A 121,696-nucleotide genomic window follows, 5' to 3' on the forward strand; every position below is an offset into this window, starting at 1 on the left:
TTTTCACATTCTACCAATGTCAGTGAACCTAATACAGTCGTAAAAAAATGAGAAAGACGGAGGCAAATCAACAAAAAAATGATCAGGTAAGAATCTGAACTTGATTTCTCAAGCAGCTTGTAAAATTACAGCTTCACCAGTATAAAGGCAGCCAGGGTGATTTATGCTGGCTCTTCACAGCTTACATGTTTCAGATCCCTTTCAGTTGAGATTGTAAGCATTACTTTTCTTAACAGTAGAAATGCTTGGCTGCTTTTTTTATTCAAAGTGTAGCTATTCCTGTAGACAGGCACCTTGCTTACAGTAAACAAGTGCCAACATCAGTGTACCAGAACACACAAACTGTAATTTGCACGTCTAGACTTTATTATTACGGCATTTTAGTTGCTATTTATCTCAGACATACAAGTCAATGTAATTTTACACTTCATTATGTCTGCTGCTGCTTTCCCAAGCAAAATCAACGTTAAAAAAAACAAAACTGCAGAACTTCAGCATTACTAAAAAACTCTGGAAATGACAGTAGGTGCCAATCTGTAAAACAAAAACCATTTATGCACAATCCCTCTTCCCACTAGTCATTAGCTATTCATAACAGGGCTTATGCTATTTTCAAATTCATGAAATATGAAAGATACTACTTTTTATTAATAAATTACTCAAGACAAAGGTTTTGAGCCTGCAGAGGTAGCCAGTTACGCATAAAGGAAAACAGGAAAGCAATCACACACAACCTAATCTGAGTCTGGAGAGACCACAGGCCTTTCCAACTGCTCTAAATTTCCTATTATAATGTACATATTTAAGTAAGATGTTTTAATCATCTTACTATATTTTTCCCTTCCCAGTATGTGACAGGAGATTAAAGCAGGTCATAATTATCCCTTATATTGCTTGACAAGCTCACAGTCAATGTGACTGGTGATCTGGAAGGTTGTCTTCAGTGTGCTCCAGCCACAGCTTTGATACTGCTGATAATTCAGATACTGCAAGCTCAACACAGAGGAACTTGCTGAAGTTACATCAATGGCTTCTATTTATCTGTACTTCGCAGCTCTGTAACCTTCAAAGGACATACCATCATTCACGTATAATTTGGCCTTACTGCTCTATTGTTCTGCAGGCCTTGGTGGATTACCCAGGGAGACTTATGGACAGCTAGCTTCAATAGGATGTACAGGCTGTTCTAAAAAACCCCAACAAGCCTAATCCCAAAACCCTCCACCTTGGCAAAACTGCCCTGTTTTTTGAACAGTGTTCCCTCCCACAAATAAGTGGAATTTCTGAAACATCGAACCTGCATCATGAAGGATAAAGCAATCACAAGGCCAGCTCAGGGTGGTTGAATAATAAATATAAATCAGGTACTACAGCAGGCCATAAGAATAAGGAAATTAAAACATTATTTAATATGGTATTTACCTGTTCACGAGGAAAAGTAAAAAAACCTCAACATTCCAACATTTCAGACTGCCCTGGGCATTATGCTGCAAATGTCCCTTGTACTTGGAAACTGTTGCAAGGTCTGAATGCTTACAAAGATGTATAAGCTGCAGTCAGGAGAAAACACCATTCCAGTCATTTTCAAAAGGGTCTTTCCATAAATTACTTTATTTCTCATTAAATGAGCACAGAGTCATTACCATATTAATAACAGATATGTTTATTATTACATATCCATCAGTGCGGCTTTCAATACCACTTGAAACATGCAAATCGTCCTAAGGACGAATCAGTTTTCCAGTGCTTCTTATTCAATACACAACTGCAAAGCCATTATAAATTACTGAGGAGGTATTTGGTTAAGAAATAAAATAAAATAAAACCATACTGCCCATACCATGAATGTATTCCTGCTACAAAGCAAGAGTCTGACAGCATTTACTGAAATTCCTGAATTACCCAGAGCTTTTGCATTTTTTTTTTTTTTTTTGCATTGCCTATACATCTCTTGACTTATGAACAAGGATCAGTCTTTCTTTGTAAGAGGAATTCTCACTCAAAGATTGTACTTAATTTAGAAATGCATCTAGCATCTACAATACTTCAACCAATTAAAATTCAGTAAAAACTACTGATATGCAATAGTTTTTTAGAGGTTTCTTTTGTTTAGTTTTAGGTTTCTACATTTATCGACATGGCAATAATACAATTATCTCAAATTAAGGCACTAAAAGAACAATGTAAAACCAAGTAAAAGTGTTCTAAGAATAATTTACAGTTCAAACAGTGCATATATTTCTTAAATGTTTGTTAACTTAATGTACGTTATCACTTAAAATTGTAAGGCAATACATTATACAGTAATAGAAATGATGTACCCCAAAATATGCTTCCAAACTCGGTGGTTCTTTTTACTGTTAGTTTCTAATGCCTCTAACAATAAAATAATTCGGTATGGCTTGGCAAAAATGCATAGATTAAAGGCAATTACTTGTTTTCCCCCCTTTACAAACCTGCTGCATCAGTATTTTGTAAAGCATAATGCAAAATATTTAACACTTTGATCCATTCCATAGTGGGTGGTTAGCATTAAGGCTGTAAAGAACTCTGCAGTGAAGGCACTGAAGTTCAAGTGATAAGGCTTCATTTTAAGCTAGTTCTGCAGTCTTCAAGAGCACAACTTAAGAGTCTTGAAAGCAATTGCAGTCCTTCTCACTGAGAAACCTTCCTCTTCTGGTCTGTTTCATATGCTCATCTTGACATAAATATCCCCTTCACAGGGTTAACAGTCCTTTTCTTTCACTGGTACGAAGAAAGTCGGCTTTTTTAAAAAATCCAAAAAGGCAGCACCTTTTTTATATACCTAGCTAAGCTTTATTTGCTTTAACTTGCATTACATAGTAATAATTAATCTAATCTACCTTGAGGCAAACCCGCAATTAAACACCCTCAGCGTGCTTTTGTGCCAAAGCAAGGAGGAGACAGTAATAGCAATCTTAACCCTGAAGCCTGTGATAGTTATGTTGAAAGGAACAACAGCCCGTCTGCACTGTTCTGTGTGGTTAAAAAAAGCCCTGTTTCTCTGACTGCATCCCATGAGGTTCCATTAAGCACTGTACATGTGGTTAGCTGTGGAACAAAGAAGAAAACAGACAATTAACAACAAATATAAAAATTAGCTTCGTAACACTACTGTGTGTTTGCCAAGAGCCTCAGTGAAGAAAATACTTTATTTTAACAGAATTCTTTTTCAAATGACAAGGTACAATACTAACATCATACCTACATCATCTTCCACAAGCTGTTCTCAGTTTCAAACAACATTAAGCAAACACAGACATCAGACAGATGATAATATTACTGCAGCTTTACAAGTAAGCAATTAAGAATCAACAGTCATGGGTGTATTCATGACAATGCAAGGTGACCTTTCACTTGCAGGACAAGAAAAGGTTCTCTAGGCTAAGAGAACGCACATGCAGTTGCAGAGCTCATCAGGTGCACAGGAATTTTGGCTGGTTGGTTGTTTTTCTCTTCAAACATGCATTAACTTGACCAAGTGCCAACTATAGTAAAACAAAAGACCTCAGCTGTGCTAATAGAAGGTGGATAAATCAGCAGACTGTAAGCTATGAAGTGTAGGTTCCAATCTTGAAGCATCTTGAAGCAAATGCCAGCAAGTTCATCATGAAGTTCTGATTCACTGTCATTAGTGATAAGTTATTAAAATGAGGAATAGAACTTAGGATGAACTTTTATATGTGAAGCTCCTTTCAACGGGTCTGAGACACCTCTCCATGAAGTCAAGGTAGCACTGCCTACAGACTGCAAAGAAAGGTGGGTCAGACCCTGAATGAAATGTCCTGAAATGTCTTCAAGCATGTGTTCAAGTCTGTATCCATTGAACAAAATACTTAATGCCTGCTTACATGGTAGGACTCCATCACCGAGGGCAAGTTCTGCTATACTGTCTGATAAGAAAACAATTTTCAGACACTTAGTAAAAGCTAGACATGTATATCACATAAAAATCATTGCTGCGTCTCTTATTCCCACACCTAGGCAAGTGGTGAGGGAGGAGGACTGCAGGATGCAGCACCTTGAGTTCATAGAGGTTGATCCAATAACTGACTGCCTTCTGAGAGGAAAAGAGCCTGCTCCTCTGCTTTATCACCTTCCTGACCCCAGGAGAGCATCCTCCTACTTACCTGTCCTCAGCTTTGGCAATCACTGCACTTCGCAGTGCACTGATCCACTCAATAGCTTGGCACAGTTAGTCTACATTTTTTTGAGAGTCAGAAACTGAATTGTGCACCTTCATGGATGGGTTGAAAATGGATCATTGCAAGCACTTACCTAGGATCCAAGGACAGAAAAGAAGGAAAAGAAAACAGAGAGGGAAAATCCTCCCCTCTAAGTAGCAACAGGCTGTCAAATGAGCTCAGCTACTGTGCTGAGCTACCAGTTAAGTGTTCAGTACATAAGCTACACTCTAAATTTATTTAATAAGCTAAATTTTAACACTGGTACATTAGAAGTGAATTCTCCTAAAATAAACTCATCGCCTCTTTTTAAACACACAGGACAGAATATGTAACGGTATCAGGGCACAGGCTGGGCATAGCCCATCACAGCAGTACTTGTCTAGTTCACAGATACAACTCACAAAAAATTTAGCTGAGAAAGCCACAAAAATGTCCACAGTATAACTGCCAGAATGAAGAATTCCAACCTGGCCTTTCTCTAATGCTTCTCTGCTCAGTGAAACTCTGAATCTTTTCACTGTTTGCTCACATTGCTCTACAGGTGCCATGTAGGCCCCACTACACTCCATCCAACCCAGTGTCAGCTGTCTAATGGGAACAGTGTGTCACAGACACCCAAGGAGCTCCTCCAGCACCAGGAAGGTGCAAGGGCCCCCACCTGCCTCTTGCAGACATTTCCAGGCAGCAGAACAGACAGCAGCACACACATTCCCAGCATTCCTGCTGCTCAAGTGCTGTGCCTCTCTAAATGGCTTATGCTCAATAGGACTTTCTCCACAATCAGTGACTACAATATGCAGCATTAAAACAGAATTTCTTGTAATAAATTACGTGTTCTCTGTCAGTATTTGACATCATCATGAAGAAAGATATCAGTTATGTCATCGAGTTCACTGATGGATTTGGGGTCAGTCTAGAAGAGTAAAGTAAATGTTAACTGTTTGATCTATGTCACAGCTTGTCAGATAAATTCAAGAAACTAAAGAGATAAGATACTTTGCAGGTATTAACTTCTGAATTGACAGAAAACATAAGAGCTTAATTTCTTCCCAAGAACTTGGAAGATGTCCTTGGGTGATGGAGAAAGGTGTGAGCAGAGGTTGTACAGATGGAGAAAACGCAAGGCTGCAGTACTTGGAACAGCTGATCTGACCTCCTTACATTCACTCATGCAAGACTGTCACCATCACCATCACCCTTCCTCCTTTCATTCTTGAGGCTCTCCCCCAAACCACTGCAGCTTCTGAGCCCAACAGAAAATCACAAGCTTTTCTTCTGTGGAGTTAGGGCTGGATTGTTTTTGTTGTCATGCTTTGGTTTTTTTGGCTTTCCTTCAGGCAAAACATTCCTGGATTAATTTTCTGCTGAAAAATAGATCAGTTCTATTCACTCTGGTAATCTGTGAAGCATGAACTGACACAAGATAAAGCTCAGGAATGTGCAGCTGTCCTCCTTCTGGTGCTGGTGAGCTATTAGACTCATTGTATCTTAAAGGATCTTAAGGATCTTAAAAACCGAGCTTTAATAATGGTGTTTCTCATTTTTTAAAAAAGTTCCATTCCCTACTTGTGTATTTCTGTGCTTCTGCTGTAACACTCTCAACAGGACAATGCCAATAGGATTAATAACAGCAACAGTCTGGGAAACTGATGTTCCCAAACATGCCCATTCCTTTAAAAGTTACTCTAAACTTTCAAATATCCAAATCTGTTCCCTCTATAATAGATTAGCTGCACACTTGTCCTTGCTAAAGGCAACTCCAAACCAGCACTTCTATTAAGACAGAGTGAAAAAGAATCAATTAATTGATTTAAGCAAATGGATTTCTCTCCCGTAAGAGTATGCATGAAAGCTGGTTTTTACAGCTACCAGAGGCCCCCACAAGGATAACTGGAAAGCATGCTAAGAATGCAATTCAAAGGGTCTTTTGGAAGAGAAAGTCTGCAACTCTAAACATCTAAATGTGACATAAAGAAGTATGCACTATCCTTACAAAGCAAGGATCATCAAGGGGGAAGAAAGTATCTGTACACAATCAAGAACACAGAATGATTTTTTAAATCAGTATCAGTGCTATCAGCATCTTTCAAGTACTGTTTTAGATTATCCAATTACCACGTCTTAAACATGCAAGTAAAAGATACATTAAAATTATTATTTCCAAACCCATTGGCTAGTTGGTTGGTTGGTTTAGGAGGAATTAGTTGCTCTGTTTGTTTATGGGTTTTTTTTCCTGTCCAAGAGCATTCCTGCTTTAAAAGATCCTTAATTTAATGCTTCTTTTGGTGAGTACATTGACTAACATTATGCAGTGTCACATTTTTAAAATTCTTTTAAAATTGTATTAATTAATTAATTACATCATCAGTTCTGGAGGTTTTTCTACCTACTCCTTTTAAGTAGCAGCATGACAGGCTTTTTCTTTCAGTCTTATGTGGTCCAAGATTCACTGAAAAATCTCACTAGTCAGTCTCAGATTTCTTTAACCAGTTCTGATATCCTTGTCTGCCTTTAGTAACTAGTTTTTAAAATCCTAATTATCAGTGAAATAACTGTATCATACAAAACATACAGCACTTCATATTTTTTCATCTACGAAACAGGAGTAGTTCTTCAACAGACCTACTGTAAATAAAGACGATGTTAAACAATACATCTTAATTATGTATATTTTAAATTTCGCAGGTGTCATTTACTTCTAGAAGTCTTACAGAATCTGGGTAAGCCTACGAGGGGGTCTAACATTTTTCAGTCAATCTTGGAAAATTTCCTTGGACTGAAGGAAAAATTAAGTTTGGAAACACCATGAAGCTTTATAAAACCTTCTGAAAGTTGGGAGAAACTGACATTTTTTTAGACAAGACAAATAATTTGATAAGATTTTGTTGTACAAGTGCATACCATGTAAGTACATAACAAACATAGCTGAAGCCTCCCTGAAAATAACAATTACCAATTTTTCTTTATTTGGTACAATGCTGAAGATGCGACTAGTAAGCAATCCCTGATTTTACAGTCTTTTTAACACAGGTTTACCACTCCATGCTTTTGCACTGCACTCACCCTCATTTTTTTGAAGACTGTAAGGAAAAACTGCCCTCTTCCCAGGAAATCTCCCCACAAATCAGAAGTATTTCTGTATTTCAGAAGTTCAACTCGATTAAGTATTGGTGTTGAAAAATGCAAAATTACACAATTCTGTCAAATTCCTACCATTTGAACTGTAACTGGTAAATTGAGACTTTGTTCAGTGTTTGTGACTCTGGCTCAGTTGCATGATCTTAAAGACAAAACTGTGACCAGCAGTTATGTCCTTCTGTAAATCAAACTGCCCACAACACCACTTATTTTGATATTGACAGCTTTGTGTTTGAGGCCGAAAGTAATTTTCCTGTATAGGATTATCTTGAAGGCCTTCACTGAATATATTACTATCTCAAAACTATAATCCCTGGGAGTGTTCAAGGCCAGGCTGGATGGGGTTCTGAGCAACCTGATCCACCCTGGCAGAGTGGGCTGGAAGTGGATGATCTTTAATGGCCCTTCCAAACCAAACTATTCTATGATCACTTATGTTTTGGGATGGGAATCTTGGGGACAAGAAAATCAATGCCCTTTTTCTCTTTCATATTTTTTCTCTTCTGTTCCCTCCAAGGAGAATGTTTCATGATATATCCCATATCTTCTTATATCTGAAAGTCTGCTTTTATTGCATTTCATGCCAGGAATGTTTGATAAGCCTGCCAATCTGGGAAGACTCTTTCCTTACTGAGACACTAGTTTCCACTCCACACTGTCAGTTAAATCAGTTATTTGGGGAGAAAACAACACACATACTGTATCAGGAAGCTAATAAAGGTTAAAATCAGATTATATTAACCTAAGCATTAAAAAAGTGTATTTTACATCATGTCTTGGTTAGTGCGTAGGGTCACAAACAGTTCACAAAAACAACTGCTGGGATAGAAGACTACTGGGAATGGGTAAGCAGGGAGGAAGAATGGGATTAACACTTAACTGGCCTCAGAACAAAAGAACTGGCCCAACAACAGTTATGAATGAAGAATCTGTAAGTTTTTTATATCAGCCCCTTTTGCAGAAGACTTCTAGCATACACAAGCTCAGAGTCAATCCATGGATGGGATGACTGTGGATCACCATTGCTGCTAAATGTCATTACTGACATATCCACTGAGCCTTGCCTTTAAACAGGAAAAAAATTGTAACCAGCTCCCTCCCAGGTATTGGCAGGCCAGGTACAACCTCCATGGGACCTTTCCAAATGTAAGAACCAATAAATTTACCATAGTAACAGGAGAATTCTGCTCCTTCCTTTGGAATTTGAGCAAAGATTTAGATCAGCAGTTCAACAGCCATAACTATGGAATTATTTCACAATTTCACATGAAACAGGACTTATAAATGGAGGGCTTTTTAGCCAAGATGACCTGTAGTTTTTGTAACTTATTTCTCACCTCGTTTTTCCAGAAGTATTTTTAACAACTTTTCGGAATGACTGGTTTGCTGAGGATCTTGTAGACAAAGTTCTAGGAGAAGCACGAACAAAAGTAGATGGAGGTGTCTTAGGGATCTTCTTTACTAAATGCGTCACCCACTTCTTCTGTTCATCTTGACAGGATGCCAACAAGAGCATATCTCTTGCTGAAGTTACATCATAACTCACTACAAGGAAAAAGTAGGAAGATGATTCAGTGAAAAACAGAGCTCCTTATCCAAGTAAGAGTTACGACACAGCAACTGTGCCACTGGAAGGAACAACAGCACCTATATACATTGTTCTATTGAATTGGGTTATATATTTTTGGAAGACAACAAACAGCAGGGAAGATTATGAATATAATGTTTTACACAATTTGTCATTCTGCATTAAGATTCTTCAGTCTAACATGAATATTTGAGAAATGAGAAACTTACACTAATTAAAATTTTAATAAGCTGGAAAGTTGTGTGGGTGCCTTTTGGCCAAGTTCCAGAGTACATACCCTGAATGTTCCACTTCACAGCAGCACAGAGAAGAAACTTTTACTCCAGTCTCTGAAGTGGCTGAAGAACCACTCTGCAAGGTCTCAGCAGAGCTTGGTGATTCAGCACTGCAATTGTCCCTAGCACGGGTCAGGTGTAAGTGCAGAGGGAATGGTGTGGGCACCAAGGAGCTGCCCAGTACTTGGGCACAAACCTTCCAGGGTTCCTCAGCAGAACTCCACCTCTCCAGTTACACCACCATAGGCCTCCCTACAGAAGTTTGCCACAGCTGCCTGTTCATAAGCAGTGTAACAGTCTATTGCTCTAATAGCAACTTTCACATCTAAAATCATGGAACTTTAGTTTTAGGTTTAATTTAAAACTGAAGTGCTTTTATTCACCTCCAGTAGTTTAGCAGGTTTGGCTTAACCATGCAGAGAACACAGAACAGAAAAAAACATGGGTATACCTTTGCACGGTGCAATTAATTCCTCCTTTTTATCTAAGTGGTCTCTGTGGCACTTCACATGGCATCTTCGACATTCTAGGGCAGCAGGGGGTTTAAAGACATGCCAGAGAGGTTTGGCACAGGCCTCACAGTTGGCTGGAAAGTGGTATAACGTGGGAATAAATTCATGGCCTTTGTGATTTAGAAAATTTGTCTTCTCTGCTGGCTGTACTGGTTCTACCTCCAAATCCTTCCTGCATTCCCCCTCATTAGCATAGAGAATCTGAAAAAGAACACTGCTGTGTTATTGTTGAAACACTAAGTACTTTTATATCCTTTTCAAAGAAGCCACCACTTTTTCAAGAGAGTTAAACAGACAGGAGAATATTACTTCTTTTTACCTGGAATATTTTAGGAATTTCTTCAGTTTCAGCTCTATATACATCTCCTTGAGTCACAGGCCGGACATGAAACAGCTTACTAGATTAGAAGAAACATGAATCAGAAAATGCTAGAAGATTATGTACAGCTCAGAACAATTACCAAACTGCTTTGAAGTTGTTAGAATTATGCAAGCAACACGACCTACTTCAACACTGCAATATAATTTTAGGAACTAATTCATAAACCATATAGATTTTGCCTACCCATGTAAGAGCAAAATATTTCACAGCATGGAAAGAGGGTTATCTTACAATGGATTCAAGATCCATCATGGTAAATTTACTTAAGATAAAGGCTTTCAAATACTTCCTCAAAACACTAGGAAGTCTAACATTATTGCTGGAAAAGCTTAGTGAAAATCTAGATGGAAGTAACCATATTAAGTAAAATACTATCCAGTAGGTTTTTTTTACTTAATCACATTATGGCTTGATGAACAATCTATGACAAAATATCATGAAAGGAAATCTGGGGCACCAGCTGTTGAAAATACTGGAAATTTAAACTGGAACAAATATCATCTTATACTGGGTCAAGACTGTAGGTAAGACCATCTCTCCCAACATCCTGTTTTCAACAGGAGCTGTAGCAGATGTTTATGAAAAGAGTACGAAACAGTTCAAAGAGAAAATAACTCTTTTCCTGGTTATGAGCAATTGGCAGCATAAACACTTCCTGAGTTTGAGATTCCTTCCAGACCACTGTATTTGTTGCTCCCTGGTACCTCTATTCATGAATTCTAAAACCTTTTTTCAATTACTATTCTGTAATATCCCATAATGTCAATCAGCTGTTCAAATATCACAGTCATGTATCAGAGAGGGGCTTCAGTGACATTTGACACAATTTTCCTCATGTATAACCAATGTAAAGGAATCAAGATTAATATATTTTATCATTTCAAACAGAAAACAGCTGGACTAGTTAGAAATGTTTTAGACTGGAACAACAATGATCCTTCCTCTTTTTCTCTAACTTTTAGCAATCATAGGACAAAGAAAAAGTACTGTCGAAGTTCTATTACTGAAATACAGATAGACATTTTCCAACTAGTATGGGAAATTAAAATTTTTTTACGAAATTTTTATTTCAAGCTTCTGGATTTACTATCTGCTATTTCACACACAACACTCTTTTGTCAATTTGTATCCAAAACTAACAATAACTTTACTTACTCTATATCTAGTACCATGGATGGATTAGACTGGTCCTTGTCTTTTTCATCATTGTAGAACAGTATCTTTTTACTGCTCACAACAACATACTGTGGAAAGAAAGGGTAAAACAGTTGAAATTGTATTTTAAAAAGCAATTATTTATCCTAATATACTCCCACATCCACATAAAAAGCTAGAGTAAATGAAAGGTTTCAAATTAACACCAGGAGATATTTAAATCATCCTGAAGGCAGCTACACTATGGACAGCTCTACAATGCTACAGTTGCAGTGACAGTATTGTCACCGGATCACTCTAAAATGCTTGTAATGACTCTGCAAATCCATCTGTACACAAACTCACAAATTTCAGTTACTATTGGCAGGTTACTATGAAATTTACTGTATCACTGAGAGTGACAGAATGCAAAAGTTATCCCTCATTGACAATGTTGTAAAAAAACTTCTCTACTTCTACAAGCCTGCAGGACTTATTGGTACTTCACACCAAACTGCTGGTAGGCTAAAACAGAGTCCCATAGCTCCTGCTATTTCCTACACTTCCAATTTAATGGACTGGTAAAGTAAAGAGCCAAAATTAATCAGCAGAAACAGAAGTCTGGTACCTATGAATACACTGAGATAGTTAAGATCAAACACCCCTAACCTAAGTACTTCCCAGTAAGTTCAAGACTGGAATTCATTGTCTGCTGCTCTTCACTGTAAGTTGCTAGTCCAGTATCTTTGCTGGAACTGTTCACAAGCATAAGGTCAGGGTCAGCTGTGCCTGCTCCCTCCCCTGCAGTTTCAAATGTTTTAGACAGAACTGAAAGACATGAGACACTAGAGAGAATTAAGAAGAGGTAAACTGGCAGCTCTGCCTATGCTGATCTCCAGATTGACATTTAATATAACCCAGAAGGAGGGGAAAAGACAGAAAAGCACAAGAGTGAATGCACCAATAGTTAATCTTGAATTCCAAGTAGTGGCAGGTAACTGGATGGGTTTCTGCACAATGTAGATCTTGATAATTTGAATAAATGTCTACACCTCCTACAAGGGGAGGTTTCAACCTCATTTTACATAGGACTTGAAGCTGACCTCAAAACCTGAGTATGAAAGTCATCTCAAGTTTATACAACAGCATTTTTTAAATGTGCTGTGCAAGGTGTGAGCTACAGCTGTAAATCTCAATTACTGAAATGCATTAGATACAAAAAAAAGCCATGAAAGGGTGTTTTGTCACAATTCCTTAAGAGAAAGCCTGATCAGCTTGAGTAAAATACTAAGCTGTAATAGTGTGAGCCTCCCATCATTTTTTCCACTGAAGAAAAAGACTTGTACTTCAATTCCTTTATCCACTCCAATAGAAAATGAATGCCTTTTTCATCTTTGAAGTGTGGACCTTTGCCTTTCAGAGATAAGAGCAAGCCCTTAAGATGACAACGATCATGAATGCAAATTCTGACTGTAACGGAATTCAATTTTCACACATATATAAGCCTTGGTGAAAGAACAACTTAACCTCACCAAAAAAAGTTGTGTACAACAGCATCAATATCCTGTTGCGAATATATAAAATCTTCTTACAGTAGTTCTGTTCTACAGTGGTTTTTGAAGAATATTTTACCATCTTCACTTGGGCTGAAATGAAGCCCCAGATAAAAATAAGGGTAACCCATTTCAGTGTTAGCTTTAAGTATAACTGAAGTGTTTATTCTTAAGTAAGTTTTCCATACTCGTCCTTTTCTAACTTAAGCTAAATAACTCAGAGGTCATGGGGCAAAAACATCAGTGCTACTGACATTTGAGTCAGAAATGCAGCAGCTCAAGTTGTAACACCTCAGACACCAATCCAATTACAGTCCTAATTCTGCTTTTCCTTTAAATTAACCTGGGCATTCCTATATTTGAGGTTGCATATCCCTTCACAAAACTGAAACTGCACGTGAATTTGGAAGAGAAGCACCTGAGGAAGCTGACTACCTGCCAGCTTGTTCCAGCTACAGTACATTTCAGCCAACAGAATGCACATGTGAGTGAACATAGTCCCTTACTACTGTGTTTCACTGATATGAATCTCAGCTAGTTAAGGGACCTTTTCAGCACAATTTATTTTGTGACAGAGATGTCCATCTGCAGCTCAAATTCCTCCAACGTGTGAGCACATTCAAACTAGGGAAGTGTGAACGTATTAACTGCCTAAAATATCTTGAGGTAAGTAAATATACCTATAACTGGGCATGCCTGAAGAAATTCTGATAGTCTTTCACTGGAGAAGCTGCATTTATCAGGAGTTTAAAATTTCAGTTGTCAGAGAATGCAAAAATAATCTCCTTTTTAAAAAAAACAACCATAAAAGGGTGCTAGAAGCATTCTGACAGAAAAATGACATAGTATTTTATATAATCCAGAACAGAACAAAGCTACCTGATTAGTGCCAGGCACAGCCAATTCTATAACAGGATTCAAGAAGCCTTAGCAATCAAACACATCTACAGGAAGCATCCACCATTTGGTTTTGTTCCTGGTGGTAAACACATTTTTTGTGGATAAAGCACCTTCTCTTTCTGAATACTTTTGCTATTAATATGGCTGATTTTATTGTGCTTGTCTTAGTCTTGCTTTGTGCTTTCAGTTAATGGTTACCTGAACCCATAAATTCTGCTTTTGTTCCTCCATTACCCAAAGGGACAGGGGAAGGTGACTGGCCATTAGTTGAAATAGGGCAGAACTTATCACTCACTCCCAGCAAACCAGAAGAGGTGGTGGTTTTAACTTACAGACAAACCATCAAGGTCTGATATTGATGTAAAAAATAGCAGGTCTGGAACTTAAACACTTGGAGTGTATAAAGAAGGCCATGGAAGCCCACTGAAAATAGCAGTATTTCAAAGGAGTACAGCAGCTAAAGGCCAATACAAACACTCAAGTGCTTCTTTGACAGGAATGAATCCCTTCTCCTTTAAATTTTATAGGAATCACTTCCAGCTGTTGTAGAATATGAATGTAGATAGGAGCATTTGAGAAATACCTTTCAACAGGAATCAGAAAGTTACTTCAAAAGTGTTATGAATAACTCAGTCATTCCCAGTAGCAGTCTTTGAATATAAGGAAGATGAAGGAAAGTAAACTATTTCATACAATTAGTTTTTAAAATTTAAAAAATTCTAGAGACCATGTTCACTTCTGTATTTAGTTGTACTATAAGATGTTCAAAGGGGAGAACTGAAAAGCTTGTAAAGATAATCAGAAACTGGTTCTAAGTATCTCAATTTGAACATCAGATGTTTCAAAGAACCAGATCATAACCTTTGCAGAAGCAAAACAAGTCTGCTTTGTTCAGAGTGGGAATTCCAGCACAGATATCCAGCTTCTGAGAGTAAATCAGTTCTTTTCAAGAGAAACCAATCATTTTAAAGGTAAGGGAGATAGAAACATCCTTGGAAATCATGTGTGGCAAGTTACAGTGTGATGTACTCTTCCATGACCTTCAGAACATTTAAGTGTGGTATTCCCTAATCTGTGCTGCCAAGTTGCACAAAGAGGTTCTTTTTCAGTAACAGAATTATAAAGATGCTTACTCAAAGAAGGAATGTGATTTTTAATGGTTCCAAGATAGTCACTGTAAAGCATTTCCCTTCTCTGTTGTAAATTTGCACAATGTCATTACTAAAGATTTCATACTGAACTTGAATTTTCTTGTGTTTTTTTTTCTTCAGTAAAGTACATACACTAAATTACTCTTAATTATTTTGTTTGTTTCTTAAATATGAGATACAAAATCGTTTCACCACACGCCTAAAAACCTTTCCAAGGAAACTGAGGAAGAAAAAAAGGCATTTGTACCTGTTTCTTCCAGCCATGCCGCCTTATATTTCCTTTGTTTGGTACTGAAAGCCAACCTTCAAGTCTTGATTCTGGTTTAAAAGAATGCATATTTAGTAATTTTGTGTATTTATGATAGTAAGGCAGAAAAGCACAAAAGCAAACTACTACTAGAAAGGAAGATTTACTACATGCAGTAATGGGCAATTACCTATTCAGCAAAGCAGAATAAAAAGCACAGCTAAATAAAATGAAGATATAAGCATTTAATACATGCTTCATCACAAGCCAACATCTGATTACACAGTTACTGCACAATAAAAGTAAAGCTGTTTTCCCTGATGCCAACATCTAACACTGTATGTAAATAGTTTGCAAAGAGCCAGGCAGGAAAGTCTTTGCTTTGAAAATGTATTACAGTTTAAATTAAGAGATTTTCAATGTAAACATAATTTAACATTCAGAAGGGCTGTATGAAAATACTCAGCAGGAAGATGCAGGAAGTAAGACAAATCAGATCCACATTTTCCACAGGAAACAAAAAAAGGAGAGAGAGCACAAGAGCAAGCAAAGCTACATGGGTGTCCCATTACTCACAGAAGATAAGCATAGAAGATAATTAAATAAGGAATGCAGGAAGAATCAACTGGATATAAAGAATAAGAGACAAGTGTTTTATTCAAATTTTCAGTGAAAAATTCTACAAAGAGAAATGTAGTATGATATATTTTCCCACCATTAAACTAAAGAAATAATTCGGCATGATACAAAAAAGGGCCACAAGAAAATTAGCATTCTGCCTAATGTGGACTGTTGATTTAAAAAGCCCTTCCAGCTGAGAGTGGTTTCTAAAATTTAAAATTATGAAGCCAGGTAATACTAGCACTGAAAACTTCAAAAGCATTAAGTCAAAATTTTCTGAAATGTTCTGCACAACTATTTATGTCCTGAGGAGCTACTGGCTCCTTTTGTCCTTCAGGAATAATTCTATGTGAGGTGTATCCCAGCAAGCTCTGAAATGCATTCAAATGTATATAAGTTATTGTCCACATGCTCTGCTATGTAGAATTTCAATGGGACTGACAGCCTAGATAGGCATTATAGTTAGGCATGTAAAAGCCCTTCCCACATTAGCATTACAGCAGACAATATTTAGAAATGGAGTACACTTAAGAATATGGAATCACTACCTATCATTTCTCCACATAGAATAGCTTCAAAACACTGGAGGACCACTAAACTACTGCTATCAACTGGAAGAAAAGCATGTTAGCAGAACTCATTCCAGTAAGAAAACTTCCCAGAAAAATGAAGGAAATTTGTACCTCCCTGCCTTCTCACATGTGCCTAAGAACTCTGGGGACTGTGGGGTAAGGGTCCCCACTCTCCCATCCCTACTCCCTCTGCTATCCCAGACTCTCTCCAATTATTGACACTCGGTAGCTTTGGAAAAGAAAACCTATTTTCTCCATGTCTACAGGCCTTGCAGATAATGCTTACTTTGTTTTGAATACTTTGATTAATTTTTACATTAAGAGAAAATTCTGTGATTTTTAGAAATTATAGAAACATCCTAAAACCCATTGCAAAACAAAGTGATCAACTGCTAATAAAGAACAAACTATGGGAAACTGCCATTCCAAAGGAATATAGGAAGGATGACTTGTTTAAAAAAAAAAAAAAAAGCATCTCTTGAAATTGTGGCATATGAAAATCTGGAAAGATCCAATGATGATGAATTTTAAAAGATGCTCATAGAGACAGCAGTTTTTCTCGGTTCCCTTCTATTTCAGCATGTTCTGAAAACAATTTCAGAAGAAGTAGAAAGTAAATTAGGTATTTCATAAGAATTCATTGACATTCTTTTCTGTCTACTATACATCTATTTTAGGGGGCAAATTCTGTTTGAATGAGAGATGATTTCTGAGCTGTGAATAACATCTTGCAGTCAAAAGTAACAGTTTCCGAACATACTCCTTTTCAACAAAGCTAAAATTTGTCCTGGAACCAAATGTACTCTTGAAAGGGTAGATGAGCTCTTTCATTCCAACCTCACCACAAAGGTTCCTCTCAAGTAATATTTATAGTACATTTTTATATCTCTTGACGGACTTAGACAGCACAACTGCAAATGTTCATCTGGCCATTTCACAACTATTTGATCCAGAAGACTAATATTTATAAGTGTTCTGATTAAGTAACTAAGAAAATATGGGCTATCTAGACTATGAAAAAGAATCTTCCATTCCTGTCTTTAAAAATAGGCTCAAAACTATTGCCTGACAGCTTCCCTTTTTGTATTTTGGAAAGAATACCAGAACTGATACCTCATATTTGCAATCCAGAAAGTCCAAAATACGCCTCAAAAATATCTGATGGCTAACTGGATCTGAATCATAGGATATGAAGAAACAATTCTATAAAGGCTACAGATCTTATAGTTATCTCTGAATATTTTTCAGATGTAGATTTGCATTCTAAACATCTTCATGGCTAAGTATCCAGACTACCAGGACTCATAGGGATTCAGGATGATAAGAGTTGTAACAGTAAAGACTTCAATAAAATCACACAAGACAACCATGAATGTATTGCTTTATGAGACTTTTTGTTGTTCTGGAGCTAAGTAATGTGGGTGCTCTCATGAATAGCTGAGCATCTGTTTCCAATGTCCAAGAATCCCTAAGGGTCTTCCAGAGCAACCAAACACCTGGAAATCTTGCTAGTTCTTTCCATTCTTCCAATTTGGATTTTTCCTTCTGCAGACTGTCTTACTATAATTTCACATGGATTTCACCAAGGACTTCTGACTGGATCTTGCTTTGGGGTTCATTCAGGTTTATTCAGGCTACTTGCAGGTACTTCACAAGTCCTATCTGAGCCAAATAAAACTGCTGACTTAAATGCTCTGCATTTATTATTCCATCCTATCTTTGCACAAAAGATGATTTACAGCATTTGCTGTAAAATATTATATGCTGCAGTTAAACCTGCAGGAAGAACAAAACATGCCCAGAATTGAATACAAGGAAAATGCTTCATCCACATAATGATCTCCCATGTAAGCAAAAGCCTGAGAATAGCCTGGATTGTCTAAAGGTGCCAATCCCCACCTTCGGAGAGTGCAAGCTGTCCTAGGAACTACCAGAATTTGAGGGAGTATTTATGTAGGCCAACGGCAGACAGAAAATACCTCCAAGTGAAACACAGCTGTAAAGTGATTTTTGATGATACCATGTCATTTCTCTATGTCTGTTTATAAATAGAGAATTTTTTTCCTTAAAATTTTGTGAATATGAATTTTTTTCTCAATTAAACCAGAAACTGCCCATTGCCAGAATCGCAACCATGGAATAATTATTTTATACATGCTCATATTATTTTGTATCTTTATTTTTTCCCTGGTGATGTTTTTATTGTGACAGGAAGATGAATAAATCATACTGTAATTACTTTTTATAAAATTCAACCATTTATTTGCTTATATTTTTTTTTTAAGGAGTGTCTTTGCCTTACAAACTAGTGCACTGGCTAGAGAGTTCTATTGACTATTCACCACATTTAGCTAGTAAACAAGATGATATTCAAGGTCCTCTGAAGAAATGGCCATGTTTGGGCTATGGAAGCAATAGGAACTTGGCACACGGTTAAAGACAATCAACATCATATAACAAAACTGCAGCCAATGAGCTGCTGTAATATGTCACCTTCTGTTTTGTAGACTAATTACTTGGTTTGCAAGAAAATAACTACGTGCTGGATAATTTCCCCTTTCTGTGGCATGGGGTATTTCTACTCTGAAGTCTGGCTTTTTTTTTTTTTTTTTTTTTTCATCTTTATAATGCTACTGCACTCCTTTTTTGTCCTCAGCTTGGCTCTTCAACTACACTAATGTCACTTAATGTCTTTTAATTACCAAATTGGTTCTTATTCAGATCCTGATCAACCCAAAAAAAAAAAAAAAAAGGCAGCATGTAGAGACATGATCTAAGTCTAGAAGAGTCCTAATACTTTGTATTAAAGGTCCTACCTGTATGACACAGTAAAACCAGCAGGACAACTGCAGTAAAAAATCAGAGGTATGTATAGAAAAAAGGGCAAAAATAGAAGAGAAATGAAAGGCTATCAAAAAAGAAATAGTTGAGGGCTAATGAGTAGACACCTCACCCTAGAACGCCAGAACTTCCAGTAATTGTGATGTTCTAATTAACAACAGAAATTAACAGCTGACTTGAAAAGATCTTGCAGACTGAAATTTCTGCCTCAAAATGGAAGTGACAGGTTATGCAGCTGAAAGCCTGACTACATACATCTCCAGAGGTAAAACTGAAAATAACCTTCCTTAATGACGCAGTCAAAGAAGGAGCTTTTTCCTACAGTCCATTCAAGATCTGAGACACAATAGGGTCATAGTGACACTATTGCCCTTAAGAAAAAAATAAGGAAGGTATCCATGGCTGGATAGAAGCATTCATATTTTCCATGTAATACACAACAGCCATCAAATGAAAATGTCTGAGAAAGGAAGTGAGGAAATTCAAAACCACACTTTTGAGTAGAATAAATATGGTCTGTTTTGTTGTAGGAAAAAACTCTAAAGCTCTCAATTTAAAAGAGTTCAGAAATTTTCTGAAATTTCTAAAATGATGAACTACAGTCTTCTTCAATTACGAGACACTTAAAAACAATAAGGCTTGATTCCAATTTGTAATCTGAGGGGAGAAAAAAACCCACTTTAATAAGCAAAACTCTTCTGATTTCTTTTTTATGCCTGGCAAATGGAAAACACTGAAAATGACTATCTAAGAGAAAAACTCCTGAGAAGTACTGATACTTCAGAAATACCAGAAGGAATCCTAGCAGGTGACAGCTAAGAAGAAAAATGTTCCTTAATCAATCTAATAATTCGAAGAATTTCCAATGAGAGTTTGCCTTGAAGATGCTGTCAAAAGACAAAATCTCTACAAGATGGCAATTTACAGATCAAACTCCAGAGTGCAAAAGACTTCTTGAACAACATGGAAGTTGTGAAGGAAAAGACTATACCCATTATCTGAACAAAGATCTATCCTAAAATGAAATTCATTACAGTATTAACCAAAAATAAAGATCTAAAAATACACTAGGGGAAGATAGGAAACAAAAACAGACACAGAAAGGAGTAACTACATCAAAACACGTACTAAGACTGATAACCTACCTGAAATTTCAATCACTCTAAGACTCCTGGAAAAACTCTAGAATGTGGCAATTTGAGCAGCGTGAAGTGCATTAACAGGAAAAGACACATCTAAAATTATTCTACTTACTTTTACCTGACTATTCATCCACTAAAGTCATAAAATACCCAAAACAGTATTCTGGCTATGGATGCCTAAAAATATTTTTCTACAATGAAATTCAGACTTGTCAAAAATATATTAAAAATTTCACAATGAATTCTAAAAATTACTTAACCATACAAAGAAAGATATATGTAGCTGTGATGTATGGCAATTGTCAAGCACACCTGATTACACTAAACATTTTTTTTCTGTATTGAGAGATACAGAAGTGGATCATGTGCAAGTACTAACTGATTACACTTTTCAAGCTCTGGGGAAGGGGAGAGGTAAATAACTAGTGTAACAGTGGGTCTCAAAGTACAGTGCCTGGTACTGATACATGGAAATGTCTGGCTACACTGTATTATATGTTCTTATTTTAATCTGCTAAATCAGAGTACCATACAACCATAAATTTATTATGGAAATTCCTCCAATTATTTTTCACATTAGCAATTATTGCGACTTGTCACAGAGGAGCTTACATGACTAAGAAGATATAAGATCAGGACAATTTTGCATTCAAGATATAAAACACAATCATAATGCTGTAGAAATGTTGGCCCTGTCTTCTCTTCACCAAACACTGCACATTGTAATCACTGTACTTGAAAAACAAGAGATGTAAAGATATTCTTTCCTCAAAAGCCCATATAAACAATGCTAATGCCAAGACATACAATGGGAAGTGTGACATGAGAAAAAACTGAAACTTAAATATAAGCAACCAGGGTATGAAATAAAAACAAACAAAAAAAACCCAACAAAAAAACAAAAACAAAACAAAAAACCCAACAAAAAAACCCCAACAAAACAAGAAAGAAAGGAAGTGGAGATGTGATACAGAATTAGACAGCCAGAAGACTTTAAGAAGCAGTAACTTGTTTGAAACACTACCTTCCAAACTACGTGTATGCAACACGACCAAGTAGTTCAAATCTGCTTTTCTCATACCTGAAAGATTTCCATCTGTTTCATCTGTTGGAAGACTGGCAACACTGGTAGAATCCATTCCTTGCTGGAGGTCCATGATTTTCCTTCGTAGCTGTTCTATGTCACTCTCTTTACTATCCAGCTGCATCTGGAGCTCATTTCTGTATGTAGATTCTTCTGCTAGTTGCTGTATTTATACACACATGCATAGTTACTGTGTTACCAACAACATGGCAGCCAAGTATTTTGAAAACAAAACTCATATATACACACATATATATATACACAACACACATATATACACATATATATATTCCACAATGTGATAAAAAAATGAAATTATTTTACCGCTTGCATTTCATTAAGTTCCTTTTGGTATTTCACTACTATCTGATTGAATTTCTCTTTTTCTTGATTAAGTTCTAATTGGAGCTTTCGGTTTTCCTTCTCCTTCTTCCTCAAATCTTGCATGTTAGCTTTCTTTCTGTCTATTTTAAAATCTTTCCGATTCATTATCTCAGCCAGTTTGTTGACAGCCTGTTTAGAAAAAGGAGGACCAGTAAGAAAATGGTATATGCAGCATGTTTCATAAAATACTTGTCAGTTCCTCCAGTTACAGATCTGATTAAAAAAAATCCCTTCACCAACATAAATGACCCTCACTCACAATCAAAGTAATACTGAAAAGTACACAGCATCAAAACTTATTTCTTCAAATGTAAATTTAACAATGCATGTTGTACATCATGGTTAATATAAACTTAATTTCAAAGGAACTATGAGTTAGATCACAAAAGCAAAAAACCTGAAATACTTCTGTTAATGCAAAGTAATTATTGCTATTAAATTGCATAAAACGTTGTACCTGTGTCTTCAGAGTTCTTTCAGTGTTTATGCTCTTCTCATAATGCATTCTAATATTATTGATTTCCTCTTCTTTTTTCATTTTGTAATCTGTTAAAATAATATTCAACTTTGAGGTATTTTAGTACATGGTATTTATTTTTAAACTTAATTATACTTCAATAAGTGCATCTTTTTTTCCATCTGTTTTCCTGTTGCTTTCCTTTTTGAGCAAAATACAATTTGCAAAGACAAAAATTACCAGTTTAACACTACTGCAATGAAAGAAAATTACCAGAAGGATATATCAGAAAGGCACAAAGATGAAATACTAAAGCAAACATCAAGCCCAAAATAATATAGAAGATAAATAGCAATGTCTTCTTGCACTTCCCATTTCTCCATATATGCTTCAAACTTAATAGTGCTTCAGAACAGATCAATTAAACATGACATAAACAACTCCAAACATGACATACCTTCCTCTTGTTTCTTAAATTTTTCACTGATCTCTGTGTTTTCCTTTGTTATTAAATCAACATCTTTGGTTAAAGTGTTATTAGTTTCTTCCAGCTACATGAAAAGAAACACATCTTAGAATAAAGAACTTGACATCAATTCTAAAATATCTATAATACCATTATTTTAAATACCCTTAATGCTATAACAACCATTTACTTAAAACATCTTCTGCCCATGTGAACTTTTAAAAAATGCTACTATTCTTCTGTGCTGTTTTGATTTACCAGAAGGCTCAAAATACACCTGTCCCAGGGAAGAAAAATAAAAAAATAAAAATCATCACAGAACTGACAACACTGTAGTATGGAATCAAAAATTAACTTTGCTTAAGTTAGATTGTCAGTTGAGGAATGTGGCAATTTTCAGTTAATTGATACCTTGAATCCAGACAGAAAAGTAGCTGACAGATGCTAGAACTCCATCACTAAAGTCTAGAGTAGCTACAAGGCATTTACTGCTAGATAACGGTGATAAATCATGAAAATCAGGATAAAAACAAAACTAAATTTGGTCTAAGACAAAGGAGACATAGCTAAATATGTACAGAACTTGCAAAAAAAAGAAAAACAGTTGGAAAGGAAAACCACGACAACTTTGAATATGTGAGTATTCATATGTGAGTATGTTGTATGTTCACTGCCACAGCCAGGATCACTTAACAAATATATATGAAAAACCAGACATAATTGTATTCCTAAATAAAGGTTTTGTTGTAGCCTATATAAATTATTGTGTATCAAGCTGTCTGACAAAATTATCAGAATACTTGAAACCAAAAATATATTGGCAAGAAGGTATTTCTTTAATGCCACAGCGTCTATCTTCTAAATGCTGCTTAAGAAATAGTAGTATTGTAGATACCTCAAGTTTAAAAAAGCAAATTCATGAAATAAACACTGTTTGCACTATCTTTGCACAGAAATGGAATATTAATGGTAGCATTAACAGAAGGCTTTGAGCAACTGAGCCAAGTGCAGTTACACCTGGAGTTTTACATTCCCAGGATTTTTAAGAAAATATGCATAGCTGACACTAAAAGGGAAAAAAACAATGATAAAATAATTATGCTATATATGGTTTGCTGTTTGAGGCTTCTCAGTTAAAGACATTTATCAAGCTCATACTAACATCCACAAGCTGTGCTATGAAATAGCTCTGAAAATTACATTTTGGTGTTTGGACTGTGAAACTCAAGACTCTCAAGTGCTGGTTTTTTTTAAAGACTAAGTAACTTTGCAAAAAGAGTCTCTAATACACAACTCCACAAATTTACAATATTTAAATAATACACTTGGCAGTGACAAGAAGAAATACAAAAGGCTTAATAACTGAACTATAGACATTCACTTGATTTCATTCTGACTACACCTCAGATTTAGGAATTCTGTTTTTAGAGAGGTTACATGATGAAATTTAAATGTTTAAGGTTCCACGTAAGCCAAAAACTTAAGATACTTAATTAGTTATCACTTATGATCGTAACAAGATTTCATTAATTAAAACCATGAATTTTGGTTTCCAGTTGGAAGAGACTTATACAGGTATTGATAACAGTCAATTTACCCTTCTTATGATGATGTCCTTATCAGTCAATTCTTGTCTGTGCCTTGATGCAGCTTTTTTGCTTTCCTGATTCAATTCATAATACTGTTCTTCAGCAAGTGCCCGTGCCAACCGTTCCGACTCAGCTTTGGTTTCAGCTAAATCCAACTGGGTAGCGAGTGTTTCTCTGTAAAAAGCACATCAAGACTTCCTTTTCCTATGCAAAACATTCCAAATTTTCAGAAAGGCTATCAAACCCAAATTATAACACTAAGCTAATGGTCATTATCTTTGTTTCTTAAGAAAAGCAAGAGTTACAAAACTGCATTCTGTACACTTGTATCTTTTGATGGTCTACACAAGCCACAGCAGCAAGCTTACTATGATTTCATTAACATTTCAATCATCCATGGAACACCAAGATGTATTCTCCTGCCTTTGAGGAACAGAAAATAAAATTAAATTATATGTACTAAGTTGTCCATCAAAAGATATTTAACTCACATTTGCCCACTATCACAATTCCCATAGTTACGCCCAAGTGAGAAATGTTTAGGATGAACATAAGATTGAAGAGAATAGTGAGGGAATAGAATACAAAGAATCTATGAAAAGAAGTACGAAAAGAAATAAATAACCTCAAGAAAAAGAAGGGAAGTCTTGCCTAATTTCTCCTTCCTCCCCATTTCTTTATGTTGGTTACCACTTGTGAAAAACTTTGCAGAGACACCTGTATTTTCCTTCTACATGATATTTATTAGCACAGTATCTTTTCCTTCTCCCTTTCTTAGCCCACCAAAATGCTGTACAAAATGAACACTCTACATAACCTCTGCCCCTCACACTCTTCCAATGCTGATGCTCAAGCAGAACAAGAGACAGACTTTAGAAGAAACTGTACTTCATGCATAAGGCTACAGTCTCCTTCTTTAGAACATGAAATAAATTAAGAAATTGGAAAAACAAGCTTAAAATTTTTTTCTTATTTGATAGCTTAGAAAATAGTACATCATAATTAATGGTTGTTATTAATAACTTGTTTTGCTGTAATCAAAAGTATACTAAATTTCATAGACTTCTGATTACTTTTTTTCTCAAATTATTTTACTGACTATAGAAATAAATCAAGCAATTATCAGGATAATGTAATCAAATTTTAAAAGTTGGTGAGATGATTACCACAAATTGGAATGTTTTTTAAAATTTTTGAGTCTTACTAAATTCTCAGAGAAGTCATTATTCTTCTTACAGATGTGGTAATGTCCAAAGCAAATATGAATTTGGCTTTGCGAGTCAGTATAGCTGACATCCTATTTTTTTTTCCACTCACAAGGTGTTACAGAACACCTTTTGCTGCCTTTTCCTAAAGGAATTAAAACGTCTTAGATCCGATTCAAAGTATTCATGATGGAGACAGTATGACATGGAAAAACTCACATGGAAAAACTCAAGTGTATGTGAGAAATATAATGGGCTTACTTTTCATTTTGCAACTCCTGCATTTTCCTTTGCGTTTCTTTATTCCTTTCATCAATTTCCTCTTTCAGTTCCTTAACCTGAGTTTTGTAAAGTGTCTGTAAGAGAAAGCATAAAAAAAAAGTCATTCTTCAAATTCCATACTAAAATTCTTCCTTGTTTTCGGACTATTTAGTTTGAATTTGTAAAACCCCAACACATGCCAATACTGTCATTAATGAAATTTCCTCCTTCCTTCCTCTCCCAGATGCTTCTTCCCAGTTACTGTTGGGTACAGAACCGATATGACCAAATAAGTTTTCAATTTTCTAGTGTGTTTTCCTACATAGCTGAACAAATAAAAGTGCTGCAAAAGAGAAGGAAGGCACTGTGACACAGCAGAACAGGTCTCCTGGACACAACAGGACAAAACTACATCTTCTTGAAGCATGCCTTATCTCAAAATTTGTCCAACAAGCCTAACGCCATTCTGTGCTTTCACCTGTTGCATTTTCTTTGTGTCCATGTACCTTTTCTCTTAGAATCTTAGTGGTTTTTTGTACAAACTCTGCAAGTGATTCAGCTGAATCTGAGCTGAGTCTGAATTATGTATCTTATTTAAACTACAAGTTAATGAAGAAAGTGAGAAACACAATGCTCTGTATCTTCTTATTAGCAGTAAGTAATCGAGAAATGCACAAAAAGCCCCTGTAACAGATAATGAAATGAGAATCACATGCAGTTTAGTAAAGACAAAAATTTTTATTGCTTCTCCCAGGGAAAAAAAAAACAACAAAACAATTTTAAAGTATTTCCCAAAGTGAAATGAGTCTGTCCATATTCACAAATCTATTTGAAGTTCAGCTGTTGCAGAGAATCTTATGCTATTGCTTGTTTTCACAGAGACAAAACAGATCCAACTACATCTATGAAATACACATTTTGGCTACCTGGAGCACCCAGTAAGGTTCTTCAGAGATTCAGGTGCAGAGAAGGTAGCTTTTTAGAATAAGCAATACATGCAGAATGCTACTGAATCTATGGTTCTTAAATGTATGTATGGTAGGTCAATAGCATGGAGTATCTTCCAGTAAGTTTGGAGATTCTGAACTCTCTACAAAGTTTGCAATTATATCAGGAAAATATCTCCTTTCCAATTGCAGGATAGGAACAACTCTGATGAATAATTCAGGTAAGAGTTCCTCAATGTAATGACAGTTTTGAAAAAAAACAAAGCAACTCCCCATCTAATGTTCTCTAATATTTTGTTCCTTGTTTCTATTTCAAGCAGAATTTTCTGAATAGATGATTTATACCAGGCTGTTACATTAAAACAATTTTAGTTTCAACTATTCACTGTTAAATGATTTTATGTCAAAATGTAGCACACACAATGCCTTGCAAGTCTTACCGAAAAATACTGCTCAGCTTCAAGCTGATCCTGAAGCTCACGCATCTGACCTTCATTTCCTCTGTACTGTCTTGGAAGGAAAATAAAAAGGGAAACATTTAAAAAGTCAGCTACTAGCAAAAGACAAAGACAATTTCTAACCAGAACAAAATCCTACAATGATCTTCCATTTGCATACATATTACTTCACAAGGAGCAACAGTTTGCTGTATCCTAGAATTCTGATTTAATACTAAATACAATAGTATTTAGTATAATATTTAGAATAATACATTATTCTAAAACAATGATTGTTACAGTATGTCATTTAGAAGCCAAGAAGTACTCTAAATGGAGAAACATTAAGCCAGCTGAAAGAATATATGATAGAAGTCTAATTAATGAAAAATGTCTTCATTTTAAGTTAGTTTAAAAAACATTAGGAAAATTAATCAGGCAATTAAAGGGAACTATTGACTCCCATGTACTAAAAGTCCCATATGATTCAGTAGCATTAGAGTCAATCCATAAAGAAGCCATTCAAATAAAAGAGGAATATATATATATATATGTGCGTGTGTGTGCGCCTTAACATAGAATGGTGAGCCAAGAACTGTTCTGAGTGATAACTCGAAACAAAAATATTCCAACACTGAAGGCTACACAAAAATCATAACACGCAGCTACATAGGAATCATAACATACAGCTAAAAATACTCTTTCAGTTTAGGAAAAAATGCCTATGCACAAGAGAACGTTATTCACTAGCAGAAACAGGCAAAACAGTACATGTATAATTAAGCATTTTTTTTCCATTTTACTTCAGGTTTTTACTTACTTTGCAAGTTGAGCCAGCTCAAATTCCAGTAATCTCTTTGCTTCCAACAAGGTATTGATTTCCTGTTTCAGCTGCTTCTCAGACCCCTTCAAGTTATCAGCTTCAAAAGCCTGTGCCTTTAATTCATTCTGTGCCATTATTCGCTTATTCGTCTCTTGTTCTAGCTTAAGTGTCAGATTCCTTACCTAAATTTGAGGTGAGAAATATTTAAATTTAAGAGCCTTTTCTAAATAACCAATTTCATGTGGCTGAAGAGGTTTCACATATAGATTATTTTATATTAAACACCACTGATTAGATGCTGCACCGCATACCGTAAGTCAAAATACTCCTGAATCTCCAAACACTTCAGTGCAATAATCTGACACAAAGCTGCTGCCCTTATAACCTATGGCTATGATGCTGCAGGATGATAGTTTTCCCATTTTTAGTTTATTTCAAAGTCCCAGATTTAACTTATCTGAAAGACAACAACTGAAGAAACACCAATTGTCTGCAAACCTCTCCATGTGTTTCAGATCTTAAAAACCTCTCACTCTAGAAAAAAACGCAGCTTATCAACTACATAAAAACTAATTTACATGAGTTGTGACCCCTCAGAAAGGTGCTATAAACTTCATTCCCATTGTCCTGTAAAGAAAATGTAAGGATGAAGCTATTATTCTTAGTCATAATTTTCACACTCATATTCTATTGCATTTCCTTGAACAAAAGGAAAGAATGCAAACTGGACAATACAAACTCAGACCTGTAAATTATCCACATCAATCAGACTGCACAGTCAAATCTACCAGCAAATTTTTTCTTTAGAAAAAGAGAAAACACAAAAGAATTGCATCATATTGAATTGAGGTTCAAATATGCAAGACATCCTAGAGTTAAGAATCAAGCAGGAATTACCTAAACCTACTTAGGCCAACAACTATCCTCAATTGCACTGGGAGTTGCATATATAAGGAATGCAGTATAAGTGAATTTCATTTCCTATTTCTCAGTTAAATTCTAATATCTTATTTACATAGAAAATTATTAGTGTCGAACTTCTTTCTTACTTCATCTTCCAGTCTTTCCTTTTGCTGAAGAAGATGTTCCAGTTTCTGCTGAGATTGCTTCAGGTCAAAGTCCAGCATGGAACACTGTTTTTCAGCTTGAACTATTCTATTTTCTGCCTTCTCTCTTGCTGCCCGTTCTTCCCTTATCTTTTTTTCCATTTCTAGAAAAGATTAAGGAAAGAAAAGCAACAAAAATGAGTAAACATAGCATCTGCAAGCATGCTTTTGCAAAAACAGTCATAAATACCCTAATAATTCTCAGATCCTTTCGTTCAGCTATCTAAGCTTTTCTGCTGTTTGACAGACTGATTACTAAGCTAAAAGATCCTGGCACTACTAAAATGAGCACTAAAAAAAGAAATATAATTCCAATCTGCTTTCAAAGCACTGGAATATTATCATGACAACTGAAAGATAAATAGTGAAAGAAATAAAAATTGCAGTTTCTTGAAGTAACCATTTTGAAGCAAGGCAAAGTTTCATTTCCATGAATGGATAGTAGCAAAAGGAAAAAATGCTACCATTATTGTTAACACTACAAAGCACATTTAGGTACTGATGACCTTCACAGAGAAAACCTGACATATTTAATTACAAAATCAAGACATATCTTTGATTCATGGATATGCATCTATAAAAGAAACTTTTCCATTTCACTTTAGACAAGCCTAATATAACGCTGGTATTTTTAATGCAGTAACACAGGAATGAATGCTCTAAGACATCTCCCTTGATAATGCATTCTTTCAAATTTGTTTAGCATTAGACAGAATTTCAAGATTCAATAGCATTTTAGAAACCAAAGAAGGCTTTGAAGTAAGGTATGCAAAACATTAAGAAATACAATTTTTATGAAATAGCATGTTACTGAAAATAATTTAAAATGTGTAGTTTTCACATTTTAAGATTTTAATATGCATTTTCTTTATAAAAGGGACCAAACACTCATGCAAGAGTATTAAAATATCATAATCAGAACACATTTTATTACATATTTACCTGAAACTTGCAGGAAACACTTACCACACATCGCAACTGATCTTGCCTCCTCTATTGACTGGTGCTTGTCAGTTAACCGTGCTTTAGTCACTTTGTGCTCATTGACTTCCTGTTCTAACCGGTCTTGTAAGGATTTCAGCTTGTAGTTCAAATCTATCTCTAAATTATTCTTTTCCTAAAGATAAAGAAAAAGTTATCAGATTTCAATAATACCTGAAGGCATCACATTTTTATTCCCATTTTTAGTATTAAATTTCTGTTATCAAGAGATTATCAATGTTATTCTCCACACTTAGTAAAGAACAGTAACAGACCAAAACTGTACTCAGTGCCCTGGGAAAAAATTCATCAACTTTTTTCAGTAGCCTATAAATTTCTAAGAAAATGGAAACTTCTCCATTTGTATAATCAGTAGTCACCTAAATTGGAAATACACAACTAATGGACTGACATCCCAGAGCACAAAGGAATCTGAATAATTGTTTCCTGCATGCAATTGGGTTATTTCATTCCTAGAATTTCCAGGCATTAACAGTAATTCATCAAACAAGCATTGGAGATGTGCTTACAGAGATGAGGACTTGCCTTTGAATGGCTGCTTCACATAACAGCAACTTAGACTTGCTTGCCCCTTCCCTCAAAGGCTGTCATGACTCTGGTTTATTTGCATAGACTACACAGCACAGCAAGTCTTTGCCTGACCTCACTAGATAGAGTTAACTCTGCAGGCTGTCTGGAGAAAGGGTGCAGGATTTCCTTTTAGTCTTGTTTTTCCATCATATGGAAGGGATCAGAAATGCTAGGGGAACATTCTGCTACTATTCAGAAGGAAGAACGTAAGGACAGAAAAAAAATTCCACACCAGAGTTGATCAAAAGGCCTGCCTGGCACTGATCCAGTGAAACTAAAATCCAGTAAAGACAAAAAAAAAACCAAAAACAATAAAACAACTTAAAAAAAAATCTGATTTTTTAAAAGTTCATAGATTTTCAGAGGCAAGTCTTTGTAGTCATAGCTAGGCAGGCACAAAAAATTCCTTGCTACTGGCAGTAGGACTGGATCTTCGAATCAGTGATAATGAATGACAAACAATTTTCTTGCCCAATGCTACACGTAAGAACTACCTGAGGACTTGGGAGACCCTCCTGATGAGATTGTAAATTAGCAGTACTCAGTTAATAAACACAAGACTGATTTAGAGCAATAACCCTGGATTGGAAACATCAATAATATTTGAAAATTTAGTCAACAGCTGACAAAAAGCATCGGCCTCAACATCATTTCACCGTACCTTTTCTGAATGGTTAAGCATATCCTGTGCTTGTTTTCTTTCCGCTTCCACTCGATCAAGATTGTTTTTAATGTTTTTTACTTCTTCTTGTAAAGTTGTAATCCGAACTGCCAAAAAAAATTACATACCACTCAATATTAGTTACTCTACTTGGATCAATTGGCTTTTCAACTTTTACTGATTATTGGGCCCATAAAATATTTCAAATACTTCAAATTTTTTAAGCATGTAAAGACCATACATTGCATAGGAAACTGACCTTTTCTGACACTCTTTGATGCATGTCATCCGTAACAATTCACAAAAACTAATAATGCAGAAATGGTTCCTGCCTTCCACCACTTACATTATCTAATATTCAAAATTTCTTTCATTAACCCAAGTTCTGCAATGCTATGGAACAAGCACCTCTAAGTGATGCTAACTTCACTAACGTGTAGATGAGGCACGTTACACAGAACATCAGTCTCAAACAGATTTTTGGGTACTAACACAATGTATTCACTTAAGTGAGACTCAAATCATGGGGAAGTCAAGCACTGAAACAGACTCCCCATGGAAAGTGTGGAATCACCACCTTGGAGTGTTCAAAGACATGTAAATGTGGCACTTAGGGATGTGATTTAGTGGTGGATTTGGCAGTTCTTGGGGTTAATAGGTGGCTTCAATGATCTTAGAGATCTTTTCAAATCAAAACCATCCTATGATTTTAAGTGCTATGACATGGAAAAACAAACTATTCCTCAAATCCTACAGCATCTACCCTTGTGTGGTATAAGAGTTTATAGGAAATACTAAGTAGAAGTTAGAGGTTAGAACTTAGTAGAAGTTTCAGAGGTTTGGAAGGGACCTCTGAAAACCATTTATTCCAACCACTCTGTCACATGCAGGGACACCTCTCACTAGACCACGTTGCTCAAAGCCCCATCCAACCTAACACTTCCAGGGACAAGGCAACAAGGAAACTTCCTGGGCAACCTGTCCCAGGGACTCACTATCCTTATTGTAAAAAAATTTCTTCCTGTATCTAATGTAAATCTACTCTCTTTCAATTTAAAACCGTTGTCCCTTGTCCTGTCACTACCAGTCTTGGTAAAAAGTCTCTGTCTTATAAGCTCCCTTTTAGTAGGGAAAGAAGAGTCCTCATCAAAAGCCTGTGCCTCATGGAAACTCAATACTGTGGACAGATGGTTCAAACTGGCAAGTTAAGAGTCAGGGTCTGTGGCCGATGTCAGCGGCAGGAGTGGGGAACCAGGCTAGCACTGCGAGGCTCAACCTGGAACCTCCAGAGCTCCTCTGCGCTCTGGCGTTGAGGCTTACAGGGCGACACGGGTTGTGACGAAGGGAGAAAGAGTGCTCAAACTCCTCCGATTTCCCAGGAACAAGTTTATTCCAACAGGTGCGGGGCTGGGATCACAGGGGAGAGGTCTGAGCCGAGACCCTGGGCACCCCCATGCGCCAGGTTTTAAGGACCGTGGGCGGCTCGTATGGTGACCAATGGGACAACAGCCACGGAGGGGTTAAGGGTGGGGATTACAATATGCAGGACCAATGGTAAGGACCCGGGGGGGGGGAAAGCAACTGTACAATCAATGGGGCGTCGAGGAAGGGATGATAGGCAGGGAAAGAACTGGAACAAAAGGTGGGGGTTCACATAGATTGACAGGGCTTAGGGGCAGGATTAGGGTGATGGATGGGGAACAATCTGGAAAAATGGGAAGGGTTTACCATGATGGGCACCTGGGGACAAACCATTCTTTATGACCGGGGAGCAACTGGGGTAAACTACCTCTGAACTTAATAAAACCAAGCAATATGGGCGGCAACAAGGGTCCATTAGCACAGGCACAGTCATGAACTAATGCATCTGAATAGCTTCTAGTATGAAGAATCAATACAAACACTAGAAAGTTTCAACCATCCTGAAAAAAGGGATTCCGTATCTGCATCCTCTATTGTGCTCTTAACTTTGTAATGTAGAATCATCATAGAAGAAAATAAATGCAGTTTAACCAAAAAAAAAAAAAATAGCTTTCTCCACAAAAGAAGGAAGAGCAAGTGCATGATATACCAACTTGGCCACTGCACAAGGCAGTAAGACAGTGTTGCATCTTCTCTAGCACTGTGTCAGCTCTTCATATGTTTGCACCACTGGACTCAGACTTAGTCAATGCAGCCCCAGACTCACAGTGTTTGACACTCTTTGATTCTGATATTTTTTCTCCCTCCCAAGAGCTGCTCAACATGAGCAGGAAGCCAGATCCAATCTTCAGAAATTGTTCAGTCACACTTTGTTTGCAGGTTGGTTTTCCTCCCATTATCAAACTCCATTTAAGTAGGGTTATCACAGCTTTTTTTAGTAAGGTATAAATTCAGAATAATTACCCTGTAATTCTCCAATCATTTCAGATCCATGACTTCTGTCCCTTCGTTCTGACTCCAAAGCTGCTTGTAGTTGGTAATAATCTTTCTCCACCTGCAGTTTCGTGCTTTCCAGAACTCTGCACCTTTCTTGCAGCTCTCTGTTCAGTGATTCTACCTGACTTAATGACTTGCTCATTTCTGTGTTACCCTTTCTCAGTCTTGCAGCTGTGTCAGATTCTGTCCTCAGCAAATCATTTGCTTCTTCTAGCTGTTAAAATAAACCAGACAAGATTTTCAAATATAAAGATTATGGAAACAGTTTTGCTACATTTGAATGTTCAAACCAAAGAAAGAATGAAGAAAAGGAACACAACATACTTGTTTTTGTAACTGTGTTATCTTCTCATTTGAAATTTGTGAATGCTGGCTAATTTTTTTCAAGTCTTCCATCTGATCTTTTAGTGTGGACACTAAAGAGAAATTGCACCATTAATACAACATGCTAAAAAAAAACTTAGGGTTTTATTCTTGTTTTTTTACACAAATATGCTCCAAAATATTGTTTTGCATTGATAGGTCTTTTGTTGACTTTTTGCTTCTTATATATATATTTTTGTCACATTTTGTGCTTGCAGACTAACAACACAGCACAGCGTTGCAGAGAACAGAATTTGAAAATAATGAAAATCTGTGTTCAAATAAAAATGAACTCAAAATCTGTGTTATTTGAAAAGATCCCTTTTCAAACTTTCAAGTTGCACAGCATTTAAGATACTATGATACTAAACTATTCCTGAAAACACATCATATACCTCCTCAGTGTCAATGCTTGGACAATATTGCATACCTTCATTTTCCACATTACGTCTTTTTTCATTCTCTTGTTCAAATTTTCTTTGGTACTCGTTTATTTTATGTTGTAACACCATCTTGTCCTTCTCAATCTGAGACACTGTTGTTTCTAAGTTCTTCCTCTGACTGCCCTAAAATTCAAAGAATTGTTATTTTATACTTACATTTTAAGGAATGATCACTAAACTAGGATCTCTGCAATTAATTAAATAAGGAAACTGATGCATTGTTTCAATTGAATGAATTCCTGGCTTCCTTGGAAAGGTTTAAAGAAAAGACAGCTTTTTTTAACTTCTACACGACTAATTTATACAATTACTAGAAAAATTGTTGTTAGTACGATTATATCTAAAGCAACTACTAAAATTACTATCAAGACATAAGAGAAGGACTCAACAGAGGATCATCTGTATTTTTATAGTAATTGACTTTGATAAACTCCAGAAAACTTGCAATGAGCAAGACTAAGTAAAATACTTAGCAGAGTAAAGACAAATCAGCATGACTTACAGAAAGAAAAGTTTTTGAAAATGTGTATAAATGAAAATGCTATGTATTGAAACATGATTATTAGGTCTCAACCAATTTTTTTAGTCACAGAAAAAATATCTTAGAATCATGAAAGTACTATTCTCAACTCCACTCTTTAGCCAATTAAGGCATCTTCAGCGAGGAAAAAAAATTACCTCTTCATCCAGTTCTTTCATTATCTTGTCTAGCTTTATGTTTGAAGATCTAAAAATAAAACAAGATCATTTAATAGATACATTATACATATTTTTGTAGTGAAATGATTTGTGACCAATAGTAAAGCAAACATTTATATTTTGACTGTTATTTTGTAATGAACATTTAAAGCTGAAGACAGTCAATCATTGCAAATATTTTGTACAATATATCACTAAATATTTATCAGCTTTGTCGCAGATTAAATATGCAAAACTTTAGATGCCACATTTTATCCCTTAATCTGCAAAAAACAGCGTATGTACACAACAGGTTATTCTTAAGATTAAAACACCCTGCTAAGCTACTAAAGCCTCCTCTAGTTGAGACCTCCAAATACTTAAAATAGTTCATTAATTCCACAGCAGACAGCTTCCTATTACAGATAAAGATATATAAATAAATATAAAAATTTATTTGAAAGCCTTTCTGTTGGAGCAATGTATTAGAAGACTGGACTACAGAGAGAGTGCAGTGAAGTAAAACCTCGTTTAACTGGCAAGAACTCTGACACATCCATTGCATTTCTATAGGCAGCTACCCCTCTTCAGAGGCAACAAAGAGGACTCAGACAAGGCTGCCTGGCAGGTACAAAAAGAGGCAGTTACAATAGTTAGCAATATCTCCTATCTACTAACTCTGCAGTGAACAGCAGTTCAGACACAGCTGTGCTCTGACAACTTCAGTAGCACTGCAGGAAGACAGCTACTGAATATCCTTCAAGAATGTATGTCCTGCTTGTGGAGAGCAATCAGAACATGCCAACAGTGAGCTTGTGTTTAAGTAAGCAGTGTCACACAGCCTAAATTCCCACCAGACCATTTCAGTCACCAGTTTACACCTAAGGAGCTTGTACAGCTACACACCATGGTTCCAATTCACAAGTCTAAATTCTTCCTGTATCATATACCTAGCATTGTCTCCTGAGATTATTTAATCCTTCAGGAAGAGACTTCAAAAGGAGAAGCTAACTGAAGGGGCATTTAGGTTGCATGACTGAATAAAAATGTCTGATTATCAGAAAAGAATAATCTCAACTGCTTGTTCCTAAGTGTGACTGCGAGAAAAATGCCAATTCTCACATATGTGAGTATGCTACTTCAGCATGATAGAAACAGAACTTTAGAAAGCAAACAGTTGTTCTTATATGTCAGTCATAGGAAAAAAGTGGTTTTCCAACAAGTACCTGTATTTAGAAATCAGCTAATTAATTTTAATACTCCAATATATGCCATATAGTCAGAATCTCAACATTTTCAAAAAAAATAGCATGATGAGTGTGTACCTCAGTCCAATAAAACATCTGAATACAGAGATATCAGGTAAACTCAAACACTTAAGTGGTCAGAAAGAACATGTGTTACATGGTTGTCAATGAAAAAAAAATTTCTTTATACCATACTCAAGAAAATTTTAGAATTACTTAAACCTGTGCCTGGAACTCCCTTGGAGAGCTACAACACCATTCTTACTGTTACCCCAGTAATCCCTGAAGCAGTAACACAGAACTGAAATGTTAGATATATTGAAATGATATAAACAATTGAAGTTCAAAGTCTCACCTGCACTTCTGCTCCATTTCATCTTTCAACTGCATTTCATTATGTAGCTGTTCTTCTAACTCATAGATCATCTTCTGCATATTTTCCAGCTTTAAGTATGTATTTATAAATGAAAGAACATGCATTAAATTTAGAAACTTTAAAAAAAGTATTTAATAATATTCAGTTCTGCTTACATTGTATCACAGCCTACTTTCTTCTACCACAAAAACCACATTTTACCTTATTAAAATGTGATGCGTGTCCCTTCCTCCCTGCCCCCCCCCCCCCCAATTTAATTACAAGACAGTTTTTTTTCATTTGCATGCACATGAAATTTCAGGGTATCTTCAAAATTCACAGAGCTAAGCTAAATCACATCCTCCTAGTCTGACATATCTTCAGTATCTGACTAAAGATATTAGAAAGCACTTCAGTTAGTATCAAAATTTCTTCTAGCATTAACCACCACATGTATTTTGCAATGTATCTTCAAGCTCACAACAAGTTCAGGAAGCAGAACCAGGCCAGTCAGTTATTGGCAGCGGGGAGAAAGTGCTCTCACCACCTCTTTAGTCAGATTATTTCTACAGCTAGAACTGTACTAAGGTTTGAAAGATAGTAACAAACTTCAGATGTTAATCCAGCACATTATTGCATGGCACGTACTGTTTGCCAGCAGGATAAACTCAGAAATTCATTCTTTTCATGTAGTCTCAAAATATCTACTACATTCTACCAAATACCTAGGCACAATAATCCCATTCCAACATCAAAATCCTCCGTTAACATGACAGTGTCAGCTTTGACAGAGCTCATCAAGTCAACCTCATGTTGATTCATAACCTTTCCACTTATAATGTAAGGATTTCAGCCTATTTAATTTTTACACATTTCCCTCAATGCTCTTGGAACTGCATAGAGAAGCACTAGATTCCTAATCTAGACTCAACATATTCAAGTGGTTTTGATGCTTTGCGTTCTTGTTTCCTGTTTTAACCCCAAGATCTCAAAAAACTTCCAAAAATTAGACATTTCAGCACTTAACAGAGCAGCTCTGGAAAACAATTACTGATGTGACAGAGAATATAACACTATCTAGATCAGACAATGCTTGTAGCTAAAAAAAAGGGATGGCTTCTAAATCTAAACTCTGAGGGAAAAGAAGGACCAGTATACAACACATTTATGTCCTTGGTATGAACCAATAAGAAATAAAGCAAGACTCAAGACTATTTAAAGGCTCTCACTTTAGTAAGAAAAGATCACAGCAAGTGCTCCAAAATGGAGGATAACAAAGGTTCAATGTGATTACTCTTCCATTTCTTTTTACTCATGTTATAGCCCTTCCAGACAGGGTGCACAGAGAAACTAAATGGGATAGATGAGAAACAAGTCTAAAAAGACATCTGGCAACTGATGCATTTCTGTACTGACTCCTACTAGCTTGGACTGCTATCGCATCCTCTTGCGTCTCTCTGTCTCTGCATGTTCTCACATCAGGCTGTACCCCAGGGGACCCATCTGAGCTTGCTGAGCAGTCTAATTATATCAGTAGAGACAACAGGCTTCCGGACAAAGTTCTGCACAATCTGCTATCAATAGACTAAAGAATACCTCAAGAAAATCCTGAGTTACAATTAACTATAAAATCACTCCCTGTAAGTTTCAGTTTGCTCTCCGTTTCCATTTTGAGTAAGAAGCATGGAAAGAAAGGACTACAGAAAAGCCTGTCTGCAACAGAGAAGTAAAGAAAAAAATCCCTCTGAAACTGTCATACTTTTTTCTTTTTTCTTACTAAATACAGCATATTGAGTCTGGTTCTGCACCCTGAGCAATGAAGAAAACCTAAGATCCAGTGCAACAGAATCTGTTAATCTCCATTTTCTTGAAATCTAAGCTGTTTGCAGGTGGTTGCAGCAGCACTAAATCAAAGTAAGCAATCAGGTCTTCAAAGAGGTTTTATATTCATTAAAAGAACCTTGAATTCTATTTCTGCACAACATCATGGCCTAACTCTGTTAAGTTTTATACACTTGCAAAACAATTGGTTTCTTGGAAATTTGTGGCACTCGTGTCTCTCCCCAAAGACATTCAAAATGCAGACGTCAAAATGCAGAGAGACCAGGTAACATCTTGTGTTATATTTCCAGAACTAATTAATTTGCTAACCATGTGTCAACATTACCGTTTTCATTGCAGCATGTAATGAAAGAAAAACAGCTGAGAAATAACAGTGGGGGAAAAATACCTTGTAGTAAAGACTTAACACTGATTTAAGCTTTCCTATATCAATCAAATTCTTCCAGACTTTCACCTCCCAAAACTGCTAAAATCACAAGACATTAAAATATATCTGACAATATGGACAGGACTATTGAGGATTCTTTAACTACACACTGAGTAATAGTCCACTGAGTACACCAAGTCCATTCAGTAACTCTTAAAAGTCAACCAAAAGCCAGCGCACAGTTTTAAGTACTTTCAAACATTGGTATGTCTGGCTTTGTTTTTAAATTTTACTGTACCAACAGTCAAATGCTTAAAAGGAAAAGGAAGTATATCAAATACATCAATACACATAAAAAATCAAAACATTTCAACGATTAAATTCAGTTGCCCAATAAAGGACATAACCCCTTCCCCGGGCAGATTTTCTCTGGGTAGTGCCATGTGTCATTAAACCTTTTCATTGCTAGTTTAGGAGAAAAGGGAACACAGATCAATATCTTTTCTACTTGCAACAGAAAACAGAATAAAATACTAACAAAGTAAATCATAGTCTAAGCCAAGACATCTTTTAAAGTTAATTATCAATTTTTGACCATGTTTTCTTCTGGAAAGAATGTAATTTGCAAAATATCAAACCATTCTCAAGGAATTGCTTGATTTATATCAGAACTTACATAGAATCCAAGCACTCAACCAAGTGTCAAGCACCTTAGCATACCTTCCTGAAAACCTGACTGCTGAGATGCTCGGGAAGAAGTAATTCCTGAGCTTCTTTCTTATTTCTTGCTAGATGAACTGCTCTAGAAATGCTAGAGTGCCCTAACTCCCAACAGCTTGTGGGGAAAGCTTGTGAAGGAGCAGCATGCCCAAGCTTGGTACATTGCCTTCCACCTCCCACTGAGTTCACTAGAAGTCCAGACTCCATGGCTGCCACAAAGCTACCCAGGATCAATAAGACACTCTAAAAACATTGCACAAAGCACTTTGATATTTCTGAAGATAAAAACTGTGAATCCTCTTCCACAAAGAGTTTTGGCTATTTTATTCAATTCTGGAAAAGCAATGTTATATTAAGAAGTAAAATCTGCTTTTCCAATAACTGTATTAGGGAGGCCATACTAAAGAGCTAAAAATTACACATTGATTTCTCATATCCCAAACACTAAGATAATTTGAGACATTTCTAACTCAAATGGTTTATGCCTATATATGCAGTAGACTCTTTATTAGGATACAATAAAGATAAAGACATACCACACTTTTGTCCACACTGGAGCCCGTTCTGTTGTCATTGGAATTTTCTGCAGGGACACCTAAATACCTGCAGAAATATTTTTAAAGTTATAGTTGAAGAGTTGTTTAAAGGCAAGATTATGAAAAAAAGATTAAGATAATACAGACATCCTAAAATATAACTCCCATATTTACTGCTCAAAAATGTGGATAATCAAATAGTAACATAATCAGATTTAAGCACATTTAATTGAAAAATTCAATTTATTGTAAAGGTTAAAGTAGAAAGCTGCAATAGAAGGCCTCCAGAAAAAAAGGATTTTTGCCAAATACTAAAACAACCACTTTTCTTTTTTCTAATAACCGTTAAAAAAAAATCTTTGCTTTCCTTAGTTACAACACTCTCATTGGCTTCCATCCCATAAATATTTACTCAGGCACTTATGCAGCAAGTAGCAGTAATGAAGCAAAGTCTGCAGAGATTGTGTAACTTTCAACAAAGTTACTAAGAGTTCCACGCACAAGAAGTTTGCCCTGAAGCCAGTGTTCTTATTTTACGTAAATGTTTTCTAAAAATACTATAAATTCCTAGTTGTCATGATTCTGGAGAGTCAAGAAAATAAATACAAATTACTGTTTTCAAATTCCTTTGGTATTTGATGTGATATTCTTGGCCTGATAACTGATCTAAAGAGACATAAAGCATCTATTAAGGGCATCAGATTACGTGTGAAGTAACTCTCCAACACATGAACTGAGAAAGATGAACACAACCTTTTCGTTTCACGTGGATATTTTCAGGTATAAGAAAACCTTTCCAAAATATCAAGGAGGGTAAAATCAAAAGCATCTCCAAACCATGGTCAAATTAAACATCAAGCCGGCTTTCAGACAATCAAATGACAAAGTGGAAATGAAACAGTTTCCTATGTTCCAAGGAAACAAGCTTGGTGTTTGGAGTACAAGAAGCCACCATATTTTACACACCAGGGCTGTTGAGCAGTAAGAATGTGATACTTAAACAGGCACAGCACCAGCTCCATCAAATCTAGAAGAGAACTCACAAGCCAGATAGGGCTACAAAGCATTCACAGCTGGTATTCCAAAATCTGTGTTAAAACGTCCAAATATAGATTTATTTTTCTTTTAATGCTTGAACTATTTTCAGATTTTTCAAGACAATCACACCAGCAGATTACAGGACAAAATTAAAGTCTAAGTCAGCATCATAGTTCTAATAAGCCTACAAAGTTATGTTCGTAGCAGAGAGCAGCAGAGCTCTTTAATGACAGCAAGAATACAGCCACTTAATTATCTAAATTCCTGATACTGTCCCGCAAAAAGGAAGACAGGGAAGGAAGAAATTCTGTTATTAACAAGCTCCTAATATGCTACTTCTTGACAATATATTCCAAAATATTCCTGGAAGGCAAAAATTAAAACTTTTCAAAGTTACAGACTAAAGTGAGAACAATAGGTGAAACTCTTGAACTGCTGAACTCACCCAAAGTACGCAAAGCCTGCAAGTCCTTCTACACCTTACCATGGCAAAAAGTAAAAACAAATCCAACTCTTTGCAGAGATGGAAAGAATTTCACCACAGGCTTGGGAAAGTGTTTCCTCTTCTATGCAAGGACGAAAACCAGATTTATTTCCTTTAAGATTTTCCTATCCAGAAATGCTATTAAAACTAACAGCCTATCTGACAGCTCCGCTAGAAGTTTTAGCTCATTTTAAGCCTGACACCACAATTAAAAGCAGATTTCCAGGTGTTAAAAAGTTACTCAGATTTTTGAATGTAGATATAGCTATCCATAGGGCCTACAATATAATGACTGTTGAAAGCATGAATCAATACAGCTTTGACTGACAAAATTTAGAAGTCTTTTAAGCAATAGTGGAAGCCGTAAAGCATCACAATCTCACTCTGTCAGAGGATGTATACTTAAGAAAAATTATGAAGCAGAAAGCAGGCAAGTAGGAAACCTTTCTAGTAAGCCAAGGTTTATTTTACCACACACTAAAACACTTATGTAAAGTATGGAAACTTCATATTCAGCTCAGGGACAGTAATATGCAGTAAAACAAATGGACTTTCAATCCCTGATTCATGACTCTACACACAATTCAGTACTCTGCAGGGAGCTCTGCCTGGTAGTGGCAACAGTGGATTTTTCTTGCTTAGCTTCTGAAGCATCATTATAAAATCTTCTCAATGCAGAACAGGACACTCAACAACACAATGTGATATTTTAAGGTAATGATGCCTTGCAGTACTGGTTATCACTGTTAAAGTATTAAAACAGTATAATTTTTAGTATTCTGAATGACTAATAAGTATCTGAATAGACTTAAACCTAAAAATTGGTTGGTAAGAGTCAGAAACAGTGCTAACAAAGAAAACACCATTAATTTGCTTTCTGCATACATACCGACGGTTGCTGTAGTACGTAAATCCTACAAAAGGAAGCTGATTGCCCACAAATGCTTTTGGTATGGGAAATGTTTCTTCCTCTCCTTTGTCTTCTTCCAGATCATCGAAATTACTAGTGTCAATGTCACTACTTAAGTCAGGCACAACTGGTGCTACCGCTGGAAAAAAGGCAAAGTAGTATGATAATAATCAGTGTATTACTCAAATCACTATGAAAATTTTTCTTGGAACAGAGTAAATGAAACTTTAAACCCCTTTAAACAAAATACACCAGTCCTTTTGCTAACATGATACCTAGGTAAGCCAGACCATCATTTCTGAGAAAAGCTATACTTACTGTCTCTGAGTGTTTCCCAAGCCCACTGATCATTTTTGAAGAAAAGGTGCCGTTTAATTTCTTCTACACCATTTCGTCCCAACCTCACTTCCCTGTTAAAGAATGTTTTGGTTAAACACAAAAGTGAGATTCCATTAATTATTCTGAAGGAAAGACTCATTTTAAAGCATAATCTAACAACAAGGACAATAAAATACCTCTCAAACTATAGTAAAATGTAGACATAACTTGAAAGTTTCATAAGAAGATCTCTATATGAGCACAGCAGCTACATTTCAGAATATAGCCTGGTTTTAACTTTTGTCTATAAGAAACTCTGCTGCTTCTGTTTCCACATCATGGACAACTCAGGCAATTGCCAAGTTGTTACACTGCACTCAGGCCCAAGGCACTAAAAATTTCACTTCTCTTAAGCAGTTTAAAAATACACACAAAACAAATACTTTATTTTTCAACATGACAAGAACTACTCTTAATGAAGGCTTATTTTCATAATGAGTAAAATATAAACCTTACCTATCAGTTAAAAAGGCACAAATGAGGTTTTTTGCCTCTTTAGAAATGTCACTGTCGTCAGGGAAAGTAAGGGAGTTCTTATGGTTCATAATCTTACTGTACGTTCCAACCAAAGAGTCTGCATAAAAAGGTGTATCGCCTGAAAAAGCAGAACCACAAACATCAAAAAGCAGATCAAAACTATTGTAGACTTGATTTGCAATATTTGATTCACATATATAACAATGTATGCAACCAAGCGAACTAGAGATAAGGATAGATGTTTGAGAACTCTGCCAGAATTTTTCTAAAATATATTCTGTAAATGCCAGGATGTGTAAACCACAGTTCATGCCAGAAGAGCAATGATGTTAAAAACAAGAGTGATTTTAACATGGGAGTCCAGTTAAGTAGTGCAGTCAATTCTGAGGATCCTACTACTTACCTACAAGCATCTCATACAAGAAGACTCCAACTGACCACCAGTCACATTCCCGCCCATAGTAACCATCCCCTCCCTGGGACTTCAGTACTTCAGGAGAGATGTAGTCTGGTGTTCCCACAGCCGTGTCACATCGTACCATTCCTTCCTACAAAGGAGAGGAAAACAGCCAGGCCCAAATATAAGATCCAAAATTGTCAGTAAGTTCCATGAGCTTATGCAGCCTAAGCAACATCAACAGATCCACATTAAATTTTGTCAACAGACGTTCTTTTTAAATTTTTTTTTAATATATTTTTGAAGTCTAAGCTGCTAAAGCCAGAACAAAGCACTAGATCTGTCAAACACAATGGAAGTTACTTTAAAACCCTCCATTAGTACCCAAGAAGTAATCAGAATTGCATCTAGGCCCTGCACACACCACACAGCCATTCATGCCAATATAATTGTGTCATTTGCTGACAGGATGTACTGTAAACAGTGAAATCTCTTCTGTTAGCATAAATGGGTCAACATCAGGGATTTTGATAAAAGGAACAGTTCAACTGCAACTTTTTGGCCTCTGACCCAATATACTGAGTGCTACAAAGACAGGGCTTAGATAAGGCTTTGAAAATCTATGTAGAGAGACTTCAGAACAGGTAACTAGTGAGAAGAACCTCTGATGTTCCTCACACCCCTGAGAAACAGCTGGCAGAACTGAGATCAGTCACACTGGAGCTGTCATCCAGAAAACTGAAGGTGTAATCACACCCCCTTTTCCAGTGCCATTCAGGCACTTCTGAAATAATCCTATGCCATTCCTAAAAAACAGATCAGTGGAAAAACTTGCATAAAAAGATATAACTAATCAAATAAAATAAATATTAATCTAGTGCTGCACATGCAGCAAATCCAAAATTAAGCTCCTATGCTGAGCAGTTTTTCTTCTAGAAGGTAACCTTTCTCTATCAAAAGACTAGAGGAACCAAGACTAGGCTCAAGACTACTAGGATTTTTACATATAACGTACACTTGGTTTTCATTGGTGCCTTTTATTCAGCAGCTAAGTACAGTAATTTATTCAAATCTCCTAGAATATGATGAGAACATAGTGTATATATTACACCAACTCTACTAAGTACCATGCATTTCAGATTTCCATAATATGTTTTCCTCAAATATATGGGCAGGCTGACACAAACCCCTCAGTTTTGTGTAGGGAACAACAGTGCTACACAGTACATGAATATCACTGCAGAACATTTTTTTTAATGACCTCAGAATACATTTTTTAAAAAATAATTAATAGTTCCTGTTTCCTTCTGATTTGTCCTCATGCTATGTCAGCAATGGCTAATAAGTACAACTGATATTCAGCAGCTGGCAGGTAAGTTTTGATTCTTTCATTTCTGGCACACTACGTAAAAATCATCTCATTTCTTTGCACTAGCTTTTCATACCAAAAGACTTAAATAACCATAAGCATCTAGAGACAATCAAAGGCTTAACTTCAGAAAGTTTCTCAGGAAAACAGTACTTGAAGAATGATTTCTGCACTTTACATTGTCACTGAATAAGATGCATGAATCACAGAATCACAGAATGATTTGGGCTGGAAGGGACCTTAACAATCATCTAGTTCCTTTCACTAGGCCATGAAGAACAGTAAGGGAACAGAGTGGAATTTTACACTCTTCTCATCTAGCTTAAAACTTTTCAGTATCTTTTCACTTTTAAGTATGTTTTCCTTTGACAAACATGAAAGTGAAATTGCAAACATCTTTACCTTGTTCATCTTCATACAAGTACCAAAATCTGCTAATTTTAAATGACCAGCTTTATCTAGCAGCATATTATCAGGCTTCACATCTCTGAAAGAAGAAAAATATGTATTTTAGAAAGTAAAAATTCAATTTAATTGATTTAACTTATGAAAATAATGGAAGTCAACTGCTCTTCGGATACAACATTGCATGGAAAAACAGCACCATTAAAGCACCACTATTGCCTCCTTTGTTTCCTGTTTTCTCAAAGTATCATGATGAACACAGACTGCTGTACTACAACATTTTTAAGAAGTAGAACACATGTGAGAATACAGCCTTAAGTCACCCAATTTAATAGATGTGGACACTAATCTTGAACCTTAAGTTCATAAAAAACACTCACTGGTTATGTCAAATAGGCATTGAAAACATAGCCTTTTTTCTGTACCATTTCTATTTCAAGGGAACAACTGGATATCATTTTTGAAATTCTATTATTGTGAACAAATATTTTCCCATGACTCAAGAGGAGCATTAACTTATACTACCCTCCACCAAGTATGTTCACTACACAATCTTTCATAAAGTAACTGGAAAAGTGCAGCATCTTCATGTCATTGAACATACTGAAGCAGAAGAGCAATAAGAAACAACTATCAAGATAGCATAACACAGATTTCAGGAGAAAGTATATTTCAGAGACCTCAAAGAAGAACTCTGGCCTAACTGTCAGATGAAATGTAGTGCAAATGCACCAGTACATTCACAGATTAATTTTGGTTGGGAGGGATTTTTGCAAGACTCCAAGTTAGCTGCCTGATCAAAGTATAGAGACAAAATCAGATTCAACTTCAAAGTTACATTAAGTTACTCAGGGTCAAATCCGGGCAAGTTTTCTTTTTTTGAGGATGAAGAGTCCATAACCTTTTTCTTGTACTGTTTGGCCTCCCTCATAGTGGGAAAAAACAACTCCTAATGAATACCTAGATATTCTCCTGCTGCAACTGGTGTCATCCATTGCCTTTTATCTTCTCACCATGCAGCTTCAGGCTGTCCACCTTTTTTATAAAGTCCTGCTGGGCAGCTGGTGACTAATCCTTTCTGTCTTGCCTGAACACCGTTCATGTTGTGAACAGACAGTGCTGATCCTGGTATCAAACCTCTGGAGAACTGCTGGTATCTGACCGTTGCTGGACAGCACAATCTAGTCAAAGAGTATCTAGACAGCTCTACCTGTTCAAACTGTACCTTTCTAACCTGGCTACATCTACAACCTTGCTAAAGTCAAGACAAACATACTCTGCCTCGTCAGTAAAGCCCATCATCTCAACACAGAAAGCAACTGATTTGGGAAGGCATGCATCACACTTCATAAATCCAAGCAGGCTGCTCATAATCATCTTCCCATCCACATGCTCGGAAACCACTTCCTGACAATTTAATCCACCTGCTCTTAAGATGGCTAGCCTTCAGCTCTTCTGACTCCCTCCTCCCAGCCCTTCTTGGCAAGACAGATGTGCCATTTGTTTCCTTCCAGCCATTCGGAAATCTCCTAATTCCCACACACCTTCCAAGGTGACAGCAGCTCCCTAACCACCCGTGGCACATACTACCATGTGTCCTGGACATGTGTGTAATCCAGTCTGCACAACTGGGACTCAGCTTGATCTTCCTCTGCTAGAGCAATGCCTTCCTCTCCCAGGTTCTGCCACTGGGGCACAGGACCTGAAAGGCCTGAAAGCAGACCTTATCAATGAAGGCTGGGGTAAAGGCAGCAGCCTCAGACATTCCCATGTCCTTTGTCATTCGTTCCCTGACCCATTAAGCAGTAGGCCCATATTTTCCTAAGCTCCCTTTCATTCATCAGAATTGAACAGATTAACTACAGGGAAAAACAAATTCCAAAAAATGTCCCAGTGTCAAAATAATCTGAATTTTCAAGAAAAAAATCTTCTCTGTGCTGCTGGCATCTTCTAACGCCTTCTTTCTAAAATTTGCAATACATATATACGATAGTTCATTCAGCCAGATAATTTACCCATTAAATGCAGCATAGCTACATAACTAATGATGCTCTAGATCCTACTCAAGCAATGAATCAGTAGTTTATTTTGCTTTGTGTTTGCTTTTTTTGCAAAACGTTAAAATTTTGCAAAACATGTTAACACTGATCTTGTGACCAAATTACAAACTGAAAATGTATATACTATAGTGTATACTATACACTACTCAAATTCTTCCTTTATATTTTGTTGAAAAAATTATTCTTCTGCTCCTAGTAAATATAATTAAAAGCTGAAGAAGATACAAGTTCAAATATCAAAAAGAAAACTTCTCAATCTATCCGAGAAGTGACACCATTTCACTTTAGGGCAGGTACATAATATGAAACTAATCCAAGTCCCTTTGCTCTGCATCTCCATTTTCCATCTTACCCCTCTCATGAAAACATATGGCTGGGAGATTTTCCTCACATTGTTCACAGGTTCTTGTTTAATGGGTCACTGAGGCTTCAAATGCCTAGCAGAGAATTAATTCCCAATAGTGGAGACTACTGTGATCAAATTCCCTGAACAGCTTTTTTTAAACAAAAGAAAATAACCATTTTGGAGCCAACATGCTCATACCATTTTTGTTCTTTTTATCTCTTGGTAAAGTGGCACAATTTTATTGCTCCCCAAACTGAGGAACATCAGCCCACTGAAAACCTTCACTTTAATTATACCACCTCAGACTTAGAGTTTCTGATGGCAACAACTTTGCAATTTGTAATATGGAATAATTATGGAATAACAATAAAGAAGAAGTATCTTGAATTTTAAAACTACCTAAACTGAAGAAATTCTAGCAGCATCAGGAAATAAACAATCCTATGTAACATCTTTTTCCTTCTTACCTGTGTATAAAACCCATTGAGTGAATTGCATCTAATGCAAGTACAACTTCAGCAGTATAAAATCTTGCCCATTTCTCTGGAACATCATAATTACTCATTAAATTCACAAGGTCCCCACCAGGCATGTATTCCATCACCATATAAAGGTAACGGTCATCTTGGAATGCATAAAATAACTGCAAAAAAGCAAAACCAAAAAATAAACCACTTAAAGTTCCAGTTATCTTTAATAATTTACCTGTTGACATATCAAAGGCATTTCTGTGCAAGCTGATTTCCAAAGTAACAGAATTGCTACAATAACTGCACCAACACCCCATCATTCAGCAAACCTCCTAAAAAGAAGTTAACCTCTAGAACAAAATTTAGGCAGATCTTCCATCCTTTTCTACCCTGGAAGAAGTAGCATGCTGGTTACAAATTAAGATTAGTGAATTTGGTGCAATAAATTCTGAGATAATTTCAGAGAATGCTCATTACATTTAGACAAAATATTTTTCTCACTGGGATGTTAGTTGACCCATATGCAAAGATGAAACTATTCTGTTGCAAACATCTGCCTGATTCTACTTATATTATCACTAAATGTTTATTTTTCTAATGTCAACATTTATTTATTATACAGAAAATGAGCCTAAACTTTAAACAATAAAAATATTTCCCTTAAAGCTGTCAACCCTCTGTTCAACATGAGTAGGGCAATCAGATTTTTCTTTAAATTGCATGAAATCCCTAAGTTTTATTCTGAACAATCACACCCAGACAGATAGTAAAGCAGTTACTCATTTGACTTGGGTAAATCTTGAATGAGTTTGTGTAATTCCAACCTAACAGAAGAATTTATATGCTTAAGGCTAAGAACAGTTTAAATTAACAAGCTGACATGTGCACACACAATGCTCGATGATTGGTTCGGGCATGCTCCTTAGAACTTCAAAGGCAGCAGCGCCTCCCAAAAAACTTTCAGTGACAACACTGAAATGGCGAAAAAATAACCGGAGCAGGCATAATTTTCAAAGATACACATGGAAATTAGAATATACAGAAGCTCTTTCTTAGGTGCATCTTTCTGGTGTGCTGGATGATTCAAATAACTACTACACAGCAGATGCACCAATATATATCTAGCAAAGATTTCTAATAATAAACAGTATAGTTTATCTTGTATATGTGACAAAATACAGTTTGAAGCAAGTGTGATATCTGTCCTTTTGTACAGCATTCCTTGTATTAGTCATGTATTCCCTAGCAGATCAAAAAAACAAAAAAGAGACTTCAAAATATGTAATTCCAAGTCATGCAGTGCTGCAACCAAACTATTCTGTAATGCCAGTATTTTAAAAGTAATGTCACTTTACCTGAACAACCCAGGGACTATTAGCAAAAGCCATAATATCCCTTTCTTCCCAGAAGAATGCAGAATCAGATCTTTTGATCATTTCAAATTTGCTCAGAAGTTTCATAGCATACACTCTCCTTGAGGATTTATGCCTCACCTGTGAAGACAAAGGTGACATACAGAACATATTAGTTTGCCATATTAACACATTAAGGACATGACTGAAAACATTACTTTTCCTGCTTTACCATTTAACACATTTTATGAGACTCTTCACATTACTATAAAGGATTATATACCATACATCCACAAAATAGTTACATCTGACAACGCACTACTTTTAAAATACTTGCTATAACTTTTCAACACGGAAGTCCACAGGCACAGGAGTCACATAATTTGCATGTATGTGCCTTTAAAAGGACAAATATTGGCAGTTAGTGTTGTTAAATACCATAAAGTTAAAACTATAAGCATTTTCCAGAGTTCGTTAGCAGATGTGTGTACTTGCTGCTGTATTTCCAGTTTCTCCCACCAGTACACAATTAAATAAAGCAGGATTAACAAGCCTGGCTGCTAACCTATCACAAACACCACACATCTCTCATCTATGAGAACTATGTCCACAAAAATCTGGTGTAGTCCCTGAACTGGCAGAAACTCTTCTAGCCCTTAAGACTTCAAGTGTCCATGGAAACATTGGTAAAGGCTAATTTTCTTGATTATGACGAATACACATTAGATGCAGCACATCATATTATATTCTCCATTTTAAGAGAGAAGACTACAGTGCAAAACAGGTATTTGTGCACTCAGGCAGGACTAAAATAGGACATTTTCAAAAACATTTGCATAAAATGTAAAGGAATAAAATTTCAGTCAAGTCAAAGGCTTTAATATTTAAGACTACATCTTCTGAACACTACACTGAGAAACAGATACATGAGCAAATACTACAGAATATGTTTAAATGTACAAATAGAAACTTAACTTACCAACTGAACCTCCCCAAATGCACCTCTACCGATCACCTTCACCACTTCATAATCTTCAGCTTTCATGCGCAGATCCCTCATTTTGTTTACTGTGTCTTTATCTATATAGAACAAAATTCACATTTCATATATAGTCAACTTCATTAAACCCATTTGCCTAACTTTAATTTTCCATAGTTTTTAGAAGTGCTGCCTTCCCACTGAAAAATTCTCTGCAAGAATGCATGACTTTATTCTCATTACCATAGTCACCAAAACCTGATATAACCTAGTGCAATGACTCCACAGTACAATCTTATTACAGGAGATTTTAATTTAGGAATTCCATTAAAAATAATTACCTGGAAAAAAAAATAGCTATACAAAAATTTAATATCCAGCATGATCCTTCTTGCAAGCTGATCAGCATAAAAAGATTATTTCTGAATAAATATGCAAGACAGCTGGCAAAGTGTGCAAAAAAATACACTACAAGACGCTCGAAAAAATATTTTTAAAAAAACGTTTCACTTTTCTGCACTTTCATGATTCCTAATATTCAAAAAAAGTAGATTTTAATTTAAAACAGCAGTGGGAATCATTGCAATTATTTATATAAACCTGTCACTCTATAAACTAGAATAATTTACAAACTCCCAGTGGGCAGATACTCTAATTCCAAATTTGGTAAAAGATTAAAACAGTCTATTTTAATCCATGTGGGTCAACACTGGCATGGGACTACGTAGAAAAGCTTCGTGCTTCAGTATTTCTAAAAGCCAGGAAGTTCTACTAAAACAGATATGCTTCTAATAAAAAAAAATGCAATGGTGTTTTTTTTCAAAAATAATATATTCTGGGCCTAAAAGCAAAGTTTAGAGAGAAGTAAGGACAGGGGAAGAAAAAGAAGGATAAATAAAATATTTTAAGTTCATATGTTAAAAAAGATGAAGCAGTTGACAGAAAATTATGATTAGGTTTCTACCTACACAGGCCACAATCTAAAACAAAAGCAGCCTATCTACAATAAAAATTCAGTAAGATTTTATCACTTCAAGAGGAAAAAACATAGTTCTGTTTGAATAAATGCTCTGTGGGATTACTATCTAACGTAAAGCAACCATTTACAATGCAGCATAAAACAAGCTGATTTTGGTAAATTATAGCAAAATTCTAAATTCTGACAAATTCTTTCACATAGGGATCAAAATATCCAGTAGTTCCAACAAATAATGCATTACCTTATCTACCCTGGTGACAACTGGCTTACAGAAGAGGAGGAGCGAGGCAGCAATTTTTATGACAGCAATTTTCTAGCTATTGTTAACCTCCTGCCTAGTAATCTCACAACAGGAGGTTCACCTCTCTGAATGAAAAAGCCTAAGCACGATATGAATCCTTTAAATAGTATTCAATCACAATTGCCTATGAACAAAGCAGAATTAAGGAAAATACATCTTTAGAGCAACCTAGGCTAAGGATTTTAAAATAATGTAAGCCAAGCTTGTGATCGGTTGCAAATGGAAATTTACTGGTTGAGATACATACTCACACTCAGTTATCTTCAGACAAAATGTTACAGTAACAACAGTGTTGGAAATCATATTCTAACATCTGTTAAACAAGGTTTATCAGGCTGCAATATACCTCAATAGGCAGTTTCCTTATCTCCCAGGACCAGTGGAGGACCTGGCCAGCTTATGCTGTATGAACAGCTGGGTGGCTCCCATGGCAAAAATCACCCTCTCCAACCTGCCCTGAACTTTGGCTATAGGCTCAGATGCTGCCTTGAAATAAACTGAATCACCACTGCAAAGCAGGGCTCTAAGAAACCTCTAATACTCATTTCTTTATTCTTTTAATTCTATATGGTAGAGAAACAGTAATGTTCTATGTTTGCAAAAATCATCCTCGCAACATCAGCCAGTAGAGGCAGATTTTGAAGGCTCCACAAATATGCAATGCAAATCAGTGAGAAGTAAAGCGGTGATAAGGAATGATTCATAGAGCAATCAGTCTACAAAATAAAGGAAGCAAACACCTATCTTATTTGCCATCTAGAAATTTATTTTAAATTTCTGCAATAATGTTGCAAATCAGGCAGCTAATACTGCAAAAAGGTATCTTAAACAGTCTTCTAATAAAATTAAATAAACATGAAAATGTCTTTTTTATTCTTTTTAATAGAAATTCAAGGCAAACTAGACTTCAGAGTTCCCTCTAAGGCCACTACTCACACATTCACAGCTTGCTTTCATATTTCAGCAAACACAGCAAGTTAATACTTCAAAGGCAGTTTTAAGGGAACTAATGTGTTCTGTTCTCCACCTTCAGATTACTTCAAATCACATCTTACACAGTATGTAATTTATACCTAAAAGATATTCATTATCAGGTTGTAAATGTAAAAGTTTTCTTTCACTAGCCCCAGTGGCAGAAGTGAAATTTTTTGAGACTCACTAATGATTTCACTACTCAAAAATTACAAATTATCTGTTGCAATGAGTACTTCCTTTGCCTGATATAACTTCTCTTTTCTTCAAGTTTCACCACAACCTTCTCAGTAAATAACTGAGTATACAAAATGTGCATGTAACTCAACATATGGTATCAACACAGTTTGAACTGTGAAAAGTTAAACAGAACATTTCATCTTAAGCTTTCAGTAACCAGCTTAGGTGCAAGTGAGCCATCAACTGGATCTAGCAGACCCAAATATTCACACAAATGGAGATTAATGTAAAATTAACACCACAAACTCACTATCATAGGTTGCACTTGTATGCAATAAATCATTTGAAAACACCATGGAAACCATGAAAAAAAAAAGCCACGTAAATTTCAAAGCAAAGACAGAAATTATTTTAGTCAAATTATATTTACCACAAAAAATATTTATTATAGAATTTAATTGATTTGCTTAAGCCTGTAAAAATTTAATAGTATTAGCTTAATTTCAAGTTTTGCCCATTTAATCTACAGGCAGAAGCAAGTCTTCAATCAGCAAACATTTCTGCCATGATCTTCAGAATTGTCAGCTTGGCAGAGTTCAGTAAAGTTTTGACTCATAAATGCCTTTTTGGGGTTTTCTTTGTTTGTGTTTTGGTTTTTATAACTGAAAATTACTGAACTATTACTTCTATTAAAAATCAACTTCATTACTTTAAAATGTTATTATAGAGCACAATGTGCAGGAAATGTGGTAGTGAAAAAAATACAGAGTAAATGCAGAGAATTCTGCAAACCCATCAGCTGCATGCAGTATGAGAGTTTCATGAAAAGAGACCTTTTATACTAAAAAATCCAAATGTTTACAAAATACATGCTCCAGTCTGTTAGTGAAGAAAAATTTAATATGATTTCATGACACTGTATACATCACTGTGTCATTTTACTGTTAATTGCTTATGATATCTTAGTAATGTGAAATTAGAAAACAAGTTATGGGAATCCAGGGACTTGCCCTAACAAAGAGAAGAGGCCTTTCTCTTAAGACTTTGTACCACTGCAGACAAGGCCATTTACAGGGGCAACAGATTGGATATTCAGTTGCTGGGGATGAGATTTACATATGCAGCTGTTACTTCTCAGTATGAAATAAAATAAATAAGACTCTTGCACCCAAAAACTCAATGAACCCCAAATCCCTAGCTGCCTTTCAAAGAGCTAAAAGAGAAAGCAAAAGAGCTGCCTTTCAAAGAGCTAGAAAACAGTTTGAAGTATATAAAATAAAACATTTTTGATATTACAGACTTCTATTATTGAGTAAATTAAACATTAAATACTTACACCTGTTTAAGAAGTTATCAATGTTCTTGTTTTTTCTTAAGGCAGGAAAATCCAAGTCATATACCAAAGCATCTAATCCATCCTGAAAAAAACCAAAAACAAACAAAATTAAGTATTTGGAAAAATAATTACATATGCTGCTAACTGAAGAGCAAAGATAAAAAAACAGTAGTCCCTATCAATTTTCCTCACAAATGAAATAATTCACATTTATTTAATGACTGTTAGCAGTTACGTGAAACAGCTGTTACTCCTTCATTTCCATGGGACTCATCAAAATTTAATTCCATATGCTTCTATGTATTATTAATTACCTTAATTAGCTCCATACTTACATGAAAAGAATTACTTTTTACAAATACAAAAAGAACAAATAGCAGTTCCAATGAAGTTCAGTAATATTAAAATCAGTGCATCACACAGTAGGCACTTGAACATGAAATGGCAAATAGGACAATGATGGTAATTTTGATTCTCAGAATCAAACCCCTGCATTTTATCCATTAAATTCAGCGTGAATTCTCATGAACAAAATGTTGGCTTTAATACATTCCAATTTAAATCTAGAATCAAACAGCCACAAGCCCATCAGGCACTACTACCACAGCATACACCCCTATAAACAAAAGCAAACCAAACATCATCAAAAAAACCAACAGAAAAATTCAACAAAGGAGACAGTTGAAAGGTCTCAAGTGCTGTGTACTTTGTGACCTGAAGTTTAAGTCTATGTCTGTCACTAGATATGACTCCTCAATGGTAGCATCTTCTTGGAGAAAAACTAAACTCAGTTTTTTGGCTAAATCCCACAGATATGGCTTCCACAGAGAATGATCAAGTATTCTAGCGAGTTATGTAACAAAGAATCGAAGCTCATTAGGGAGTCCTCTCTCTCAGGTAAGTATTGTGTAAGTGACAACTGCAAAAACAGAGACAAAGGTCTTAAAATACAAATTGTAACTGATGTTTCCAAAGCATGCCAGAGATGTACTGCTATTCACTTCTCCATTCATAGCTAGGTGTTTACGTTACATATATTTAACCTGCTTGAAGTAAGATATTAGACCAGACATATCTTTGATCTGATCAGCTCAGACCTGTCTAGACCTAATTTGATTGCTTTCAGCTTTTAAAAGGATTTTTCTATCCTTTTTTCAGGATGGAAAACTGATCCATCAGTCTTTGCTAAGTATATCAAGTAACTGTGCCTGAAAATAAGCTAGAGCATAAGCTTTTTGGAAGTTTCTTTTCCAGGAATATATAGTTGAGAACACATTTGGTTTAGACTGAAATACTAGTCTTTGATCTTTCACTTCAAATTCAAACCTATTTTTTCACCTCAGTCTTTAGAACTGACGTTTAACTATGAAAAATCCCAAGTGCTATCAAAATCAGAATTATTTCTTGGCTTGTAGTCCTCACTTTTAAAGTATGTGAGATAGAATTTATTTACTTCAGATATAATAATAAGAAGCAGTAAAATCATACTAGAATTTGAAAATGGGTAGCTGCAAGGATAATCAAAATTACTTTCTAGGCTGGATATTGTAAAAAATGTCAATTTCATAAAAAAACTCCTTTCTTAAGCTACCTCTGCATACAATGGCTCATTTTGAATTAAGAAATGTTAAAATGAAAATTATACAAATCAAGAAAAGCATCTCAGTATTTCACTTCTCTAAAAATAAAAAAGTCAGGTTTTGCATCTCGTGTACTAACAGATCATCTTTTTGGACTGACACTGATGACTAAAAAGGAAAGTAAAAAGCAAGGAAACGACATTTAATGGGTTGGTAGTAGAAATAAGAGAGTAGTGGCCAACAACAATTTGGACTCAAGACAGATGCACAAATAAAGCTATGTAGGCAGGATAACTGTAACTTAGTGAGAAATACTTTGCAAACTAATAAAAGACACCTTTTCCAAAGATACACGGTAAATATCCAGGAAATCCAGGAAAAAAGAATAAATCAATTCTTTGTTTTTGTTGAATAAATTCAACAGAGAACCATGAAAACTGCTTCCACAGCAGCAAAGTCTACCAGTAGGTTCTGTACATTTATCTCCATGCTGTGTGAAACAGTTGGAAAACTCCAGCTAAGAGGCTGCTGGGTCCCATCCAGTGACTTTTAAAAGTAAATTAGAGGATGCCAATGAGTTGTCAAAATTTGTGGTTCAATCTGCCTTCAAATCTGTAGAGTCAATTGATTTGTCTAGGTTCACAGCTAACACAAACTTCCACACACCAAGCAGCAGCATAAAATTCTCAAATCCTGATTGGCTCTGGGGTTGTGCAATTAGGTGTTTCAATTCAGTGCTTGCTTCAAAAGGCAAAATTCAGTTCTTTGTTTTTATAGGAAGGGAGGTTTTAAACACCGAATACAGAAATATACAAAAAATGGGAATATGTTTAAACTCATAACGTCAATCTTACTTTTGTATCATACTTTTTCTTTCAAAATACTAAAATATAAGCCCATGCCAAAAGAAGCATAAAGTACAGATAATGTCATCGTTTCATTGGTGTCACAGGCATGTTGGGTACTTTGTTGTGTTATTTTTAAAAGTCTTATTTTAAAGATGGGAAAAAGTATAGAAATTCACTTTTAACAGGCAAAAGCAAATTTCAATACTGTTTAATTCAGAATTCACCATATACAATGTTTCCTGTTCTATTCTTTACCTTCCAGTTCTTAGATAGGAACTCTATCAATTAAAATACTTAACTAAAAAACTCAGAAATACAGATTCAAGCTATTGATCTCCCATTCATTTCAAATCATATTTCAAGATCATGTAAACAATTCTAAGGAAGCTACATGCCAAGAATTGCTTATTCAAAAGCCTCTTCAAGAATCAGCTCCCATTCACTACAGTATCCAGAGAATAAACTATCCTGTTCAAAACTTCCATTAAAAAAAAAGGTAAAGATGGATACTATTCTATAATTAAGAGACTTATAAATCCTTAACTCTCAAAATAATTATTTTCTTCAACTGAAGTAAGTTCTTGAAGAAAAAAAACAGCTTGATATTATTTTAGTGTCAGACTGCAAATGCAAGACTAAGCTTGAAGTAATTTTATGGAATCATAATTAAAGTAAAACATTTGGGATACCTAGTTTATAACATAAAACATGAAACAGCCTATTTCACTTACATTAGCTAAAGCAAAGAACTTGCAAACCCTACAAGCTGTCCCAGCACAAAGGGAAGCACAGAAGCACAGCTATTTTTGTGCTATCACCAAACAGGGAAGAGTACACAAGGTTAAAGTGAGTGCTGCTTCCAAGTGGTGTGGGTCAGAGAGATGGGAATATCCTACAGAGCTGCAGAAATAATGGCTTGCAGAAAAAGGGTAAAGGCCAAATGAGACATGCTCATTATTGCCAGTGGCTGCAGAGAGAGCTCATCTCTCAGCTTTCTTCATTCCATCTTGCTCGATCTTTCAATATGTCATCTGACTTTTTTGCCAACACAGAAAGGGACATCATCTTTTCATCAACACCTACAGCAGCCATACTCTTCTCCTCTTAAAAAATTACCATTGTCATTATAATAAGCAACCATACCTCCAACAGTTCCATGCACTGTATTAAAATAAGGCGGCCTCATTTTTGTGATGGATTTTTCCTCCTCTTGGATGGGTTCCATGTATTTTTAGTATGTATCTTCTTAAATGCAGCACATTCCGTACTTCTTGGAAACATATATTGTGGCTCAGAAATATTTTCAGCTAACACTACATTCTACCTTATTTTGTCATTACAGAGCAATTTTCCTGTTTAGCTTTCAGGTCTACACTGACATTTTCCTTTTAATAGTTAAATTAGATTACTAAAAAAATTGGCTTATACCTCCACTTACATGGTAACACTATTTCAGAGATGATTAAAAAACAGGAGAAAAACTTCATTTCTAATTTTCTTCAGTCAGTTTTATGGTCTGATACAGCCTTTTCTATATCACATTCATTTAATGAAATCATCAATAGTTTCATTATTTAAAAGACCTAATTTTATCCCTGAATTTTTAAAAAAGGCACACTAGGGAGTCATTGCAACATGTAGAGTTCTTCCTTATGGAGCCAACAATTCCACATATTCTCTTGGTTTAATTTCATTCATTACCAGATCATACTTTAAAGTTTAAAAGGTATAGTTACATGGGGTAAAATCAAAGGTCAGTGTAGATGAATAGACTTCTGGAATAGGTTCTGGATGAATAGGTTCTGGAGATGATAGTAAGAGTGTATAGGAAAGAGGATATAAGCAAGTACTGCTCAGGTGTATGCGTGAGCCAGAAACGCCACTGTCACAGTTAACTATGACAAAATCTAGGCAACATTTTCTTTGGTGATTTTTTGTCTAAATGTTTTCTCTGTTTTAGTTTCTTGCATTTACAACATTGCACAGATATGAATTCCATCATCTACAGGCTATATGAAAGTGTACCTCATTTCAGTTTACCACTCTTCAGCCAAAGAAGGGACAATGGCTCTTCACCCACCTCCCCAAAGACACAGCTTTACATACTTGCAGCATTTCACCACTGGCCAACTCTCTTCCAATTATCCTTGTATGAAAGCTATTTCAATTCCCACCATCAGCATCCTCTAGTAATTTGTTATTTTTACCAGGTAGTTTTTAACAGGGGCGGGGGCACATGTGGAGAGACTGCACATTTTATTTAAGTTGTGAGCAGATCATAAGAACACAATGCATTACAACAGTTCCTGTTCTATGCTTCATTATATTTACAGTTATTCACTGAAATATCTAGTTAATTTTTTTAGTCACTGTGTACTAGATTGATTCTTTCACAAAACTAGGCATCACAAATCAAAGCTAGTTCAACATAGGTGAGAGGTTTTTCTCCCATGCACTCACTCAATATTCAATGAGGAATTTTACCTAGCACTTTTAATCAGCCAGACACCACAAAGTATTAATTTCATCTTTGATTTTCTAGATCTTAATTTTTACTGCTCTACCATCATTAATTATTATTCACCATTTTAGGTCCCTTATGACTGTGAAATACCATACATCTGTTAAACTCCATGACCAATCTGTTTTAAATAGACTGATTACCAGCTTTCCATTCATTCATCTATTCATACAACTAGCCAAGCCCAGCCTTTGCCATTAAGTTCCCTTCAGTTTTTATAAAAATACAGAATACTGTAACATAAAACTTCTCGTTAACACATATATTAACGACACAATCTATTAACACTGAATTTCTCAGGCTGTTACGCTAACGTCTTTTCATTAGATTCATCTAAAATAGACTGGTTTTCTTCAGTTTGTCTTAAGCAGTCTCACATTTACTAGATTTTTTTTCCCAAATTTTGGTCTATACTTACTTCCAAAGTTTTAATGCGTCAAACTGCCAGTACTACTATGATCATACTAGACTTCTTCACACTGCAACTACATTCCTTAATCTCAAAACTCACTACAAGTATGTAATTGCTGGTTTTATTCATATTTATGAATTAATATTAATACAATTTTATAGGGATATTTGAAAATGTACACCATCAACCAATTCCAATTTAGCAAAACATATTTCATGATTCATAAGTGATATAAAGTAGAAAATGCAGTATATGATCTACATTATCAGGGTACAATTATAGCATTTTTATATTTTGAAATTTTATTTCATACACATTTCATTATGACGCAGTATCATCCAGCACATAATAAGTAAAAATACATGAAATTTAGTTGAAATTTTGTTATTGAGACACTCAATTATTTTACTATTTATTTAGCATTCAAAGCACTGAAAAAATACCCAGTGGGTATTACCAGCATCCATAATTTGCATTCCTTGGACAGACTGGCACTCACCCAAGTTTAAACTCCTTGCCACTTTTCCTTTTTTCAAGAGATGAAAGTAAGTCTTAACATCTACAACTCCTAACTATCCATATTTTAGTACCCTACATTGTAGCCATTTTCATATCTCTATAGTACTATGAGTACTGTGAGCTTCCCCCGTTCTCTGAAATCAACAAATCTGACCGACCTTGATTTGCGCGTGTTCATCATAATTCATAATGTTCTGTCATATGTAATTGAATCCTCTGGTCAACTATGCCAATAGTGCTACATTTATCTACACAAAAGATCCCATTAAGTTAATCACACTCATTAATTTTACTGTCCAAGTAAGAGAAAACTGCCATTTAACACTTCATCTTTAAAGTGGACACGACAATGTAGACAGAGTTAAGGCACTTCCCTTAAGACTTTTCATTAAATTGTTAGAGCAGGCAAAGTACACAAACTGACACGTAAGCCTGAGTAAAAGGCCCTTGATGCATCACCCAGCACAACACAACTCTACAGAGCTCCCTGCTTCCTAGTATCCATCAATACTTAAAGGAGCTCTTGCAAATTTGATTTAACAGGTATTTCAAAAAGAAATATAGGGAGGGTGAAGCGTTAACTCAAAAAAAAGCTAAGAGTTTGACTCAGTGAAGATTTAACACCTGAGTAAGGAGATCTTGAAACTTCAAGGCAGCATTAATGAAAACAGTATGGATTATAGCATTCATTTTGGCCTTTTTCAAGGGTTATTCCAAGTTACTTCACCCACATTCCGTGTAGTTCCATGTACAAATACATGTACTTGTCTTCTATTCAAACAGTAGCTGTTCAACACTTGCACTGACAAACTCCTAGAATATACACTTCCTACATGACTCACCAGATTACAAATCAATACAGATATCAATTTATATTGATACACACAAACACACACATCAAAATACCCACTGAAACTAACACCAGAGCCAAAAGGCCTCCCAATATTGTTATATCCATATTAGCACTTTAGGAAACCTCAGGTGCAAGACAACAGACAGATACACAAACAAGTAGTAATGTTTTTTCACATGCACTTCTGGATGTTGCTGTTTCTTCACTCCAGCAATGGATCTTACCACCTGAAGCATCTCCTAAAATAAAATGTCACGAAAATCTGTGAAATCAACTTATATACAATAAGCATGAAGGAGGTACTGCCAGCACCTCAGTCTTTTTCTAAAACAGAGGGCAAGTCATAGATCCTTCACACCAGAGCCCCTCTGTCCACTGACTAGATGGAGAAATCTTGAATAACTAGATCTGTTCTGAATGACACCTATTCGTGAGACTATGCCCAAAATTATGGAAAACTGACATTGTTTGAAGATGCGATCCAGAAAATGTATTTCACTGGGTGTTTCTTTCACCTCCAAATTCTAACACTATATTACAACATTAATTTTACTATATAAAATTATATGCATAATTTCTTGTGGTCAATAGTCTTTACATCTAAACTTCAATTTACTACATTACTGCTTTATTATTTCAATCCATCATCAGAATTAATTCCACTTATTGCATCTTCAGGAACAACTATCAGATGAGAGAGCAGTGTCTTCGAGGATAATGAAGAACATAGACCAATACAGCACCAAGAAAATATTTCAGTAAAATCTAGGCAGAAAACAGGTACCATATAATTTGAAAATAGTCCAGAAATATGTGAAACAGGAGTAAAAGCTGATTGCCATTAGTGAAATTACATTGATTAATTTCACAGCAAGTGAGATCACTGGATCCTTACAGCTTTATTGCCTTATAAAAGGTTCACTTGCATCGGTTAGTATGTTCTGTAGGCCAGTTTTATAAACTTCAAAGCTTCTACACCAAATGTAGCACATTCTACCATGAAAAGAATATTTTACATAAAAAAACTAAAGCAGTTGTAGAACTACCTGGAAGGCTACAGAGATCTTTATATTTTAATGTGAAGAAAATAAGAAAATAGATAGCCTACTTTTAGGTTTAAATTATTTATCAAACCCTAACACTAGAATTAAATAAAGTGTAAGTACAGCTTGTTAGAACTGCCCTTTTCAAGCAAACTATACTAAATGTGATTAACACAAATACACCTGAAACATATATATTTAAGAAGAAGTAGGAGCACAGCTAAAGAACTGACTGATGTTTATCAGCATGGAAGCAGCATTCCACAGCCACTGCAGCACTTGGCAGTAGGAAACACCTCACATGTCTAGAGTTCCCAGCTACTGTAACAACTGCAACAGGAGATGAGCAGACAACCTGACACACTATCCACAGAAATACCTCCCGGTGGAAAAACGTGAGTTATTCTTTCCACTTCTCAAAGTTATGGTGTTAACCAAAAATACAGGGCAAGCACTATTCCCTTAACTAAAATCTAAAATAACTACTTCAATTTTTATTTTTAAAGCCAAACATCACTTGTAAATTACATCAGCCAATGCTCTTTGAGGTCCCCGCAGCTTTCTTGGTTATCCTGTGAGGGCAGATTCTTCTACAAGCAGCACAGAGATCTGCCATTCTGATCTGGGAGTCCCAGCATTTTCATTTGAAACACAAACACTTCAAACTACCAATTTAGATCAATGGGAGTCAACACTCTAAGGAACGCTCATTAGAAAGCAAAAGTAACATGGATAAAAATTAACACTATGGATGCAAATACTGGTACATAACTTCCCTTCGACAAAATGGTATAAAGACAGATCAGAGATAGGAAAGAATGAAGATAAACTGGTCCAGTCCCAGCTCAAAAGTCTAAGGCTTCTTTTGCAGCAACCTGAAAGGAGTCAAGTAAAGACTTCAACAAAAGAAAAGAAACTGCACAACTCCTTTAAGAAATAGTGGTATTTACCAAAGGAAACAGGACCCCCTCCACAACTGTTGCCTAGGAAATTGCTGTCTGCCTCACAGATTTTTTTCCAGGCAGGTATCCACAAAACCTGACATCAGAAAGTAAGCCTTAGTCCTTGGACAAGATGTGAATTAGCAAGACACCAACTTGCTCATAGGAGTCATTGCAAACAACATAAATAAAAGTGCTTTACCTCTTGTAGAAGCTGTCAAATACATAAAGCACTTTATGCTCCTAACTTTAAAGCTCCTAACTTTACATTATAGTAGAACTAGCATAAGTTGTCCCACCAATAGCTTAAATTCCTACTTCTAGCCCTCCCACCATGCTTTTGTTTGAAAAGTGATACCTTTGCTATGAAAAACAAACAAAAAAATATTACCATCAAAGTATGCAATACACAATAAGTCACTGGAAAGGATACTAATTTTTCTGTAAAGCAACAATACCTCAGCAGCCATACTGAACCTGTTGTGGATTATGTTTGCTGCAAACATAACTAAGTGCTAACTACAGATAAAAACAATAAACTACACAACAATAAAAAGGCAAGTTTGCTCTATAGCTTTGACAACTTGGTCTCTGAAGATCATATTAGTTCAATAATTATGCTTTAGAAAAGGCTCTAAAAAGGTGTATCAAGGGGAAAAAAAACCCTAGTAATAATATCCACCCCACAGAAAAATAACCTGGGGACTGGAAATAAAACCTGAGAACAAAAGCACTTCATTTTTTAAACAGAGCGCAGAAAATTAACTGAATAACTTTTCAAGAAGAAGTGACAACATCATAACTTTTCCAGCAGTCTGGAAACACTACACAAAATCTCCCCTTCCCCACCACCAAAAGGGGAATTCTTCACTAAAACTCTACAAGTCAAAACACTTATACAATTAGAGGCGAATAGCCATGAGAGAAGTCCGGGAATGAAGATTATGAAAGAATTATATTTAAAAGACTCTGTAGAAACTGAAATAGTGATTTGTAAAGCAATACGCCTTTCCTTAGTGTCACATGCCAACCGTCATGCAAAACATGCCAGTCTGCAAAATGAAAAATATGGGAAGTTGAGCACAACTGAAGCAAGGAATCAACTCTGAGAAGCTTCTCTGATTGCACAATCTCCTGTCAGAGTTCTCGCTACATTTCTGCAATAAACATTCCAACACAAGCAATCACACGTCAAGCAGATATTTGAAATATGCAACTAAACAAGACCTTAACGCTATATAAGAATTTGTGCATCATTAGACAGTTTTGTATTGCAAATCCTAGTGAAGCCCATGGACGTTTTTCATGCATAGATTAAATGAAAAACTTCACTTTCAATAAAAAAGACGTCTGTATGCCTAAACCCAATGTTTTTCTATATTTGTTCTTTTTTCCATGATGAATACACCCACAAAAATGACCTTCAAGTAATGTTATTTTTTAAAAAGGTTATAAAAATTCCATGAGAATTATTTTAGATATAGACAAGTTATTTCTACTTCCAACCACTAAAATTCATCAGAATTACCAGGATTTTGTAACTAACAGGAACAAAACAGTGAGTTTTTCACATTTTTGGGAGATTTTCACTGCTAATGTAGAACAAAACGGTTCTTCTAACAGATTGTTTCCAGAGTCCAGAACCCGATGAATTAAATTCACAAATTTATAAATTTTAAAAACATGCTTTTACGCATTACCTTTAAGCAACTTTTTTTTTTTAAGTGTGAAGAGATAAGCTCTCTTTCAAAACCCACCTGAAGAAAAAATGGTAACATATACAGACAATGCCACTTGTAACACCATTTCAATTAATACTGGATGTTTAAGTATATATTCAAGTCACTAATAGTGACTACTTTCAGGTCAAAAACCACTCCCAATAGATGCTTTCAGAGAATTTGTGGATGTCCCATTCCCAAAAACCTGCAAGGCCAAGTTGGGAAGTGCTTTGAGCAACCTGGTCTAGTGGAAAGTGTCTATCCATAGCAGGGGGGCTGGAACTAGATGATCTTTGGGATCCCTGCCAACCCAAACCATTCTACAGTTCTCTGATTTTTAACCAAATCTCCTCTAAGTACTCTTTTTAGCCTTTATGACACCATGGTATAATCATGACTAAAATCCTGAATGCTTTGGACTGCATGTGAAAAAAAAAAAAAAAGTGTAACTATAAAATAAAAAACCTACATGAAAGCATGTTTCTATATTCCAGTACTGAAATGACAGAACAGAACCAAAGCTGTCCATGAAAACTTAAGAGTGGCTTTCTACAAACTGCAAGTCTCTCATTATAATCAGTAAGGATTTTACCATATGTAATACTGCAACAATACAAGCTGGTTTATCTGGGATTTTCAAGTTCATTATTTCAAGACTAGAGGAGGGAAGTATTAGAAATCCATTAGAGGATCCAACATTTCTAATTTCAATAAAGTCCAAAGATGTCGTGATTTATCATGCTTACAAGCTTGTTAGGGACATGCAAGTAAGTTTTTCTTCATTCCTTTTCAAGCTTTGTGACCAAAGTTTGGGGGAAACCGAAGCCACCAACTCCATACACCAAGAAAGAAGTGTTTCCCCAGCATTTCAATTGCTCAAGCACGAGACATGCATTTCTAATACACTTGTTCAAGCATGAGACACAGAGAGCAGAACTTCATAAAACAGTGGTATTCAGCTTCTACAACACTGGGTATTTTCACCAAGCTCATATACTGTGATCATAAGGACGAAAAATACTAAAATGCTAAGAAATAATTGTAAAAGCAACTCTTCTACCGACTCCTCCAGCTACCTCAAAAGACTAAGTCAACTCATACCACTCTTCAGCAGAGCACTCCAGAACCTGAGAAAACCATCCCCCCAAACCAACCCAAAGAGGATACAGTAGACTGATAGATGTACGCCAAAGGCATGATTTTCTTTTGGATTTAGAACACGGGAAAAACAAATCTTAACCCAAGAGGAAAGAGAGCCAGGGCTGTCTGGACCATTGCCAAAAACATGGAATCTTGTCAAAGTCTCTCTTGCCTGTCCTTACAAGGGAGCAAGACTGAGCTTGGGCTGATTAAATTAATCTCTACAGGAGATGAGGGCAGGCAATATTTTTGTCACACCATAAAAGCTTGCCATGAGACAAATCATAACACACTAACATGGCATTTTCTGTTCCTCCATTACTCCCACAGACCATTTTGAGTAGCTGTCATTTAGTTTCCCATTAAGCAGAGAGCAAAACTGATAAAAATGTGTTTTCTGCAAACAAAATAAACCAAAAGGGAATTAAAGGCTACTTTTTACTTGCATCCAACTTGTGTATGATTTTTGCCCAGCATTTGCTTTATGAAAACATTTTTCCAGTATCAAATTTTCTTAAAAAGACATTAAAAAGCACTGCTTTGTTGGAAATCTACATGAACTAAAAGAGACTAGAGATGCATTGAATGTGCGTATAAAAATATAAAAAGAACGAGTAATTCAAAAGTCATGTCAAATAAGGTCAGGCAGTATCTGCTACTTCCCATTCATATAAATTCTGTGTTTGTAAAACACTGAGGAAAGCAGGTTTCTAATTTCTAAATACAACAAAATATCAACGTGAGATATTCTGGAATGTAATTAAAGACCAGCAATATTGGTTCAAGAATTTAGAGTCACACCTTTGTTAGACATCCTGCACTTCACTTTCCAGAAGTCCAGAAGCCTGGACCACAGAGCCAATTTCTGAAGAACTACATAAAACATGGATGGAAGCAATAATTTTGGAAACAGATGCTTGTTACCAATTATCGTCATTCTGTAAATGAACGTATCTAGCCTCAGAGACTTCAAAAGGAAATTAAGAAGGCAGTTATATCTTTTGTGATATTCAAACAAAATGCACTGGCATCGAGGTAAGCTATCATTAAATTTAACTAAACTCTGAACTACAGATAAACAATTTGACTTAGAAAGGAAAAATCCAACCATATGACATTAGGAAAGGTCTAACACCAGGAAGTATGTGTGTGCATACATCCCCTACACACAGATTCACACATCCCAAACAGACAAACATTTTAAATAATTTTTAGAAGTGGCCTACTACTTTAATTCAGATTCACATTTTACAAACTTTGCGTGGCGAGAGAAATAAAAAGTACCAAAAACTTCAACAGAGACACAAATTCCTTTGCACTTGCAAAATTACAAGTAGCTCATGATGCAAAGCTCTAGATGCTTAAGGCAGTCTTCAGAGTCTGAAGACAAGCAGTGCAGCATTTGTTCTAATACTGTCATATAAAGCACATTCAAAATCCCCCTTACAGTCAAGATAACACATTGTATAATTTGCAGCAAACAGAAAATAACCTAATTTCCTCTTTTCTGAACTGCTGCAGATCAGCTCTAAGATCATGTCACATTCACATGTTTAGAGCTCTCTTTCTTTCCTTCCAATACAGAATTAAGGGACAAGTATGAGAACTGGTCGTTTCTTATAATTTTGTCCCTTTATCTATTGAACTATGACATGATAAATTTCCACTTTATTTAACCTTACCTCATCAAAAAGCCTCTTTATCTGCTTATTCTCTGAAGATGACACTTAGTCCAGTTCAAGAGATTCAGTTAAAAGCCAACTTTTATAAATAACAACACAGGTAGAGATAATACCTTGTTTTGTACAAGTTGCTGTGAAGAATTAAGAGAACAGCAGAAAACCAGTGTATGAATAGATAAACTGTTCCTTCTGAAAACCAATACAAAAGTCCATGGCTGTCCAGAAAGACAAGAGCAAGAAAATTCAGAAAAAAGCTGAGTGGAATAGTTCTAAATTCTCACATACTATTTCTACATAGAAGTTAATCTTAACAGCAAAAAAATCTTCTGAATATCCTACAGCCTAACTTGCTCTGCTTGCAAACATTGTTCAATGTCATAAGCATGTCAAAAACATATTTTCATTTTTAATTATTAAGTTTTTAAAAACTTTTAATTACTAGCAGTATGATCTCAAAAACTACAAAACTAAAATTAGGGTAATACAGCTTACATTCTTTATTAATCCTCAAAATAAATACGCTTTTTTCTGTAAAAAGGGAGAAAAATACCTTCAAGTGTCTTAAAAGGCCAATGTGGCTTAGATCTTCTGTTCTGTCAAGAGTCAGCTAGCAACACACTGAATCATTCTGAACTAGCAGAAACATAACAAGAACCTGATGGTAAAGGGATGACTAAAAGACATCCTGATTTAACCTCTGTTCTTTGCAACACCACAGTGACAGTGACTGAATTTGCCTGTTTGGCACCATTTGAAGCATCTCATTTCTTCAAAAGTGCATGGGGAATGCCAATAGCCCCACATCACAGCAACAGAGAAAAGACCATAAGCAATAGTTGGAATTTGACTCGCTCTTTCCACTGAGTTCTTCCAATGCATTTTTAATTTCATCTAATACACTTTCTGCTATGGATCATGGTAGCTGTCCTCCTGCCCCACAACTCAAAACAAAAGAAGGAGGTAAATTCTAAAAGGCCCATGGCTAAATACTACAGCTACTGAATGCAGAACAAGGACAGTATTAGATGTATTAGATGCTGGTTTACAAAACAGATATATTAGATGCTGGTTTACAAAACAGATATAAGAGGCTGTTGTAGAAAGACTACGGCCTCACTCTTGATGGACTGGCCTGAGGATTGTTGCTGCAGAACCTTCACCGTGCAAGTGGAATTCTAAAACAAATCCCTAGTACTTCTAAGTTCTATTACAGAAAAGTAATCTCGTAAGAAATAAAATACACTTGACATTAAAGCATAGTTTTGACTTTTTTTTTTTCTTTATAATTCTTACAGCTCCATCAGAAATACAGATCGATCAACTACTTCAGTTATTTTTTTAAAGTGTACCTGCAGCCTTGATTTTATGCCCAAATAAACTAAGTATCTTCATCTAGTAAAAGTTAAATGTTGCTTAACTACATCTGACTGTATATGGTAACAACCTTTCCTATCCAAATTACCTGTATTACTTTCAGACAAAGAAGAATTACATCCTATTTACTGAAAACTTCATTCTATGCTAATTCATAATTTGGAGACATATACTAATCAAGCAACTTCTCACCTGAAAACTGCTAGCTCCTGATCATTTTGTAAGTTTCTCTTAGCAAAGGTAGCTAAGAGAGGTAGCTTAGCAGAGCTAGCTTTTCAATCTAAATGGGTAGTTTGAACTTGCTGGTTTAAATCCTCCGAATATTCTTTCCCTCTTTCCAGATAGAGTTCACCTTAACTTCTGAAGTATTAAATATCACAAACAGACAAAAATTAACTCTGAGGGAGCTGCTTTCCTTGTTGCTTTCTTTTTAAAATTCAGATACTATTGCTATTTAGAGTTACCATTTAGAGAGAAAAATATTTAAGAAAATAACAGCAGTTTATATTTTTCTCCACTTAAACTAGATTTGTTATGCATTCCCCGTGGCTGAGTTTCTTCTGTGTCTTCAGGCCACTACCTTTAAAAGTTTTTCTCTTCAAGTCTCTTTCGCTCTCATGAGACCAGATGTGATGTTAAAAGAGAAATTAACATCATGGTGCTCACTACAGATATCATATCCTGTACAGTATCACCTTAGAAAATGGGACCTTGATAGCTGAGGAAACAGTCTGTACATATAGCACATACCATTACTTTGTGCTTAACTAGCACTGCTGTGAACATGTTGCACTGATTTAAGAGTTTCACTGAGGCCCTGAAACAAAGGTAGGAAAAGGCAAAGGGAAAACCAAGCAGCGAGACACTGTAGAGATGTTTTCTCCAAAGATGAAGGATCACAGAATAATCTAGATTCAGTGCTACCTCTAAAGTTCACCTGGCCCAACTGTTCACAAAAAAAGGAGCCTTAATGAGATTGCCCAGCACCCTGCTGAGTCTTGAAAACCACTGTGATGGGGACTATAAGGAGACTGTTCTAATGACTGACTGCATAAGTAAAAATAACAGCTAGTAACTGACTACTTAAATCACAGTAAAAACTTCCTTTTGTACATAAACCTTCCCAATGCAACATGTACATGTTGGCCCTTGTTTTCTCCTCCTGAAAAGACAGCTTTCATCTTTGTAGCTGTCTTTTTAGTACTGGAACACTGTGATGAGGTCCCCCAAGCCTTCTTCGGGGAAACACCTTCACTTTTCCCTCACAAACCAAGTTCTCCAGCCCTTTGATCATCTTTGTGACCCTCTTTTAGAACTCTCCTGGAATTGCAGGAACAAGAACTGGACACCTCCCAAGAGATGTGGTCTTACCAGTGCTGAGTGGAATGACCACACCTCCAACTCTGCTACTGACCCCTCTGTAGATGTAGCCTAGGATCCAGTCTGCTTTTGCTCTGTGTTTGCTCTGCTGACTCATGTCCACCTTGTTGTCCAGCAGGCCCCTCGGGTCAGCAAAGCTGCTCCCAACCTCACAGATCCCAGCCTGTACCGCGCTCTTCGGTTGTGTCATCCCAGGTGTAAGACACTGCACTTGACTTTGTTAAACATCACACTGTTCTTGCTTGCCCACTCTTCCAGCCTGTCCACGTCTTTCTGTAGGATGTCTCTTCCTCCCAAAGGGTTCTCCTCACTACTCAGTGTCATCAGCAAATTTACTGAGGGTACTTTCAATGCCACCATCCAGGTCATGCAGGAAGATATTGGACAGCATTAGGCCCAGCATCCATCCTGGAAGACCCACTTGTGACAGGTCGCAAGCCTCAGTAAAACCCACTGACTACCACAAGCTGAGACATATTTTTTAAATAGTATATATTTGATGTCACACCAAAATTAATTCAGCTCTATATTAGCAAACTTTAGTTAGATTATTCCTTGCGCAATTTTGGTGTCACCATTCAGTATACAGAAATATTCTCAACACCATTTCCTTCTAACAAAATCTAGAGTAGAAAATTATAATTGCACAGTACTGAAAACAGACACTCCTATCAATTTTTCTGAAGCTTAGAGTACTTCAACTGAATTTACAGGTTTTTTTTATTTTAAAGGAAAATTAATGTCATGATTTCATATTTTTCATCACATATAGTATGTATACATGTATATAAAAGTCTGTTAAGGTACTGAGCATTAATTTCTTTTAATCCAATTAATTTATTTAATTATAATCTTGAGTGATTAATGAAGCTTTTTCACAGAAAGCCTTTCCTGGAAATGTGTTGAGCATGCCTTCAGACTTGAAAAGCAAGCAAGAATTGCATATGAATTTATTAAGGTACAAAACCACTACCTACTCAGTATGTAAGGCTAACAAGAAGGCAAATTATTTCAGAGACCAGTAAACTTTATTTATTACAATCCTCAAACTGCTTAGGTCAATGGAACAGTTTAGTGATCTTCCCCCTTTCCTCCAGCAATTACACCACTGGAAACAGTCTCCTGTTTTATTACTGAGCATTATCAGCTGAGCATTGGACACTACAGTTAAAGTGCAACTTAAAATGCACATATCTTCATTTTAACAGCTTCACATATATGCACAACACAATTCAAACAGCCACCACTGATATTTTTCTATTGAAAGCATCAAATTTCATTAAGCTCCTCCTTGTATACAATTTTTCCCCTAAAAATACATTAATTCTCTACCACACATTTAATGCAAAGAGAGTGATGAACATGATACTAAAAAAAGCTAATATATTGTAAAAATTTACTTATTATATTGAAGCACAGCAAGTTTTAGGTTCATGTACTAATATGTATTAGCATGCAGAGAAACTCATTTTCTTTACTTAAAAATAGTATTTTGCAGTCATAAGCCCATGTCCACGGATTCCCTCAGTTTTCCCTACTTGTCTGTGGGAACATCTGGAACTTAAGAAAAATACAGCTCTAACTCAGAAGGATAAGCCTCTCAATGATTTTTTTAACGATTTTGGGAATCAAGAGAGGTTCCAGCTAACCAGAAGCCGTTAAACATTGTCCCAGTTTAAGAAGGGAAAGAAAGATGACCCTGGAAACTACAGGCCTGTCAATGTCACTTCAATGACTATTACGGAAAAGCTTACCTGGAGAGGTATTGAAAAACACCTGAAGGATAATGCAATCATCAGTCACAATAAGTATGGGTTCCTGAGGGGAATCTGTCTTGCTTGACAGATTTAATTCCCTCTTATGACAAGGCTAACCCACCGAGGTATCAAAGGAAGCCAGAAGATCTAATCTTTCAGGATTTCAGTACAGCTTTCAGTACTGTCTCACAGAGTCCTACTGGACCAAAAATGTCCAGCATTCAGCTGGATAAACACACCATGGGATGGGCAAGCAACTTGCTCATGGGTCAGGCGCAAAGGGCTGTAGCGAATGGGGTGACATCAGACTGCTGACCTGCCACTAGCAGGGTTCTGCAGGGCTCTATCCCCCCACAGGGCCTTGTGTTTCATCAATATATTCATAAATCACTTAGAATTCCTTCCAGTCCTTCATTCAAGTAATTCTGCCAGTGATCCTAAATTGGGAAAAGCTGTTCACTCTCTCGAAGGCAGGGAGGCCCTGAAGAGAGATATCAACAAATCTGAGAGTTTGGCAACCACCATCTATATGAAGTTTAACAAAATACAAGTGCTGGATTCTGCACCTGGGATGGGGCAACCCCGGATGTACATACAGACCGGAACGAGAGGCTGGAAAGCAGCACCCATGGGAGGGGACCTGGGGGTCCAAGTTGAATCTGAGTCAGCAGTGCCCTGGCAGCCAGGAGGGGCAGCTGTGTCCTGGGTGCATCAGGCACAGCATGGCCAGCTGGGCAAGGAAGAAGATTGTCCTGCTCTGCTCTGGGGCAGCTTCACCTCGAGTGCTGGGTGCCACAAAATTAGAAAGATACAAATCTTTCAGAGAGTGACCAAATGAAGGCCACAAAGGTGGTTGAGGGCTTTAGGAGGAGCGGCTGTGATCACTTGGTTTGTTCAGCGTGGAGAAGAGGAGACTGAGGAAAGACCTCACTGCAGCCTACAATATCCTCCTGAAAGGAAGTGGAGGGGCAGACACTGATGTCTCAGGTCATCAGTGACAGGACCCAAGAGAACGGCATGAAGCTGTGTCAGGGGAAGTTTAAGTTAGGTTCCTCAACCAGAGGGTGGTTAGGCACTGGAACAGGCTCCCCAGGGGACTGGCCACACCACCAACCCTGACAGTTCAAGAAGCATTCTGACAACGCCCTAAGGCACATGGTGTGCTCCTTGGGGTTTGTAAAATGTGCAAGGTCAGGATGATCCTTGTGGGTCCATTCCAATTCCGTATTTCTGTGATTCCACGAAAATAATTAAAAATTTGAACACAATGGATTATATTCAAACAGCAGCATTGAAGAAACAATGTTAAACAGACTCACACCTGCCTTTTGACTTTAAGTCTTGCTGTAGAGGTTTCTGTTGACCATTCAGTTTGACACATGTCCTTGTAGCTTGACGTCTGCTTTTTGAGTATCTGATGGTACTCCCAGTGAAATTTCCCTATCCCTTAAAAGGAGTACAAAAAGTAACTTGCCTCCACACCATCAAACCCACAAATTGTGGGGGCTGGGGGAACCACTTCCTTATTTTAGATGCAAGAAACAGAAATACAAAACAGTCTCACAAAAAGACTGAAGAAATCAGGAAACTCTAACTTAAGGCACATTAGGCCAAACAAACAATTCCAACACCAAAATCATCTTTCATTACCATCTTACTAATTTCTCTGCCTGTTTTCCAAACCTCATATTTGTATAATTATTTTTCAGACAGACAACACTTCCTTCTCCATGAAGGGCATTTTTTTCGTTCTTGTACCCTACCCTTGCCACACTATAAACGTAATCTGTTGTGTTCTGCAGCTAAAAATACTTGAAAGTATAGAAGGATGTATCACATTATCAAGGATACTGCGCTGATGCTTCCTATTCATTGATATTTTATTTTCTAAGGCAAGAGGATTGGCACACCAATTTTCATTTCACCTCCTGTCTTTTCAAGAGATATTTGAGTGGTGCTTAAACAAGAGGAAGTATTTAAATTGAATGATTGACTTTCCACAACCTCAATATCAAAAGGATAAAGTTATTTTTTATAACTGTCAAGAATTAAGTAATTTATGGTAGGTAAATACCCATTGCACAAATTTAAGAATTAACTGAAGACTATAAACTGACAGGACTGACATTACTGACAAAATAATTTTTGTCGACTGCCCCATTAGTTGCTTCTCCTTTTTGTATTAGAACATGATTATTGGTTTTACTTCTACTGCAAAAGTGAAACAGAAATTATCTGAAGACTGAAGAACATAAAATCATGACAATAGACACCACCCTTCTGGATTTAAAAATCAGGTGATTCTTGTATTTTGCAGAGAGGAGGACACCGGTATCTTGCCCAAGTTAATCAGGTGCTCTTATGGGTAGCACTGCTTCAGTCCTCTTCTGGATGCAGAAAGGGAGCTTAACAAATAAACCAGCTCATTTCTGTGAGCTGCACTTCATTATACCTGAAAGGCATTTGTTTATCATGATGAAATTCAAGGGAAGCAAGATCTACAGACAATTATCTAATGTTAAGCACAAACTTTAACTAAGTTGCAAATTACTTGTTAAAGTTTGCATCTTTCTCCATTTTTATGAAAGAGGTTATGTTGATTCCAACTACCCTAACCAAAAAAAAAAAAATTATTTTTTGTAAAAACACCATATTACATTTTAAAGTAATTCTTTAAAACATTATGACCCTATTTCCTTTTTTTTCCTCTTTTGCTAATCCATCAGCTCAGAAGACTTGTTCTTAAATTACATGTAAGAGGAATTATCAGTCAGAAGAAAGCTTAGGATTTCAACTTGTTTCTACAATACACCTTTGCAGAACATTGTTATTTCCCCCCACAAAATATGAGTAATGCAGCACCACTGTAAGGTAAGTTTTTCGATGTTGAAATATACAAGAAAGAAAGCAAAAGATGTCCTGCTTTGGTAGAGTTAGTCAGCCTCTCACAAGATAGCCAGATTTGAATGAAAACCTTCAGCTGCCTATTCTGGTTGAATCTCACACTGAAAAATAGGGCTCCTACTTACAGGGCATCAGAAACTTTGAAAGAAGCTTCCCAACCTGCAAATAAATGGGTTTGATCAACCTTTTATTTTATTCCTGACCATATCAATGAGTCCATCAAACTGCAATGAAACAGGGTACATATAAAGAAAAAAAAGATTCCTTTTTCTCTCCCCTAGAATTCATGGTTCTCAGACCCTTCTTTTCCATTAACTCACCAAGAACTATGACAGAAACTATTCTTTAGATGAAGGTGAAGTTAATCTGACTCCTTTTCTTTGCCAGGGGCTCAAAGAAGAGATGACCAAAGAGAATAACAATGCAGCCGTCCCAACTATTCCCTGATGCCAGACAAAATCAACTGTACAGAAGGCAGAAAGTGACAAAGGAGTTGTCTACAGTCTCTGCAATCCCAGACCCAAAGCAGCTCCTGCAGCACCAGTGTCTAACACCCCAATTTTACCTCTAAATGGCATCTGCTTAAATCCCAAGTCCAAACTACTAATGGTATGTATACATTCTGTTCAGAAGGACAAAAGCTTTCTTATCAAAGCCGGAAGGCATTTGAGGACAGAAAAGAAACAAAAGGAAAACACTTCAAAGATTACTCTGACCTTACAGTCATCAAGAATTAGAGCAAGAGAGACTTTTAGTCCTGTCCTTACTCCAATCCAATGCCACGCAGAATGAGTGAACAGCTCTGACCTTGCAAACTATGTGATACAAGACCTTTGTGTTACAACTTAATTCTTTAGAGAAACAACCCAGAATTCTCCTAGACACGGTTTTCTTAAGAAGACTCTTCATAGTTTGATTCAGAACCACACTGTGACTAGCTCTGATGATTTCTCTAACTACCTGATTTTACCTGATTTTCCAAACACTTTAACGTCATGCTACTTCCAAAAACCCTATGCACAAAACAGTTTGTGGAGAAGAGAAAGGCTAAAAATAGCCACAGGCATTTTAGTAAAAGACAGAAGACAAAAGCTCTTCCAGGAAACCTACAGATTTATTTACTACAGAGAAAGCCTAGCTCTTTAATGACATGTCCAATTATAAATGCAGTATATTGAAAAAAAAACCAAACCAAAACAACCAACCAACAAACCCATTGCTCAAACAAAAAGCAACCTAATAAAATACACAATTACATCAATTGTTCAGCTTTCACTCACAGGTCCTCGTTGGCATTTTTTTATTCATCACCATCTCTGCTCCAAAAATGTTGGCAACAACAGGCCCTCTTTCAAAAGCCATGGTGATTGTTACCAGCACTAGCAGAGCAAAAACTTCAATTCCTAGTGAGTCTTCCACTTGGCTGGCACCACTTCTGGCCTTGAATTTCCACAAAAGAAGATACATAGCATGTAACAGCAGGTTTGAATGGTCCCAGGACCACCAAAAACTGTATCATTGTTATGCTGACAATTGTTTGTTTAATTGTCAATGAACTTAATAGTAAATTAAGTTGAAGGAGGAGGACAGCTACCCACAGAAGATGTATTAAAGCAATAAACAAACCATTGCTGAAGTGGCAGAACCACCTTCCCTCTTTGAAAAGGGAGAATAAATTCTCTCAGCTCAATGCTGATGGGATTCTCTGCATGCCTAAAATCAAAGCTACTTTCTAAGAGATTAGTATAAAAACACATTTGTATAATCAGATTTCATAACAAAGAAGGGAATTCTATGATTCCACCTCTAACACTGACAGCAGTGCAGAGTATCAACATAAAGTTGTGAGGCATCAGTATTACCTCTATTTTCAAACACAGCTTCGTGTCCTGCCTGGTACTATTCACACAACCTAGCATCTGCAAAAAGCACAAGCCAAGTATAACCAGTGCTCACTCACTGATTGTCCTACCCTCACCTCACTCCTCCCTGAAGAATCTTCCCCATGCACTCCTACTTTGTTACCTCCTGGTTGGAGAGGTTTCCTCCCCTCCTAAATACTTAACAGAGTCTCTGGACACTCGTGGTCAAATGAGCTCCCAGATCTCAACGGTGGAATTAACATTCTGGACTGTCATCCATACTCTAGGAAGCTGGTGTTTGTTGTACTGACACCTTATACTTCAGCTTCTCTGAAGTCAAAGTTTGAAGCTGAAGTCTCTCCTCTGAAGACTCTGCCTGAAAACTCCACGGGCAGAGTGGAGTCTCACCAGTCTCTCAGGGACAGGTTCCCGTCACATCAGTTTCTAAAAGTCTTTCACATCTCCAGAACAACAACAAGTTCTACCCAGCATCCCACACTGCCTGTCATGAGGAAAATGATCCATGTACACAGATACAGAAAACACAAGGCTACATAATCATGAAAAACTGAAGTAGCACTCATTGAGTGTACACTGGAGATCACAGCAAGGCATTCACTCTTTTTAGCTCCAACAAAAAAATCCTACATCCGTTTCAACCACAGTCACAAATATGAGCTTATGAATTCACAGCAACTGACTCCTCAGATACAAATCTTTATGCTTAAAATATCTGAATCTACAAATGCCTCCATGCAGAAAATTCCTCTGGTCTTCTGTGGCAAATACCTTAAAAAAAATTATTTGGGCTTGAAATAGATTTACTGAACAAGAAGGCCAGAACTCTGCAAATAAATGCCGAATGACTACTGATGACTTTTCTATTTAGTTTTGGTGAATTTTATTTTCCACTGTGTGAAGCATCAACAGAAAAAGTATTCTTCTGAGAAGTGGAAAATTACAGGTTGCCCAGAGAAGTGGTAGAGTTGTCAAAAGCCTTCTTGGGCAACCTGGTCAAGTCCACCCTATCTGAGCAGAGGGAGCAGGGACCCGCAAGGTTCATTCCAGCCTCTATCATTCTGTGAAAAAAACATAATTTATACTCAACACCATACTACTTTCCCACAATATGTGGTAATAAAAATTAAGAAGGCAGACTTCCAAATCATCATCCAAAGTAACTGATTTAGACAAAAGAAACAAATATCAAACAGTAGCCAGCTGGAGATGAATTCCCAAACTATTGTTCCTTCACACTTTCCCACTGGAAATAACCATTGTGGCCATAACACAAGTTTACTAACCATCTGCTGAAAAATGTAACATCTCCAACCACAAAACAGGAAAAAAATTTCCTAGCTGAAATCTCCAGATGTCAAGAGAAGCTTCTGACTTCCTCTTCTTCAAAAAGCACATTCCAGATGACATGCTTAGTTTTGTGTAGTCAGGGGGTTTTTTTGCCTTTATTTATTTGCTAAAAATTATGCTCAGCCTCCACAGAAACAGTATTTTCATAGCAGTCAGTGACTACACAGGAAAACAGCCATCTTCTATTAATGCATCTTCTATGTAGGCATCTCACATCAAGTTTTCCTCTGAATATATTCATACCTCCTTAGCATTTAATACATCTGAATACAGTGCAGCACCAAGTACTGTGCTGCTTTTAAGAGAAAAAAATATAAAGACACAATCAGTCAATATTTACATAGCTATCAGAATTTGAGGATTTTTTTTTAAGTGAATATTATGACTCATGAAGATCTGTAAGAAAAAACAAGTATGTGCTCCACTTGTGTTCCAGTTCAGTTATAAGCTCCACAGCCCAGAGACACTCAAGCTAGAAACACTTTTAGGTAATTCCAATCCAGAGTCCAAAATAAAGCCTTAGTGTGTACAGTGTTTCCTACAGAGGTTTCCAAGCATTAGGTCTTTGTATCATCTCAGACCATGCAACTGATAAAAAACAAGAAAACTTTCACATGTTTCTGAGTTCTATGAAAGAAACAGAAAAATTAATGCATATAAGAAACATATGAGAAGCTAAAACAAAAAAATCTGCAGTGGGTTTTAATTAGGACCTACTAATAAAGAGATCTTACATACTGTCCCCATGACAGTTTTTACTGTATAAATATTGACAGGGAGTGGCAACCTTTCAGCTAACGAAAGCCAATCCTTTACAAGATTTTGAGTATCAGAATAGACTTTGACCCCTGCTCCGGTCAGAAGCTGGTGCTGATCCTGTTCTGGTTCTCCATTAGCAACATTAGCAGCCAACCCGGCCCAGCAGCTCCTGCTCATCTAGACAGTCTCCAGAGAGCTGGAACTGGATGTACCACAGCACCTTAGACCCTGCTGATGCTGAGCACACTACAGAGACATCTCTACCCTACTGACTGGAGACTTCAGCACAGGCAATCCAATCATCTCAGCACAGCAAAACAACGTGGACAAAAGAAGCTCCAAACCACTTTTCTTCTCAAAGATCCTGTTTCAGTGCTTGTTCAGTCACTGTACAAAGAACCATTTAGGTTGGAAAAGACCTATAAGATCATTGAGTCCAACCATTTCCCCAGCCAAGAGCAATCACTAAACCGTGTGCCCATGTGAAACATCTACATGTCCCTTCCAGGAATGGGGACTCCATCACTGCCCTGGACAGCTTGTTCCAATGCCAATGTTCCAGTGTCACAGGCTTCCTGCTTCACGTGGCTCCCCACTCCCCCTGGTTGCCGTCTGTGCTGTGTGCCTTGGCATTAATTTGAGTGTTAATTTCACCAGATTGCTGAAAAAGCTAGAAGATGGTGTTATTTGCACTTGCTTTAACTGAGCTATAACAGGGTGCTGCCTGTGTAGTGCCTGAAGTTTTACCAATATTGTCTCATCATCCTTCTGGCTTTATTGCTGCTGGAATGACTGGACAAATTAAGGCAAAGACAGAAAAGGTTTCAACCATTCTCCAATTTTGTTCTCAGAAAAGTAAGCTGAGGTTTTCAGTATTTCTATTTGGAACTCCAAATTCTTGATGACAAAGGAGTTTAGATAAATAAAATCAAGAAACATCCACCAAAAAAAAGATTTTAATTACATGGTTTGGGACCTCTTAAATTCAGTATAAACATCCTGTATCAAGGCAAACATCTCAGTGTTCTTTAGTAAAAGACCTTAAAAAGCTTTTTATTTTTATGTATTACTATAGTATGACCTAGGGAATTCTGCTAACAGCAACTGTGAAGCTACCAACATCATCTGCTCACAGGGCTTCTCAGTATTTATCAAGTTCTCAATGAGTGGATCCTGAAGCTATCACTGTCTTCAAAGTCAAAGATTTACAGACCAGCAGGTTGATTTTCAATTTGTCCAACAAACAAATTCCAGGTGTTTCCCTCTTCCTTTCCTCAAGCAACAAAAAAAAAAAAAACTCTGCAGTTTCCAGGGAAAAGGACATTGTTTACAAATATTTTTACTTTGTAAGAGCATTTATAGCTTAGCTGGGTGTTTTATTACTCTTGTTGAAACGTGTCTTAACATCAACTTTCTATTATCTATCCTCATTAAAACTTTTTATGGGAAAAATAAATAATTACATTCCTACACAGCCTCTAGTTTTATATGCAGAAGAACTGGCTAAGTTAACTATTAATTCCTCTGTAAAACCTACCATACACCATGAAACAAATACTAATATTTTGACAGTTCCACATCTCTACTGTTAAATTTCTAAAGGCTAATGTAATACTAAAAAATTCTTAAGAGATGCAACTTAAAATAAGAACCCATCAAGCTACTGTATACTCAAAGCCAACTCAAAATTGCATTTTACCTTTGACTAACATATCAAGATATTTATTTTATCATTAACTTAACATTAATCTTTATATTCCATAATCTGTAGTGATGAGAAGATAATATTAACATTAAATAATATTAATATTAATAATTAACATTAATTATTTTTGCATATACAAAAATTAGATATGGTAATGTGAAGACATGGAATTGTATTTCTGGGTCAGCCAGAAGTCTTATTTTGAATGTAATTACCAAATCACAGAATGGTTTGAGTTAGAAGGGACCTTTAAGGATCATCTAGTATCAACCCCTGCCATGGGTAAGGACAATTTTCCCAAGACCAAGTTGCTCAAAGACCCATCCAATCCAGCCTTGAACACTTACATGGACGGTGTATCCACAACTTCTCTAGGCAAGCTGTTCCAGCACCTCACCACCTTCCCCGTAAAAAACTTCTTCCTCATGTCCAATCTAAATCTATACTCGTTTCAATTTAAAGCTCTTGCTCTGACACTAACAGCCCCCACAAAAAAAGGTCATTCTCCGACAGAAGAGCCAAAAATACAGATAAAAACCCCAAGTCCTTCCCTAAAGGGCTGCTCTCAAACTGTTCAACACCCAGTCTGCAGTGATACTGGTGATTGCCCCAACACAACTGCAGACCTTCCACTTGGATCTAAAGAATGGTAGAAACATGCCCAAAGGGATTTTGTCAGTCACAACACTTTCCCTTACTTTGAATTATCTTCAGACAACTTACAGAATTCTGAAGCTGACAATCTGCATATGTTCATGAAGTTCTGCTTCTTGAATATACATACATACATATATATATATATACACACACACACATATATATATATAAGAAACCTCACTGGCAATCAAGGAAACTTTTCAGATAACAAATTTTTCTACCATTTAATCACTCAGATTTTAAGAGCAGAGTTAGTGTGGTTTCAGTCAATGTGATTTCAACAGCTATTTGGATAGATACCTCTAAAGTAAACGTACTTTCAGCTATTTACTTTTTATTTATTGCTTTTTAAAAAAATTATTATCCAAATCCCTAGCCACAAAGTCTTCAGAAGTGTTCCCTAACATATTTAACAGAAGGAGGAAAATATGTCTAGTAACAGAGATAGATATATATATAGAACTCCAAATCCCAAAGATGAGATCATCTTGCCTTTTCCTATGCAAGACAGATAAACATGAATTAATCTAGCTGATGAAACAGGCCTAGGAAAAAAGATGAATCAAGCTCAGTAGTTATGTATTTTTGGTGCAACAAAAATGGAAACCTCTTCAGAGGAGATAAAACAAGTTTGTGATATGCAGTGCTTACTGCTGTCAGTTAATTTGAAGACAAACTGTTCAACAAATTAAATATTTGACATCTTTGAAGATAAGAACCACCAAAAGTGTGAAGTTTTTAAAATCAACTGTGGAAGTAATTGACTAAGTACCTAAATAATTATAGTAATATAGTTATATATATATATATAAAGAGAATATATATAATAACTCAAGTGCCTGTATAAACCATGAAAATACTCTTTGTGAGTCCTTATCTGAACAGAGAGAGCATCAAAGAACGTTTTCATGAAAAGTTACTAGTTATTTTAGAACCAAAAGCATAGGTGATTTCAGGTCAAAATATCCCACATCTATATACTTATTACACTCCTTAACTCCGCACTCTCCAAAAACTGGAAGCCCATAAACCCTAAGAATTTTCTAAAACACAGGTTCATTCCAAAAATTGTTGCAGAACAATGCTCACTGAATACTGCTTTTCAGTGCTTAAGCTCATGAGACACATAGCTCAAGTTAATAGTTAGTCACTTATACTGGCTTTGGGCCTACTCAGCATCCCCACGGAATTCATCAGGATCTGACCACTGCACACCACACAGCGTGACCACCTCTCTAACACAGCCTTCACAGTGTTATTAGATCTCTTGGGGACTGTAGGATTCGTAGCAACAAATATTTTGAGAAAATGCACTACATGATGCTGTGATACATTGTCTACACTTAACTCAGGCTTGAGCCTCCCCATGCCTCATAAAAAAAAAGAGTTTATCTATTATTCCCCTGCCTAGTACTAAATCAAGTGCATGGAAGCACCAAAGAAACAAATTTAGTTACAGACAGCTGTAACTTAAATTCATTTTCTTCTCTGTTTTTCATTACAGTTGCATAAGAGAAAACAGGAAAAATAAACACATCTCTCTTATGCACTTAAGCTTTATGAACTTCCTTCCTGCAGCATGTAAATTGAAGTTACAAGGCCCTCAGTGAGCCTTTTCCGCCTGCTCTGCTGTCAGCACTCTTCTCCCACACCTTCCTGAAACGGTAACACATCTTCCTTTGTATCAGGCCCCACCCCCACCTTCTTTTCTTAGAGTTCTCACACTACTTCACATATAAATTTAGAATCTTTCTAGCATACAGAACAGAGCTTATGACTTTTACAAAACCCAAAACGGCTACAAAGCTTATTTAAAGGTTATTCCGTGTCTTGCTTGCTCATCTACAAAGAGTACAAACTGATGGGGAAAAAAAATATGAAAAGAAGAAAAATGAAGCGAAGTTAGAGGATAAAACCATCCTAAGAGAAGCCTAGAGCATTGCTGAGACTTTTCTTCATACAGCCAAAAAAAAAAATGTTTCCTGAATCTAAACGAACCCCAGCTTTTTAAACCTACACATATTGAACATCAGATGCTGAAGTGTCTGTGTGTCAGCTATGTCTTTCTACTCAGATATGCTCAGATATGTAACAGTTAGTTATCAGCTTTGCTTAGGAAAGGTCAAAGCACATCAATGCACAACCTTAATCAAAGGTAAAAAATAATTTAAATTTTTAAACTTTTATTAGAAATAATATTTGTGCGTAGTCTGACCAGAAAAATGTGATTTTAGTTTCAAGTGTACTACTTTTAAATCTAAACTCTGTCAAATTTCCCTCTTTAACTAAGACTTGCAGGGAGGGGAATGGGGAGTTAATTTCAGAAGATATTTAAATTCAGATCAATTACACTTACACCTAAGCATTTCTTCCTTAAAAGCATATCCATACAGATTTTAATGAATTTGATATGTAATGTCAACTTGATATGTAATGTATGATTCTTGGGCCAAGAATGATGCTGATGATGTCATGAATGCGATGATGATGTGATGCTGAATGATGTGGTGAATCATCACATTAAGAACTAGCGTAAAATATTTAAGCTGTTTAGAAAACGTTAGGGTACTTAAATTCTTCTATAGAAAAAACCCCAAGAACGAGTGAAACAAAGGCGTAAGTCCAGCCAGCCGAAAGATTGATATATTGGCCAAATACATACATAGTCAGCCTACCAACTGATTTCCTCAGAAGCAGCATTTTCTTTTTTAATTGGTAATAGTTTAAAAGAAATTTCCTAAAAAAATTGTCACTTCAAAGGACCTTAAAATCTGTGATGCAGAAACACGTTCTTAAACTTTCAACAAGCAAGACTGGAAGCATCCCAGCAAGTTCATTCCCAAACTGACTACAGCTTAGCTCCTAATCACAATTAAGATAACTGAAATGGGGCAAATCCTTAAACTGATTATAAGATTAAGGAATACAGTTAAAGATACTACCAACTCCATATCTGATACCTGCCAATTCCAGGTCCCCATAGAACGGCCAGCACTTAAGCACATACTAGCAAAACTGAGCCATGGTTAATGTAAACTCTGGAGTCTTAGCTTATCTATACTTTTGACACCTTTCAATAGAACCTGGCTGTAAAGATGTCTGATTAGTCTCGAGGTACCAAAATTGACACACTATATCCTAAGAAGCAGAGGTCTCCTCATTAGCTGTGGTTCTAAGATGACAGATAGGTAAAGCAGATCAAGAAAAGCAAGTTAACTAAAAGGTACAGTGCTATTTTCCTTTGTGACAGCAGCATCCATAAGGCTCAGCTTTTATCTAGAGATGTAGGTTTGACCTATCAACATTTCAGAACCTTACAAACCTGTAATAAGCTAGAGAATAAACAATACTGTGAACTTGTACAGATTCTTGCATTATTCTCTTAATCTCTCCACTGCCTTATGCTCAAGCAAACTTTCTGCCAAGAACCATGCAGCAGAAAATGAAGAATGACTATTAAGAGCTATCTCCACCCCCACACCTCCCTTCCCTTCCAACCCTAAATGTCAGAGTTCATACAAGGAACAAATTCAATTTATTTGTTCCTTGCTCTTTGACAACAGAAAGCCAGGGAAAAAAAACACTAAAGAACTTCCATTACTTGCTCCAAAGAAAATAAGCCCTCTACTTCAGTGTGAAAGCACAAATTATGCTTTGGTACTATTTAAGGACATCTCTAGGCATATCTAAGGACCCAGATGCATGCCAAACAAATTGGTTGGATTTGGCACGCAGTTTACTGAGGTACTAAGTGAACTAAATGAGAACTAAAAGATTATCCAATTCTGTCAATCATACCAAATGACGTTGGTTAGTTTTATATCAGGAAGTGTTACGGTTTGCTTTCCTACGATGCAGTTATAACACTGACAGCACTGGTGAATCCAGGCACGATCAATTAGGGAAACAACAAGCGAGCAGCCCTCTACCCTAGGCCTAGCACAACCAGCAGCTCAAAACGCATTTAAACCCCTGCCCCCACCTGTAAGGGCTTATTAATCGTGTTGTATGCGACTGTCAGCGCTGCAGCGCTTAACCACAGTATAAGAGGATCTGAGTCTTTAAAAAAGTTGTTGGAGAGAGAACTGGTATCAAAGCTATCTGAAGTCCTGTGCTCACAGAGAAGAGCAGCACTCACGAATTCCGCCTTTGTGGAAAGGCTCCACCGCCCCTGTGACAGCCGGCGAGGCACAGAGCAGTGCGAGAGATGACAAGTGTGAGGCAGGGCTGGGCAGGCGCCTCCCTGGCATGAGCCGCTCTCCCGGCACACGGGCACATTCACGCACCCTCAGCCCAAAGCTGAGTAAACAAAACACCAGTGCGGAGCTGAGCAGGGCGGTGACTCAGCCAGGAGTGCGAGATTCGGTCCCACAGGGTAAGGAATTCGGGGAGACGTGACCGGGGGCCCATCGGCGCTCCCTACTCACCAGCAAGCAGTCCACGTTCACTTCGGACTTGGGGTCCTTCAAAGTCACGTCGATTTTCTCAAATCGAGACTCAAAACTTTCTCCCGACGACATGTTTCCGGAGATAAAAAGTTTCCCTTATTCCAGAGCAATGTAAGGTCAAAAAAATAAAAAGAAAAATTAAAAAAAAAAAAAAACCACAAAACCAGGAACAGGCGAGCACAAAAGAAAAACCACAGCCTGTAGCAGGCTGAGGAAGCGCCTCCTGCGATATCCCTTCAATCACAGAAGTCTCTGGGGCAAGTCCCCGTCAAGGGGGCAGAGAATCCAAGGGGAGCCCGCAGCAGGCGGGGGACGAGGCTGCTTCTCCCCGCGCTCCTCCAGACACGCACGCAGCTTCCAGGGATGCTCACAGCTCCGCAGCAGGAGGTTTCCTCTCCCTCCCTCCTCTGCTCGGGCCCCACCGTCTCAGCATTCCCATCTTCCCAGCCGGGGAAGCCGTCCTGGGATCCAGCGTAGCGGTCCCTCCTCCTCGCCCTGCTGCTGCAGCGCCGGCGGGTCGGTGCCAGGTTCCGGAGCGCGGCTTTCTTTCCGGTGAACCAGAAGAAACAACAGAAGAGGGGAAAACAAAAAACAAACAAACAAAAAAAAAAACAACAAAAAAACCCCAAAAACAAAAAAATAAACAACAAAAAAAAAAACCCACCACGGAAGCCTGCAGGCACACCAACAAGGCAAAAATAGATGGAAAAAATAAAACTTAGGGGAATCCTCTCGACGGCGTGTCTCAGCGCCGTAGGGTCGGTCCGTCCGTGGGCACCAGGCGAGGAAGCGAGGAAGGCACCGTGCGAGTGCCCCCGCGGGCGGCGGACGAGTCACCTCACCGGCGGAACGGCCGCAGCAGCATCTTTCTTCCTCTCTCCTCCTCCTCCTCGCTACCTCCCGCCGCTGGAAACGCCGGTTCAGCCCCACCCTGCGCCTCACGGACGGGACGGCAGCCCGGACCGCCTCAGGACCGATCCGAGGTTGCGACGTGCGAGGGGAGGTGGGAAGGAGGCAGCTTAAGGGGAGGGGAGAGCGTGAGGTCCGGCGGCTGCACGGGAACCTGCGAGAGCCACCAACATGTCCGCCTTCCTGTTTGAACAGTCGGGACGGGCTGCGGGGCGCATGCGCGGGGGGAACAGCTCCGGTACGGGCGGAGACGGCGGCAGGCGGCGCGCGCCTGGGAAGGAATCACAGTCACAGAATCAATTCGGTTGGAAAAGAACTCTGAGACCATCCAGGCCAACACCAACGTGTCAACTAAAGCAGGGCACTGAGTGCCACGTCCAGTCTTTCCTTAACTACCTTTAGGGCCCGTGACTCCACCACGTCCCTGGGGCAGTCCATTCCAATCTAATCACCCTTTCTGTGAAGAAATTCTTCCCAATGTCCAATCTAAACCTCCCCCGGCACAGTTCCAGGCTATGTCCTCTGGTCCTGTCGCTTGTTGCCTGGGAGAAGGTGCCGACCCCCAGCTGGCTACAGCCTCCTTTCAGGTGGTTGTAGAGAGCGATAAAGTCACCCCTGAGCTTCCTTTTCTCCAGGCTAAACACCCCCAGCTCCCTCAGCCGCTCCTCGTGGGACATGCGCTCCAGACCCTTCACCAGCCTCGTTGCGCTGGTGAAGGGAAAAGCGGGAGGGGGCGGGAGGCAGCGCGATCAGCTCGGCCTCGGCCCGGGGCGGGTGTGACAGCCCGGGATCCCTCTTCCGGGAGCCGCTGGCTTTGTGTGCCCGCCCCCGCCCGGCGGTTCCGGCGGGAATTGCGCGCAGCCGAAGAGCTGTGTCCTGCCGGGGAAAGCGCCCCTTCCCTCCGGCTCCCCGTGCCATGGGAGGGGGTGTTGCCGCCGTGTTTCCGCCCCGGCTCCCCGGAGGCGCCTCAGCGCTGCTGGCTCCCGCCGCCTTGGCATGGGCACGGGCCCGGGCCCGGGCACGGAGGGACGGGTGGCAGCGAGGGTCGCCCCTGGAGCTGCTGTGGGCTCCATCCCTGCGGATCTTCTAAACCCAGGCCCTGAGCGACTGTGAGTGGTCCTTAGGGGATCCCTCACTGGAGATATTCCGGAACCATACGGGCGCAGTCCTGGGCAGCGTCCTCTGGGATGATCCTGCTTGAGCGGAGAGATTGGACCAGATCACCACTGTAGTACCTTTCCAACCTGACCCGTTCTGTGATTCTGCGGTTCTGTTCAGTCTGATCTGGAGGACTGAAGAAGCTGGCCTCCAGGGGTTTCAGTGACAGCCACTGCCATGCTGTGTGTCCAGGAGACGCCAGCTTTTGCAGTGCCAGAAGTTTAAAGCATTCTGGTGTATGTCCAGACAAAAGCCATGTGCAAGGTAGCACAACAAACACAGAAAGAATAGATACTGGCACAAAACATGTAATCTGTGCAGCCTGTGGTAGTGTTTCCAATTCAAACCTTACCCTCAGACCACAGCAGTGACCTTTTCTTCTAATAAGGAAACAATCACAGAATCTCTTTGGTTGGAAAAGATCTCTGAGATCATCCAGGCCAACCTCTGACAGAACACCCATCAATTAGAACATGTCACTAAGTGCTACATCCAGTCTTTTCTAGAACACCTCCAGGAATAGTGGTTCCACCATCTCCCTGGGCAGTCCATTCCAATGTTTAACAACCCTTTCTGTGAAGAAATTCCTCCTAATGTCCAACCTGACCCTCCTGCGGGTCAGCTTGAGACTTGAGCAAAGTAATGATTTCAAGTATTACTGGACAGAGGCCACTGTACTGGTTCAGTTCTTCGACTTCCACTGCAGTTCCATAAATGGCAATGGCATTTTTACAAAAATCACTATAAATTGCATAGAGATTGTCAAGTCATTAATCTCTGGTGACTGAACAGTTGCCAGTAGCAAACCTGAATCATTAGCACTATGAGTTATTTCCCATGTCATGGTTAGGAAACAAATTCATAGCCAAGTGTTAAGAGCATTTAAACTATTCAGTCTTGAATGTCAGTACTTGCTATCTTGCTTTATTCAGAAAAAAAATAAGAAATGGCATTCTACATTTTGCTTTTTCTTATCCCCAGCTGCCTGCATCTTTGTTTTTGTTTTCTGCTCAGAAATATGTACAGTTAAAGCAATAATACAAGCTACAGCAACATTTCTTGCTCTCTCCTTTTTTTGCTGGCTACTACCACAGCCCTTTGATTCAGAGGGTTTGGTTGCTCTTGGAAAGGAAGATGTTCCATTTCAGCAGCCCCAGTCCAAAGAGAACATTTCTGTAAGCTACAAGGTGTAGGCTTGGGATTGTTTAATATGTGATGCAGTAAGTAATTTCTAAAATACACATCACAGAAATGATAATGCTAATACACAGTATAAGAAAATGCTGCTTGCAGTCTTCATCTAAAGCAACATGAAAATCATCATTAGAGATACAGAGCCTAATTCGCGGTGCTCTTGGGCACCTGATTTAGGCATTAGGGATGATCCCAAGCCTCAGCAGGGCGTTTTGAGTCAGCTAGCTGGAAACTGCAAAATTCATGAACCGGTAGTAGAGTACAGAAGAGGAAGCCTGAATCTGTAGCTCAGTGGGCAGGATCACCACTGTGATCAGCAGGTGTCATTTATGTGTTTTATCCAATGTCTATAGGAAAACTTACAGGTAGTCTTGGAAATGCAAAACACCTTGCATCCTCTCCTGTTCTCTCTGCAACATAGCTACATGAGTCTTGTTCCCTCTTGCTCTTTCCTTCTTTGCTTTTTTTAATTTTTTTTTTACAGTGGCCCAGATTCAACACAGAAATCAGACAGAAGCACCATCCCATTGTTTGGCAACTTGGAGAATTCACAGAGACAATAGCTGGGCATCAGACTGGCCCAGCCTCACATGTTTATTTGCCAGTGAAGGATCTTGCCTCTGGAGCAGTACACCTGAGAACTTCTACCAGTGTTTGTGGTGAGCAGAGCTGCTGTGTTTGTGTTCATCTGCGTGCAAACTCTGTGGGTTTCATGTCTGTCAGATTGGGCTTTTCTCAAGACTGTGGTGGACTAAAAGTGCTTGTCTGTCTGTCTCAAATAGAATAGAATTTGTGTGGGAGGTACTCATTCAGCTGTCTAGGGAACTCTGAGCACTGCTTTGAAACTGTAAAAGGGAGGCTTTGGCTACCAGCATCAAAAACAGTAATAGATTCTAATTTTTAAAAGCAGGTATGGGTTAAGTGTCTGGTGGGATAAAGTACTCACATTGTAACTTAAGAGTGTAATGCAATAGTTTTTAATCCAGAGAACACTCATTCACATACTGGGATCTTAAAGCCCATTTTCACAAACTTCAGTCGGACTATTTGTATCCATATGATTAAGAACTTGCATGTTTCTAGCATTGGCCCCTTAGAGATCATATGAGTCCCCTTCCTACACAACCAACTACTGCATTGAACTGTTGAACGTTGAATTGTTTTATCTTCCTGATAAATAAACTAAAAATGGATAATTTCTTCTTGTTACATTTGTTATGTTGCATATTTTGGAATCAAACTGGGTTTTGTTGAGTGAGACAGGAATTACTCAACATATCCATGACCTGATAACACTGAGCTGATAAAGCATGCAAACCTGAAAGATCATTTTTTTCTCTCTTCAAAAGCATGTAGTTTCTAATTCCTGGAAGTGTCTCTAAGTAAATTGATGAACATGAACAAACTGATAATCCTAATAAAACCAAAACCATGGTCCCCATATCCATATTCTCTTGCCTGTTTCATAAGACATTTAAATATTCCTGCTTTTTGTGTGATAAAATTGACACTGACTTAAGAGATGACTGTTTGGCAGAGATTGAAATTCCTTATTAAATACAGAATATCAGTATATTGTAGAATGACTATATTGGCTTCCTCTAAACCATAATAAAATACTTCTAAAAAGTACAAGTAATACTGTTTATTGTGTAAATAACATTCTTGTACATGAGAGTAATAAAACTGTGCATGTAAGAGGTTTCAGTAGTGCTCATTTCAGGAACGTTTAGCAAACAGCAAGAACACAAGAGCAGTGGAATACTCAAAGTATTGGCTCAGCCCTCTCTGAGCAGGTACTGTAACTCCCATCCTCTTGTGAAAAAGCTAAGAAAAAATAAACAAAAGAGCTTGTAATAAAGTCAAAGACTATTTACATTTTTCAGGTCACTAAGTGTGCATCTTAAAAGGCATACACTTTCAGAATGAGAGAACAGGCTGGGACACCCATGTTCCTGAAGCAGCTACTGACTTCAGAAGAGTTGCACAAGACAGAAATGAGACTATATCCTGTTCACCATATTAGGCCAAGTTAGTAATGCATGAGGTCCCCCCTCACATTCAGCTTCTGATTTAGTCAGCATGAAACCTTCAGCAGTTAAATCATGTTATGTTAAGCCTGCCTTTAATCCACCACCCTCTCTCCTTCTTTGCCCTGAAAAACTGCTGTAGTTTAGCTTCTGCTCTAGTCCTAGGGACAGTTAATAGCACAGGCCAGTATGGCTTGAAGCCGTGGGATGAAAACTGGTCAACAAATCCAGACCTTGGGCGAAATATTTTATCGTTGCTACAGCCCATCTGTGCAACAGGCTATTTGCAGGAGCTTCCTGCTTCAGGCAAAGTGTGATGGATGCTCAAGCAGACATATCTGAACTGGCTTTGGGTAATGATAAAGTTGCACTAGCATTGATCTCAGTGTGCTTGCAAAACCTGAAAAATAAAGGGAGGGGAGGGGAGGGGAGGGGAGGGGAGGGAGAGGGGAGGGAGAGGAGAGGGAGAGGAGAGGGAGAGGAGAGGGAGAGGAGAGGAGGCAATAAGAACGGCTAGCACAAGAAAACGCTTTTGCCTATAATAGATCACAAGAGAATTTCCTGTGGGTAGACTCAACAAAAGTAATATCTGTCTGGCAAACGTTTGATGTTGAAACAGTGCAACATATACCTATATGTATATGTTTTTCCTACATGTCACCAGATTTAATAAAGGTGTGAGGCTCCAGGCATATGGCCTTGCCTGTTCAGTGCATCCCAGCTTACCAACAGAGGGTAGCTGCTGCTGTTCCCTATTACAGTGCATTTTCAAGCACTGTAGTACTTGTGCTGGAACCCTTAGGAGAACCTGTTCTCACTGCCTGCGAGTGGTGAGTGATGAGTAAGAAATGGGGCACCTGAATCTTCGTTGTATGTTCTTGAACAAACTAGAAATAGGCAGGGGGAAATCACAATTTGGAACTTAATGGCTCAGTTTGATGGATAGGATCCGGTCTGAAAACAAACTGCTGCAAGAGAGGAAGTAAACTGGATGGCATTGTCTATTCCAGCTCAAACACAGATGCATTTGCTGCCAGCAGACAAGGGCATGGTTGTATAAACATAGACACTCCCAAAGTAACTTCTGTTGTATCTGGAAAGGAGGGGAGCTGAGAGCCCAGAGATAGATAGCAGCTCCCATATCTGGTCACCATATGGCTCAGGCCAACATCAGCCACAAGTGCATATACATCACAGGCTCCCTCTGCTTTTATGCTTTAAAAGTGCAGAAAAAAAAATCCTTTAACCAACGTATGTCTTAACCTCACAGCCAGTTTTGAAATCAAATCAAAATTCCACTGGAATGCTGAAAGCTTCATACCTCAGTAAGGACCATTTCCATGGCAAATACTATTTTCCCATTAAAGCCACTTGATGAGTACAGAAAATGTCAAGATGCCAGAAATTCTTCTTTTACCTTGTGAAAAAGCTTATTTTGCTCATTATCCCAGGGCTTAAAAATGGCCTTGTTGGAAATCTTTGAAAAGCCAAACAAATTTAAATCAAAGGAAAACTGGGGAAAAAGTTGCCTGACAAAATGAAGGTTTCAGAAATGTAGAAGTATATTATAGCAGAAGCTAAAAAGTAATCTCCTGATGGTCTCATCCACCAGGATATAAACAGAAATAATGTATCTTTTGTGTCTATATATTTACATTGTATAAATGGAAATATAAATAAATATTTACATTAAAAGTAGAGTGATTATCATAATTTTAAACCTCTTAAAAGCTACCATGAATCTGATTTTCTACACTGCTATTATCTTGTTAACTGTGAATCACCTATGAGATTAAGAAGTTTTCTTCTTATTTCTCCAGTTCATAACCCTAAATGCTCTCTCCTAAAACAAATTTCTCCCACCCTACCTTACTCTTACTTCCCTGACATACACATATCACATTTCCTATGGTTGGATTAGTTTTGCAGTCCTTGCTCAAATAGTTCTTCTGAAGACAAAAGTTAAAAGTAAACTGGGCTGAGTTTAAAAGTAAACTAGCTTTGATTGCCCTGGCTTTGTTTTTATGTATGCTGTCCTAAATATCTCCACTCCTTGTAAATGCTTTGCTCTGATGAAGACTATGACAAATCCATTAAAAGCCATGTTTTTTATCTTGGGCCTGGGAAATATTTAACATTTTCAACCCTTAGCAGATAATTAACTTCTAAACCACACATATCATAACTTTGCTGGTATAGAGAGGGCTCCATATGATCCTTTTCAGACAGAATGGCAGAAGTTGCCATTCCTGACACTCAGCGTGAAGGTTCACAACACAGGTTACAGACAACTGCTTTTATAACATGAAGGTTCATGAGATTCCACATGTCTTGTCTTAAATTAAATGCACTCAAATACCATTAAATATGCAGTTTTAAAAAATGCATGTGTTTCATATAATTATCTTCTGGATATTAAAAAAAAAGTTTAGTCACTGAAAAAGAATACAAATTGACTGCAACTACAGGAATTATAAATGAGTCAAGTTAGTAATTTTTTGGTGAATTTTCATAACATAATCCTAGAAGCTGATTTTGTTCACAATCAGCATATTTTTAAGTTCTTTTTTTAATCTCATGCCACTAGGCAGTTGGTTAACCATTATTTTATACCAATGCACTGTTGTTTTCTTTTTAGAGATCTGCTACTCTTAGAACACATCTATAAGGTTTGAGAGAGTCTAGTCTTAGACAACAGAGATGATTTATATATTGACTTTTATTATCATTCTGTTTTCATTTGGCCATAACAATCCAAACTGCAGAAATGAAAATTTTATAGGTGTGATCATAGACAGAAAACTATGTATATGAAAGTGTGAGCAAGCTCTTTCTCATCAAAGAGTTAATATTTTTCTTCTTATTCTTCTCTTCCTCCCCTCTTGAAGATAAGACACCATACTTCCTACTTCCTCTGGTAAAATGCTATGCAAATCTCTTGGGTAATTCAATTCTTGATACTCAGAAGATGGCAATTTTATCTCAGTTTTACCTCATTATTTTGCTTTTTTATTATTATAATTATTATAATTATTATTTATTATAATTATGGTTGCCTCAAATCCCCAGAACTGCCTTGTTTGAAATGGAAAAGGGAGATAAGGAAAATGGCCTCAAGTTGCAGGAGGGAGGGTTTAGATTGGATATTAGGAAAAAGTTCTTCCTGACAAACCAAAAGGTTTGTCAAGTATTGAAACAGGCTGCCCAGGGAAGTGGTTGAGTCACCAGCCTGGAAGGTATTTAAAAGATGTGCGGATGTGGCACCAGGGGACATCATTTAGTGATGGACTTGGCAATGTTGGGTTAATGGTTGGACTTAATGATCTTACAGGTCTTTTCCAACAGAAAACATTCTATGATTCTATAGACTCCTAATTTGACGATAGCAAAAATAATCTGAGGAAGGGACAAACAAAAGGCCAGAAACAGGCCATGTCAAAAGTGTAGTAGATGCAAAGTAATACCTTCTTGAAGAAGAGTTTTTAGGCAGAGGGAAAAAAAACCCCAGCCAACTCAATTTACTTTTTCCAGAGTTAAATAAAGCCCATCCATCAGGACTGGATAATGTCAGCATTGTCCTAAGCTGCCTCTACACCATAAGAATAGATGAGGCTCTTCTATAAAGTACAGGATTAAAAAAGTACAAGGTGATTGACTCATTCATGGCCCATAGCCATAATAATACTTGCAAAATTGCCTCCGGCTGATGTTCTAGAACCTTTACCATAGAAAGTACTGTGGCAAACAAAGCTATCCCTCAGGAGTCTTATACAATGAAAACAAAGCCTAGAACATGCATATGCAAAGCAGTATTTATAGAGTTACATCATTACATCTTTGCAGTCACTCCTTTTTTTGTGCCAAACTTTGCTGAAATTATGGAATAACTCAGAACTAGAGTGAGTTTTTAAAACAGATTATTGAAACTGCAAATACTATGTCCAAATTATTCTAGAGTTCATTTTAATGAAAATGTCTTTTGTTTACTTGATTGCATGGAGTTCCCAGCACTCCTTGGCGGTGGCCATGCCATCATTTCATATACCTGTAAAGGTAGAAATGTTCTACTGCCTGCACTGTAAGATAGCCACAGCAATTTGGACCACACCCACAACGTGTTCACAGACGTGTTTGTATAATCCAGCTGGTTGAAGTCAAAGCAGGTAACATGGGTTACCTGCTAGCCCCAGGTCGTAAGACCAGAAGTTTATGCCTTGGCTTGTCAATGTGCATGCAGAAAAGGGACCAGGTCCCAACTTACCTGAGCTAGTTTCTAGCCAGCTAGCTTAGGCACCTGCAGTGAGACAATCAGCCTCCACAGACTGTCATGTTACTTGCCCAGGCCCCAAACCCTGTGTTGCTGTAGCTTCGTGTAGCTGTTCCTCAGTCATCTGGACTACACTATCATATCTGCTGAGCATGATGTGGACATGGTCTGAATTCCCTTGGGCATTTCATTATGCTGAGAGCATAATGCTGCTACCTTCACATGTGTAGAAAATGATGGCACCATCACCATGGGGCCTGCTAGGAACTGCTTCAAGTTGGATAAATGCAAGACCTGTTCACAGAAGGAAACCTGAATATATATATATATAACTGAAGGAAACCTGAATATATATAACAGATCATCGTTTGGATATGGTACTTGTAGTTTCAATAATTTGAATATAGAAATCTGTCCAATTATAAAAGATCATGCAGTTAAAACAGTCAGTGGTGAGTGATGTTATCTGCACTGTGGGTAACTATGGCAAGAATTTCCTGTGGCCAATATTTCTACTACTTGATGACCATATGATTCTTTTTGGTTAGTTGTTACTATTTCCTTCTTGACTCACTCCTAAAAGGCACTGAAACATCACAAACTTATCACACACACAGCAGTAACTGCAACTGACCTTAAATCAGTTTTGCAAACCTGCATCCAGAGCATTCCCTACCAGAAGGGTATGTGCTCTGTATCTTGTGAAGTCCCCCACTTTCTTTTGACGTGAGCCATGAGATCCAGCCTTTCATTTGGGCTTCTTTAGAGTGTATTGGGTCTGAGGGAAAGCTCCTGCAAATCACTGGAGGTAATGCCACACCATGGGAAAATGAGGAAAGAAATGTATGTCTCCTGGAGTGTGGGAGGCAATCAGCTATTAGCCACCATTCTTCTCAGCTGGGTGGATGTTTTAATCCCCCCACCTCACCCTGGGCAGCCAACAGATCATTTCACAGCAGTCATCATTATAGCATCTATGTGAGCATGGTGGGGTGCCTTGTACTTCTGAACACACATTTCATTAATGTCTCTTTTTATGTCCTGATCAGACTATTGCAAAACCCTGCACGCAGACTCCCCAAAATGAGTCATGTCTGCCGGCAGGGATGTCTGCAAGATGTCTCTGCACAGAGGTACAGAGCTGTGCAGGAAGCATGAGAGAAGACCACCCTGGCATAGTACAAAAGTTTATTTATTAGAGAGAACATCTTAGTGGAGCAGAGAGGGCCTAGCAGGTCTACCCCAGGGGGCAATCCATTACCTTCCATGTAAAATGTTGTCAGTTCATTGTGACTTCCAAAGTCTGACTGCCATGGTGGCTGCCCCTCGATGAAATATGTTCCCTCTTGCATCTGCAGAGAATTGAAGTTTTGCTCTGGAAGAGTAATCCCCTAATGGGACTTGGGACACTGGAACATGATCTGCTTTGCACCCCTGGGTCCCCAACTCTTCCTTTCTCTTGGCATGTTCTGATTTGTCTGGTTTTACACCCACTGTCCATGAGATTTTTCCTGTACATCAAATCTGACACTGGGAGAAGAAGCTGCATTACTCATACATAATTTCAAAATTGTGGGCAAACTGGATGGTTTCTTGCTCCCATAGACATATGACTTCATCGTGTCTATCTTCCCAACTTCATGCACTAATACTCTTTGCTTCAGAGGCTTTATCACTAGCTGAAAAAGAATTCCTTCCTTATCACTCGTTAAATTGAAAGATCAGTTGGGGCAGCCATGTGACATCTCCTGGTTTCTGTCTGCCAGTAAGTTATCTGCATTCAGTTTCAATAACATGGCTTTTCTTAATATGTTAATTCATGTTTTGTTATATAAATGAGAAAAAAAAATAGCTTGGCATGGCAAAATTCAGACCCTCTAAAGCATAGTAGACTAATATAATAATGCCTTGATATTGAACAAGTGACAAATATTTTCCCCTTTGGCTCCAGAGCTTTCCACAGCAGAGTTACCCGAGCAATTTATTCAGGTTATTCATGAGTAAATTGTGACTAGCAGTATGCTATTAATTGCTGAAACTCTCTGGTTTGCTGCTATTGTCCATAAAGGATAAAAAAAACACTTAGGCAGCCCAGTCCATTTCTAGCCCTACAATTTAAATTCACTAAATTACTAGGCCAAATCTATATTCATAAATTGTTCCATCCTACTTTATATGCTTTCTCACTCTGTTTCCTCTCATCTTTTTCCAATAATGTATTGGACAACTTACATGCAGAAAATAACATCTGTAAGACTTACCTTGATTTTTAAAATATTTATTCTCTGTCGATCAAAACAAACAAACAAACAAAAAACTCCCAATCAACGAAATAAAAAAAACAAATTACAAAGCTGTGTTCAAACTTATACAGAGAAATGGTAATGCAAATTTACCCATCTTTCACACTCAATAGCTGTTTCTAGTACTCTGCCTTTGTCCTTAGGATTTAATTAAATCTCTCACAGAAAACAGAATTTGCTAGTACTTGACCTTTGTTTTCAGAGCCCCGAAACACAAAAGGCATTTAGAATCAATGACAAGGCACAAAACACAACGCACTCCATTTAGCGCTCAGGGCAACACAATGCTCATCCTTTATATGGAGAGACCCTGGGTTAAAAAAGGATTAAAATTAAACCACAGTGTTCTTTTCTAGGTTGTATCCTGAAGAATCACAACTGCTGCTTCAAGCTGATTTTATGTTACGCAGTCCACCATCGCATGATGCCCCATGCTACCCCTAAAGTAATCTCTTTTTCATTACACAAACTATATCTCCACTTTTTATTTGCCTTCTTCTCTGGCTTCCTTCCTGCCTTAATTCCTCACTACAACCTCCTCACCCTCTGCTTAAAGACCAAACACAAACTCCTCGCTCCCATTTCTGCTCCCACTTCCCCTTCCTCCCATCCGGGCCGCCTACAGCCAACTTTGCTCCAGCAGCCTTTCTGCTTTTGTTTCCCAGCTGCTCCCTCCTGCATCTCTTCAGCTGCTCTTTACACCCCTTACATCCTTTTCCTACATATTTTTTGCAGATTGTTCACACTTTCTCTTCCTTTTCTCTCACTGATTTCTTGATGGATTTTTTTCCTTCACTTTTGTGTTAATGGGAAAGAAAAAGTGCATTTATAATAAATAGTGAGTAAAATTTTAGTTCTTTCAGAATTTATTGAAGCAAATCTGAAAATTAACACTCAGCTACAACAAAAACTGGTAGAAAGCTAATTAAGGGAAAGCATGATGTTCAGTGGCCTTGAACTATGTAGAAAAAGGCCGCTGAATGAGAAGCTACAGAGAATAATTTTGCTTCTGGTCATGTTAACAAGGGACAGTAGGCCACACATTTAATATATTCCTCGAATTGGAAGGAGTTTTGAGGGTGAAACTCTCCTTAGCCCTCAAAGGGTGGCTCACAGTAGGAGAAAGGTGTGTTCTGCCTGTCACACCAGCCAGCCAGGCCCATAACATTTCCTTCTGTTGATCTCTTACTCATTTACCATCCCACAAACTGCAAGAAAGCCCGTTCACATATTCTTTCCCACCCAGTGGCAGGCTACACCTCTGCTTGCTATTCATGCAGCTGGGAAAAGTTTATCTGCTTCCCTGAACTAAAAAGTGGCATTCTTATGTCTTATTAAAACACTTTCACTCAGCACAGCTTACAGTCCCAGGGTTCACAGCCTGGCTTTTAGCTTAACTAGAATCTGGGCATGTTTTTGTTTGGGTCTTTGAGGTTTTTTTTAAAATATGGAGGTAGAAGAAACAACAAATACAAGCTAATATATTTGAGGGAAATAATTGAAATAATTTAAAAATAATAATTAAAATCATAATGTAAGTCAAGCTATTGCCATCAGTATCCTGCAGAAGTATCACCAGGTTTGCTTTGGCATTTTCAAACCCCCCCATAATATTGCTCACTGCAATTTATACTTCTCAGGGACCTCCTACTGCCTGGGATGCCATCAAGGATACCTGTTTCTGGCCCATATGGTACAAAACACATATTTTAAGCCTTCTGCAGGAAAAGCAAAAGGTGTCCAAAACTTAAGAAAACAAAGAAGACTGGGGGAGATGCATTGGCCTTGGTCCCGTTTCCATCTTCCCTGTTGGTTAAACACTATTTTAACCAACGACTATTTTTTCTTTTTTAAGAACAAATTATTTTAAACATTTATCATTTTCAAATCATTTAAACAAATTCTCATCATCTACAAAAAATCTGAGGACTTTTAAAGGTCCCTTCCAACCCAAACACACACATACACACAGAGGAATCCACCTCTGCCTCTGCTGGGCCTCTCCAGCAATTCTGTTGGCAGGAGCTGCTTCGAGGATGTGTGAATCATTAAGGTGTTCCCAATTTCTGCAGGCTGTTTTACCAGGTGCCAGGCAAGTTGCAAGGCTACAACCCCCAACCTTGAGGGATGCTCATGGCCTTCTGCCGGGCTCTGCACAAGCAGGGGCCTGATTCTGCAGACAGATGAAGGAGGGAAAGGCAGATGTTCTAGTGAAGGAAAAAAAAGCATGAACTGAAGACACATCCAGTAGTATGACTGCACATGCCTACAGAAAATGCTCCACATTACTCTGCTACAGAAGCTGCCTCTCCAGGACTTGCATTTCCTTTGATTTCCCTAAAACCAGAAACAGCAAATAACAAATTGGGAATAAAACCCAATACCCACCCCTGAAACACTCTGCATTTAACAGAAACCAGCTGTTTTTCTGCAGCATTTTTACAGTAATCTATTAAGCTATTTTCAGACTGCTTGGACCAAGAATAGCAGTGAATGTCAAGTCCTTCTGTGCATGAAGGGCTGTACCCTTCATTTCTCTGCGAGATACATTTCCAGGCAAGTCTCAGGCCTAGACAACTATATCAAACTTTCAGATCAGGAAATGTTATGTCCAAGAGGTAGATAATTTCCCCTCCTGCTGTGGCCAGAAACACACAATATTCTACAACCCAGCTCCTCTGTTTCTTCCCATCACATATGCCAGTCACCACTGTTTTCCTTATTCTGTCTTCGTCCAAAGTTTTGACCTCTGATTGACTTTGAAGTTTACATATGAGGAAAAACAGTCAGGCAGCTGCTAAAACAAGCGGAGAGATCAAACGGTTCTGAAAGAATTAAAAACAAACAACTTTTATCTTTTTCTTTTGTGTTTACCAATACATTAACAGATGCAGATAGATGGAGAGATACACAAATGCGCATACATACATATATATTTGAATGGTAACGTTAAAAAATTACATTAAAAGAATATTGTTTAGATTAGTGCAGCCGAACATTGAAGGATAAGGAAATTAGGAAAATTAGGAAATACCAGATTAAGACTGCTATGCTAATTTCTTTCTGCCACTGGGTGTGATTATCCTGTGTTGTACAGAATGAGGCATGCATCCTGTGGGAAAGTCTAAAGTCTGACTGTGTCGTGGAAGGGTTTGTAAGAAAACATATGCACATGGGGAGAGACAAAAAAAGATTGCCCAGAGAGTCTTAAATCTGCCATTTTCTAATATATCAGGAATTGTACTGTGGCTTAAGTGGCACTAATTAATGATTGGAGCATAGGGAATTGGATGTTCTAGCTTGTTTTCAAGAGAGAAAAAAACTAGTGGAGGGAAGTCCCCTGGGACATGTATAGAGAAACACAGACTCTTGCCATTTATTGAGTCATTGCAGACATTTTATTAATCGATTTTGGAGTGTCAGGCATAAGTTGGAGTTACTTGGTCCAGGCCCTGGAGCTGGAAGACCACACAGTATAAACCAAGTTTTGTTTCCTCTACCATACTAAACCTTTTTAAGCTTCATCTCTATTAAATTGAGTCCAGAAATTTCTTTCTGCTTTTGCTGTACGATTTCTACTAATGCTTCATCTCCTATTACTGTTTCAGTGTCAGCAAGAACTTGTGTCTTTAAAACAGTGATGTTGCCCAATTACTATACTGGCAGACTGCCTTGACCTTTCCTGGAGAAACCAACAAGAGAGAAACAGTGGTGGTTCCCAACAGTTTCCATCTCAATGACTCTCACACAGAAATTCACAGAACACAGGAAAAATGTTGTCTCTGAGATGAATGACTTTGAATTTCAAAGGTCTGCCGAAAGTAATAAAGATGGTAAACTTTCCGGAAGATGTCAAATTTCACAAATACCTAAAAATATTTCTGCATATACCATATAAGTATTAATAATAATGTAAACCAGAATGTTTTAATTGACAATAAAGTTCTATTTGCTTCGTAAGAAGTTTCCTTTTTTTGTTCCCATAAGATTACTCTGGCCTGTATTATATGAATTCTGTAACCTGTGGCAGAGGCAAACTAGTCTGTGTTCTTGATAATGCTTGTACATATAAGATTATTTCCATAGTCAGTTAATTCAAATCTGCTTTCTTAAATGCTTAAAAAGCATCAAGTTATAGGATAAAAACTCTACCAAATCACAACTCCTCTGTGTGTTACTTTGCCTTTCTGCCATAGATAACCATTGTCTCTTATATAGGCTATAACAGACTGCAAAAGGACTAGTTTGGATGAATTGAAATATATTTTCCTGTGTTTGTTTTTTTTAATGCTGGATTTCACAGATTGTTAAGATAATTTTTGTACAGCAAAGCAGCAGTATAAACAGAAGTAAGATTATCTTTTCAATATTAGCTCCAGAGCTGAAGCAGTTTGTGTACAGTTATCTTTTCCATCTATCCCTTGGGCATAAAGGCAGTGAAAGAATTCCTAAAGAGGGGAAGGAAATTGCGTTGGTCAAGATCAAATTGCAAGCATGCCTAATTTGATGTACTGATGACTGTCTACCAGATATCACAGCAGGAGACTTGCCAAGATGTTAATTGTCCCAAGGACTGGAGTTTGATGCTTAACAAACATCTCAGTTTCGTTGTGGAATTAAAGTTATGACAGCTGCAAAGACTCCTTGTCTTAGTTGCATGCACAGTAGTGAGTAGCATTGAGAGAAAACCTGATTTTAAATGAAAATGTCTTCTGCTTGCAAATAGTAGTTATTGGTAGGGTTACTAGAGAGAGAGGAAGTGTAACTTCATAGCTACAGTATGTGGAGTCTGTACAAAACTCCAGGGTTGACTCTGTGGCTTCAAATCAACTTAGACACTAGGGGCACACATAATTTTCTGTAGCTCTTTCCACTTTTGAAAATGTCAGGTTGTCTCTTAGAGACACTCCCACAGTGAAGCCCTTGTATAAAACAACTCTAACCTCTATTTCACAGTCTTTGCATGGAAGTCTGCAGGTGGCAAACCTGGCATATTGCCAGTTGGAAGATGTCATTTGTCACCTCTCATGTCCACACATATGAGCCAACAAACAAACAGGCTACTTTGTTTACTGTTTTTGAAGCAAAGAGATCAATCAACAGCCCATTAAAAAGACTTACGGTGAATAAAATATTTTAAACACAGAAGACTCCCCTAATCTGACTTCTGTTAAGCAAGCCTGCTATTCTTCATCCCAGTCCTGAGCAGTGAACATAATGAGAAGAAATATTTCTCCATTTAGGACAGAAAATTTTCTCACTTTGATAGCTAGGATTTTATCCCAGATAGTAAGAAATCTCTGACTGCACTAATTGTAGATCTGCTGGTCATGCAGGGAGCATTAGCCTCATACCAGCCAAGTAATTGTCCATTTGGAGAATGATATGGCCTTTCTCTCTGATATTTCCCCTTTCCACCAGATAAAGAATCCTGTAACACAAATGTTACCGTGTCTGATTTGTTGTAGCTGTTACTGTGGAAATTGTGCACATGGGCTTGGATTCTGGTTTTGGCTGAAGCAGATTAAACTGCAGAGGGAATAACGGGAATTAACCAAGAACTATCACACATATGCTGGTTTACTGAAGCATGTAGGTGATTAGCATTTCCCATAGGCACCAGGAAAAAAAGTCAAGTCCTTTTCCTGCAATAATCCTAATTTAATCTCAATATTCTTCTGAAAAAAAATGTGGTAGTTATGTTTATCCACAGCATATATCCATGATTGTCTCAGTTTCCTCTCTGTGTAAAACTAAACAAAAAAAATGATCCAGGGTGGAATACATTAATACTTTATTTGCTGATGAAACTGGTATTTTTGCTATAGTATTCCTAGACACAGTTGTTCGAAACAAATGTAAGGGCAAAAATCAATAAATAATGTTGAGAAAAATAATGATATCAAACCAGAAGAATTACTGGACTGTAGTTACTGAAAGATGAATCTTCTTCAGGAGTACATCCAGATACCTAAAAATAGTGTACATCCATATTGATGATGAGAAATAACAGCCATATTATGGCCATTCCATTATCGCTACTGGTTCTTGAAATGCTTGTTTGTGCAAGAGATGCTGTCCAGCAATCTCAGTTGATCAAACTGTTTAGCATTTTCTTCCAAAGCAAGAGAGCTTGACATCAGCCTGGAGCTCAACCTGGAGTAGGCAGGATGAGTTGTGAGCTGGGCAGAGCAGCTGTTGATCCTGTTTTTGTTTCGACTGCTGCTTGCAAGGAGTTATTTACCCTGCTACACTTCACAGGCTGCTCCAACTTGCCATAAGGCTTTTCTTCTTTCTGCAGCATTCAAAAGAGGCAGGTCTGTAAATTGTCTTCTCTGACTACTCTGAATCACATTAGCCTGCTCTTTTTTGTAAGCATACCCTATAGTGATAACAGAATTCAATCAGGCAGGCAATGTTGCTGTGCCTGTTCCTCCCCATGTGCACATACATTTCCATGTTCACCACCTCTTTGGGAGCTCATACTAGGGAGCAGTTTTACCCCCAGCACCAGGGCAGCTCTTGGGACTCTCTTGCTGCAGGCGCAGGAAGGAAAACCCCACTCACCTGCCCTCTGGAGAATGCATAGCCTATGAGAGACCTACAAAGCAGGGAGGCCATCCTCTAAGAGAAAAACCACCTCCGACAATTTTGTTTCAAACTGCCAGGGAAAATATGGACGTTTATCTGTGGCACTGGTGCCAAGTTACATATAGGCTTGTTCATGCTCAGGAACTTCTTGGCTTGGAGAGAGAAGAGAAAGACAGCAGTTAAGCCACAAGGCACTTTGCTGCCATTGTCCGTCTGGGCTGATGCCTTTTCCCTTACTCCACAGCAATTCATGTGGGAGGGGGAAGAGGTGACTGTGGCAGAAAAGCACAACAGAAACTGGAAGCAGTCTGTCCCTTGGGAAGCAGGAACCTGCATATTAGGGCATGGTGACCAGCAAATCTGCCAGGAGCTGGCAATAATACCCAGGGCACAATAACCTACACTAACAACTAGGAAAATTACTTTATATGCTTCCAGATTTGTTGGCCTGTTTGTGCTCTTACACCTTCCTGAGGAAAGTATGGAGTTGCTGCTTGGTGTTAGCGCTGCTGGGCACCTCAAAGAGTTTCTCCATGCGCTGAATACTTGCCTCTGGGAGGTTAATAATTTTGGTTTACATAAATAGTTCATGTTTTATTACTATAACTTACCCAATCATAAATTTAATTCATTATTTATTTTATTATTATAATGTGTTACATATTTTATGTAAATATATTTGCTTCTCTAACTCCAATTTGGATTGCTGGCTTTATTTTCCCAGGAAGGAAGAACTCTTGTTTTGGGAGAGTATGTATCCACCCTCTGAGGAATTGCCAAAGGGTTGAAACCCAGGTTTCTCCTGCACTATGCAAAGTGAGGAAAATGTCATTGGTGATTATTACCTTGAGCAGAACTGAGGATGAGCAACAAAATCTGAGGAACACAGTCTGAAAAGGGGTGAATTTGTTTGCTTTCCTATCCTAGTCTTTCTCTTACAGAAAGATGTTGGCCTGGATCAGTTTCTGTTTTTCTGAAGGGAACTTGCCCTGGGACACTAGAGTAGCTGAGAACAACTGCTGAGCAAGGACATTCCCCACTTCAGTTTGAGCAAAATACTGTTTACCCCATTCTCACTCATTTGCCTCTCCCATTTCCCTGTTTCTCACTGGAGGCTGCCTGAGGCATGGGAGTATCATGATGCCTCAGCTGCAACAGCTGTCAGACCAGGAAGGGCACACTGAGCCCCACAGAGTGTACCCAGGACCCTTGGAAATCTGCTCTTTGTTACATGGTCCTGTTATGCTGTCCAAAGCCCCCTACACCCAGGGAGCTGCATGGTCTGACATTCTTCATTCACATACCCCACACTGACTAGAGCACTCTGGCACCTACTTCCAGGTGCCACAGCATGCTTATGCACACGTGGAGATGATCCTCCTCTTCCCACAACCCTGTCACTGCTTTGAGATACAGAGGATCCCTATGGATATGAAGAAGGATGTCTCTAATTGTGGTTTCTGGTCCCAGATGTACTGGCGCCAGGACAAGTGTCCCTCATCATTCATGGGAAAGCACAGAAGAAAGAGGCTCAGCAACTACACCTGTAGCTGCCTGAGCTCAGAAAGTCTCAGGGTCTCAACTACTGACACTCAGACTTGGCTTCCTTTGTGTATCTGGCCCCCTCCCACTTGCACACAATTCTTTCCAGTCTTGAAACTAGCCAGGAGGCTCAGGCCAATGAGTTCTGCTTACACTTGGTGACATGGAGGGTTAGTTCATCAGGACTGGTTTCTGCATATCTGTAAGGTCACTTACTCATCACAGACACCACCACCCATGGTGAAAACCCAGGTTCTCATAGTGGACCATGAGGGAAAATACAGCTTGCCACTGCCCAGGCCAGATTTGTCAGTGGGATACTTGATGGCAACAAGAACAGGAAAGCTCAGGAGGGGGATCTCAGCTAAGCAGCCCTGGGCATGGCACATGAGTGGAGGTAACTCTGACCTGTCTCACAAACTATCCTGGCTTCCCATACTTGTGTTTTTTGAGTCCTTCCACTTTTAAATCTGACTTATAAGATTTGCTGCACCTGTCTATGACAGCTACATAGTGTGCATACAGTGGATCCAACCCACATACCAGCAGACCTGCTGTGCACTGGCAGCTGCTGTTGGGGCCTGCCTTATGCTTTTGTCTGTGCACTTGTGGCTTAACATGGCATTGGAACCAATGTGCTGAGGGTCGTTTCTACAGCGTGAAGAAATTTGTGATGGTGCCACTTTTCCTTGGATTTGGTTACAAGACTGTTTCCTCAGATGGCAGAGAAGCTGAACACCAGAAGGCAGTGCCTTTGTTTGTCCTTACCAGCTCCTGCCACACAGAGCTCAGCTAAAGAGCTATTAATTTCAATTCACCTCAGAGACACATTCTCTGGTTTCTTCCTGGACCACAGGATCGAATAATCTTTTGTTCCTTTGTTTCACAGATTCTCACATCTTTTCTGGTTTTTCTTTCATATATTTCCAACATGCACTGAATGCTGGCCACAGTTGGTTATTCTCTCACACATGTCTGGTATGTCTGCTCTTCTACAAGCATTGACTTGCTTCTGTGTTTGGGATATAGATTGCTATTGTTTGTATGGTTTAGCTATATGGAGATCCCCTATGGAACTATCTTAAATAAGGGATGACAGTCAAATACAAAGCCAGGCAAAGTAAAAGAATAGAAGTTATTTGAAAACTGGGGGAATTAGAGGCTGGAAAGCAGTGCTGTGGACAGGGACCTGAGGCTCCTACTGGGTGGCAAGTTGAATCTGAGTCAGCAGTGCCCTGGCAGCCAGGAGTGGCAGCTGTGTCTTGGGGGGCATCAGGCACAACATGGCCAGCTGAGCAAGGGAGGGGGTTGGCAGCCTCACCTCAAGTGCTCGGGGCAGTTTTGGGTGCAATACAAGGAGTGTCTAGGTCATTTGGTTTGTTCAGCCTGGAGAAGAGGAGACTGAGGGAAGACCTCATCACAGTTTTCAACATCCTCATGAGGGGAAGTGAAAGGGCCAATACTGATCTGTTCTCTCTGGTGACCAGTGACAGCACCCAAGGGAATGGCGTGAAGCTGTGTCAGGGGAGGTTTAGGCTGGGTACTGGGAAAAGGTTTTTCACCCAGAGGGTGGTTGAGCTCTGGAACAGGCTCCTCAGGGAAGTGGTCACATCACCAAGACTGCTAGAGTTTAAGAAATGTTTGGACAACACTCTAAGGCACATGGTGTGATTTCTTGGGCTTTCCCTGTGCAGAACCAGGAGTTGGACTCGATGATCCTTGTGGGTCCCTTCCAACTCAGCATATTTTATGATTATATGATTCTAAATGTTCACTTACAATTGTCCCAGATTGCTCACTCAAAAAGTCTTTGCTTTAATCCCCATGTTCTGCTTCACATATAAGGATGACAATCCTTTGCCTCACTAGAATAGAAAGATGAAGAAATATATGTGAATCTCTCAGATATTATAACAGTGAGAAGCATAGAAAAGCCTAGGAAGAAGTTGATGGCTTTTCCTCTGATAATGGGACTTGGGTGAGGCAAATATTTGATGAAGAAAAACTCAGTTCTACCATGATTTTTTTCTTTCTTTTCCTGTCTAACATTCAGCCCATCTCCTGGTACTGTGAGACAGGGGGAATGGTTATGGTAGAAAGAATCACGACACCTTCACCGCATTACAGCAGAAGAGATCCCCTATTCACCAGGGAGAATCTACTGTGGGAATCTCCAGTTGGTTTAAGTTTGTGCTCTGCATGCATAAGCAGAGCAAACTTGGCAGGCTGAACATTCTGTCCCTTGGGAATATTGACAGATGAATATAAACTCAATTACCTTGCTTCTTCATTCCAGTTGGGTTACTTGTGCTGTGTAACTAAGTACATCAGCATCTGGAGTCACTCTGAATAACAGGAGAAAACATTTTCTGGTGTTGAAACTAGAATTTTGTACAGCATTTATAACTTGCAAAAAGTCAGGAGGCTGGCTATGCTTTGTTTCCCAGCATCTTGAAAAAAACCAAACAAACCCAAGCAAGGTAGAAGGGTCACAACTGCCAAGAGCTGGGGTTTTTTCTTTTGGTATAACTAAGAGGCTGATAGCCATTTTGCCTCTGAGCCTGCACAACTGAAAGATGTAAAACCAGCTCCTGAATTTGCCTTACCATTCTCCCCACCATCACCATCTTCACTATCCATCAACCTGCCACATTGCTGGAAGCTGAAAACACAAAAGTAAACATTAGTTAACAAGGTTTGCACCCGGGGGTGGTAAACAAAATTGCTCTCCATGCCTGTGAGCTCTCAAAGGAAAACTCTGCTGTAGGAAAACAAATCTCATCACAGTAAGAACAGGTCTGCCTGGGGTAGGGTGTATGCACAGAGAATGAGAAGAATATTTTCATTTTTCTGATTTCATAATTCGGGAATGATGAGGTAAAAAATCTTTCCTAAATGTGTCCCTCCAGTTAGAAAATATGTATTTGCCTTATCTTTGTTTTCATTGTAGCTAGAAGCAGAAGCTGATGCTAATCTGATTCCTTACTCCTCTGTAGTTTGGGACATTTCAAATACATATTTTTTGTCCCGAGATTTTGTCTCAAATGCAGACAATTGAGACTTTGTCTTGGACTAAGAGAATCAAGACTTTGTCTGAAATGCAATGATATGGCACATACTAAACAAAACAAGTCTTTGTGTATCATTGTTATTAAAACATTGTAGCAGCAGGAAATAGCTAGACATGGACTTTCCTTTGCTAGTTAACTGATACTATAGATCTGTTAGAGTTCAACTCATTATACATTTAAATCCTATTAAAGTAGCTGAATGCTTTGACAAAGATAAAAGCCTGTAACACGGTTCCTTGCAAAATAGTGGTGCATATATTAAATCAGTATGTTCTCACCTTACCGTGTCCTTCATTCAGTCCACGCTTCTCTGAACGTGACTTTCACTCCTGCACCCAGGCGTGACCTCCTCCCGCCTGCCCAGTGGAGCATCACTAGCGAGCAGGAAGGAACCCCGCGGCAATCCGGCCCCCTCGGGAGCTGCACCACAGGGTCAGGTCCACCCCTTCGGCATTGGTCACCAGTGCCGGGCTGAGTCCCAGTCTTTCGGGAGCTGCCTGTGAGTCAGAAGAAACGCCGCACAGTTTAATGCCCGTGGCAGGGTCTGCTCTCTCGTACGGTGCTCTCCCCTCCGCAGGTCTATGGTCTAAAACAAAAGCAAGCTCTATAAAAGCAGATCTCCCTAGTCATACATTCAGGGATGGATTTTCTTCTCTTCTGGTGCTCTAATCAGGGAGAGGACTAATTTCTCGGAAGATAATGGAGCAAACCAATACAAGTTAAAGGAGACTCAGACCATAGCTGTAAGAAACACCTCTTCCTATCACTTCTTAGGTTTTTGTTGGGGTTTTTTGCTGCAAATATATAAATCTTTGTATTAGCTGACTTCAAAGGCCATAAACCCCTAATTGTATGTGCAGACTACTAATGCAGTGCGCTGCTGATGCATAAAACACGCATAGATAGTATACAAATACACTTGGGCTGGGCTTAAATTTAGCTTCAACACAAAAGATATCTTTATAACTAAGAATGATGGGAAGAAAGATCTCATTGCAGACCAGATGAACAACTCATTTTTTCACTAATCCTGGATTTGGCTGACCTGACTTAAATGTGTCCTAAGACATTTCTTAGTGCTTTGGAAATTACATCAACATACTTGGGTTGGAGATGCCAGAGCTAGAAAAAAAAATGGGGGTTCTATTTTTAAAATTCTGCTGTTCCTTTTAAAAATAGATCAGTGAAGCATAACTTTTCCTATAGCTGTAATTTTTCAAGCTAAGCAAACTGCAGTAATTTCAAAAGCAGTGGGAACAAGGGGTCACTTGGGGCCAGCCAGAAAAAAAAAAAATAACTCTTTGCTCTCCTCCAAAACAAGTTTTTGTCATGTTAATATTGTTCAAAAAATCAGCTTATAAATGAAAAGGCAAGCTTTTCCTTGCAAGAAAACACAAACTGAAAAAAGTATGTAGCAATAGTGATTTAGAGCTGTACAAGAACATTAATGAAGGAAGAGAAACAACAAGGGGAGTTCAGCTGTGCATTTTCTCAGTACCTATCACTAGAGCTGGACTGGATTTTGCTTAATGACATCTGTCACTGACAGCTGCTGTCATCAGGAGACTGCCAGGAGCTACACTTTTCAGCAGCAGGAGGCTATCAGCCATGGCAGTGTACAAGCTTTTCATGACATTGCCTTCAGTGGTGAGAGCTCCAAAGCTTTTCCGTAATAATATTGCTGAAAGTGTTCCGTTTAGAGGGGAAGAAAGCCGTGTTACAGCAGCATGACCTGACTCTCTTGAAAATTTAACAGGAATAGTATAGATCCTTGTTTCATGATTGTTTTGTATCAGACAGCTAGACTTTCATGAACTAGTGTTTTAGATGATTTTTAGATGTTGTACAAATAAATCCAAAACACTGAAAAACCCAAGCACAGGTAAATAGGCTATCCTTACCATTAAGGTGTCTTTAGCAAAAGGATGTACTCCCCCCACCCAAATTCACACCTTTGCGCTCTGGCCATCTCACAGATAAGATCCCTAGGAGTAAAACTCCATCTTTACTTAACCTGCCAGTTGTAGCTCAAGTTTCCTGATTTCAACTGGGGCTCCACTCATATTTATATAGAAGTTATTTGTCATCCTGCTGGCAAGTCATAGGGTAGATGATTCTTTTCCCCCAGTACTTTTCAAGTATGGGAATGGGGGTTAAAAACCTATTGGCTTCCCAAGTGGCTTCCAATGGGGTAATGATAGTTTGGCACTGGAAAGGATTGGCCTCTGTAGTTTGAGAACCAAACTGGGGAAGCTAGGATAGCTGTTCAGGCTTTGAAAACACCAGCTATCTTCTGTTTGTTTGTATCTACATTTGCATTGGGATAAACAGCTCTCAGCAGAAGAAAATGCAATTTGTTTAAGTATTTCAGCCAAAGAACAGCAATTATAAAAATAAGGCACTCCTTTCCTGACCTTCAAAGCATTTGCTAGTGTCAATAACTAGGACCTGAGACCAAGTCCCAAGGCTTAAATCTCTTCTGAGTCAGCTTGACACTTAAGAAGTATACTATTATGCATTAGACATTGTTACAAACACTTTCTAGTTAGAGCTTTTTTTTGTCCCATTGACTAAGGAATAGTCACAATGAAGTTGCAGACTCCTCCTTGAGAAATGAGTTGCTTCATGCTGTAATTGCCGAGTGTGATCAGTGGATAGACAGCACACCAATGAATTTTTAGTCACAAGTAATCCACGCAGCTCAGTAGCACCCTCTGAAACATCTACAGCTCCTCACTTGTCAGGAATTGTGTTGCCTTAATAAATCACATCAAAATATTAAATGGTATTTTAACAGCACTGAGCATGCATTGTTTATAGGAAAAAAAAAAGCGACCACAAAACCCCAAAACCTCAAAACTAGATGTAAGGATTTAAAGTAAAAAATACTTGGTAATCTAAAAGTGTATACCAGGAAGGAAAACCCTTATAGCTACAACTCACAGTAGCTTCTGATATTGGCATTGACAAAACAAAACAAAACAAAAAAGCCTTCTCCAATGTAACAAAGATTTCCATGAGTTCATCAAAACATACAGAACTCTTTGACCAAGTATCTTTTCTATAAAAAAATGTCTGCCATATATAAGCTATTATAAAGAATAAATTCTAAGGGCTTAATCAAATATAAATTTATTTCATGAAAGATAAATTTCTGCTTATAAAGAATTTCCATAAAATTTCTTTATAAGCAGAGATTGAATAGTGTAATATAAAGGTTGTTTGTGTCTGTTAGTGAAAAAAGTCTCCCGTTAAAAGAATAAAAAAAAAAACTTCATCATTTTTTCTTTCTTTTACTTCTCTATATTTCTCTATAAGTTTTCTGTATTTTCATTTCTGCATTTTGTTTCTAAAAGGCAGCTTTAATATTGGGCCAAAATTACACTTGCGAACAACCCAAATTGGTGCAATCAAGTGGCTCAATGCAGACTGTTGTGTCCAAAGACAACAGATGGATCCTACATTAAACACTTCCCTGAAAATCCAGTCACCTCAGGCAATGGCTGTTTTGAATTTTATAACCTAAATAGTGCCAGACCACCAGTCAGATGAGAAATATGCAAAGAAAAAAAAAAAAAAAAAAAGATATTTTAAGGAGCTGTAGTGTGGAGGCACAGTAAATTTGGGGTTAGAACTTCCAGTATCAGATCAGAAGATGGCTGGCAGTTGCATACTGTAAAACATTTTGGAAAAAAACCAACCTCATGTTTTTAGCTGGATTCTGTTTGAAACAATCTTAACTCTGTGCAGGTGGTGCTTGGGCTTGTGTTGGTACTGTCAGAACAAATGTCATCAGCCAGTCCTCAGCTTCTTGTTATTTTGTCATCTGCAGGTTGGTGTTGCAAGTCAGTGTCCTTCAATTTCAGATTCAAGTCAGAATCTAATAACCCCTGTACTGCAGCCATTTCCATAATTTGCCACAGATATCTTGCATGTTGTTTTGACTTCTTCTTTTGCATCCACCCTTTGCCTCCCTCCTCATATGCTGAAGAAACTGAAGAAACTCAGGATGATCTCAGGGACAGAGGTGGGTTTCTATCTGTAAAGAGACACACTATGAGTCACATGCACTGTTTGTATTTCCCTAGCCCTGTCTGCCAAAATTCAGCCTGGTCCCAGGTTGTCAGCATACATCATGATAAAGTTTACAATGCCATTTCTGTGTGGATATCACAGGATAGACACTAAAGAGAATTGGAGCAATGCAGGGACTTTTGAAGCGTGACTACAAGAAAGGAACAGATGACTTGATGCAACAGGATGCTGCTGATTCCTGAGGTGACAAGCTCATCCAAAGAAAGTGGGTACAACGGAAACTTGAGGGCAGATTCCAAACTGAAGCTTTGAGCCCAAATGCTCTTTTGTCAGAAAAAAAAAAAAAAAAAGGATTCAAGGATTGTGAGGAAACGATCCTATGGGCAACAGCCGAAGGGTACATGGGTAGATAGGCAGTACCTTCTCTGTCCTTGGGTGTTGTTTCCAGGAGAATGTCAAAATAAAAAAAAATGAAAAAAAAACCCAAAAAAACCTGCCTTTGGCCCAAGTAAAGAAGCCACTATGAGAGCTCTTTTCTGCTTGCATTTTTGTTGGTTGTTTGTTTTATTTCTTTTATGGGGTGCTTGAGTTTTCTGGGCACGTCTCCAAGAGTTGTGTGCTTTGCCAAGCAGCAGCTTCACATTCTCAGGCAGGCAACATCCTGGTTCCACCCTATCCTGAATGGGTGTGCTCACACACCCTCATCTACCGTCAAGAACACTTTATTTCAGACAGATGTCTGGTGAAGAGAAGTTAGACTAGATCTGCATTTTTCCTATGAACTGGCCTTATTTTGTGTACCGGCACCTACAAATATGAGCTGTAGATTGACATAGCAGTATTGCATCCTTTGGAGAGATCCCAGAAGAAGAAATACGCCCCGAGACGTGCACAGGCTCTTTCCACAGTCAGGTTCACAATGTCTCCTCAGGCATCATTTGCTGTTGGTGCACTGTCGCGTAGTTTGACTTGAGTGACAAGGGACTTCAACTGATTAGAAACTACATCGATCACTGTCACATTCTCCAGCAGGGCAGAGGTTTCACCTACGGACCATCGCCCAGAGACATTTACTATCTCCAGGGCTGGCCCAGACAGGGAAGGAAAAAAGCAGAGATGTAGTTTCTAAACAGAAAGTAAAATAGTTACTTATCTGTGTAGTAGATGATACTACAATAATTTTACAATACTGCCCCGGAACAGGGATGTATAATTCAAGGGAAAGATGATAAATCCACACGTGTAAAAGCCAGGGAGTCGGAGAAGGCAGCTGGGGCGACAAGGGGAAGGCTCAGCCCAGCAAGGACGCACATCGTCCCCGGCGCAGAGCTCTGTTCCCGGGCAGCCATGAGCAGCGGCAGCCTCGCTCCCGCAGCCCCCGCTGCCAAGGAGGGCAGAGAACAGCCAGCTTGTTCAGGGGAACGAAGCTTACCCCGGTGGGTGCCGCGGACCCCCATTCCCCGCCGCGGGCACTCAGCGCCCGGCGGCGGCGGCGGGCCGGGCCTGCTCCCCGCGCTCTCTGGGCCGCTGGGCGGCACTGCGGCAGCGCGGGCCCGGCCCTGCGCCGTGAGGAGACTTGTTTGCTCGCGGGGCACTGGCGCCTGTGGGAAGCTGTGAAAATTTTGTGTGTATATATATATATATATATATATGTATATATATATATATATATATATTTTTATATGTGGTGAAAGAAAAAATTGAAAAGTGATTAAAAAGGGTGGCTTAGGCACAGAGGGAAGGTTCCGTGGGAGGATGACGTCCGTGGCGCTACTTGCGTACGGCTGCGAAACCCGGTTCCCGGTGGCCCTGTCCATTTTTCCCCCGGGAGCCCGGGCCACCGCCGATGCATCCCCCGGCTCCCGAGGGTACTGGAAGCACGTTCTCATGTGTCTCCCACACTGAGGCAGTGCCGATACTGGAGGGTTTGTCGGGACACAGTGACGGGCGGCACGCAGCCGGGAGAGGCGGCTGCCATGGAAGCTCCACAGAAGGGCAAGGACGCCGCAGAGATGAAGAGCAGCATAAATACAGATAGCAAATACTTCAGAAGAAGGCTTCTCTAAAATTATAGTAACAAAGGGATTTTAATAATGTATTAACTGATATATGGGGACAGTATATAAATGGTAGCAGTGACAGAGGAAGGGGTGAAGCTTCAACCAACTTAACTGTGCTCCAGTAGGAAATACTTCGAGGGGATTTGTCAAGACTCTGCCTCAGTTTTGACTCAAGTTTCCCCGGGGATTTTTCCTATGCACAATATAAACCAAACAAAGATTTTCAATTGACCTGTTCTGGGAATTTCAATGACTACCTCGGTTCTGCATCTGGGAGACAAAACAAGTGGAGTCCCTGCTGTGGGGGAAAAGTAGGCATGTCAAAACTCTCAGAAACAACAACCACTGATACCAGATATTCTATCAGCAGAAAATGTGCCAGCACCCCAGAACTTCCTAAGAGCTGGCAGAAGCTTGTCATTAAAACTCACTTTCAGAAGACCTGGAAATCCAGGGGACATCCAGGGGGTTGAAAACAAGTTCATACTGAAGCAGTATTTTGAAAGATACATGGAATAACCCAGTCAATTCAGGCAGTGAATTTCTGTCCACCCCTGACATTGCCTGGATTCTTCTCGCCTGATGGAAGTCCATAGCCTGAAAGGTGTGCTGCCCAAAATGACTGCTTTAATAAATACCAAGATAAAAGAAAGTATGTGATTTATACTAAGTGACATGCATTTACAGAAAGCAGATTTTGCTGAGATAATCTGGTACCTTTCTCAGAAGAGTAAGGCATTTTCATATAAAGCTGCTAGAGGCATTAGGCTTTAGTTTTGTGCAGCTCTTTGTTGGAGAGGTTATAGTATATCAGTATATCAGTTCACAATCCAGTGGTTAACTCTATCAGTAGTCTTAATGTTAAACAACCATTGTTCAGTATCATTCATTGTTCAGGGGTGGTAACTAGTGGAGCTCCACCTAGATTGTCTCCTGGCCATTTTCCATTTTGATCTGTGGTACAGAGAAAAACCATAAACCCATCGCATGGCAACAGACCAGTGGAACAGAAACGAAAATAGGCCACTGATGTAATCAAGTGGTAAACAAAAAGCAAGCATATAATATGATACCTTATTACAGGTAAACATGAATCTATATATCTAAGACAGAGAATAAAGGCCACAAAATGAAGATGGAAAACTATACTTTGAAGCAATGGCTCTGGAAAAGACTCACAAAAGAGGGACACAGCAACTGAACAGAAACTCCCACTGAAAGAGGACCTAAAGGGATAAGAAAAATCTTTAGATATACAGGCAAGTGAGTTCTTGAGTTGGGCTAAGGAAGATTTTGAGATTTGTTATGAATCTTGCCATTATGCTGAAATGTTGGGTCTAGTTCTCCTGTGCTTGGGTCTGGGAGGATGTTGTCACATTAGTGGGGGAAGAGGTCAGTGTCATTTTGCTATGTTAGACCCAAAGCACAGATTAAGCAGCTCCTAATGGTCCAAGGACCTCTCTTATAGAAAACAAAATGGTGTAATAGAGCAAACAGAATGCTGACATTTGTGAAAGCTTTTTCTGCCTGAAAGATTGATTTCTGGTTCTTATCAAGTATAACTTTCCTGGAACTGAAACCATGCAACTGAATTTTTCTCCTAGGTAGGAGTAAATACCTTTGAGGTCAAGCTTTCCAGCTTCTACCTGTGACTGGGAACAAAGTTATGTCCCATAGGATAGTTATCTGAAACAGTAAAAACCTTATGGGCTTCTGAGGAGAAATGTAAGACTAGTTCTTTTACTAGACTTCTGAAAATATCAAATTAAATCACAGAATCATAAAATCATAAAGGTTGGAAAAGACCACTAAGATAATTTAGTAAAACCATCAGCCTAGCACTTTCAAGTCTGCCATCATTCTTTTTGCAAAAGTTTCCTCAGCCTCAAGCACCCTTTCCTCTGCCCTCATATTTTGCTGTTGGACTGGTTTTGCACAGAGCAGCCAACATCAACACTTGCATCAACACGTGTCCCTGTGTGAGGATTTATGTATTTCCAAGTTGCCTTCATCTTAACACTTCAAAACTGTGTTATTTCTTTTCATTTTAGTTATAGCAGCACAGTGTAGTTTTAGCTAGGAAGCTTAAAGTGCCTAAAAGTGTCCTTTCTTTTTTACTGAGTCACTGTGCAGTTGTTTACTGATGATAGAAAAAAGGGACAACTGGAGAGCACCTGCTCCAACCCGCTGCTCAGGACAGGGCCGATTTAACACATGCTACTTTGTGTCTTTTCCAGTCATTTGTAGATATGCCAAGGTAGGAGATTCCTCAGTCCCTCCAGGTAACCAGGTAGCTTGATAGCACGGGGTTTTTCCCCCTAATGTGATGGAATTTCCATTCTTGTTCCCTGATAGGCAAGTAAGTGTCAACTGGTGTTTACAGGGAAGGCAGTATGCTTGATGGTGATCTGATGAAGGAAACGCGCAGGGAGGTGGCATTTACATTCTTCAGCTTGCTCCTGGTCTTAGTGGTTGCTCAGCAACTCGTCTTCGGTGAAACCAGATAAGATTTGAGTAGCAACATTGTTCTCCCAGTCAGTGGGCAGTTAAAGGACCAGGTAGTTGACCAGTGTTTGATGAAGTCAAAGCAGTCTGTTTTGACCAATACTTCAATGAGCATTGTGTTTATCTGCCTCCATTTCATGTCCATCTTCTCATGCCAGTTTTAGTGATTTCTGGTTCCCTCCTTAGCTGCATCTCTTGAAAGATTTTATAAACTATTCCAAATATCTGTCTGTTTTCAGCTCTGACTTGCTGACAGCACTGATCTTCTTCCTCAAGTCTTCACCTCACAAGTGATATGCTTTTTCTCCTACCCTCAACTTAATTTGGAATTGAAAATTTCAAAGTGTTGCAATTTCGCGTAATGTTCATGCTCCTGGTGCTGATGCTTACAGCAGATGTAGACAGCACCAAAGCACCAAGAGCATAGTATCTGGCAACGCTGAGAGTTGCCACCACAGCTGGAGCCACCATCTGTAAGACATCACAGCTCATTTGGTACTTTAGGAAAAGTGTGACTCTCAGGCAGTCTCTTGAGGGGATTCCTGCTGAGAGAGACAACAGTATGCCTAATGTTAATTTGAGGGTGTCAAAACCCAAGAAAATCTTTGGACTTTCAACTACAAAATGATATGTAAAACTGAATTTACTTATGAGGAAAAACCTTCCTCACAGGCTAGGGAAAATAAAACAAACAAACAAACAAAACCCCAAACCAAACAAGACAAAAACAAAAGCCCATTCAGCTAACCAACCAAAAAGCAGAGGAGGGCAGGGATATAATATAAATGCATAGATTGCTAAATGTCTAACATATTAAGAGGCTTAAATGACATTTTGTTAATTCAGTTGAACTCTTTTTAAACAAACTGGAAAACCCAGAGGAATTTGTTTTTCATAACCTGGATCTGGCCTTTCTCTGGAGCTACTGGAACATGGGCCATTCTATACAATAAACACATTATAAGGGGAAATGAATAGAGATTAACCCACAGCATAAATAAATTCATGATTTGTAGCCCTCAGGATTTTCTTGCTCGTTTTGGCTGACTGGACAGCAGCTGGTTTTGGAACTGTTTCTTACAGCAGAGCAAGCAGGCAAGTTTCCTTCCCTGCAGACAGCAATCACAATCTTGTCTGTTTCACTATCAGAAGGTCTCAAGAAATTGGTACAAAAAAAGCAATATGTAAATAAAACATGACCTGAAACTACATGTTGCAGTCATGAGTATCCAAACATGTTTGTGCTGGGACTGAGGGCCATAGATTGGCTGTTGTGGACTCCAGGGCAAAGACATGCAGGAAGTTAGTGCAGCAGCCTTCCCTGCTGGCTAAACCACATACAAATCTCATCCCAGATTGCTTTCAAAATGCTAGTAGGGACTCTCCACCAATTCTCCTTCACTGATGCCAAGAGAAGACCCACAGAAATCCAAAAGCTCTACAGCAAGTTGTTAGCAAAGGTAACAAACTCACTGTGTATTTTTATGTGTGTACCCTTAGTGCTTGAGAGATGGTGATACAGTACAAGACAGAAAATTACACTAATTTAATGAAACAGCTGATTTCCCTGAAACACAGATGACTCTAACTCAGTAGATTCAGTAATTTGGTGAGACATTAAATTAATCTCCCATGAAAGTTACACACAGAGAAAGAGAAATAAAAAGAAGATGTGTAGTTGGTCAAAAATATTTGTAATTATAATTCACATACAAATTTATTTTTGCAACGAGATTTGTAGGCATATAGATACTGCAGCATTTAACTTGGTTTGTTTACTTTTTCTCTTTTGTTGGAGAAACAGGAGAAACAGCTGGGAGATGAGTAACCAAAGTATTCTGTGTCTGCACACCTGCAGAGTGCAGGTTGAGACACCACAGTGTCAAGACCTTGGAAGCTGCCCAAGAGAGGGATGGTGGGTATCCAACATGTTTCTGAAGCTCTGTGGGAAACCTTCACTGTGGAAAACTCAGCTGCTGGCAGGTCACACCCCATGGCACACACCCATTTTCTTTCTGTGCTTCAGGAGAATTGAGCCAAGCTGTCTCTACATTCACGTATCTCTGTAAATTTTTCTGGAGAAGATGGAGATTTTAAAGGTATGGGAGTAGATATCTGTGTAGGCTTAGATGTATGCCTCTACAAGACTAAGACAGCATTTGAGCCAGTTAAGATACAGTGAATGCTGGACTGAGTTCCCTTACCAGCTAAACTTTTCATTAGCATAAAGTCTGGTCTACCATGATGTGTGTGGAGCCAGTAGGAAAACTGGGAGAGGAGCGAGTTACTGTTACTTCTGGCAGCTGCACAAGCCCAGGAATTTTACCATAGGCTGTTTTAAGTAGGATTTTTTTCTGTGTAAAGGGAACAGTGACAAACCCATGAATAGTTAGGGCTTGTGCAGTCTTATCTACCTCACTTTAAAAGTATTTTCCATTTGTAAGAACCCCAAAAGCTCAAACACATCTGTGACTTTCTGGCAAAAACAAAACAAAGTCACAAACCAAGATGAGAATTTGATACCCTAGATAGATAAACCTCATAGATTATAGGCAGTGGAAAACACTAAAAATTCCTTGCACTACAAATATTACACTTAGGCCATGGGTGACACTCCACTAAAGACACAGGTGCTATAATTGTAAGATGACTGTTTTTCACCTCTAAATTACCAATTTCTGTGTTTTGACTCCAGTATGGATTCAGGGACATTTTCTCTTCTATTGTTAACATACTTGTAGTTCATAAGCAGCACCTCTTATGCAGTGCAAATATCTGTTTAAGAAAAAGGCAGCAAAAATAAAGTAGCAAAGGAACTAATTGCCATTTCCCAGCTGGATTCAGAATAAATATCCCAACAAATATTAACCAACACTAACAAGGCCAAGTTGAATGGAGTTCTGAGCAACCTGGTCTAGTGGAAGTTGTCCCTGCCAATGGCAGGGTGTTGGAACTAGATCATCTTTAATGTCCCTTTCAACCCAAACCATTCTATGATTCTTTACCAACTTTGATGAGAGTCACTTCTCTTACTGATAACAACTACAGGAAACCCTGGAAATTTAGAATTTAAAAAAACTAACCATTGAGCTTTACTCTTCAAACCATGCCAATGCCATGAAAAACACCCCACCTCTGTAAGCTCTAAATGTAAATGCTCATATAAAACTGCAACTTACCTTTTTGCTGTATATGACTAACTAGCCAGGGGACTCAAAGCCAACCAGTGAGTGGTTCTGTTGTGCAAGTCAAATGGTGAACAACAGGGAGAAATTTTTTTATATCCCTGTGGTAAATGATCAGTTAACCCCAAGGAGACAGTCTGCATTCCCCCAGTATTTGTGGTGTGTAGGTTCATAGTCTAACCTAGGTCTCTAAACTCTCAAACGTCAATGAGAACAAGAGAAGAGGGATTGCCTTTTGAAGGTGTTCATTTAAGAATGGGATGAAACTGCCAAGACATTTTCACTGTCTATAAATAAAGATAGATTAGATCTCAAGTTTTATACTTCTAAAAGTTAGGCAAGACTGCCTCCTCTGTAAGTAAGCCCTATTTAAAAGGATTATTTCACTCTAGGCTACAAAATAATTTGATTTGATTAGATGTGTTTGGCAATGGAGTTGTGTCAATTAGGAGTAATGGATCTAAGTTTCAGTAGTGTCTCTGAAAGAGCAACCCATTGTGAAAAATCCAGAGCAGACTGGAGTATTTTATAGAATAGTCAGTATTATGCATGCCTTTTCCATTTTGTTGAGATCGCTTTTCATATGGTCTTGCACTTTGAAAACATTTAGACAATAGGCAGTATTACTTTTTATTACTAAGTAGCCTTGGCAAAATTATTTTTTTTTTTAATTAGTATTTCCTGATGAAGAAAAGACTAATCTATATCTAGATA

At 38.0% G+C, this 121,696-nt stretch overlaps 1 protein-coding gene across 2 annotated transcripts; it reads right to left on the minus strand.

The window, feature by feature from the left end:
- Positions 1–1,581: 1,581 nt before the first annotated feature.
- Positions 1,582–86,246, minus strand: ROCK1 (Rho associated coiled-coil containing protein kinase 1). Of its 2 annotated transcripts, XM_058832662.1 has the most exons (34): positions 86,112–86,246; positions 54,659–54,740; positions 50,891–50,991; positions 49,915–50,052; positions 48,557–48,732; positions 45,681–45,765; positions 43,916–44,060; positions 43,492–43,630; positions 42,976–43,067; positions 42,637–42,796; positions 40,226–40,292; positions 36,761–36,849; positions 35,159–35,207; positions 34,468–34,603; positions 33,999–34,090; positions 33,642–33,888; positions 31,257–31,363; positions 29,990–30,140; positions 28,967–29,127; positions 27,915–28,099; positions 27,098–27,167; positions 25,711–25,805; positions 24,253–24,418; positions 22,647–22,740; positions 22,190–22,278; positions 21,673–21,861; positions 21,346–21,511; positions 15,089–15,159; positions 11,259–11,347; positions 10,041–10,119; positions 9,661–9,922; positions 8,684–8,891; positions 3,873–3,914; positions 1,582–3,072 (listed from the first exon to the last, which is right to left on the minus strand). In XM_058832662.1, exons 1-33 carry the CDS (start codon positions 86,202–86,204, stop codon positions 3,887–3,889), a joined length of 4,101 nt encoding a protein of 1,366 aa, XP_058688645.1. In that variant the 5' UTR covers positions 86,205–86,246; the 3' UTR covers positions 1,582–3,072; positions 3,873–3,886. The 2 variants fall into 2 exon arrangements, with proteins under 2 accessions (XP_058688645.1, XP_058688646.1); XM_058832663.1 differs by lacking the exon at positions 3,873–3,914.
- Positions 86,247–121,696: the final 35,450 nt, after the last annotated feature.

Source organism: Poecile atricapillus, chromosome 2 (assembly GCF_030490865.1).
Source record: "Poecile atricapillus isolate bPoeAtr1 chromosome 2, bPoeAtr1.hap1, whole genome shotgun sequence".
In the NCBI taxonomy this organism is placed as follows: Eukaryota; Metazoa; Chordata; class Aves; order Passeriformes; family Paridae; genus Poecile; species Poecile atricapillus.

Coding starts and splice junctions, on each gene's coding strand:
- ROCK1 (XM_058832662.1), bottom strand. CDS start 86,204: ATGTCGTCGGGAGAAAGTTTTGAGTCTCGATTTGAGAAAATCGACGTG. Junction 45,766..48,556: donor TCAATGGGTTTTATACACAG/GTAAGAAGGAAA, acceptor TTCTTCTTTCAG/AGATGTGAAGCCTGATAATA. Junction 43,631..43,915: donor CTTGTATGAGATGCTTGTAG/GTAAGTAGTAGG, acceptor CTGCTTTTTCAG/GCGATACACCTTTTTATGCA.